Source organism: Nyctibius grandis, chromosome 27 (assembly GCF_013368605.1).
Source record: "Nyctibius grandis isolate bNycGra1 chromosome 27, bNycGra1.pri, whole genome shotgun sequence".
Lineage (NCBI taxonomy): Eukaryota > Metazoa > Chordata > Aves > Nyctibiiformes > Nyctibiidae > Nyctibius > Nyctibius grandis.
In genome coordinates, this window is record NC_090684.1 from 5,255,045 (window position 1) to 5,387,854 (window position 132,810).

The 132,810-nt window shown below is 59.2% G+C and overlaps 15 protein-coding genes and 1 non-coding gene across 18 annotated transcripts in view; 7 read left to right on the forward strand and 9 right to left on the reverse strand.

Moving 5' to 3' along the window:
• The window catches only part of CELSR2 (cadherin EGF LAG seven-pass G-type receptor 2), an 18,401-nt gene extending 17,644 nt beyond the window's left edge, over nt 1-757 (reverse strand). The window contains exons 1-2 of the mRNA XM_068419536.1: nt 292-757; nt 36-120 (exon numbers count right to left, since the gene is read on the reverse strand). Coding sequence (XP_068275637.1) covers nt 36-120; nt 292-757 — 551 coding nt within the window. The remainder of the gene's footprint in view (nt 1-35; nt 121-291) is intronic.
• Nucleotides 758-2,593: 1,836 nt separating this feature from the next.
• Nucleotides 2,594-8,811, reverse strand: SARS1 (seryl-tRNA synthetase 1). Its single transcript, XM_068419312.1, has 11 exons — nt 8,634-8,811; nt 6,750-6,820; nt 6,523-6,603; nt 5,715-5,873; nt 5,101-5,244; nt 4,671-4,826; nt 4,076-4,297; nt 3,853-3,982; nt 3,295-3,452; nt 3,076-3,205; nt 2,594-2,993 (listed from the first exon to the last, which is right to left on the reverse strand). Exons 1-11 carry the CDS (start codon nt 8,767-8,769, stop codon nt 2,830-2,832), a joined length of 1,551 nt encoding a protein of 516 aa, XP_068275413.1. The 5' UTR covers nt 8,770-8,811; the 3' UTR covers nt 2,594-2,829.
• A 1,177-nt stretch (nt 8,812-9,988) lies between these two features.
• On the reverse strand, nt 9,989-22,514 carry ELAPOR1 (endosome-lysosome associated apoptosis and autophagy regulator 1). 2 transcript variants are annotated; one of them, XM_068419263.1, is made up of 22 exons: nt 22,317-22,514; nt 19,247-19,367; nt 18,649-18,841; nt 17,865-18,012; nt 17,040-17,120; nt 16,662-16,767; nt 16,435-16,584; nt 16,121-16,209; nt 15,859-16,036; nt 15,618-15,746; nt 15,443-15,533; nt 15,252-15,357; nt 15,013-15,150; nt 14,676-14,930; nt 13,728-13,901; nt 12,631-12,811; nt 11,636-11,732; nt 11,451-11,552; nt 11,086-11,212; nt 10,813-10,991; nt 10,271-10,436; nt 9,989-10,184 (listed from the first exon to the last, which is right to left on the reverse strand). In XM_068419263.1, the coding sequence occupies exons 2-22, from the start codon at nt 19,329-19,331 to the stop codon at nt 10,128-10,130; spliced, it is 2,832 nt and encodes a 943-aa protein (XP_068275364.1). In that variant the 5' UTR covers nt 19,332-19,367; nt 22,317-22,514; the 3' UTR covers nt 9,989-10,127. The 2 variants fall into 2 exon arrangements, with proteins under 2 accessions (XP_068275364.1, XP_068275363.1); XM_068419262.1 differs by lacking the exon at nt 22,317-22,514 and adding an exon at nt 20,193-20,301.
• Nucleotides 22,196-22,528, reverse strand: LOC137674301 (small Cajal body-specific RNA 2). The gene has a single exon (XR_011049811.1). It is a non-coding gene; the product is annotated as a small Cajal body-specific RNA 2 (non-coding RNA).
• Nucleotides 22,529-23,378: 850 nt separating this feature from the next.
• On the reverse strand, nt 23,379-25,583 carry TMEM167B (transmembrane protein 167B). The gene is made up of 3 exons (XM_068419435.1): nt 25,512-25,583; nt 24,412-24,543; nt 23,379-23,874 (listed from the first exon to the last, which is right to left on the reverse strand). The coding sequence occupies exons 1-3, from the start codon at nt 25,519-25,521 to the stop codon at nt 23,792-23,794; spliced, it is 225 nt and encodes a 74-aa protein (XP_068275536.1). The 5' UTR covers nt 25,522-25,583; the 3' UTR covers nt 23,379-23,791.
• A 1,396-nt stretch (nt 25,584-26,979) lies between these two features.
• On the forward strand, nt 26,980-29,602 carry LOC137674014 (protein FAM107B-like). The gene is made up of 5 exons (XM_068419078.1): nt 26,980-27,003; nt 27,413-27,449; nt 28,462-28,606; nt 28,700-28,838; nt 29,489-29,602. Exons 1-5 carry the CDS (start codon nt 26,980-26,982, stop codon nt 29,600-29,602), a joined length of 459 nt encoding a protein of 152 aa, XP_068275179.1.
• A 768-nt stretch (nt 29,603-30,370) lies between these two features.
• Nucleotides 30,371-31,546, forward strand: GPR25 (G protein-coupled receptor 25). Its single transcript, XM_068419537.1, has one exon. The coding sequence runs from the start codon at nt 30,371-30,373 to the stop codon at nt 31,544-31,546; it is 1,176 nt and encodes a 391-aa protein (XP_068275638.1).
• A 2,438-nt stretch (nt 31,547-33,984) lies between these two features.
• INAVA (innate immunity activator) lies at nt 33,985-40,014 on the forward strand. The gene is given in 9 exon segments (XM_068419450.1): nt 33,985-34,141; nt 35,012-35,133; nt 35,218-35,337; nt 35,763-35,994; nt 36,713-36,814; nt 36,901-36,992; nt 36,994-37,301; nt 38,004-38,580; nt 39,682-40,014. Coding segments are annotated over 9 exon segments (1,803 nt in total). The 3' UTR covers nt 39,775-40,014.
• A 649-nt stretch (nt 40,015-40,663) lies between these two features.
• Nucleotides 40,664-46,117, forward strand: SHISA4 (shisa family member 4). The gene is made up of 5 exons (XM_068419379.1): nt 40,664-41,059; nt 42,908-43,079; nt 44,166-44,299; nt 45,459-45,641; nt 45,732-46,117. Exons 1-5 carry the CDS (start codon nt 40,993-40,995, stop codon nt 45,776-45,778), a joined length of 603 nt encoding a protein of 200 aa, XP_068275480.1. The 5' UTR covers nt 40,664-40,992; the 3' UTR covers nt 45,779-46,117.
• A 516-nt stretch (nt 46,118-46,633) lies between these two features.
• LOC137674177 (myb-related transcription factor, partner of profilin-like) lies at nt 46,634-49,993 on the reverse strand. Its single transcript, XM_068419377.1, has 2 exons — nt 49,374-49,993; nt 46,634-47,286 (listed from the first exon to the last, which is right to left on the reverse strand). Exons 1-2 carry the CDS (start codon nt 49,852-49,854, stop codon nt 46,796-46,798), a joined length of 972 nt encoding a protein of 323 aa, XP_068275478.1. The 5' UTR covers nt 49,855-49,993; the 3' UTR covers nt 46,634-46,795.
• A 1,123-nt stretch (nt 49,994-51,116) lies between these two features.
• Nucleotides 51,117-72,372, reverse strand: LMOD1 (leiomodin 1). The gene is made up of 3 exons (XM_068419310.1): nt 71,967-72,372; nt 52,508-54,031; nt 51,117-51,671 (listed from the first exon to the last, which is right to left on the reverse strand). Exons 1-3 carry the CDS (start codon nt 72,225-72,227, stop codon nt 51,645-51,647), a joined length of 1,812 nt encoding a protein of 603 aa, XP_068275411.1. The 5' UTR covers nt 72,228-72,372; the 3' UTR covers nt 51,117-51,644.
• Nucleotides 72,373-78,756: 6,384 nt separating this feature from the next.
• On the forward strand, nt 78,757-90,092 carry TIMM17A (translocase of inner mitochondrial membrane 17A). The gene is made up of 6 exons (XM_068419324.1): nt 78,757-78,826; nt 84,801-84,900; nt 86,333-86,396; nt 88,125-88,253; nt 88,633-88,743; nt 89,766-90,092. Exons 1-6 carry the CDS (start codon nt 78,801-78,803, stop codon nt 89,834-89,836), a joined length of 501 nt encoding a protein of 166 aa, XP_068275425.1. The 5' UTR covers nt 78,757-78,800; the 3' UTR covers nt 89,837-90,092.
• A 1,718-nt stretch (nt 90,093-91,810) lies between these two features.
• Nucleotides 91,811-98,279, reverse strand: ADIPOR1 (adiponectin receptor 1). Its single transcript, XM_068419323.1, has 8 exons — nt 98,195-98,279; nt 97,764-97,978; nt 96,904-97,020; nt 95,972-96,143; nt 95,330-95,516; nt 94,031-94,218; nt 92,829-93,022; nt 91,811-92,519 (listed from the first exon to the last, which is right to left on the reverse strand). The coding sequence occupies exons 2-8, from the start codon at nt 97,902-97,904 to the stop codon at nt 92,391-92,393; spliced, it is 1,128 nt and encodes a 375-aa protein (XP_068275424.1). The 5' UTR covers nt 97,905-97,978; nt 98,195-98,279; the 3' UTR covers nt 91,811-92,390.
• A 1,124-nt stretch (nt 98,280-99,403) lies between these two features.
• Nucleotides 99,404-102,230, forward strand: LOC137674254 (tetraspanin-18-like). The gene is made up of 7 exons (XM_068419485.1): nt 99,404-99,460; nt 99,665-99,859; nt 100,451-100,525; nt 100,808-100,906; nt 101,119-101,298; nt 101,576-101,659; nt 102,183-102,230. The coding sequence occupies exons 1-7, from the start codon at nt 99,404-99,406 to the stop codon at nt 102,228-102,230; spliced, it is 738 nt and encodes a 245-aa protein (XP_068275586.1).
• An 895-nt stretch (nt 102,231-103,125) lies between these two features.
• Nucleotides 103,126-108,076, reverse strand: UBE2T (ubiquitin conjugating enzyme E2 T). Its single transcript, XM_068419434.1, has 7 exons — nt 108,042-108,076; nt 106,531-106,649; nt 106,133-106,202; nt 105,521-105,626; nt 105,013-105,111; nt 104,526-104,609; nt 103,126-103,364 (listed from the first exon to the last, which is right to left on the reverse strand). The coding sequence occupies exons 2-7, from the start codon at nt 106,637-106,639 to the stop codon at nt 103,239-103,241; spliced, it is 594 nt and encodes a 197-aa protein (XP_068275535.1). The 5' UTR covers nt 106,640-106,649; nt 108,042-108,076; the 3' UTR covers nt 103,126-103,238.
• A 313-nt stretch (nt 108,077-108,389) lies between these two features.
• Nucleotides 108,390-124,711, forward strand: LOC137674114 (cryptochrome-1-like). 2 transcript variants are annotated; one of them, XM_068419282.1, is made up of 12 exons: nt 108,390-108,649; nt 109,509-109,682; nt 112,651-113,086; nt 114,024-114,140; nt 115,852-115,999; nt 116,572-116,712; nt 117,922-118,092; nt 118,258-118,398; nt 119,431-119,582; nt 120,506-120,603; nt 121,075-121,185; nt 123,279-124,711. In XM_068419282.1, the coding sequence occupies exons 3-12, from the start codon at nt 112,674-112,676 to the stop codon at nt 123,440-123,442; spliced, it is 1,656 nt and encodes a 551-aa protein (XP_068275383.1). In that variant the 5' UTR covers nt 108,390-108,649; nt 109,509-109,682; nt 112,651-112,673; the 3' UTR covers nt 123,443-124,711. The 2 variants fall into 2 exon arrangements, with proteins under 2 accessions (XP_068275383.1, XP_068275384.1); XM_068419283.1 differs by having other exon boundaries at nt 112,654-113,086.
• Nucleotides 124,712-132,810: the final 8,099 nt, after the last annotated feature.

Sequence of the window (132,810 nt, forward strand, 5' to 3'; positions counted from 1 at the left end):
TGTCTGGGGGGTTGTTGGTGTTCCCAGTGTCCCCAGTGTGTCCGGTATCTCCGGTGCTCCTGGTGTCCCTGGGGACGTGGGTGCTCCCAGTGCCTCCAGTGTCCGCGGTGCCTCCTGTGCCTCCAGTGCCTCCAGTGCCCCCGGTGCCTGCAGTGCTCCCAGTGCTCCCAGTGCCTCCAGTGTCCGCGGTGCCTGCAGTGCTCCCAGCGCTCCCAGTGCTCCCAGTGCCTCCGGTGCCCCCGGTGCCTGCAGTGCTCCCAGTGCTCCCAGTGCCTCCAGTATCCGCGGTGCCTCCATGGCCTGGTGCACGCCCAGGTCTCCCGCTGGTGTCCCCGATGTCCCCGGGGCTCCCGGTGCCGCCGATGCCTCGGGCCCCCCCCCCGCCGCCGCCGCCTCTGTCCCCGCTGGAAGCGCCGGTGCCCGGTTCTATCCCAGCGCCGCCGCCGCCGCCATCCCCGGAGCCTGCGGGAGCCGGGCAGGGCCCGGGGCCGCCGCCGCTGTCCCCGGTGCCGCTGGATGCGCCGGTGCCGGGAGAGGGCCCCGCTCCGCCGCTGTCCCCGGTGCCGCCGGAGCTGCCGCTGTCCCCGGTGCCGCCGCGGGGCTGGAGCAGCGGCAGGGGGGCGGCGGGCGGGCAGGTGCCGGTGCCGGTGGCGGTGGCGGTGGCGGTGCCGGTGGCCGGTCCCGGCGTGGGCAGCAGCAGCAGCAGCAGCAGCGGCAGCAGCCGGAGCGCGGCCCCGCGGGCGGGCGGAGCGCCCATGACCGGTGCCGGTGCCGGTGCCCGGTGCCCCCCGCGCCGCCGCTCGCCCGCGCGCACCCGCCGGGGCGGGGCCGCCGCTGCACCGGCCCCACCGCGCTTAAAGGCGCCGCCGCCGCCGCCCCCGGGCCCCGCCGGCGGCACCGGCCCCGCCCGCACCGGCGGCACCCGCGGGCGATCGCACACACAGACAGACACACGCACATACATCACACGGGCACGGTGGGCACCGCGTTGCACACACGTATCGCACACACACACGTTACACACGCGTTAGACACACACGTTACACACATGTTACACACAGGACACGCACACACATGAACTGTGCGCACACAAGATGCACGCAGCAGCACACACGCTATGCACACGTGTGCAAGGCATGCTCACACAGCACACGTGTGACACACAGAGCACATACATCACACAGCACACACACACAGCACACGTGACACAGCACACACAACACGTGTGACACATGCAGCACCCACAGCACATGCACGACACAGCACACAGAGCGCATACAACAGCACGCGTGTGACACAGCACATGCATGACACGCGGCACACAAAGAACACACACACAGCACACGGATGACACACAGCACACACAGAACGTGACACACACAGCACACACGACACACACAGAGCACATGCGTGACACGGCACACAGCACACGTGTGACACACATAGTACACGTAACACAGCACATGCATGTCACAGCACACACAGCACACGTGTGACACAGCACACACATGACAGCACACACACAGCACACACATGACACACAGCACACACGCAGAGCACACGTGTGACACACATAGTACACATAACACACACAGCACACACACAGCACACGTGTGACACAGCACACACATGACAGCACACACACAGCACACGTGTGACACACACCCCCCCATGTCGCCGCTGCTGGCTGTGACACCCCAGCACACGGGGGTCCCCACACCCCCCCCGGTGCCACCCCCATGACCCGCTCAGGTGGCACCGCCAGCCTGGGCTGGCCCCATTGCGCTGGGCCAAACTGGGGAGGACTGGGACAGACTGGTGGCACAGGGGCCTCGGGACACTGGGTGCCACTGGGAGGCTGGGGAGGGGGGTGCTGTATCCCCACGGGGCCCAGCGGGGCAGGGGGGCCATGGGTGCCGCCCCCCGCACCCACCCTGGCACCCATCGGGGCGGGCGGCGCCGGGCGTGGGTGCGGGGCAGGGCCGGGCCCGGGGCACCGGCAGCCGAACGGGTCGGACGGGTGCGGGGGGGGGGAGGTGGGTTCTGGGAGCCGCCCGGGACCCCCCAGGGCTGCGGTGACTCAGCGGGGCCCCTCCCCCCCCAGCACCCATCAAAGGGCCCAGCCTGACCGGCTGGTTTGGGTGCTGCGCTGGGGGGGGACGGGCCATGACACCCTCCCCAGCACCCTGTGGGTGCAGCCAGGGGTGGGGGGGGCCCCCCCAGCCCCAGTTTGACTCACAAATGGGCTCCCCAGCACGGCCTTTGTCTGGGGCTGTGGGTGGGGCCCCGGGGGGGGGCGGGAGAAGGGGGAAGAGCACCCAGAGCTGCCCCCCCCACCCCTCCTGCCCCCCCCAATCCCTCCTGCCCCCCCCACCCCTCCTACCCCTTCCCTCCTACTCCCCCCATCCCTCCTGCCCCCCCCTTCCCTCCTACCCCTCCCCCCCAATGCCTCCTGACCCCCCATCCCTCCTGGCCTCCCCCCATCCCTCCTGCCCCCCCCCCCCAAATTCTTCCTGCCCCCCCCAATTCTTCCTGCCCTCCCCACTCTCTCCTGCCCCCCCCACTCCCTCCTGCCCCCCCCAGCACACCCAGCTCAGCAGCTCTTGGCTTTATTGACGAAGGGACAAGGCCATCTTCTGTCCCCACCCTGGGGGTACACGGGGTGGGGGGGGGGCAGACCCCACATAACATCAGTCCTTTGTCCATGCCCCAAGCAGGGGGGGGGGACCAGGCTCCCCGAAGGTGCTGGGCGCAGCCCAGGGTGCTTCAGGAGCCCCCGCGGGTCCCTGGGGTGGGTGGGGGGCTGCAGGGTGCGGGGGGGCAGAGGCCTCAGGCGCTGTTGACCCCCATGTTCTGCAGCTGCTCCTCCAGCGCCCGCTCGCCGCCCCGGCCCCCCGCTTTCTTCTTGCCCCCCTCCTGCTGCTTCTTCTGCTTCTTGGAGAGCTCCTGCTCGATGGGGGGCGGCTTCACGAACGGGATCAGCTCCCGGAGGTCTGCGGAGGGGGGGGGACACACCAGGCATTGGCACCCCCAGCCTGGCAGTGGGGCACAGGGCGGGGAAGGGCCGGGTGGTACCTGGGGGCATGAAGTCACGAAGCTTCTCGGGGACGCGGACGCCGTCGTCCGTCTGGTGGTTCTCGAGGATGGCGCAGATGGTGCGGGTGGTGGCACACATGGTGGCATTGAGCATGTGCACGAACTCCACCTGCCCGGGGACACGGTGACACGGCGAAGGTGAGGAGGGGGGACAAAGAGGAACCCCCCCCCCCCGCCCCATCCCCAGCTCGGCCTCACCTTGTCCATCATCCTCTTGGTCTGGCCGTAGCGGATGCGCAGGCGCCGCGCCTGGTAGTCGGTGCAGTTGGAGCAGGAAACCAGCTCGCGGAAAGCGCCGGAACCGGGGAACCAGGCTTCCAGGTCCAGCTTCTTACTGGCGGCGTGGTTGAGGGAGCCTGGGACACGGGGGGACAGCGCTGAGCAAGGGGCCCAGTGCCCCCCCAAAAGATGCCTGTCCCCAAGGGGCGGCAGCACGGGGGTGTGAAGGCTCTGAGGTGACGTGGGGAGGGACGGGGGGCTCCTGCTCCGCAGCGGGACGCCAGAGCGATTAAACGGGATAATTGTCCTGGGAGAGTTTCCAGGAGGAGTTGGGACACTCAAACTGTCCCTCTGGAAGGGACAGAGGGGACAGGTCCGGCGTAGAAAAGCAAACAGCTCCTTCCTCCATGCTCCGGGGCTGAGGCACCTCCTCCTCCTCCCCACACCACAGCCAGGCGAGTGGCTCAGGGTCATGGTGACACCCTCGGTGGCCACTCCCCTCCTTGGGGTCACGGTGGCACGGAGAGGTGACCCTACCTGAGACGATGTTGACGATGTGGTAGGGGATGCCCAGGGCCTGGTAGAACTCCTCCGCCGTGGCCATCATCTCCTCAAACATCTCCCAGGACTTGTTGTCGTGGGGCGAAGCGTAAACGAACTGCTCGATCTGCCGGGAGAGCCGGGAGCCCCCAGATACGGCCCCAAAGTCCCCGTGGGGATGCTGGTGTCCCCCCCCCCAAGTCCCCTTTGTCCCTCTCACCTTCTCGAACTGGTGGACGCGGAAGATGCCGCGGGTGTCGCGGCCGTGCGAGCCCACCTCCTGCCGGAAGCACGTCGACAGCCCCGCGTACTTGAGGGGCAGATCCTCGGGCCGCAGCCACTCGTCGCGGTGCAGCGCGGCGATGGGCTGCTCCGAGGTGGCGATCAGGTACTTCTCGTCGATGGAGCTGTCCTCGGCCTTCTCGCTGCCTTTGCCGATGACCTGCAGGGGACAAGAGCCACTGTCCCCTGTCCCCAGCTCCTCCCTGGCAGGCACACAGCGAGGCTTTCACGCTGGCACACAGGGACAGGATGGCTCGGGAAAGGGAGCAGCTGCCATCTGCCTTTGGAGGCCCCGATGGCCACCTGCCAGCGAGGCTGGGGACAAGCCACCTCCTTGTCACCACATCACCACGACAAGCCATAAAGATGGACCCCGGAGACAGGGAGCGGAAGGGAGCCACCGCCGTGGCCTTGCAGGGAGGACCTCAGCCGGCTCCCCAAGCCACAGCGGCGGTGGCTCGGTCGGGGAGCAGGTGCCCGGGGGGGACGGCGGGTGCCAGGCGCCGAGCCCCGGCGGGTGCCGAGCCGCTCACCTTGTAGAGCTCCTCGTCGAACTGGCTGAGCTGGGCCACCTCCTGCATCACCTCCTTCCGCATGAAGAAGGGGGTGTAGACGGGAGTGTAGCCCTTGGCGCGGAGGCTCTGCAGGGCGTACTGGATGAGGGCCTGCTCCAGGAACACCAGGGGACCCTGGGGGCACAAGGGAAGCCACCGCCTGTCACACACCCCACACACACTGTGCCACCGCTTCTTGCTCAGCGGGTCCAGCAGCACGGGGAGCCCACGGCAGCTCCGGGCTGCTCTGACTGCCGGGCTCGGCATCACCCTCCGGGATGCCGGTGTGGATCCGGAGGGTGCCTGGGCCCCAGCGCCCGTCCCACGCCGCCGCCGAGGGCCCTGCAGGGAGCTCAGCCCAGGGGGGAGAAGCCAGGACCCGCCTTGTTTCCTTGCTCAGGGCTCTCACCTTCAGGAAGTAGCCCCGGCTGCCCGCCACAACGGCCCCCTTCTCGCCCTCGTAACCGTCCACCATCACCACCAGATCCACGTGGGAATATTTCTTCCTGCAGCTGCAGTCGCCCCAAACCCGCTCCACCTTGTTGTCCACATCCTGCACCAAGACGGAGGGAAGCAGAGGGGGAGCCCATCACCTCAGTGTCCAGTCACCACGTTGCACTGGGCCCAGTTTGGGACATCACAGAGCTTGGAACCTCAGGCCTGATCCCACCGGTCGCTTATTATGTGGCCACTTGGCAACGGGCCTGGCCCGATTGTGTTCCCCCGGGCAAATATTCCTGCGGGATGAATGTGGAGCGGAGGCAGCCCCCGGTCCCGCCGCCTGGCACCGGCCTTCCCATGTGTTCCCCCAACAATGGCCTCGGCCAGCGGTGTCTGAGCTGCTCTTTGTCTGCTCCCCGCAGGAATCCTTGTCTTGTCATGCAGATTTCGCTCACCCACCCGCTGATCTGGGGTTTGAGGAGGGGAGACCCTCCCCGCAGCCAGCCCCCCCCTTGGTGTCTGGCTTTGCTGAACCAGCGCGGCCCGACCCCGTTCTCATCCCGACCCCGTTCTCGGCCCCACCTCATCGTTGCTGATGGGCACCGAGGGGTGCAGGAGGTTCCCGATCTCCCGCAGGCTCTCGAAACGTTCCGCTTCCAGCCTCGCCCGCTCCGCGTCGCACTCCAGGATGGCTTCATCGATGAGGAGACGGATTTTCTTGATCTGGGACACCTGGAGAGCCTGCAGGGGCGACGGGGGTGAGGTGGGGAAGGGAAGGAATCGCCGGGGAGAGGGGGGCTGGCAGCCGAGTGGGTTAATCACGGACCCTCGCCCGGCTGAGCCGGCTTCTGGAGCGAAACCGGGGACTGAACACATCAAACAAGAGCCCCCGAGGACAAAGGAGCGACATTAAGTCAGGCTCTGAAAGGGCCTGAGCGAGCTGCGGCGTCACGCAGCGCCCGGCAGGGACGAGGGGGAGCAGCCAGCTCCCACGGCAGCGAAAGCCGGCCAGCGCCACGCTCGTTAAACATCACGCTTAACGAAGTGGGAAGGGGAACGGGGCAGGGAGGAAGGGACTTGGAGAGGTCACGTAATGACTGAGGCTACAAACCCCCCCAGGGAAGCGCAGGACGATCCCCGGGCTGGGGAGCTGCCACACAGCGAGGCTGGAACGGTCTTTAGATGAAGGACACTGAGCAAAGAACTGGTTATTGCTGGTGTGGGACTGGGGGAAAGAAGGAGCCTCCTGGCAGGGGGCTCAGGCAGTGCCCCCTCGCTGGGTGCGGGGGTTTTGGGCACCTCACATCGCCAGTTTGGGGAGTTACAGGTGAACTTCTGGACAAACTGGGTGGGTCAGTGGCAAAGTGGGGGGAGACGGGGTCAGACTCACCCCCAGGACGTCGACCGTCAGCTCGTCGAGGTTCTGCGCGCTCTCCGGTACGGACTCGTCTGTCCCCACTGGCTCTTTTTTCTGTAGAGGGAGGAAAAAGAAACCTCCAGGGGGGTTAAAGGGTAAAGCTCGAGGGTAAAAAGATTCCTCGATGATGTGAGGGAGAGGCCTGGAGTGCAGAGAGCTGGGGCAGGTGCCACCAGTTAGTAACATCCTTCGTGCCTCACCTTCACCTTGTCTCCGATGGTTTTGCTGCACAGGTTCTTCAGCTTGTTCAAGTTATCGGCACGAAACCTGCCTGCAAAGCAGAGAGGAAGGAGCCATCAGCCAGCTGCACCAGTGGGAGCGGGGCCAGGACCCCCACCCGGCACCAAGAGGGGCCACAAAGGCTCAGGTGGGAGGAGGAGAGGGGCTGGCAGCTCCAGGGATGCCCATGGCCGCCAGTGCTGGGTGTTTGACCGTGTGAGAGCACGCTGTGGGGCTGGCCATGACGTGGGGCAGCTGTGGGGAGCAGAGGGCTCATTTGGAAACACCCCAAGTGATGCAGCCACCGGGCCACGGAGACGAGGCACAGTCCCACCAGGACCCCCACGCTGGGCTGGGGCCATCGGGGGCTGAGCGGATCCAGGGCTCTGGGGCCACAGCGATGAGATCGGGGCTGTTCGATGAGGGGACCGGGGAGGACCCCCCTGGGGACACCGGGGCTGGGAAGAGCAGAGCCACACCGACGCCAGGGATGTGTCACCCCAGCAGGGTGACATCCCCGTCCGCAGGCAGGATCAGACCCACGGGGGGACAATCCAGAGTCAGGAAACACAAAGGGTTAAGAGCCGGGGAGCAGAGCAGGGTAAACAGGACCCTGGCAGCCTCCCCCGGACCCCACGGCACCGAGGAGGGATTGCATCAGCCACCGGTCCTGCCAGCCCTGCGCCTCGCCGTTACACACCAGCGCACCCCTGGAGCCCCACAGGGAGGGGGCCGGGGCGCAGCCCCCACCGCCGGCCTGGGAAGAAGGATGAAAGGCCCCGGGATGAAATTAAGGCTGTGACGAGGGCACAGCCAGAGCCAAGGGACGCGCCGGGCGTGATTAAGCAGGGCCGGGCTCATGCACATCAAGGCGATGGGATTAAAAGCGTGTTTAAAGGTGCCTCTTTCATCCCGCTGCGGCGGCCAGGGGGACCGGGGCGCCCTGGGAACTGCGGGTTCCTGGGGCACACACCCCCCCTCGCCTCCCACCCCACCCTCCTCTGCACCCAGGCACCCAACAATGGGGCTGGACAGCAGCTCCTGCTGCCCAACCTCCCGCCCGGGCCGGGGGCGATGGGGCCTTTGCTCCTGCCCCCTCGAACCACCCGGGCAGGGGTTTACCCCAGTATGTGGGGGTGGCACCGTGTGGGACCCCCCCCACCCTGGCTGGATCCTGCTGCAGTGCGGCTGGGGCAGCAGCACCGGGAGCGAGCGGAGCCCTGCGGATCACCCGTGGGGCTGGATCACCCGTGGGGATCCACGCGCAGCCCAAGGGGGATCTGGCACCGGGGACCTGTCCCAGGTCTGGGGAGGGGGAAAGGGGGGGGGATCCACCGGGAGAACCTCCCCCCAGCCCTAGGGAAGGGGGTGAGCGGGATCCGCCCAGGGACAGGCCCCCTCCACCCACAGGATCCCCCAGTCCTGGAGGGGAAGGATCCACCGAGGAGATCCTGGGGTGGGGAGCGGGGTGGGAGGGACCCTGGGGTGGGGAGAGGGGCCAGAGGGACGCCCCCAGAGGTCACCCCGCCACGGGGAGGGGGTTTGGGGATCAATGTGGGGCCAGGCTCCCAGCCCTGGGGGGAGGGCGGAAGACCCCTGAGGGATCCCCCATCCCTGGGGAGGGGACACGGGGGGGGGCATCACCCGGGGACAGGCCGCCAGGCTGGGGGGGAGCTGAGAGGGGTCGGGTAAGAGGGGACACGCCCAGCCTAGGACAGAGGGTCCCCCCGGGGGGATGACAGCCCCTCCCGGGGGTCCCGCAGCCCCGGGGGGTGCCGGGTCCCCTCCGCTCCCCCACCCCCTCCCCAGCCCGGGGCGGTGGGTGCCAGCCCCCAGCCCGGCCTTGCCCCCCCCGCCCCACGTACACCTCCGCCAGGCGCCGTCAGCCCGCACCAGCGCGTCCACCAGCGCCGGGTCCTTGAAGCGTTTGCGCTGCATGTCCCGCACCATGGCGGGGTCGCCGCCCTTGTCGGCGCGGAACAGGTCCAGGTCCAGCACCATGATGGCGGCGGGGCCTGTCAGCGCCGCCGGCCGCCGCCGCGCATGCGCGGGACGGGGAGAGGCGCGTGCGCAGAGGGGCGGCTGCGCAGGCAGCGCCAAGGCCGCCCGCCAGGGGGCGCTGTGAGGGGGGGGTACGGGGGGGAGCAGCGCCCCCTGGCGGCTCGGCGGTGGCGCAGCGGGGTGGGGGCGCTCGGGGGGTCCCGGGGGCTCTGGGTGGCACCGAGCCCCCCCCCGGTGTCCCGCTGTGCCCCCGCGTGTCCCTCGGCTGTCCCCGGGGGTCCGGGTGGCCCCGGGTACCCCCGGCCCCGCACGTGCCGGCACCCGCGTGTCCCTGGGTGTCCCCAAGTGTCCCCCGGGGCCCCCCACAACACCCCATGGCACCCCACGGCACCCCATGGCACCCTACAGCACCACATGGAGCCCCACAGCACCCCACAGCACCCCACAGCACCCCACGGCACCTCATGGAGCCCCATGGCGCCCCATGGCACCCCACCGCCGTTGGCACACACCGACCCCCCGGCACCGCCTGGGAAACGCCGAGAACCCGGTAAAAAGGGCCAGGGGGTGCCAGCCTTGGGCCTCTGCTTTGGGGCAGAATCACCCAAATCGGTCAATTTGTGCTGGTGACCAAGTGCAGGAGGAGGTGGGTATGGGGCTGGGCTGTGGCACGCCTCGTCTGGCATGGCTTGGCCTGGCATGGCATGGCATGACATAACATGGCATGGCCTGGTATGGTATGGCACGGCACGGCCTGGCATGGCACAGCATTGCCTGGCACGGCCTGCATGGCACAGCCTGGCATGGCACGGCATTGCCTGGCATAGTATGGCATGGCCTGGCCTGGCACAGCATAGCATGGCCTGGCATGTCATGACATGGCACGGCATCGCCTGGCATGGCATGGCTCAGCATGGCATAGCCTGGCACGGCACGGCACAGCACAGCACAGCCACAGTCCCCCAGACGCAGGACGCAGCCACGCCACGGCCAGAGCTCGCACACGTGTGTGCACCCCCCACCCACACGCACCCCCACGCGTGTGCACACACAGCCCTGCCCCGTGCATGAGCACCCACACGCGTGTGCTCCGCCTGTGCACACGCTTAACCCTCTTCCCCCCCCATTTCTCCACGCTCACCCCCCCCACACACCCCCATCACACGCGTGTCCGTGTCCCGGTGCACACACACACACACGCGTGTACAAACCCCACTCCTGTATTGGCATGGTTTGGTTGAAGGGGACACGGAGGTGGGGGGGCGACATACAAAAGCCGTAACGAAGCTCCAGTCTGAAGCGGGTCCCTAAGGCCACGGTGGGGGGGGGTGGGCACGGGGTGACCCCCCCCGGCCCCGTCACAGCTCCGTGGGCGATGGCTTCAAGGGCACCGAGTCAAACCCGTCCGACGTCCTCTGCGGGAGCCCCGCCGTGAGCCCCCCGCTGCGGAGCGGGGAAACTGAGGCACGGCGCTGTGCCCCCCCCACCCCCACCCCCTTACCTTGGTCGCGAAGGATTTAATTTTGCCAAAAAGTGACTTTTTGGTGGTGAAGATGAGCTCGTCCTCGGCGTCCTCGCCCTCCATGATGGCACAGCTGTCGGGCGCTGGCAGGTCGCTGTCCCTCACCGCCGCCGTCATCACCAGCCTCGAGTATTTATACTCCAGCCTTGGGGGGGACACAACACGGTGCCACCAACCCCCAACCGTAGTGTCCCCAACACCCAACCATCGTGTCCCCAACCATAGTGTCCCCAACCGTAGTGCCACCAACCCCCAACCGTAGTGCCACCAACCCCCAACCATAGTGTCCCCAACCCCCAACCGTAGTGTCCCCAACCCCCAACTGTAGTGCCACCAACCCCCAACCATAGTGTCCCCAACCCCCAACCATAGTGCCACCAACCCCCAACCGTAGTGTCACCAACCCCCAACCATAGTGCCACCAACTCCCAACCGTAGTGTCCCCAACCCCCAACCATAGTGCCACCAACCCCCAACCGTAGTGCCACCAACCCCTCCCCATCCCGCTGTCACCCCCTCACTTGCGGTTCTTCTTCCAGAAGTAGGCGGCCAGGGCGGCGAGGAGGATGGCGGCGCAGGTGCCCCCGGCGATGCCCGCCTTCAGCCAGAACTCCACTCTCCGGCAGTGCCTCACCACCGGCGCGGGCAGGGCCAGGCCGCCGCGGCACAGCCGGGGCTCCCGCCACACGTAGGTGGTTCTCTGAAGGAGGGAATGGGGTTCAAGGGGGTTTGGGGGCGGGGGTGACCATCCGTGGTGGTGACCATCCCCGTGGCGTCGTGGCTCGCGGTTGTACCTGGATGCTGTTGAGGCACGCGCCGACGATGGGGCGGTAGTGGCTGGCGGAGCAGCGGGGACAAGCGTCGCCCGTCACCCAGAGGAAGTGGAAGGTGCAGCCGTCACACGTCCCCTCGGGGCATTTGCTGTGGGGGGGGGGACAGAAGAAGCGGGGGGGCGTCAGCCAGCCCCGGTGACATCCCGACGTGGGGGACACGCCAGCAGGGTCCCCAAGGCAAAGCACCCAAGGGTGCCCGCAGATGGGGGTGTCACCCTAGAGACACCCCCATCCAGCCACCCACCACCCACCCAGCCCTAGAGGGGTGAGGGTGCTGCCCCCCCCACCCCACCCCAAAGCCACCCCAAAGCCACCGCTGTCCCCACCTGGGCACGGCCAGGGTGCCGGTGCCGGCGCGCAGCGGGTCACAGCGCAGGCGGACGGTGGTGGCTCTGCCCCTGCTGCAGGGCTGTGACACGTCGTTGGACCTGCCGAGAGTGGGGGGACATCAGGGGGGTCAGCGGAGGGGACAGCGCGGTCCCCGTGTCCCCCCGAGGCCACCCAGCCTCACCTGTAGAAGAAGATGATGTCGGGCAGGTCAGTGTGGCCGGGGGGGAAATGTTCGGGTGGGGAGACGATGCCGTCCAGGGTGGAGCTGGTGGTGACACCTGTGGAGAGAGCGGGGTGGCACCAGGGTGTCCCGGTGGCATTGGGGTGTCCCAGTGGAACCAGGGTGTCCTGGTGGCATTAGGGTGTCCCAGTGGCTTTGGGCTCCCACGGGAGGGGACAGTGAAGATGAAGGTCAAACCATGGGGGGGGGTTTGCTCTGGGTTGGGGGGAGCAGGGGGACACCTGGGTGTCCCAGCGGCACCAGGGTGTACCAGTGGCATTGGAGTGTCCCAGTGACATTGGGGTGCCCCAGTGGCTTTGGGGTGTCCCAGTGGCACCAGGATGTCCCAGTGGCATTGGGGTGTCTCAGTGACATTGGGGTGTCCCAGAGGCATTGGGGTGTCCCAAAGGCATTGGGGTGTTCCAGCAGCACTGGGGCATCTCAGTGGCATTGGGGTATCCCAGTGACATTGGGGCATCCCAGCGGCACCAGGGCCTCCCAGTGGCATTGGAGTGTCCCAGTGACATTGGGGTGTCCCAGTGGCTTTGGGGTGCCCCAGTTACATTGGGGTGTCCCAGTGGCACCAGGATGTCCCAGTGGCATTGGGGTGTCCCAGAGGCATTGGGGTGTTCCAGCGGCACTGGGGCATCCCAGTGGCATTGGGGTGTCCCAGTGGCATTGGGGTGTCCCAGTGGCATTGGGGTGTCCCAGTGACATTGGGGTGTCCCAGTTACATTGGGGTGTCCCAGCGGCACTGGGGCATTCCAGTGGCTTTGGGGCAGCCCAGTGGCTTTGGGGTGTCCCAGCAGTACTGGGGTGTCCCAGCAGGATTGGGGCGTCCCAGTGACACTGGGGTCCCACAGGAGGGGACGGTGACACTGAAGGTCAAACCTCGGTGGCTTTTCCTGGGGGCCGGGAGGCGCGGGGGGACGCGGACCCGCCCGGTGCCAGCTCACCCACGAGGCGGTCGGCCAGGCTGACGGGCTGCGAGGACACGGGCGTCTTGTAGCCCACGGCGTCGGGGGGCACCACGATGGCCTGGCACACGTAGGACGTCACCACGCGGGACGGGGCACCCGCGCCCGCCGGCAGCCGCGCGTCCGTCACGTTGTCGGTGCAGGTGGCCGCCTTCCTGCCCTGCGCGAGTGTGCACACGTGCTTGCATGACCGTGTGCACGTGTGTACACCTGTGTGTGCACAACTGCACGCGTGTGCTTGCAGGGCTGCAGGTGTGCATGTGGTCGCACTATACATGCGTGCACACGTATGTTTGTACCACATATGCATGCATTCACATGACTGTGCATGTGTTTGTGTGTTTGCATGACTGCCTGTGTTTGCATGACTGCACGTGTGCATGTTTGCACTATATATGCACTCACACATGCATGTTTGCACTATGTATGCATTCACACACGTGTTTGCACAAATGTGTGCATGCATTCACATGACTGTCCATTTGTTCGTGTGTTTGCATGACTGTGTTTCCATGACTGCACGTGTGCACATGTTTGCACTATACACACGTGTAGACATGTGTTTGCACTATATATGCATGCACACACGTGTGTTTGCACTACATACACAGGCACACATGTATGTTTGCACTACATATGCATGCACACGTTTGCACTATATATACATGGACACACGTGTTTGCACCATATATACATGCACACGTGTGTTTGCACTATATATGCACACACGCATGTGTGCACTACATATGCACGCACACATGCATGTTTGCACTATACATGCATGCACACGTGTGTGTGCACTATACATGCAGGCACACACGTGTTTGCATTCCAGATGCACGCGCACACGCGTGTTCACACTACATCTGCATGCACACACGCACGTCCCCACATGCACCCACCCCTGCCTCTTCCCGTGCCCCGGGGAAGGCACCGACCCCGGCCCCATGCTGACCCGCAGTGGGTGCTGCCCGCAGCAAGTGCTGCCCATGCCATGGGTGCCACCCGCAGCGGGTGCTGCCCCCACCATGGGTGCTGCCCGCAGTGGGTGCTGCCCACCGTGGGTGCCGCCTCACCTGGTGGCCGCAGAGGCTGAGGCTGAAGTGGTGGAAGTACCGGCGGCCCTTGGCGGTGAAGCTGGGGCCAGTGGCCAGGGCCGCGCCGGCCGCCAGCGCCGGGAAGTCGTAGTGCAGGAGGTGGCCCCGCAGCTCCAGGGAGAAGGAGCAGTTGTTGTAGCAGAGGGAGCGGAGCTGGGGGGGGACAGGAGGTGGCAGTTAGGGGTGGCAGAGGGCTGGTGTCACCCTGCTGGGGACAGGGAGTGTCACCCATTGGGGACAGCCGGGGTCAGCCCTTGGGGACAGCGGAGGGCTGGCAGCACCCATCAGGGTGTCACCCACCCTGTCACCCACCCAGGATGGCCGGGGGGGCTGGTGTCACCTCCCTGGGGATGGCTGGGGATTGGCATCACCCATCCAGCCAATGTCACCCACCCAGGATGGCTGGGGGCTGGTGTCACCCACCCAGGATGGCTAGGGGGCTGGTGTCACCTCCCTGGGGACATCTGGGGGTCTGGCATCACCCATCCATACAGCGTCACCCATCCAGACAGTGCCACCCACCCAGGATGGCCGAGTGGCTGGTGTCACCTCCTTGGGGACAGCTGGGGTCTGGCATCACCCATCCAGACAGTGTCACCCACCCACGATGGGGGCTGCTGGTGTCACCCACCCAGGATGGCTGGGGGGGCTGGTGTCACCTCCCTGGGGACATCTGGGGGGCTGGCATCACCCATACAGACAGTGTCACCCACCCAGGATGGGGGGTGGCTGGTGTCACCCTCCTGGAGCTGGCTGGTGCCACCCATCTGGGACATCTTGGGTGGGGGGGCGTTGATGTCACCCCTCTGGGCCCCACAGCATCACCCATTTGGGACGGCCACAGGGACTGGCATCACCCGTGGGGACATCACCCCGCCACCCCACAGACCCCCACCCCCGGAGGGGGACACACGCAGGGACAGGTACCTGGTTGCTGTGGGTGCCGGGGCCACAGGGTTGGCAGGCGGGGGGCCCGTCGGAGGGGTGACCCTGCAGGTAGGTGCCGGGCGGGCAGGGGTGGCAGGCGCCCGAGCCGGGCTCCACGGCGCTGCCGGGGGGACACGGGGCGCAGGACCCGGCTGGCTGGGGGGCACAGCGGCGGCAGAAGGAGGCCACCCCTCCCAGCACGTTGGTGACGTTGATGGAGTAGAGCTTGGCTACGTCGCTGGTGTACTGCCGGCCCTGGCACCGAGAGCACCGTCACCATCACACCCCACCCAGCACCCCGAGCCCCCCCGGGGGGTGTCACCCCCCTGTCCCTCACCGCCTCGTGGTACGGGGTGCGCTGGAACGCCCACGTGAAGCTCGTGGTGGCATTTTTCTCCACGACGTAGGTGTAGGACTGCTTCCCCTTGGCGCCCGTCCACGTCTCCACCGGCGTGTTGGTCCGGGAGCTGATGCCCTGCAGGGACACGGGGATGGTAGCACCCCCCAAACCTGGTGTGTCCCCCCCAAACCCGCTGTGTGTCCCCCCCAGGTCCCCCCCGATGTCCCCTCACTCACCACCATGAAGTAGAGCTCGCAGCTGACGCTGCAGACTGTCTCGAAGACGAAGGTGATCCTGGCCACCTCCTTGCTCTCCGCGTCCTCCAGCACGGGGCTTGGAGGGCTGGGGACAGCGTGGGGATGGCGTGGGGACACCGTCAGGTGTTGTCCCCTCCTTGGGGACACCCCGACGCTCGTCCCCACCTCACCTGAAGCCGGGAACCAGCAGCGTGAGGATCATGAAGTCGTTATCGGAGGCTCCCGCCGCCGTGTAGATGTAGTCCCCGGCCACCTCCCAGCCTGCGAGGACACGGTGATGGCTCAGCAGGGTCCCCACCTGCCCCTACGGGAGGGGACAGCGAGGGGACGGCGTCCCGGCGTTACCTGCCATCCCCTTGTACTCAAAGTTGACGCCGCTGAGGACGGTGGTCTCCATGTTGGAGGGCAACACGTTCCACCACTTGTACTCCAAGCCCAGCGCCGGCTCGGTGCCCGCCGGGCAGCTGTGGCAGCCTGGGGACAGGAGGGGACAACTCTGCACCGGGGGTGGCACCCACCTCCATAGCCCAGGGGAGCTCTGAGGGTCTCAGTCAGCCCTTGGGGACAAGGACGGGGCCGTGCTTACCGGAGCCGTTGGAGTAGGAGCCGTGGGGACAGGGCTGGCAGGAGGTGCCGTTGGTGGTGGCGAAGCCGGGGTTGCAGGGGGGACATCGGCTCTTCACCCCTGACGGTGGCAGCTGCGTGGCCCCGGGAAGCTCCTCGCTGCAGATCTTGGGCTCTGCCCACTTGAACATCAGCTGGGTCTGCGCGGGTGGGAGTGAGGGAGCTGGGGACACGCAGGGACACAGAGGGGACAGCCCCCCCCGTAGCCTGTGTCACCGCCGTACCTCCCCGCCAGCGTCGCAGGCCGTGTGCGTGTAGAAATAATCCTTGTCGGTGCAGGGTGGCCGCGGGGTGCAGGACGCCGAGCCGGGCTCTGCGGGACGAGGGGACACGGTGGCTGAGCCAGCGTGGCCAGGGGACCGTCCCCATGCCACCACGGGATGCCACCAGCGGGACACCCACGTCCTCCCTCCCGCGGGGACATGGTGTCCTCCCTGTCCCCTCGCATCACCTCTCCCTTCCCCAGGGACAGATGTGGGGGGAGAGATATGGGGGGCACAACGGGGACCCGAGTGTCACCTCGGGGTGCCCCTCTCACCGGCGTAGGCGGTGGGCTCGCAGGGCTGGCAGGCGGTGGCCCCTTTGCCCGAGAAGGTGTTGGCGGGGCAGAGGTGGCAGGTGGAGGAGCCGGCGGCCGGGGCGTAGGTGCCGGGTTTGCAGGGGAAGCACTCGGAGGTATAAGCCACCCCTGGGCAGCGAGGAGGGTGCTGAGCCGTGGGTGGGGGGCAATGGGACCCCCCCACCCCCCACCCAGCACCCACCTACCTGTGATGCTGATGTTCCTCACCAACACCGGCTTGGGCACCCTGGACCACACGGAGAAGGCGGTGGTGCGCCAGTACAGGACGTTGTTGCCGCGGCTCAGCTCCACCTGGCAGAGGGGTGGGGGGGGGGGGACATGGGTGGGGGGTCCTGGGGGGGCTGTGGGGTGGTCCCAGTGCTGGGGAGGGCGTTGGCACCCACAGGTGGAGGACTAAGGACTAAACCCCATCTGCTGCCACCCGCCAGCCCCTCCGCGTCCTCGTGGAGCCTCCTCTCCCCACGGGGAGGGGACACAAGGGACAGCGGGGGCTGCACCAAGGGACCCCCCCCGCCACCCCGTGCCACCTCCCACCCCGTGTCACCTCCCGTCCCCACACTCACGCTGTGGAACTCCCAGCCCTTCTCCGTTGTCCGCATCCACCGTGACTCCTCCACCATGGGCTGGCACTGGTCGTTCTGCACCTGCGAGGCTGCCGTGAGGACGGGGACCCCCGCCATGTCCCCAGGGACCCCCACTATATCCCCAGGGACCCTCCACCATGTCCCCAGGGACTGCACCATGTCCCCAGAGACCCCCACCATGTCCCCAGAGACCCCCACAATATCCCCAGGGACCCCCCACCATATCCCCAGGGACCCTCTGCCATGTTCCCAGAGACCCCCACCATGTTCCCAGAGACCCTCCCATGTCCCCAAGGACCCCCGCCACATCCCCAGGGACCCCCACCATGTCCCCAGAGACCCCCTGCCATGTCCCCAGAGACCCTCCCATGTCCCCATGGACCCCCCCCCATGTCCCCAGGGACCCTCCACCATGTCCCCAGGGACTGCACCATGTCCCCAGAGACCCCCACCATGTCCCCAGAGACCCCCACAATATCCCCAGGGACCCCCACCATATCCCCAGGGACCCTCTGCCATGTTCCCAGAGACCCCCACCATGTTCCCAGAGACCCTCCCATGTCCCCAAGGACCCCCGCCATGTCCCCAGGGACCCCCGCCACGTCCCCAGGGACCCTCACATATCCCCAGGGACCTCTGCCATGTCCCCAGAGACCCCCCACCATGTCCCCAGGGACCTCGCCATGTCTCCACGGACCCCACCATGTCTCCAGGGACCCCCCACCACGTCCCCAGGGACCCCCGCCATGTCCCCAGGGACCCCCACCCTCCAGCTCTGCACCCCTCCGGTCCCCTGTCACCTACGAAGAACTCGAAGACGATGCTGCTGTCGGGGTAGATGTACTCGAAGGACGCGGTGCCCGCCTGCTTGAGGCTCACGGCGTACACGAGGGTGGCCGTGCACTCGTCCGTGTTGGAGGCCACGTAGTCCCCCAGCGGCACCCACGTCGACCTGGGGACAGGTGACACCGACTGGGGGCTCCATCACCGCTCCGGACCCCGCGGCGTGGGGACGGCGGGGACGGCTGTGAGCGTCCCCAGGCAGGTGGAGCAAGGAGGAGGCGTTGGGGACAGCGTGGGGAACCCGGGGGACATGTCACCGTGCTGTGGTCAGACCCTCAGCCCCGGGGGACACCCAGCCCGTCCCTGCTGCACTGGAGGAGGAGCGGGGGGATCGTGCCACGTCGGGGATGGTGGGGACAGCTCGGTGGCTGCCGGTGCAACCGGGTGACGGGGACGGCTCGAAGGGCCACGGTGGGAAATAAAGGCGCTGGCTCGTGGCACAAAGGTGTGGGGAGTCCCATGGGTGCTCCCTGTCCCTGGAGGGCCGGTGTGGGTGTCCCACGGGGTTGGGGTCCTGCCGCCGCGGGTGGGGGTGATGCTGCCGGGGTGTCCCCCACAGCCGGTGTCACCGCCCGGGGGTGACGGTGGGGGACGGGGTGCTAGCGATGCCCAGAGGTGCCCCAGCACCCATCCTGCTCACCGCTGCGGGGTGGCCGAGTCCCCGAGCACCCTCCTGGGGAAGCAGCCATTGGGTGCCAGCCCCCCCAATGCCCCATCACCCCGGGGCAGAGCCGGTGCCACTCACCCCGTGCAGTTCTCCACCGCGTCACCAAAACCGTCGTCAGCCTCCAGGTTGGTGGCGATGCTGGCGAAGCCGTGGGGCACCTCGTCCCACTCGTCGAAGCGCACGCCGGTGCCCAGCGAGTAGGTGCCGTGGGCGCAGGGCTGGCACGCCTGCGCCCCCATGTCCAGGAACTCGCCCGCCTTGCAGGAGAAAGCTGCAACGAGGGGCGCGGGGTCAGGGCGGTGGCACTGGGACCCCCCTGTCCCCACTGTCCCCGTGTGTCCCCATGGCTCAGCGAGGCAAACCCCCCTCCCAGATTTATGATTTGTGGCAACTCCACGGCACTTCCCCGCGCCAGACCCTGTCTCTTTCCAGCACCAGGCAGGATGCGGCCCCGGTGCCACCCCCCAAGGCTTGGGGAGGGGGGGGCACATTCCCACTCCCCTCATCCCGGTGACGCCGTTAACGGGGTTTATCGCCACCGAGCACACGGGGCCCGTCGCCGCCTTTGAAGGTGCCGCGCTGTGCCGGAGCCGGCGAGAAGCCGCGCTGCACCTCCCCCACCCCATCCTCACCCTCATTTCCCACCCCGCCATGTGCCCCCTCCCCAAAACCTTACAGCACTCGGTGCCCTTCACGGGGTCCGGGAGCCCGGTGCAGAGTCCCGGCGTGTGTGGCACTGCCACCCTCCACCGCGAGCCCATGCTGTCGCATGCTGTGTACTCGTAGTGGTATTCGGACTGGAAGAGAAGGATTTGGGATGGCGAAGGCACCTGGGACCCCCATCCCCACCCCAGTTCCCCCATCCCCACCCCGGTCACCCCATCCCCACCCCAGTTCCCCCATCGCCACCCCGGTCCCTCCATCCCCACCCCGGTGTGGCGGGGACTGAAACCCCGGTGTCCCCCCGCTCCGAGTGCCGGCGCGGCACCACTCGCCTTGGCGTGACCGAGCGTGGCGACACGTGTTGGCTCATTAAACATGTTCCTTGGCACAACCCGGATGCACCCCGGGGACACCCACCCGCTGTTGGGGGGCAGCCAGGGAGAAACAAGGGGGTGGCGGGTCACGGTGACCCCAAAAGTGGCTCAAGGCCGGCGAGGTGGCGACGCTGGAGCCCGGTGAAACCCAACCGGCGCCGTTAATGTCCTGGGTGTGGGTGATGTCGGGGCGGTGGGGTACCGGGGGGGTGCCCCCACCCTTCACCCCACCCCCTGCAGCACCCCTGGGTGGGGGTTCGGAACCGGGAATGTGGCGGGTTGGTGACAAAAACTGGAAACGGGGGCGATGGGGTGAAGAGAAACCCCCCGAGCCGGTACCGACCCCCGGCTCCAGGACCCCGGGATGGGGACACAGCAGAGGGTGCCCATCACCGTGGCCGGGACGGGGGCACCCGTGGGGTGTCGGGGAGCCCCCGCCACCTCTTGTCTCCCGAGGGATCCCCTTGGGGACTGGTCGGTCCCCTGGGGGGTCCGGGGGGGGGCTTTGCCCCCCCCGGACCACCCCAGGGGACCGACCAGTCCCCCCGGCTTGCCACCCCCCCGCCCCTCCCCGGTTACCGGTACCTCCTTGCAGACGTGGAGCTGCTGCCCGGTGCAGCGCGGTAGCCCCGTGGCTACTAAACACACCGAGAGCAGCAGCCACCGTGCACCGGGACCGGCCATGGCGCTACGGGCGCCCGGTAACAGCGTTGCCAGCTCCGCCTCCCCCCGCTCCCTGCGCCTGGCAACGGCTCCGCCCCCCGTGTGTGCACCTGCTGCCACCTGCCCCCCCCCCGGGCGACACGGGGAATGGTCCGTCCCGCAGCGCCGCGCACCCCTCCCCGCAACGGAGGTGGGTCGGTCCGGTAAGGGGTCGGTGTAGCGGGGGGGGACGCAGGGACATGGGGAATATGGGGGACACGGGGGACATTGGGGACATGGGACATATGGGGGACATGGGGGACATGGGGGACACAAGGGACACGGGGAAACAGGAGACATGGGGGACATGGGGGATATGTGGGACAGGGGACATGGGGGACGCAAGGGATATGGGGGACATTGGGGATATGGGGGACATGGGGACACAAGGGACACAGGGGATATGGGACACGGGGACACAAGTGATATGGGGACACAGGGGACATGGGGAATATGGGGGACACAGGGACATGGGGGACATGGGGACACAAGGGGGACATTGGGGATATGGGGACATAGGGGATATGAGACACGGGATATGGGGACACAGGTGACACGGGGGACATGGGGGATGTGGGGAACACACGGGACACAGGGGACATGGGGGAAAACAGGGACATGGGGGACATACGGGATATGGAGACACAGGGGATATGGGGACACAGGGACATGGGGGACACAGGAGATATGGGGCCACAGGGGACCTGGCGGAGAGGGGGGACATGGGGCTCACGACTCTGTCCGTGGTGGCACAGGGATGCTGGTGTGTTCCGTGGGGATGGGGGACACCTGGGGACACAGGGGACAGGGCTCCATCTGTGGTGGCACAGGGATGCCAGACAGGGGACACACCTGTCCCCATGGTGGCATGGGGACACAGCTAGGTACCACGGGGATGCAGCTGGGGACATTGTGGCGTGGGGAGGTGGCCATGCCCCGCGGTGCCACCTTGGCAGACGGAGACCCTGCAGAACCATCCCATGGTCACCACTGTGGCTGTCCCCTCGCTGCCACCACCGTGGCTGTCCCCTGGTCACCACACGCTGCCAATAAAGCACCGAGGAGCACAGCGACCCACCCCACAGGTGTCCCAGGGGGGACACGCACCCATGTGACACTCACGGGTGGCGCTGGCGCGGCCCCAGCTCCCGCACAACCACCAGCCCCGTGCGAAGCTCCCACGTGTCGCACGGGGCTGGTGCAGCCTTGTGCCCAGCTGCCCCACGCCGCGGGGCTCACACAGCCCTGTGCCACGCTCACACTGTCACACGGAGCTGGCAGAGCCCCGGGCACGGCTCACACGCGTTGCACGGGGCTCACAGAACCTCGCACGCTGCAGGTCTGGCGCGGCCCCGTGCAAAGCTGACGTGCGAGGCGTGGAGTTTGCACGGCGTCGTGCGAAGCTCACGTGCATCGCACGGGGCTGGCGGGGCTACGTGTGCAGCCCTCGCACACCACAGTGCTTGCACGCCCCTAGGCACAGCTCACACGCATCGCACAGGGCTGGCGGGGCCTCGTGCACAGCTCACACGTGTTGCACTAAGCTGGCAGAGGCTTGTGAAAAGCCCTTGTGCACCACAGTGCTTGCACAGCCCCGTGCAGAGCTCACACACGTCACACGCAGCTGACAGGGCCTTGTGCGCAGCCCTTGCACGCCACAGGGCTTGTGCACCCCCGCGCACAGCTCACGCGTGTTGCACGGGACGTGCAGGGCCTTGTGCGCAGCCCTTGCACGCTGCGGGGTTTGTGTAACCCCGTGCACAGCTCACACGCGTTGCACAGCGCTTACAGGGCCCCGCGCGGCGCCCGCAGGGCTGGGCCCGGGTGCGGCCGGGGGGAGGCCCCGTACCCCGGCGCGGTGCGGGCCGGTGCGGGTCGTGCCGGCGGCGGGTCAGAATCGCAGGGCGCTCAGCGGCCGCGGCCTCGCCTATCTGATCGACTCATCCCGCCCGCCGCCGGCCGCCGCACACCGCCCGCGCGGGGCTTCGCGGCGCCGCTTCTTCTCACCTCGGCGCGGCCCCGGGAGCGGGCCCGGCCCGGCCGATCGAATAAGATCAACGTGTAGGGGCTGGGGGGGGGGCTGGCGCGGGCCTCTTACACACGCACACGCCTTGCACACGCACGGACACACCCGCACACCCACAGACACGCACGGACACAAACACACGCACGGACACAAGCACACACCCGGCGTCGCCGCCGCGCCCCGCCCGACTCTCCCTCCCGCCCCCTGCGCCGCCGTTTTATACCGCGGCCGCGCGGGGCACGACGGGAAAAGGACGCGCTGGCCACGCCCCCCCGCACGCCAGCGCGCCCCCTGGCGGCGGGGAGGACCCGCCCCGCACTCCCCGCTCTACACGCGCTCCCCCTTCCCGATACACACGCGTGTGCACGGGGCACGCGCCCCCCGCCCGCAGGACCCCCCCCCCACACCAGGAGCCAGCGCCACGGAACCCCCCTGCCCCACAGGAGCCAGCCCCACAGCAGCCCCCCCACCCTATGGGACCCCTGCACCCCATGAGAGCCAGCCCCCCAGGACCCCCTGCCCCACAAGTGCCAGCCCCACAGCAGCCCCCCATCCCACAGGATGCCCCCTGCCCCACAGGAGCCAGCCCCCCACAACCCCCTGCCCCACAGGAGCCAGCCCCACACCAGTCCCCCACCCCATGGGACACCCCCACCCCACAGGAGCCAGCCCCACAGCAGCCCCCCCACCCCACAGCACACCCCTGCCCCATAGGAGTCAGCCCCCCAGGGCCCCCCACCCCACGGGAGCCAGCCCCACGGCAGCCCCCTACCCTATGGGACCACCACACCCCACAGAAGCCAGCCCCCCAGGACCCCCCCACCCCACAGGAGCCAGCCCCCCAGGACCTCCTGCCCCACAAGTGCCAGCCCCACAGCAGTCCCCCACCCCATGGGACCCCCCTGCCCCACAGGAGCCAGCCCCACGGCACACCCTGCCCCATAGGAGTCAGCCCCCCAGGACCCCCTCATCCCCCAGGAGCCAGCCCCACGGCAGCCCCTCGCCCCCCCAGGACCCCCCACCCCACAGACGGGACCCACGGCTGCCCGCAGGGGAACCCCCACTTTATTTACACATCGGGGTCCAGCATTTACAAACTTGGGGGGGGTCACAAACCCCACAGCTCTGGGGGGAGCCCCCCATGAGGGACCCCCCGGGGGGATCCCGCTGGTGAGGGGGGGCCCTGCCTGTCCCCAGCCCCCCCCAGTCCCCACACTGGGGGGTCCATGGTCCCATGGGGACACAGTGTCCAGCCAGATGGTCCCTGTCACGGGGGGGGGGCGAGCCCCCCACCCCGCACCCCCTTCGCCAGGGCTCAGAGGCGGCCGGGCAGCACCCATAGGTGGGTGTCAGCAGGGTGCCGGGCCATGGTGGCACCCCAGGGCGGCCGCAGGCAGGGTCCAGGCAGGCGGTGGGGTGGCTGGGGGGGTACCGGGGTGTCGGCGTCCCACGGGGGTCACTTCACCACCAGGACATAGAAAGCCATGAGGACGCAGGAGATGGCCACGGCCACGTGCAGCCGCGTCCCGATGACGGCAGCTGTGGGGTCGGGGGAGAGCGGGGTGAGCCGGGACACCCCTGTGTCCTTGTCCCAGCCCCCCATGTCCCATGTCCCCGTCCCAGCTCCCCATGTCCCTGTCCCCATCCTGCCCCCCCTGTGTCCCCATCCCGGCCCCTCGTGTCCCCATCCCAACTCCCGTGTCCCCGTCCCAACCCCCCTGTGTCCCCATCCCAGACCCACTCCCCCGTGTCCCTGTCCTGGCCCCCCGTGTCCCTGTCCTGGCCCCCCGTGTCCCTGTCCTGGCCCCCCGTGTCCCCGTCCTGATCCCGTGTCCCCGTCCTGGCCCCCCGTGTCCCTGTCCCACCCCTCCGTGTCCCCATCCTGGCCCCGTGTCCCTATCCCGGCCCCCCATGTCCCCGTCCTGGCCCCCCATGTCCCTGTCCTGACACTCCATGTCCCCATCCCAGCCCGCTGTGTCCCTATCCCACCCCCCCATGTCCCCATCCCACCCCCCCGTGTCCCCATCCCACCCCCCCGTGTCCCTGTCCCGACCCCCCGTGCCCCCCCCGGCTCACCCTTGTAGAAGAGCCCCCAGAGCCCCCGGGGCTCGCCCAGCAGCCAGGCCCGCAGCCGCGGCACCTTCCGCACGTAGGCGCAGGTGCAGACCAGCAGCAGCCCGAACACCAGCAGCCCGTCCAGCGAGTACACTGCCGGGACAAGGGTGGGGGGGGACACCCCGCGGCGGGGGGGACCCCGGCCGCCAGCTTCAGCCCCCGGAACGACACAGGCCCCCCAGCTCCCCCCCTGCTCCTCCAAGGGGACCCCACAGCCTCTGAGCTCCCCCCCTGCCAAGGGGAGACCCACACCCCAGCTCTCCCTGCCCTCCAAGGGGACCCAGACCCCCCAGCTGCCCCCCTCCCCAAGGGGAGACCCACACCCCCCAACTGCCCCCTCAAGGGGACCCATAGCCCCCAGCTCCCCCCCACCTAAGGAGAGACCCACACCTCCCAGCTCTCCCCACCCTCCAAGGGGACCCAGACCCCCCAGCTGCCCCCCTCCCTCCCCAAGGAGACCCAGGCCTTCCAGCCCCCCCATCAAGGGAACCCACACCCTCCATCTCCCCCCCTCCCCAAGGGAACACAGGCCCCCCAGCTGTCCCCCTGCTCCTCCAAGGGGACCCCACAGCCTCTGAGCTCCCCCCCACCCAAGAGGAGACCCACACCCCCCAGCTGCCCCCCACCTAAGGAGACACCCACACCCCCCAGCTCCAGCCCCCCAAGGGGACCCAGACCCCCCAGCTGCCCCCCCAAGGGCACCCAGGCCTTCCAGCTCCCCCCCAAAGGGGACTCAGACCCCCCCTGCTTCCCCCACAAGGGAACCCAGACCCCCCCCAGCTCTCCCCCGATCCCCCGGGGGGACCCGGGCCTCTGAGCTCCCCCCCACCCAAGAGAAGATCCAGACCCCCCAGCTGCCCCTGCCCTCCCCAAGGGGTCCCACAACCCCCCCCCCCAAGGGGTCCCCGGCCTCTGAGCCCCCCCCCCAGGGCCTCCCAGCTCCGCCCCCCCCCCCCTCCAGCGCCCGAGTGACCGGTCACCCCTCCTCGCCCCCAGGTGCCCGAGCAGCCCGGTCCCCCCGCACCCCTCCGGTGCCCCCCCCGTCCCGGGCCGCCCCTCACCGTTGGTCATGGCGGCGGCGGCGGCGGGGCCCCCCCCGCGCTCCCCGGGCCGGCGCCGCTGCGCATGCGCGGGGCCCCGCCCGCCAACGCGACACCGGAAGCTGCAGGCGCGGCCAGTCGCGGGCCGATGGCGCCAGGCGGCCTCAATCGAGCGCCTATTCGGGGGGAGGCGTGGGAACACCAGTATCGCCCAGTACTGGCCTCAGCAGCCACAGTTCAGCCGGGCCCCGCTAACCCCTGGTGCGCCCAGGAGCTACTGGTGCGCCCAGTGCGCTCACTCCTGTGCACCCAGTCCCCATCCCAGCTACCCCAGTAACCCCCAGTCCTCCCAGTAACCCCGCAGTGCACCCAGTTCCCATCCCAGCTACCCCAGTAACACCCAGTCCTCCCAGTAACCCCCCAGTGCACACAGTTCCCATCCCAGCCCCCAGTGACCCCCAGGCTCCTCAGTAATTCCCAGTCTCCCCATAACCCCCCGTTCCCCCAGAGCACCCAGTCCCCAGTATAACCACCAGTCCTCCCAGTAACCCAGGGTCCCCAATAACCCCAGTGCCCCCAGTATCCCAGTCCATCCAGTTATCCTCAGTCCCCCAGTAACTCCAGTGGAGTCCCCATCCCAGACCCCATCCCAGCTACTGCAGTAGCGCCCAGTCCTCCCAGTAACCCCCCAGTGTACCCAGTCCCCACCCCAGTCCCCCCACAAGCCCTGTCTCCCAAACGACCCCCAGTGCACCCAGTACCCAACCCAGTTTCCCCAGTAACTCCCAGCCTCCCAAGAACCCCCATAACCCAGTAGCACCAGTGCCCCCAGTGCCCCCAATGAGACCAGTGTCCTCAGCAGACCCAGTGTCCCCAGTAAGACCAGTGCCCCCAGTAACACCAGTGCCCCCAGCAGACCCAGTGCCCCCAGTGAGATCAGTGCCCCCAGTGGGACCAGTGCCCCCAGCAGACCCAGTGCCCCCAGTAGACCCAGTGCCCCCAGCAGACTCAGTGCCCTCAGCAGACCCAGTGCCCCCAGTAGACCCCAGTGCCCCCAGCAGACCCAGTGCCCCCAGCAGACCCAGTGCCCCCAGTGAGATCAGTGCCCCCAGTGGGACCAGTGCCCCCAGCAGACCCAGTGCCCCCAGTAGACCCAGTGCCCCCAGCAGACTCAGTGCCCTCAGCAGACCCAGTGCCCCCAGTAGACCCCAGTGCCCCCAGCAGACCCAGTGCCCCCAGCAGACCCCAGTGCCCCCAGCAGCGGTGCCACCAGCCCTGCGTGGGACACGTGTCACCGTCCCCTCGGCCCCGTCAGGGCTAATCCCGGGGCTTAATGGCTTTTGCTGATAGGAGCGGGGCCACCGTCTGTCACCGTCACCGCGGGGCACACGGGGCCACCGGGCGGGCTCCGTGGAGCCGGCACCCGGCCCGTGTCCCTGCGCCCCCGGCCCCCCAGGGCACGGGGACAAGGACCACCGGCACCGGGGACATGGGGCTGTCGCAGAGCAAGAGGGTGAGTGGTGGCAGCTGGGTGGGACCCCCGGGGGACAGGGACGCCCCGAGGCCTGGGCTGGGGGTGGGAAGGGACCACAGGGGCCACCCCGAGATGTGTCCCCAGGGCACAGGTCCGTCTGGGGACATTCAGCCTGGGGACCCCTCGCCATCCTTAGGTTCCAGGGTGAACGTGGACAATGTCCGTCCTCCTCTGCCCGCCTTGCACCCACCCAGAGCCAGCCCTGGGCTCCCAGGGTGGGGGGACACCGGGGGGTGACTCTGTCCCCAGGGGTGGCAGCCGTGGTGGGACAGAGGATGTCCGGCCCCACGGAACCCGTGGCTGTGCCCCCTCCTGTGCTGGGGGGACAGGGGTGACAACAGGGACCCACCGAGTGTCCTGCTCTGACCCCGCTCTTCGCCTTTGCCAGGGTGACGACAAAGGGCCAAGGAGCAGCGCGGTGCCGGGTGGGTGCTGCCAGGGCAGCGTGGGACCCAGGGGGATGGGGACCCTGGGGGGTGATGGGGACCTGGGGGGTGATGGGGACCTTGGGGGTCATGGGGACATCAGGGACAATGGGGACACCAGGGACAATGGAGTCCTGGGGGGTGGTGGTGACCTTGGGGGTGATGGGGACACCAGGAACAATGGGGACCTGCGGGCTAATGGGGACCTGGGGGGTGATGGGGACCTGGGGGGTGATGGGGACCTAGGGGTGATAGGGACTCCAAGGACAATGGGGACCTGGAGGTGATGGAGACCCCAAGGAATAACGGGAACCCTGAGGGATGATGGACACCCCAAGGGTGATGGGGACCCCAGGGACACTGGGGACCCCAAGGGACAATGAGGACCTGAAGGGTGATGGGCACCCAACGAGTGGTGGGAACCCCAGGGATAATGAAGACCCCAAGGGACAATGGGGACCCCAAGGGGTGATGGGCACCCCAAGGGATGAATGGAGGTCATAGGGATCATAGGGTGGCCTGGGGGACAGGGACAGGGACACTTGGGGACAGGGATCCTGGAGGGTGCCAGGTGCTGGGGGACAGCGCGTGGGGACCCCAGGCTGGGGGACACGGGGTCTGGTGTCCAGGATCTCGCCCTGTGCTGGCATGTGGCTCTGGGCGAGGGAGCTGGGCAGCATCACCGCACCCCTGGTGACCCTGTCCCAGGTTGTCCCATCCCTCGTGGTGACCCCGTATCCCAATGACCCCATCCCCAGTGACCCTCTCCCATCGGTGACCACAGCACTCCTGGTGACCCCATGCCCTTGGTGACCCTATCCCATGGTGACCCCATCCCCTGGTGAACCCATCCCATGGCGACTCCATGCCCCTGGTGACCCCATGACTCTGATGACCCTCTCCCATTGGTGACCCCATGCCCTTGGTGAACTTGTCTTATGGTGACCCCATCCCCTGATGACCCCATCCCCTGGTGACCCCATGCCCCGGGTGACCCCTGCTACCCCTCCAGAGGGTGATGAGGACGATGTCCTCTCCCCGGACATGGCCACCGATAGCCACGGGGGCCTCATCCAGCCCAGGAAGGTGCCAAACCCAGTGCGGGAATCCCGGAGCCACCGGGAGCTGCACCGGGAGCTGCTCTTCAGCCACAGCAGGTGAGCGGGGACGGGACCTGGGGACGGGACAGTCCCCAGCTGGGTGGCTGGGTGGGGGTGGCCCCATTGAAGTCCGTCTGTCCGTCCCCGCAGGGGGATCCTGCCCCGGCACAGGGCCGAGCTCCCGCAGGTTCTGGAGAGCCGGCGGCTGAGGCAGCTGAAGGAGGAGCTGCGGGGACCCCCCTCCGACCTGGAGCAGCAGCTGAGGAAACGCCACCAGAGGCTTGAGGAGGTCTGTGGTGTCCCTCTGTCCCCTGTCCGTCTGTCCCAGCTCTCCATCCAGCCCAGCCCTCCTGCCTTCACCTCACCATCCTCCATCCATCCATCCCTATGTTCTTCCATCCATCCATCCATCCATGTATCCATCTGTCCACCCACCCATCCACCAAACACCCCTTCAGCCCCCATCCATTCCTCCCTGCCCCACAGATTTTTGGGGTGGCCGAGGGAGGCCACACCATGGGGAGAGTTGGGGGAGGCCAGGTCATGGGGATGGTTGGGTGATGGCCAGGCTGTTGGGTCGGCTGGGTTGAGGAACAGTCAGGAGAGGCTGGACTTGGGGGGTGGCTGAGGGAGGCTGTGTCAGGGGGACGGGTCAAGGGATGGTCAAAGGTGGCCAAGTCACAGGGACGGCTGATGGAGCTGAGGTTGGTGGGACACAGAGGTCAGGGGATGGCCAGGTCATGGGAATGGCTGATGGTGCCTGGGTTGGTGGGACACGGAGGTCAGGAGATGACTGGAGACGGGATTGGTGGGACATGGAGGTCAGGAGATGACTGGAGATGGGGTTGGTGGGACACGGAGGTCAGGAGGTGGCCAGGTCATAGGGACGGCTGAGGGGACCCACAGCAGGACCCACGGCCGCCCCTCTGGGCCCCGCAGCACGAGAGGGAGGCGGCGGCGGGGCCGGCCCCAGACCCTCGCCCCGAGTTCCTGCTGGTGCGGGACAACCTGAGGAAGATGAAGATGGCGGAACCGGGCGCCCGGCAGACGTGAGCAGGAGCCGGGGGGAGGGGAGGCTGCTCCCCGGGGACCCCCCTGGGCGCCACGTCGGGCTCCCCCCCGTCCCCGTCCCATCCCGGCGCTGGGAACGGCGCCCGGCGCTGTCATACTGGGAGAGCTGGTGGCCGGGGGCGGCTGCGGGTGCCGCGTCCTCGCCGCGGTGACAACCAACGTGCCAGGGCTGGAATGAGCTGGCAGAGCCCGGGGCAGCGCCGGGGGGGGGCAACGGTCTCACCCCGACCTGCACCTGCTCCGGGAAACACCAAACTATGAGAAAATAAAAGGTTTTCATCTGGTTTTCTTGATGCAAATGTGTTGGGGACAGGGACAGGGTGGCATCGGCTTGGGTTGACGTTGCGTGGTGGGGATGGAGGGCCACCATGGTGGGAATGGAGGGCCACCACGGTGGGAGGGTTCTCTGGGGCCACCACGGGCACTCGGTTCGCTGGTGGTGCCACCAGCCCAGGTCAGTGTCCACCCACGGCCTTCAGCCATCACCTGGTGGCACGGAGCCTTCCTCCGCCCGCCCCACCTTCTTCTCCCCCCTCCTTTTTCTGGGGGTTTCTTTCTTCTCGCCGTGGTTATTTTTCCGTTGCCAAAATTAACCGCCCGTCGCCTCCTGCCCCTTCCACCCCGCAGCCCCTGCCCCGCTGGGAAGGAAGTTGTGAGACGCTGTTTTCGAGCACATCTCAGATCAACAACCCAACCGCTGGGCGCGGCGGGCACCACCCCGGGCACCGGCGAGGCCACCCGGCCACCGCCATGGCTCCCGAGGAGCTCGCCAGCTCGGCCGACTACGATTACCCACCGGTGACCGACGTGACGGGGAATCTTGAGGTCTCCTCGGGGTGGGAGGTCATCTTCACCACCGTCTTCATCCCCATCCTTTACTCCGTCGTCTTCCTCCTCGGCCTCGCGGGGAACCTCTTTGTCATCGTGCTGATGGCCAAGAAGAGCGGGGGCAAGAGGGTGGTGGACACCTTCGTGTTGAACCTGGCGGTGGCCGACGTCATCTTTGTGTGCACTTTGCCCTTCTGGGTGGCATCAGGGGCGCGGGGCAACCGCTGGCCGCTGGGCGAAGGGCTCTGCAAGGTGAGCAGCTACGCCATCGCCGTCAACCGCTGCTCCAGCATCCTCTTCCTCACCGCCCTCAGCGTGGAGCGCTACCTGGTCATCAGGAAGGTGCTGGACACCAAGGTGACGGGTTCTCGGAGGCACGTCCGCGTCACCTGCGGAGCCATCTGGGTGGCATCCCTCCTCCTGGGCGCCCCGTCCCTCCTGTACCGGCGACTGGACGGGGACGACTGCTGGGATGAAGATGGAGAGGACTTCAGCCTGGCCATGGTCTTCCTCACCTTCCTCCTACCCTTGGGGGTCATCTCCTTCTGCTACTGCTCCATCTACTGCCGGCTCCAGCGCCACGTCCGCCTGGGCCGGGGCGTCCGCCGTTCCCACCGCGCCATCGTCACCATCGTCGCGGCCTTCCTCTGCTCCTGGCTGCCCCTCAACGCTTGCAAGGTTCTGCTCTTCTTCCTCGCCAAGGGGACGCTGGCGCTGTCCCAGGGCCAGGAGGTGGCCCTGCGCTGGCTGGTGGCCGGCAGCACCTGCCTGGCCTTCGTCAACAGCTGCGTCAACCCCCTCGTCTACGCCCTCATGGACGGGCGCTGCCGGCCCCGCTGTCCCCTCCTCAGTCCCCGCGGACGGGGGACGGCTCCCGCTGCCACCTCCTCCTCCGCCACCGACTCCAGCCTCCTCTGCGGTGGCCGGGGCCGGACCAAGAACCCCCCCGGGCCCCGGCGCAGGACCGGCGCCCAGCACCAGCCAGCACCGGGGGTCCCCTGGGGCCACCCTGGGGTGAGTCCCCCCCCCTCCTCTTCCTCCCCGCTGTCCCCAGGTGCCACCAAGGTCCCCGTTGTCCCACCCGAGCCCCGGCCATAACCTGGCTCCGACCCCCGGTGACGCTCCCGGCCTCAGCGCAGGCAGGATCCGACCCCCCCGCACCCATCGCCCCCCAACCTGGGACGGCTCCGGGAGCGGGAACCTGCTCTTGATCCCAATTTAACCCCAATTAATACAAATTAAGCCTCGGCACTAACGAGACGTTTTAGTTTCCGAGCTGTTTTTACCACCCGCCGGGGGGGGGAAAGGGAGGGCTTGGTGTTGGGGGGGGGCTCGGTGCACCCCTGCCTGCACCCTGCCTGCACTCTGCCTGCTCCCTGCCTGCACCCCTGCCTGCCCCTGCCTGCACCCCTGCCGGCACCCCTGCCTGCCCCTGCCTGCCCCTTGCCTGCACCCTGCCTGCACCCCTGCCTGCCCCTTGCCTGCACCCTGCCTGCACCCCTGCCTGCACCCCTCTCTGCACCCTGCCTGCACCCTGCCTGCATCCCTCTCTGCACCCTGCCTGCTCCTGCCTGCACCCCTCTCTGCACCCTGCCTGCACCCTGCCTGCATCCCTCTCTGCTCCCTGCCTGCACCCTGCCACCACCTCTCCTGGCTGTACCCCTCCTTGCAGCCTGCCTGCCCCTGCCTGCACCCTGCCTGCACCCCGGACCTGCCCCTGCCCCTCTTGCAGCTCTTCCTGCCTGCACCCTGCCTGCACCCTGCCTGCACCCTGCCAACACCCCCCTGCTGCACCCCTATTGCCCCCTGCCTGCTCCCTGCCTGCATCTCCCCCGCCTGCCCCTCCGCTGCCCGCACTCCTGCCGCTCCTCCCCTGCCTGCCCCTGCCCTCCCGTCCCCGTCCCGTCCCTCACACCCTGTCCCCCCCCCCCAGGATGTCCCCGCTCGCCCCCGCCGCCCGCCCTGACTCATCTCACACCGCGCCGGTGCCCGCGGCGCTGCCGTTCCCACGGCCTGGCACGGCCCGGGGACGGGGACAGGCTGCCAGGGCCCCGGCAGGTCCCCGCTGCAGGGACGGTTCGGTGGTGGCGGTGCCGGGGCAGCTCCGCCCGCCCCCCCGGTGCTGAGCCCCCCGGCCCGGCACGGCGGGGATGGGCGCGGGGACCTGTGCTGGGCCGGGCCTGTGCGGCACCGGGGATGGAGCCTCCAGCCGGCACCGTGCCGGGCTGTGCCGGGCTGTGCCATACTGTGCTGTACTGTGCCGTACTGTGCCGTGTCACACTGTGCCAGGCTGGGCTGTGCCATACTGTGCCGTACTGTGCCGGGCTCTGCCAGGCTGTGCCATACTGTGCCGTGTCATGCTGTGCCGGGCTGTGCTGGGCTGTGCCGGGCTGTGCCAGGCTGTGCTGTGCTGTGTGAAGTGGCACAATGTTGTGCCACACTGTGCCATGCCATGCCATACCAGACCAGACCACACCGTACTGTGCCACATCATATCATGCCCTCCTATTCCATACCATGCCATACCATACTGTGCCATACTGTGCTATACCGTGCCATACCATACCATAGCATACCATACCGTGCTGTACCGTACCGTGCCGTACCCTACCGTACCGTACCATACCATGCCATACCATACCATACTGTACCGTACCACGCCACGCCATCCCAGCCCATACCATACTGCACCGTACCGTACCATACCATGCTGTACCATGCTATACCATACCGTACCATGCCATACCATACCACACCACACCATGCCATACCATACCATGCTACTCTGTGCTGTACCACGCCACACTCTTCCACGCTGCACCGTGCCACCCCACACTGTACTTTGCCACCCCACCCCGTGCCGTGCTGTGCCGTTCCGTGCCATGCCGTGCCGCGCAGGCGGGCAGCCCCTCGCCACCACCGTCACTGCCGTGGCGGGGCGAGGCCGGGGCGCGGGGGGGCCGGGCAGGTGTTGCTCACCCGCTCCTCCCTCCGCCTCAAGCCGGGACACGTCCCCGGCCGGGGCGCAGCAGAGCCCGCAGCGCGGCGAGCGCCCAGGTAAGGCAGCGCCCCCGGCCCCCCTCACCCTGCCTCAGTTTCCCCAACCCGCTCCGCGTCCCACCAGGGGAAACTGAGGCACGGCGGCAGCGAAAGCACCACAAACCCGGGGGCAGCACCCCCCCCACACTCCCACCCACTCCCCCCCTCCCCAAACCCAGCAGGGTGTCGGGGTGCTGGGGGGGGGCACCCACTTTCCCAGTACCGGCGGCCGCCCCCACCCTGGGAGCTGCCTCCAGCCCAGTTGGAAAAGAACTCCAAACTGGGAGAGGCGCCCAGTGAAACTGGCCGGGGCGGGAGCAAGGCCCCCCCCACCCCCCCTCCGCCGCACCCCGACCACCTTTGCCCCCGGGAGGGGTCTCACCCCGTCAGCCGCGGCCGCCGCGCGCCTTCACACACCTTTGTTTATCGTAGGCCCTACAAGAAGGCAAAGCCGGCGCGGCCTCGCCTTCCTCCCCGCTGCCGCCAGCGCCGCCGCGATGCGGAGGGGTGGGGGGGGTCCGGGGGGGTGGGCACCCATGGGTGCTCCCCGGGGGGTGGCGCGGGGACATGGCGTCTCCCCGCTGTCGCCCGTAGGGTCCCGGCCTGGCATGGGGGAGGCGAGTGACACCGACAGCGGGATCATGCTGCACTCGGGTGAGCGCTGGGGGGGTATTGTGGGGTGGGGGGGGGATCTTGGGGTGCCTCCGTCCCCCCCAAGTGACCCCCCCCCTCCCTGGGCTGAGAACGGGGCGACTCGGTGCATGGGGCTGCCCTGGGGACACGGAAAAGCTCCTTTGGGGGGTGGGAAATGGGGGTTCATCTGGTTTTGGGGGGGGCACCCAAGGGGGGGGGGGGCACCGAAGCATGGCGGGGGGGTGCCCAGGGCTGGCTTTGACTCAGCCGGGTTTCGCTCGGGGACGGCTGAGTCAGGGTGAAACCTGCCCCGTGTGTGTGTGTGCCCCCCCCCGCGCTGGGAAATCACGGGTGCCCCGGGGGAGCCCCAGCACCCATGGGTGCTGATGGCGGCGGGGGGGGGACACACTCCCAGCTGCTTTTCTTTCCCTTGGGGTTGAGAGGAAACTGAGGCAGGGAGTCGGGGGGGGCGGTTGGGGGGGGCTGGGGGGGGGGTATGTGTCCCCACCCCATTCTGGGAAATCACGGGTGCCCCAGGTGAGCCCCAGCACCCATGGGTGCTGCACGCAGGGGGGGGAACGACACGGGGGGGTGTCCCCTGGTTCCTTTTCCAACTTCTTGGGGTTGGAGGGAAACTGAGGCAGGAAGGCTGCAGGGGTTGAGTGGGGGGGGGTCTGGGGGGGGATGTGTCCCCCCTCCCCGTGCTGGGAAATCATGGGTGCCCCAGCACCCGTGGGTGCTGCTGGGGACACACACACACGCTCCCGGCTCCTTTTTTCTGCTCTTGGGTTGGGGGGAAACTGAGGCAGGGAGGCTGGGGGGGGGATGGGGGGGTCTGGGTGGATCTCAGCAGGTGTCCATCCGTCCGTCTGTCCGTCCGCCGGCCCGCAGGCCCCGGCAGCCCCGCGCCCCCCCCGAAGCAGCGGGCGCAGGCGGGGCGCAGGCAGCAGGCGCTGGAGGCCCGGCTCGAGGGCTGCGTGCAGGAGCTGCGGCGGCTGTGCCTGCGCGAGGCGGTGAGGGGACGGGGGGGGACCCCCTGCCCGAGCCCCCCGAGCCCCGCCGGGCCAGCGGCTCAGCGCCCCCCGTGCCACCCCCAGGAGCTGACGGGGACCCTGCCCCGCGAGTACCCCCTGAGAGCCGGCGAGAAGCCCCCCAAGGTGCGGCGCAGGATCGGGGCCGCCTTCAAGCTGGATGAGACCCTCGTCCTGCGCGGGGCGGTGAGGGGGGCCCCGGGGTGCAACCGGCGGGTGGTGGGTGGGGACCCCACCCCAGCCCACCCCAGAGGGGCTGGAGATGCCCAAGGGTTGCCCGGAGATCTCATGGTCCTGTGGGATAAATTAATATTCCCCCTCGTTACGCAAAGCCTTCGTTAGCGTGATGGGTGGTGGTGGGATGTGGGTGATGGTGGGATGTGGGTGGTGGTGGGGTATGGGTGGTGGTGGGGTGTGGGTGGTGGTGGGGTGTGGGTGGTGGTGGGGTGTGGGTGAAGGTGGGGTGTGGGTGATGGTGGGATGTGGGTGGTGGTAGGGTATGGGTGGTGGTGGGATGTGGGTGGTGGTAGGGTATGGGTGGTGGTGGGATGTGGGTGGTGGTGGGCTATGGGTGATGGCGCGGTGCTGAGCGTGCCCCCCGCCGTCCCCAGGACCCGCTGAGCGCCCTGGAGCGGGACCTGGCGCTGCAGCTGCAGATCGCCAAGGCCGCCCGGCGCCTGTGCCGCGAGGAGAACATCAGCAAGCGGCTCCGCAAGCGCCGGCAGACGGCGGCACGGCTGGAGGAGCAGAAGCTGAAGGACCTGGAGAACGTCCTCAACCAACGGCGGCTCTTGGCCGGCCGCCGGCCTCTGCCCGCCGCCGGTGGGAGCGGGGCTGCCGAGGGTGAGCCCCCCGCAGGGTGCCCTCCCCGGGGGGGGTGGTGGCTCGTTTGGGGGGATGCTGGAGGTCAGGGAGGTGGGAATGGGTGCAGGTCGGTTGGGTGTCCTTGGGGATTGCACCCCAATGTGCCACCCCTGGGGTGTGCACCCCCTTGGGCGCACCCCAATACACCAACCCCGCTGGGTGCACCCCAACATGCCATCTCCAGTGAGTGCACCCCCCTGGGTGCACCCCAACGTCCCATCTCTGGTGATTGCACCCCAAAACCTCATCCCTGGTGATTGCACCCCCATGATTGCACCCCAAAACCTCACCCCTGGTCATTGCACCCCCATGATTGCACCCCAAAACCTCCCCCCTGCTGATTGCACCCCACAACTGCCCCCCACTCCGCCATCCCCACTGAGCCTGCCCCAACGGGTGGCAGGATTTGGCCCGGCCGCCATGTCCCCATCCCGGTGGCTTCCACGTCCGTCACCCCACAAGCACTGGGGACACGGTGGCTCCTTCCCTCCTGGTACCCCCCGAACCTGCCCCAGCACCCCTCCTCCTGCCCGGCCTGGGCAGGCTGGGAGCTGCCCGCAGCGCCGGCACACGGCTCGGCAGAGCCGGCCCGGCCGGTACCGCCACCATCCCGGAGCGTGTCGGGACAGGCGGCGTGGGAGAGGGGGAGCGGAGGCCTGCGGGGACGCGTTGGGTGGCGGCGGGTGCCGTGGGAGAGTTTTGGCACCTGACGGGCAGCCCTGGCAGCGCCGTTCTCGCCCCGCAGAGCTCAGCACCTCCGACGAGAGCTCCCTGTCGGACGCCGTCCTGCTGGAGGAGGGTGAGGGGGCTGCGGGGACCCGGGGGGGGGACATCGGGGCGCCCCTTGTGTGTCCCCTCCATCTCAACCCTCCGTCTCTCCCGTAGAGGAGACGCGGCCATTGGGACCTGCCACCCCGCGGGGGTCCCCGTCCCCTGAGGAGCCCACCCAGGAGGAGGGGTCGGGGTCCCCAGCGGCCCCCCCCCAGCCCGTGGCGGGAGACCAGCCTCGACGGACCCTATGAGAAGGCCAAAAAACCCGGCGGTGACCCCGGGGACGGGGAAACTCGGGGCTCCCGGTGCCACCCCGGGTCCCCGCCAGCTGCTCTCGCCGTCCCCTCGGCCCCTGGCAGCCCGGACCCCGCAGCCCTGCCGGTGCCCAGGGCGGGGGACGTCCCTCCCTACCGCTTCGTCCCCATCAGGACCCTGGTGCTGTGCCGGCAGGCGGGTTCCAGTGCTCCCAGCACCCCGGAGCCATCGGCCCGGCGGGGACAGTCCCAGTCCTTGAGGTATGTCATGTGCATGGGGAGGGGGGACAAGGGCTGCTGCAAGGGGGGATGGAGATAACCCCATGGGGAGGAGGATGGAGGTCAACCCATGGAGATGATGGAGGTGAACCCATGGGGAGGAGGATAGAGAAAACCCCATGGAGATGATTGAGGTCAATGCATAGGGAGGAGGATGGAGATAACCACAGGGAGATAATGGAGTTGAACCCATGGGGAGGAGGTTGGAGAAAACCCCATGGAGATGATGGAGCTAAACCCAGAGGGAAGAGGTTGGAGAGAACTCCATGGAGATGATGCAGGTCAATCCATAGGGAGGAGGTTGGCAATAACACCATGGAGGTGATGGAGGTCAGCCCACAGGGAGAAGGTTGGAGATAACCCCACGGAGATGACGGAGGTCAACCCATAGGGAGGAGATTGGAGAGAACTCCATGAGGACATTGGAGATATCCTTATGGAGAGGATAGAGCTAAAGCCATGGGGGGGAGGAAGGAGATAAGTCTATGAGGAGGAGGATGGAGATAATCCCATGGGGAGGAAGGTGGAGCTAACCCTATGGAGAGGATGGAGCCAACCCTGTGGGGAGGAGGATGGAGATAACACCGAGGGGAGGAGGATGGAGACAACCCCATGGGGAGGATGGAGATCGCCCTGTGGGGATGCTGCACCCACGGGGTGCTCAGCCCCCCCCCCTGCCCGCAGGGTGGAGGCGTGCTGGCAGCCCGGCGAGCCGCGGGGCCGCAGCGCCGTACCCCGCCGACGTCCCACCTACTACACGGTGACGGTGCCCACCTCGTGCCTCCCGCCCCCCGGCCCCGCGCACCGCTCCGGCTCCGACGACAGCATCTCCGACCTCTCCAGCGTCTCCCACGCCACCTCCCCGGGCAGCACCAGCCCCGACGTCTCCTTCCCGCGGCCCCAGGTCCCACCACCCCTCGTCGAACCCGGGTACTACCTGCGAGGTGCCCACCGGTTCCTGCCGCCCGCCGGGCCCCCGGTGTTCGTCTACGAGCAGGATCTGGCCCCGTTGCGCTACCAGCGCCTGGTGCCCTCGCACAGCCGCATCGTGCGCACGCCCTCGCTCAAGGACTACGCGCCGGCAGGGGGCCGCGGGCTCTCCAAAGCCGCCGTGACTGAGGAGCTCAAGTCGTGGCACCAGCGTGCCCGGCTGCGGGGTGCCCGTCCCCACTCGCTTGACCGGCAAGGGGCCTTTCGGGGACCTCGTGGTGGCACCACCAGGGACGTGGCCATCACCCGTGGAGTCCTGCCGTGGGCTCAGGTAGGGCACGGGGTTGGGCTGGTGTAGGGAGGGGAGTGGGGGGCACCACAGTGCCTGTCCCCACATGAGGACCCGCTGGGTGCTGCCCTGTGGGTGACTGGGTGCCATGAGTTGTCACCCTGTGGTGGTTCAGGGACGAGTGGTTCTGGTGGGGTCCCTGGTGGGTCCTCAGAGGAGTGAGGTCTTGAGGGGGTCTATGGGGAAGGATTGGGGTCCCCTGGGGCACGAGCAGGGTCCTGGGGAGGTCCCTGAGGCAGGACTACGGTCTCAGAAGGGTCCTGGGGACAGGACCAAGGTCCTTTGGGGCAGGATCAGGACCCTCTGAGGGTCCCTCTGGGCAGGTCCAAGGTCCTACAGGCCAGGTCTGGAGTCCCATGAGGGTCCCTGGGGCAGTAGCAGGGTCCTGAGAAGGTCCCGGGGGAGGATTGGGGTCCTGAGGGGATCATGGGGTGGAGAACCGGGGTCCCCTGAGAGTCCCTTGGGATGGGACTGGGGACACCTAAGGGTCCCTGGTCTCATGAAGGTCCCATGGGACAGGACCAGGTCCTAAGGGGGTCCCTGGGACAGGCCCAGGGTCCCAGCAGGGTCCCTAGGGCAGGACTGGGGTCCTGAGGAGGTCCCATGGCCAGGACGGGGGTCTCATGTGGGTCTTGGGCACAGCACCAAGGTTCCTCAAGGTCTTTTGGGGCAGGATGGGGACCCTCAGAGGGTCCCTCTGGGAAGGTCCAGGGTACCATGAGCAGGGTCTGGGGTCCCACGTGGGTCTCTGGGGTCCCATGAGTGTCCCTGGGGCAGGACTGGGGTCCCATGAGGGTTCCCCTGGGGTCCCATTAGGGTTCCTGGGGTCCCATGAGTGTCCCTGGGGTAGGACTGGGGTCCCACGAGTGTCCCTGGGGTCCCATGAGGGTCCCTGGGGCAGCACCGGGGTCCCCCTGGGCAGGGGGGTCCCCGCACCCATGGCACAAGGTGGGGCAAGCCGGGACCTGCAGCCGTGGCCCCACAAACACCCCCCCACACCCTCCCACCCCGGGATGTGCCCCCTGGGTGCTGCCCCAGCGCAGGGCGGGGTGCTGGCACCCACAGGCTCCCTCTCCCCCGCAGGTGGCCCCGTTCCCCGTCCCGCGGCGCTCCCCGCCCGGGGGGCCCGGGCAGGTCTACGTGCCTGAGAACGGCGAGATCGTCACACAGGTGTGAGCACGGACCCCCCCCGCGCCCCGACCCCGGGGGGGCACAGCCTGGCTGGCCCAGGGACAGCGGGGACAGGCCTGGCCCACACCCCCACACCCACCCTGGCGTGGGGACACGGGTGGGAGGCACAGCCACCCCCCCCCAGCACCCCTGGGGTGCGCGGGGCTGGGATGGGGTGGCCGGGGCTGGCCCCCCCCCACCGTGTCCCCTCACCCGCCACCGTGACCCTGATGGTGCCACTGTGACCCTGACACTGACGGTGCCACCATGACCCTGACGGTGCCACCACGATCCTCGATCCGGGTCTCAAATAAACATGGTCATTGGGGTGTCCCTGTCCTCGCCACCCCCTCGGGACATGTCACCTCTGTCCCCAACCTTGTCCCCTGCCGTGTCCCCCAGCCCCTGGAGCTGGCGTTGCCAGGATCGGGCCCCGGGGGGTTGGGGTCCCGCCGTGGGGTCAGGATAGTGATGGGGTGACCCTGGTGCCAAGGAGGGGCTGCAAGGGCCAACCGTGTCCCCACCCCAGCACCCAGCAGGCCCCTGGCTGGTCACCCATGGGTGCTGGGAGGGGGTGTCCTGGGGTCAGCCATGGGTGCTGGGGAGGGTCCTGGGGTCACCCATGGATGTCCTGGGGGTTAGGTGGGGTCATGAAGTCACTCATGGGTGCTGGGGGGGGGGGGGTCCTTAGGTCACCCATGGGTGCTGGGGGGTGTCATGGGGGAAGGGGGTGCAGGGGAGGGGAATACGGGGTGCGGGGGGGGTGCAGGGGAGGGTCCGAGGGCCGGAGCCGCCCCCCGCCCGGAGCAGCCGGGCCCGGCGGGGGCGGGGGCTGGGGGGGGCCGGGGCCGGTGGCTGCGGCGGGAGGCGGCGCCGGGGGGGGGGGCAGGGGGGGAACCGGGCAGAGCCCGAGCGCGGCCGGGCTGTGGCGTCAGTGCGGGCCTGCGGCTCCGCCGGCACCGGCACCGGCCCCGCACCGCGCTCCGCCGCCGCCGGGGCTCCACGGGCACCGGGATCCCACCGGCACCGGACTCCACCGGGACCGGGGCTCCACCGGGACCGAGGCTTCATCGGGACCGGGCTCCCACCGGCACTGCGGCACCGGGCCCGGCCCCGGGCTCCACCCGGTCCCGCAGCCCCCGCCCCGCCGCCCCGGGCCCGTTACCGCAGCCGCCGCCGCATCCCCCGGCAGCGCTGAGCGGGGGCACCGGGCCCGGCCCCGGGATGGGGCCCGGCGGCTGCGGCTGGTCCCTGGCCGGGACCGTGCTGGTGGCCGTGGCCACCTCGCTGGGTAAGAGACACGGGGGGGCCCGGGGCATCGGGGCGGGGGGTGACGGGACCCCGGTGCCACCGTGCGAGGGGACCCGGTGACCGTGGGGCACCTCCGGGTGGGACCCGGTGCCACCGGCTGTGGCCGTGACCTGCACCCGCACACGGCCCCTTTGCACCACCGTGTCCCCCTGGGCACCGTCCCCCCCATCCCACACCCCATTTGCCACTTTCGGGGTGTCCCCACGAGCCGCTTGTCCCCGGGAGCAGCGCGCACGGAGCCAGTGGCCGCTCGAGCCGGGACACCCAGTCCCGGGGGATTTGGGTGCTTCCCACGCGTGTGGCCCGTGCCTCAGTTTCCCCACTTGAGCTCCGAGCTGCCGGGGTCCCGTTGGGTGCTGAGTGAGCCCCGTATGAGACCCCTGAGAAGCCACTTGGAGCCGGTGGGGAGCGAGTCGGGAAGCGGCCCAGCCCCGGTGGCTTCCCGGCCGCTGTCCCCGCTGTCCCCGCGCCTCCGGCCGCCCCCAGGCCTCGGCCCGGGGCTATTTCTGGGAGCGCAGGTGGCTCCGGCCAGAAATAGAGCGGGGAGGCGTTTGCTGGAGCACCCGGGCGGGAGGAGGGGTCTGGGGGGGCCTGGGGGGGACTAGAGGGGCTGGGTGAGGGAGAAGGGACCGAAAGGATGTGGGGCAGGATGGGGCAGGGTGTGGGGAGATGTGGGGCAGGATGGAGCGGGGTAGGAGGGGGGACATGGGGACAAGCTGGAGCAGGGTATGGGGGGTACATAGGGGCAGGGTATGGGGGCAGGGTAGGGAGGGGTATGGAGGACATGGGGCAGGATGGAATGGGTCTGGGGAGATGGGGGGCAGGATGGAATGGGGTATGGGGTGGGTGTGGGGACAGGATGGAGCAGGGTATGGGGGGGGAAATAGGGGCAGGGTATGGGGGTCCATGGGGCAGGATGGAGCAGGGTCTGAGGAGATGTGGGGCAGGATGGAGCAGGGTCGGAGGGGGACATGGGGCAGGATGGAATGGGTCTGGGGAGATGTGGGGCAGGATGGAATGGGGTGTGGGGGGGTGTGGGGGCAGGATGGAGCGGGGTATGGGGAAGAAATAGGGGCAGGGTATGGGGGGACAGGGGGACAGGATGGAGTGGGATATAGGGGACAGGGTGACAGGATGGAGTGGGGTGCGTAGGGGTATGTGGGGCAGGATGGATTGGGGTACGGGGGGTGACATGCGGGCAGGATGGAGCAAGGTGTGGGGGGGACCATGGGGACAGGATGCAGTGGGGTATGGGGGGTCCATGGGGCAGGATGGAGCAGGGTTGGAGAGGGGGACATGGAGCAGGATGAAGAGGGCTGTGGGGGGGTACATAGGGGGAGGGTGTGGGGGCAGGGGGGCAGGATGGAGTGGGGGGTGTGGGGGTATGTGGGGCAGGATGGAGCGGGGTACAGGAGGGTGTGGGAACAGGATGGGGGAAGGTATGGGGGGGACATAGGGGCAGGGTATGGGGGGACAAGGGGGCAGGATGCAGTGGGGTACAGGGGAATGTGGGGCAGGATGGATGGGGGGACATGGGGATGGGGGGGACATGGGGACAGGGCGGAGCAGGATATGGGGGGACACCGGGACGGGATGCAGTGGGGTATGGGGGGATGTGGGGCAGGATGGACCAGGGGGACATGGGGACAGGATGGAGCAGGGTACTGGGGGGACGCGGGGCACAGGGCAGGGCACGGGGGGGTACGGGCTGTCCCCCTGAGTCAGCATTTGGGGAACGGCGGACGTGGGCTGGTGCTGGTGGCACTGGGGGTGGCGGTGGGCGGGCTGGGGGTGCCCCGAGGCCCCGGTGACGGGCGGTTGTCCGCAGCGGCGGGGGACGAGGACTGCCTGTGGTACGTGGACAGGAACGGCTCCTGGCACCCCGGCTTCGACTGCGACTTCTTCACCTTCTGCTGCGGCACGTGCCACCAGCGGTACTGCTGCCGCGACCCCCTGCGCCTGCTCACCGAGCGCCAGCAGCGCCACTGCCTCGTCTTCAGGTGCTGGGGAGGGGTGCTGGGCCTGGGGATGGGTGCTGGGCCTGGGGGAGGGGTGCTGGGCCACAGCCGTGGGTGCTGGGCCTCGGGGCTGGGTGCTTGTCTTTGGGTACTGGGTCACAGGATGGGATGCTGGGTACTGGGTTCTGGTGCTGGGCACTGGGCGTTGGTATTGGGCAGTGGGCAATGGTACTGGGTGGTGGATACTGGGTACTGGGTGCTGGGCACTGGGCACTAGTGCTGGGTGCTGAGACACAGCCATGGGTGCTGGGCCTCAGGGGTGGGTGCTTGTCTTTGGGTACTGGGTCATGGGATGGGATACTGGGTGCTGGGCACTGGTATTGGGCACTGGGCAAGAGTGCTGGTGATGGGCACTGGGTGCTGGATACTGGGCAGTGGTACTGGGTGCTGGTTCTGGGTGCTGGGCACTGGGCATTGGTATTGGGCAGTGGGCAATGGTACTGGGTGGTGGGTACTGGGCACTGGGCAGGGGTACTGGGTGCTGGGCACTAGTGCTGGGTGCTGGAGGCGGGTGCTGAGCCACAGCCATGGGTGATGGGTGCTGGGCCTGGGGGATGGGTGCTTGTCTTTGGGTACTGGGTCATGGGATGGGATGCTGGGTACTGGGCACTGGGTGCTGGGTGCTGCGCACTGGTACTGGGCACAGGGCAAGGGTGCTGGTGGTGGGCACTGGGTGCTGGATGCTGAGCGGTGGTACTGGGTGGTGGGCAGTGGTACTAGGCGCTGGTACTGGGTGCTGGGCCCTGGGCACTGGTATTGGGCAGTGGGCAATAGTACTGGGTGGTGGATACTGGGCACTGGGCAGTGATACTGGGTGCTGGTGCTCAGTGCTGGGCAGTGGTACTGGACACTTGTACTGGGTGCTGGGCAGCAGCACTGGTACTGGGTGCTGGGCACTGGTGCTGGGTGCTGGTGCTGGATACTGGGCGCTGGTGCTGGGCGCTGGGCAGCAGCACTGGGTGCTGGCCCGGCCGTCCCGTCCCTCCATCCCCAGCTGGGCGCTCCCAGGGCCCCTCTGCGCTGCGGGCACTGGTGTCACTGGGGGGGTGACACCCTGCGTGTCCCCAGCCCCAGGACCATCGCGGGCATCGCCTCGGCCGTCGTGCTCTTCATCGCCATCGTCACCACCATCGTCTGCTGCTTCATGTGCTCCTGCTGCTACCTGTACCGGCGGCGGGAGCAGCTGCGCACCCCGCTGCAGGGTGGGGGGCTCGGGGGGTGGGGGGGGCTGCAGGGGTGGGGGGGCTTGGGGTGCAGGAGGGGGTCCTGCAGGTACAGGGTGGGGGGATTTGGGGTGGGGGGGGCTGGATGGGGGGGAAATCTGGGTGTGGGGAGGGGTTTGGATGTGGGTGGGGGTCTGCAAGGGTGGGGGGCTTGGGGGGCTGGGGGGGGCTGCGGGGGGGGGCTGCAGGTACAGGGGGGGATTTGGGGTGCAAGGTGGGTGAGGCCTGGATGGGGGGGGAACTGGGGGGGGGCTTGGGTACAGGGTGGGGGTCTACAGGGGTGGGGGGGCTTGGGGTGCAGGAGAGGGTCCTGCAGGTACAGGGTGGGGGGGATTTGGGGTGGGGGGGGCTGGATGGGGGGGAAATCTGGGTGTGGGGGGGTTTGGATGTGGGTCGGGGTCTGCAGGGGTGGGGGGCTTGGGGGGGCATGAGGATGGGGGGGGTTTGGGTGTGGGGAGGGCACTTGGGTGCAGGCTGGGGGGATTTGGGGTGTGAGGTGGGGGGGCTGGATGGGGGGGGAATCTGGGTGCAGAGTGGGGGTTTGGGTGCAGGGTGGGGGTCTGCATAGGTGGGGGTCCGCAGGGGTGGGGTGCAGGAGGGGGTCCTGTAGGTACAGGGTGGGGGGATTTGGGGTAGGGGTGGGTAGGGCCTGGATGAGGGGGGGCATCTGTGTGCGGGGGGGGCACTTGGGGGTAGGGTGGCGGTCTGTAGGGGTGCAGAGGGGTTTGGGAGCAGGGGGGGGGATCTGGGTGTGGGGGGGCACTTGGGTGCAGGGGGGGGGTCTGTAGGGGTGCAGAGGGGTTTGGGTGCAGGGTGGGGGGATCTGGGTGTGGGGGGGCACTTGGGGGTAGGGTGGGGGTCTGTAGGGGTGCAGAGGGGTTTGGGTGCAGGGTGGGGGGATCTGGGTGTGGGGGGGCACTTGGGGGTAGGGTGGGGGTCTGTAGGGGTGCAGAGGGGTTTGGGTGCAGGGTGGGGGGTTCGGGTGCAGGGGGGGGCACTGCAGTGGGTGCTGCTGAGGTCACCCCGATGCCCTCCGCTGTCCGCTGTCCCCCCACCCCGAGGGCCCCGGACACCCGCGGGCACCGCTGGGCTCCGTCCCCGTCCCGGGGTGCCGCAGCCCCCCCCATCTCTCCCGCAGGCCCGGAGATCCCCCTGGCCACCTACCCCCCCGCCGCCCCCCCAGTCCCCTTCCCTGTGGACCCCAAAGCCGGCCCCGTGCCCCCCCAGCCCGGCTTCACCCCCATGGCCATGTACCCCCCGGCCGGCCCCGCCGCCCAGTACCCGCTGTACCCCTCGGGACCCCCCCTCTACAACCCCACAGGTGAGCACCATGGGGGGGGGGACACCCCCTTATTCCCCAGGGGGACACGGTGGCCTTGCGGGGGGCTGACACCCCCCTGTCCCCCCGCAGCGCCGCCGCCCTACGTCCCACCACAGCCCAGCTACCCCGGAGCCTGAGCACCCCCGGGGACCCCAGCACCCGCCGCCGGCCAGCGGGGCCGCGCTGGGGACCCTCATCCCCCCCCCCAAATCACAGGGCAGGATCAGGCCCTTCCCGGCCGTCCCGGGGTGGCCCCGCGCCGGCGGCACAGCGCAGCCCTTGTCCCGCACACTGGGCCCTTTGTGGGTGCCCCCGCCCCGGCGCCGGGTGCCAGCGGCCCCGCTGCACCCATGGGGGTGCCTGGGATTGGGGGGGGTCCCTGAGGGCCGTGCATTGTTGCACCCCCAGATTCAGCCTTGGCTCTTCCCCCCCCCCGACCCCGGGGGTGGCATTAAACCGCGGCTTGTGCCCCACAACCGGTGTCGTCTCGGTGGCTTCGTGCCGGGGTGGGGGGCAGCACCCCGCAACCCTCCTCAGGGAGCTGTAACGGGGGAACTGGGTCGGGATGGACAATCCCCCCCCAAAGCAGCCGCCGCCATGAGCCAGCTGGGGTGTGACACCATCCCCAGCAGCGTTTTGGGGCAAAAAGCACCAAATTCAGCCCTGGGATGGGGCAGGGTGTGAAGCCAATTCCTCCATCCACCCCCCACCCCGCATCCCGAATCACCGCAGTTGGGACCCGGGTCCCTTCGCAGCCGAGGGGGGGGAGCGTGAGTCCCCCCGGCTATTTTGGGGTGATTTGTGTCCCCCCACCCCGGTGACGGTGCTGGGATGGGGGGGGGGGGTCCAGCCACCCGCTAAATTTGGGCCCGCAGAGCCCATCGCTCCGGGGAAAAGCCCCACAGACCCCCCTAAGTGCAAACCGCTGCCCCATCTCCCGCAGCTCCCAGCACCCCCCAAAAACCCTGCAAGGACCCTGGGAAGGGGGGGTGTGGGGGGGGCAGCTGAGATTTATTTACATGGGATAGAAGAGAAAACAAATAAAAATCATAATAAAAACTAATGAAAGCAGCAAACTGGGCGCTGGGGTGGGGTGGGGGGTCCCCGGGGCACACAGCCAGCTGCGTGGTGGTGGTGTGGGGTCTGGGGGGGGGTCAGGGCTTGGGGACGGGCTGTCCCCGGAGGTAGAGGTCCCGGATCTCGGCCAGGGTTCGGCTGAGGCCGCCCAGGGCCTGGGCGAGGAGGCGCAGGACGGCGGTGGTCTCGCGGCGGCTCTCGGCGTAGTCGCGGCGGAAGGCCCGCAGCTCCTGCACCAGCTGCTCCGTGCAGCGGCCCACGAAGGCCTCGGCCGGGGGGAGGTGGGTGCCGTCGGGTGCCCCCGACCCCGGCGTCCCCGCGTCGCCCGCGCCGCAGTTAGTGAGGTGTTCGGGCTCTTCTTGGGCGAAGAGGACGCTCGGGAAATCGGAGGCCAACGGTTCCTGGTGCCCGGCGAGGGGCAGGTCGGGGGGCGCCGGGGGCGGGGGGCTCCAGCCCGCGGGGACGGGCTGCGGCGGCCGGCGCTCGGGGACGCCGTCGGCGATGGGGCCGGGGAAGGGCTCAGGCTTCACCTCCACCGGCTCCTCCTTCACCGCCTCCTCCTTGACACCTGCGGGATGGACGCGGGGCGCAGGGTGGCTGGTGGGACCCCCCGTCACCCCGACCCCCTCATGCCTCTGCTCCCTCCAGCCATGTCTTCGTGTCCCTCGGCCCCGGCCCTGCACTCCCATGGCCCCTCTCCCGCACCTGCTCCTCGTCCCCATCGCCCCGTGTCCCTCATCACGGTTCAGCCCCACCTCATGTCCCCTGTCCCCCTCCTGGTCCCAGTACTCCCATATCCCTGTCCCTGAATGTCCCCACATGTCCCTGTGTCATCCCAGTACCCACATGTCCCTGTCCTGGTCCTGGTCTCCCATGTCCCTGTCCTGGTCCCAGTACCCACATGTCCCTTGTCCCTGCCCTGGTCCTGGCCATGTCTCTCTCCCAATCCCACCATGTCCCTGTCCTGTTCCCAGCCCCCTTTTATCCCTGTCCTGGCCCCAGTACCCCCTGTCCCCTGTCCTAATCCCCTATCCCTGGCCTAATCCTGGTGTCCTCCCATCCTGATCCCAGTGCCACCGTCCCTTGTCCCCACCCTGGTCCATGTCCCCCCATGTCCCTGACTGATCCTGGTCCCCTCATGACCCCATCCCAGTCCTGGTCCTGCTCTCAGTCCCCTCCTGTTGCTGTCCTGGTGACAGTCCTCTGTCCCAGGTCCCCCCATGTCCCTGACCTGGGCTCGGTGCTCCTGGCCCTGTCCTGGTCCCCTGCCACAGCGTACTGTCCCTTGCCCCTGTCCTGGTTCCAGCCCCTCGTGTCCCCAGTCGGATCCTGGTATCCTCCTGTCCTGGTCCCAGTGCCCTTATTGCTGTCCCTGTCCCCCATGTCCCTGTCCTGGTCCCTCCACATCCCTGTCCCAGTCCTCCATGTCCCTGTCCTCCTCCCCTGTGTCTACGTCCCCTCCATGTCCCTGCCCCTCTGTCCCTGTCCTGATCCTCTCTGTCCCTGTCCTAGTCCTTCCATGCACTTGTCCTGGTCCCATGTCCCTGTCCCAGTCCCCCATGTCCCTGCCCCAGTCCCCTCATGTCTGTGTCTCCATCCCAGTCCCCTCATGTCCCTGTCTTGTTGCCCTGTGTATGTGTCCCCTTCCTGGTCTTCTCTGTCCCTGCCCCAGTCCCTCCATGCACCTGTCCTGGTCCCAGTACCCATATGTCCCTGTCCCCCCACGTCCCTGTCCCAGTTCTCCATGTCCCTGCCCCGGTCCCCCATGTCCTGGTCCTTGTCCCTCCATGCTCCTGTCCTGGTCCCAGTGACCCTGCTCCAGTCCCCTATGTCCCTGTCCTGTTCCCCTGTGTCCCTGTCCCACTCTCTCCACACACATGTCCTGGTCCCAGTGCCTTGGTCCTGGTCCTCCCCCCATCCTCGTTCTGGTCTCCTGTGTCCCTGTCCCGGTCCTCCATGTCCCTGTCCTGTTCGTCTGTGTCAGTGTCCTGGACCCCCACATCCTAGTCCTGGTCCCCCATGTCCCTGTCCCTCGACACCCCCATCCTGGTCCCAGCATCCCCATGTCCCTGCCCCAGTCCCCCATATCCCTGTCCTGGTCCCCTGTATCTGTGTCCCGGTCCCCCATGTCCTGGTCCCCCATGTGTCTGTCCCAGTTCCCTCATGTCCTTGTCCTGGTCCCCTCATGTTCTGGTCCCCCCTACGCACCTGTCCCAGTCCCCCATGTCCCTGTCCTGGTCCCCTGTGCCTGTGTCCTGGTCCCCTGATGTCCCTGACTCACCCCTGTGTCCCTGTCCTGGTCCCCCCACACATCTGTCCCAGTCCCCCATGCAGCTGTTCTGGCCTTGCCATGTCCCTGTCCTGGCCCCCCACGTCCCTGTCCCTGCCTCCCATGTCCCTGTCCCAGTCCTCCATGTCACTGTCCCAATCCCTCCCCATGTCCCTGTCCCAGTCCTCCATGTCCCTGTCCAGGTCCCCCCCCTCCATGTCCCTGTCCCAGCCCCCTGTGTCCCTGTCCCAGCCCCCTGTGTCCCTGTCCCGGTCCCCCGTGCATCTGTCCTGGCCCTCTGTGTCCCTGTCCCGGTCCCCCGCCTTGTCCCTGTCCCGGTACCCCCCGCACCTGTCCCGCTCCCCCCCCCCCCCCCGCGCACCCACCGTGCGGTGCCGCCACCTCCACGCTCAGCAGCGGCGGTTCGATCCCGGCGACACCGCGTTGTCCCCAACCAGCAGCGGGCCCGGGGCCGAGCTCCGGCGGGCCGGGCCCAGACCCGTTCCCGTTCCCGTTGCCATTCCCGGTTCTCCCGGCGGCTCGAAGGGGGGGTCCCTGCCTCTCCTGCCGGTGCCGGGTGATTTTATCGTTAGCCCGACGGCGCAGCCCCCGCCACCGGTTCTTCACCTCGCCGATGTCGCGCTGGTTCCGGCCGGCGGCGTTGATCTTGTTGGTGATGCGCCACCAAATCTTCTGCTTCTCGTAGGCGTTCACGGTGCTGGCGGCGGCCCCGAACAGCAGCTGCTCGTACTTGAGCACTTCGCTCATCAGGATGTCGATCTCCTGCAACGTGAAGTTCGGTTTCCGCTTCAGCAACCCCCGCCGAGCCCCTCCGCCGCCGCCGCCGCCGCCGCCGCCCGCCGCCATCGTCTCCTCTTCATGGCGCCGCCCCGCCGCCCATCGCCCCGCCGCCGCCGCGGCTTTGCGCTCCCGTTGTGTCCCCCGGTACCGGGTGAAGGGAGCGGAGCGGGGCCGGCGGCACCGGGACACCCCCCCCCACCCCCCTCCTCACTGCCGCCGCCGGGCGCTGCCGGTGCCGCCGCCCCGGGTGGTGACACCGCCCCCTGCCGGGCGTCGCTAAGCGCAGCCGTTCCGGTAAAGCTCCGGTACCGCCCCCTGCCGGGAGGCACCGTGCCCGGGTCGGTATGGCGCCCCCTGTCGGCCGCCAGTGGTCAGGCTCCGGGGTGTCCGGTTCGTGGTGACGGCGGGTGCTCGGTTCGGGGTGTCCCAGCGGCCCCGGGGTGCGGGTTCGGGGCGGCCTGGGGGTGTCCCCGGGACCGGTTCGGGGTGTCCGGGTGGGCCACGGTGCCCGGTTTGGGGTCCCCACCGGGCCCTTCCCGGGGGGCTCTGGGTGCCGGGTGGGGCAGAGCACCCCGCTCCCCCCTCGCTCCCCCCCATCGCGCCCCCCAGCACCCCCGGGCCGGAGCGGGGTGCGGGACAGTGCTGGGTGACCCCGGGGTGCCCGGTTCTGGGTGACCCCGGGGGGTTTGCGGTGACCCTGGGGTGGCCCCGGGGTGCCCAGTTCTGGGTGACTCTGGGGGTTTTGGGGTGTCTGCGTGGCTCCAGGGTGCCCAGTAGCAGCAGGGTGCCCCATTTAGGGGGGGTCTGGGTGGGTGACCAGGAACACCCAGGCTGGGGTGTCCGGGTGGCTCCAGGATGCCCAGTTTGGGGTGCCCACATGGCTCTGGGGTGCCCAGTTCAGGTGGCCCCGTGGTGGGGCTGGGGGTGCCGGGAGCGGGGAGTGCTGCCCTGGGCGGGGGGTCTGACCCCATTTCCAACCAACCCCTGTGCCCCCCCACCCCGTGTCACCTCTCGTGGGGACCCCGGGGTGCAGACGGGTGCCCGAGGCGGGGGAAGCGCTGGGTGAGCTTTATTGCAGTGCCCGCAGTCGTACACACCGCGCACGAGGCTTCACGCGGGGAAGGCGCGAGAAGGGGTGGGGTCACCCCAAAACCTCGAGCCACTGCTCTCCTTCCCCCGGGAGCTCTGGGGGGTCCCCGTGGGTGCGCACACGATGCCCCCAGCCCCCCGCTCCAGCCCCCGCTCCACCTCCTGCCCCCTCGACCCACCTCCTGCCCCCCCTCTCTCTCTCCCTGGCCCCCCAACCCCTCCCGACGCCGAGCCTGCACCCCACGAGCCAACACCCCCCACCGCTGTGCCTGTGCCCCGTAACTCTCCCGGCCACCCAGAGACCCCGTGACGATGGCCTGGGTGTCCCCTACCCCTCTGCAAAGCAAAGCCAGGAGGGTCCCTCCGCTTGCCCCAGGCTGGACCACCTCAGGGGCCCTGTGGGCAAGTTGGGATGGGGGGTACCGAGCCCCTTGGGCAAGGGGTTCCCCATAAGGGCCACCTCTGCAGACCCCCTCTCTAATCCCCGGTGTCCCCGGGCGGGCGGCCGGAGCGGGGCACGGTGCTGGCAAAGGGAAAGAGCTTGAAGGGGCTTCACAACCCTAAAAATAATAATAAATACGACGTCTCCCGCCCGCGCCGCGTGGGCCGCCCGCGCCGGCCCTTCCTCCGGCCGCCCCCGAGGGATCGCTGCTCCTCGGTCTCGGTCACTGCAGGGTCCCAAGGGCTTGTCATGGTAACAGTCAGGAGAAAGGCGAGTGTCCCGGGGTCCGCCGCGCCGGGCTGCGGGGGCAAAGCCATCCCGCTCCCTACTGCAGCAGCTTCGGTACCTCCACCTGCCGAGGAAGACACCCCGTTACCGGGGGGAGCAATGAAAGGGGACACTGGAATGGCCCGGGGGCCCCATCCAGACCCGCCATGGTGGAGCTGGGCCCCTCTCTCCATCGCCACCAGGGGTGCTCAGTGCTCTGGGTACATCTCAGGCCGGTTGTCCCCGCGCTCCAGCCCGTGGGCAGCCCCGCCAGGGACACAAACCCACGGAGATGTTTCAAGGCATCATGGTGGGTCCTCTCCGGCCACCCCAGGCTCCCTCCCACCCCCAGGGCCGTGGGCTCTGCCGTGCCAACGCGACACCAAGAGCTCGGTGAGCTGCTGCCCTTGGGGACCCGCTGCTGGCGTGCTCCTGCCTGCACGGACGCTGGGCCACGGTGGTGGTTGTGAGCCAGCACCGCTCCTTCTCCGCATGGTGAGGTCCTGGATTCCCATCTCCTGGGGTTATGGGTTAAAGCTGGCTTCTTCCTCGTGTCCCAAACCCCGGAGCCAAACCTGACTGCTGGAATGAGGTGGATCTGCCCATCCCAGTGGCTCTGCCAAGGGATGGATCTTCTCCTGGTTGATGCTCTGCAAGGGATGGATCTGCTGACCCCACCTGATCTGTAAGGGATGGTGCAAAAGGATGGATCTGCCCACCCCACGTGCCCGGCAAAGGGATGGGTCTGCCCACCCCATGTGCTCTGCGCAGGGGTTGGGACCACGGATGCCCCTCTCCGTACCCTGCACTGGAGAAGGTCACCCCTCACCTTTCCACTACCCAAGTGACAACAGACGTGACCTCAGATCTCCGCCCACAGACTAACCCCGTGGGTGCACCCCACCACGGCCCCGCACTTGCCTTCTTGAGCTGTTTGAGGTTGCTGGAGCGGATGGCTGCCAGGAGCTGGTCCCGCGAGTTCTTCTCCTGGACCGGCAGCGCCCGGTCTCCCAACTTCCTCTGCGTGGCCGGCGAGAGCGAGTTCTTCAGGTTCTCGATCAGCGGTGGGGCGAGCGGAGGAGGAGGCGGGGGCGGCGCGGCGGGCGCACCCCCTTTCTTGGGAGAGCTTTTGGGGGAAGCCTTGGGGGATGGCTGCGGGGATGGCTTGGGGGAACCCTTGGGCAGGGATCCAGGCTTGGGTACCTCCAGGAGGTCTTTCTTCTCGCCACGCTCCTGTGCCAGTTTCTGCTCCTGGAGGCGTTTCTGCCTCTGTTTGTCCATGTTTCGGCTCAGCAGGTTGGTGACTGTCATGCGTGGTCCGGCCAACTCGAAGTGGTAGCCCAGCTTCAGGAGCGTGGTGTTTTCCTTCAGGAGCTTGGCGATCTCCATCTCCGTCTTCCCTCCGCAGATGTGTCGCTGGTTGTGGAAACGCAACTCCGTCAGCGTGTTGTTCTGCAACAGCGCCCGGAAAATGGCCAGGATGCCCTTGCCCGTGATGTGGTTGGAGTCCAGGTTGATGCTCGTCAGCACCTTGTTGGACTTCAGCATGATGGCGATGGCGAAGGCCACGTGGTCGTCGGCACGCGTGTTGGCCAAGGCGAACAGCTTGACCACGGTGTTGAACTCCAGGGCCTCGGTGAAGCGCACCAGCGTCTCGTTGTTGATGCAGTCCGAGTTGTTCACGTTCACTTCGGTGACCTCGGCGTCGTTGTTCTTCACCTTCTCGATGAGCTCGTCGAAAATGCTGGAGGCTTCGTCATCCTTGGCCTGATCCGGGGAGCTGCCGGTGGTGGGCTTGGAGGGGCTGCTCTCACCTGCTGCCTTGGCCTCCTGTTTCTCCTCCACTGCCTTTTCTGCCCCTGGCTGGGATTTCTCCTTCTCGCCTGCCTTTGATTTTTGCAAAGCTGAACTCTTTTCCTCTTCTTTTTTCTCTTTTTCTTTCTTATCTTCTCCCTTTTCTGCTTCTTTCTTTAACCCCGAACTCTTCTCGTCCTCCTTTTTGTCCTTCCCTGGGCCCTTCTTCAACGCAGAACCCTTTTCTTCTTCTTTTTTGTCCTTCCCTATCTCCTTCTTTGCTGCTGAGCCCTTTTCTTCTTCCTTTTTATCCTTCCCTGCATCCTTCTTTAATGCTGAGCCCTTTTCTTCCTCCTTTTTATCCTTCCTTACATCCTTCTTTAACAGTGAGCTCTTCTCTTCCTCCTTCTTGTCCTTCCCCATCAGCTTTTTCTCCATGGCCTTGACTTTGTCATTGATAGCCCTCTCCTCTTTGGTCTTGGTCGCAGCCTCAGCTTTAACTTTCGGCTCTGTTTTCTGAACACTTTCTTCCTTCTTAGAGTCTTTCCCCAATTTTGTATCTCGTTTCCGGGCCAGATCTTTGGAAGAAGCTTCCTTTCCCTTTTCTTCTTCATTCTTGGCTCCCTTATTCTTCTCGCTCAATCTGCTTTCCTAACAAGAGAAAAACACCGAGGCGTTACACAGACAGATGCCTCCAACCTCCAGACTCGCCGCCCCGGTCTCATCTTCACCAACTCTGCACCTCCATCCCATGGGAGCAGCCACGGGGCCCCTCGGGGCAGCAACGCAGCCGGGGAAGATGCGTGGGAGGATGTAGGACAGTCCGGTCTCAGGAAGGTCTTAGGCTACGCCTAGGAGGGACGAGCTGCCCTAAACCAGGCACGTATGATAGAAACCTGGTGAGAGCATCGTGAGGGGTCCCCAGGAGGCAACGGGGAGGTGCCGTGGGGGAGCATGAGGACAGCGAGCACTGGTCTGTGCCGTGGCAGGGGACAGACCCATGGCCAGGACCCATCAGGGAGGTAAGTGACCTGTTCCACATCGTGATGAAGCTGGTGAAGGGTCTGGAGCACAAGTGTGATGAGGAGCAGCTGAGGGACCTGGGGGGGTTTAGTCTGGAGAAAAGGAGGCCGAGGGGAGACCTTCTCGCTCTCTACAACTGCCTGAAAGGAGGGTGTAGCGAGGGGGGGTCGGTCTCTTCTCCCAGGTAACAAGTGATGGGACGAGAGGAAACGGCCTCAAGTTGTGCCAGGGGAGGTTTAGATTGGAGATCAGGGACAATTTCTTCCCCAAAAGGGTTGTCAAGCGCTGGAACAGGCTGCCCAGGGCAGTGGTGGAGTCCCCATCCCTGGGGGGATTTAAAAGCCGTGTAGATGTGGTGCTGAGGGACATGGGTTAGTGGTGGCCTGGGCAGTGCTGGGGTAACGGTTGGACTTGATGATCTTAAAGGTCCTTTAGAACCAAAACCATTCTATGGTTCTGTGATGGTTTAGCCCTGAAATGGGCCAGAGTCTCCTCCATCCCACCCAGGTGATTTACCACCGCGTGTTCACACACTGCAGCCTGCTTTCTACCTGGACGCTCTGCAGCTTTGCCCGGTCCAGAGCCCAACGCGCCACCCGTGCTGGCCTGGATGTGTGTGCAAGCAGGGGAGCGTCCACAGCCGGTGGCAGAGGGGACACTGCTGATCCAGCAGTCACACCCAACCCTGGGCTCTCCGACACCGGCCTCCTTTGAGCAGGAGTTTGCATTTTTGAGCTCCCTGCACAAACCCAAGGCAATGAGGACACGGCGTTCATTGCTCTGTAACCCACGATGATTTCCCAGCACATCTTCCCGCGTCCTCAGAGGAGGGGAGAGCTGCACTGGGGTGGGCCGGGGGAAGGATGCAGGGGATGTTGGGCAAAGCAGCATCACTGCAGCTGGTACCCCCTGCCCCTGGGGTCCCCCGTCTCTCTGTGCCAAGTCCTCACCAGCAGCACCCTGCTCCTCCTGAGTTCTTTATCTCCAACCCAGCCAAGACGCCCCCTCATGGGCTGGCAAGCCCCAGTGCTCCCGTTTTCTCTGCTGCCTCGTGTATTTGCTCTTTAAAAGCAATTTTTGCCTTTGCTTTTACGCTTAGCACGGTGCCACTGTCGTGTTCACGGGACTTCAGTATGCAGGAGGAGCTTAGTCTGGCTTTCGGCTCTCCAACACTGACCTTCAGGCAGCGACTCCCCTCTCCCTGCAACCCCAAGGTTTGACGGCTATTTTCTTACAAGTTACCTCTGGCAGCAAAGGATTTTCCTCTTTCCCTTTAGGGCCATTTTATCATTCGCCTCTTGTCAGTCCAGCTCCCTTTTCGTGTGATCTGTGGTACCTTTATCAAGCAGCTGAACCTCACCCTGGGCACGGCCTGTCCTGTGCGTTGCTGATGACCACAGCCAGCACCAGCAGCTCCAGGACACCACAAATGCCTCGTCGCAGCCTTCACCTGTGGCTGATGGGGCTGGGAAGAGTCTCCCATCAGCATCGTTACGACACGTTCTGCGTCTGCAACTGAAGCCTTCGGTCACAGCTCGGTGCACGCTGTGCACACAAGATATGAGACACTCCGCTCCCAACTCCACTCCCAACGGAGCAGAACCAATGCTATGAACAGATAACAGGACTGGAGCTGTTGGAGCGAGTCCAGAGGAGGCCACGGAGATGCTCAGAGGGCTGGAGCCCCTCTGCTCTGGAGACAGGCTGAGAGAGCTGGGGCTGTTCAGCCTGGAGAAGAGAAGGCTCCAGGGAGAGCTTCTAGCACCTTCCAGTGCCTGAAGGGGCTACAGGAAAGCGGGAGAGGGACTTTTTACAAGGGCATGGAGTGACAGGATGAGGGGGAACGGTTTTAAACTGAAAGAGGGGAGATTGGGATGAGACCTTAGGAAGAAATTCTTTGCTGTGGTGAGAGCCTGGCCCAGGTTGCCCAGAGAAGCTGTGGCTGCCCCCTCCCTGGCAGTGTTCAAGGCCAGGTTGGATGGGGCTTGGAGCAACCTGGTCTGGTGGAAGGTGTCCCTGCCCGTGGCAGGGGGGTTGGAACTAGATGGTCTTTAAGGTCCCTTCCAACCCAAACCAGTCTGTGATTCTATGAGCTGAAGACAGATGAGCCCCTGATATCGGGACCAAGTTTGCTGTACAGAGGAGGATCCTACCGTAAAGTCTGCATCTGGGTCGGGCAGTTTAAACCTCCTTCTCCCTGCTCACGGCCAGGGAGCACGCAGCTTCTGCCCCTCACGGCTGGCCTGGCTGTTCCTGGGTGCCAGCGTGCAACCCCAGCTCCTGGGGTTTCTGTCTGGACATGAGCAGAGGGTGATGTGCTGAGACCCTGCTAGCTGGGAGCCGTGGTTAGGTCAGGCTCAGATCTACAGCCGTGGGATTAACCTGGGCATCCTCAGCTTGACCACGGCAATGCTGGTGACCTGATAGCAATGCTGGCTGAGGGAGGAGGAGGAAGCACCACGGCGAGGGGCTGGCAGAGTGAATGTCACCTTTGCTGCGGGGACTTTGGGACTTCAGGGAAAGGAGGAAGAAAGATCATCGAATCACAGACTGGTTTGGGTTGAAAGGGATCTTAAAGATAATCTAGTTCCAACCCCCCTGCCACGGGCAGGGACACCTTCCACCAGACCAGGTTGCTCAAAGGTGCCTCTGGGAGATGCAGCTGTGATGCCTCTAGAGCTCCGTGGACCCTCTCAGGGCTAGGACAGCACCGGGGCTTCACCCAATGCCTTGAACCCCCAAATTAGAGCCCAGACACCCCGCTCTGCAGCCAGGGCTGGCCTCCTCCTCCAGACGATGCCCTGGCCGCAATGTCTTCCCCAGCCCAGGGCCCCGTGGTGTCCGTGCCGGGGCAGAGCACGGCTCTGCCTTCCCAGCGTGTGACACTGCTGGCCCTCGGGGACTGCATTTATTTTGTGGAAAGAACTGGCCTGGCTGCGAGCGGGGCAGCCGTGGGGACTGTTTGTACCTGGCGTATAAACAGATGCCATCTGGGACGAGAGAGCTGTTTATTTAGTTAAGAGATTTCTTGGCTCCCCTGCGCAGACCTAAACAGGTGACAGGAGGGCATATGCCAGACCCCGTCTGTGCCTCCACGCAGCCCCTCGCTGCTGCAAACCCCAAGGACCAGGGATGGGGCTCCCCAAGGTGCCCCAATGCCAGCACCCCCCTGTCCCTGGGGCTGCAGGGAGCAGGTGATGCCACCTCCTCTGGCACTGAGCCGGTGGCCCTTCTCACCAAGACGTGCCCTGTTCCCAAGGTTGGGGTGGTGCAAGGATGCTCAGAGGCATCCTGAAGAACCTAGGTGAAGGAAGAGCCGTGTCAGTGTTCAAGGCCAGGTTGGATGGGGCTTGGAGCAACCTGGACTGGTAGAAGGTGTCCCTGCCTGTGGCAGGGGGGGTGGAACTGGATGAGCTTTAAGGTCCCTTCCAACCCAAACCAGTCTGTGATTCTATGATTAATCGTTTGCCTTGAGTCTCCCCTAAACCCCTAGGGCCATTCAAGGCCAAGCAGAGCAAAGGCTTTGGCCAGGAATGAGCAGATCTTGGAGAAAGGGAGGAAAACCCTGGAGAGAGGGACCTGCAACACCTCCCACACTCAGAGAAGGCACTGGATTTCTCCAAACTAGATGAAACTACAGCAAAAGAAGACACACAGCAAATCCCTGCTTAGCAAAGCTGCTGTGACAAGTGCTGGGAATGTCTCATTATCGCATCGTTAGCGCTGTTCTCATTAAAGCTTCCACCCATGGAAGTGTTGCCATGTGTCCAGGTGCCACCGCGTGGGGCAGGTCTGTGGAAGGAGGGCGCTGGAGCCAGAGAACGGGGTAGAAAAGGAGCTGGGGCAAAATGATCTGGGGGCAAAGGAGCCAGCTTTGCCTCTGGGCAGGGAAAAAAGGGAAGGCAACAGCCGTGCAGTGAGTGGCCGCGGGTGTTACTGCCACCGCGGGCAGCGTTTGCGGGCTCACGTGTGTCCAGCAAATTTGGGATGTGCTGGAAGGATCCCCTCAAAGAGCTGCAAGTTATTGCAGCAAGGCTGGCTGGCAGCAAGAGGTAAGAGGTGTTGGAGCTCTTTCACGTCATGCAGAGCTGCCTTGATCACAGCACCCCTGTCCCTGCGGGGGAAGGTCCTCTGCAAGCGCCTGGCTCCATCAGCAACCCCTTGGCTCCATCAGCAGCCCCTTGGCGCCATCAGCAGCCCCTTGGCTCCATCAGCAGTGGCACGATGGGAGGAATCAGGAGCAAAGACTTGCAGGCAAGAAAGCAGATCTGTGTGTCTAAAACCAAGGGACACTCCTACCCATCTGCCACTGCCTGCATGAGGCTCTCCGTCCCTTGGTGGAGACTGGTGGCATCTCAAAAGCCAGGTCAGAAGCTGCTCTTGGCCCTGCATGAGGCTCTCCATCCCTTGGTGGAGACTGGTGATGTCTCAAAACACAGGTCAGAGGCTGCTCTTGGCCCTGCCCGAGGCCACGTGCATGCCCAGGATCAAGCACACCTTCATCCCCTCCTGCCTGTGCACCATCCCGGGCTCTCGGTGTGTCCCATCACCCCAGCTCCACTGCAGGTGCCAGCCCCGGGTGGTGACACCAGCCCACGCTCGGCTCACTGGTGACGGTGCAGAACCCTCACCTGGAAACAAAGCACGTTGCTCCAGTTGGAGCTCAGCAGAGGAGCTGCGTGGCAGGATGATGCAGAAGAGCGGAGAGAAATGCATCCTTCCCCCTGGTCTGGCAACCCTGGCTGTCCCCGCGGCCACCAGCACACCTTCTCCTGCAGCCCAGGCCACCAGCCAGGCTGTTTCCACCCGCAGCGGCCAGCGCCAGCCCTCCAACCCTCTCCATTGCCATCTTGAGTCCTGCCTGCTCGCTCCTCTCCGCCGTGCTGACATATTTACCTTGGGTACCTAGAAACGAGCGCCGCTGCACCCCCTCCGGTGCCATTCCCTCTGCTGCGAGCACGATTATTAGGGGAATATTTTTACACAGCGTGTCAGACCTTTAAAAATAAGCCTAATAAAAACAGCCTGGTACTTGGCTGATTAATCACCAGTGTTTTGATGAACTGAAATGCCTTCCCGTTTCCTCTAAATAGACTAAAACGAGCGTTGCCATCGCTTGTTAGCATTTGTAACCCTCAAACCCACTCAGATGTTGCCTTAAAAGGCAAAGGAGACTGGGAACTTCTTGCCTGGAATCTGAGCGTTTGCAAGCACCGCTCCCGACGCTGAGCAAGGGATGGGGCTGGCAATGGAGCAGCCGGGATGGGTGGGAGTGGAGCAGAGGGGCTGCCGAGATCTGCTGTGGGTGGTGGGGATGGGATGGTGGAGCGAGGGTCTCACCTCCTGCCCTGAAAGCCCCACAGCTCGTTTTGGGGTAGAAAATTGCTGGTTGGGTGGTAGGTATCCATCTGGATGTTTGCTCAGCGCTGGGGTTGAGAGCTGGCAGAGAGAAGGGTCACCCCACCGTGCCCACAAGCAGGTTTCTAAGTGAAAGGGGAACACGAGGAGAGGAGAGGAGAGGAGAGGAGAGGAGAGGAGAGGAGAGGAGAGGAGAGGAGAGGAGAGGAGAGGAGAGGAGAGGAGAGGAGAGGAGAGGAGAGGATGGGCTACCCAGGGACTTGCAAAACCTGCCCCCAAGCTGGAGGGAAGGGGCATTTTGTGGCTTGGCTGACGCTGTTGTGTCAGTCCCTGGCAGAGGGGACGTATGGAAATGCATTTGTAGAAGAAATGTTTTGCCTTTGGATGGGGCCATCTTTCACCAGCCTGCAGTTATTTTCAGAGGTACGTCCTGGGAAGAGTCCCTCATGGCCCGGATTACCAGGCCGAACACAATGCCCCACCGTGCCGGCCGTGTGCTCGGCTCAGCTACAGAACAAGACGTAAGGATGGAAACCTTGGGGGGCACGTGCTGCCCAGCAGCTCCGTGTTCATAGAATCACAGACTGGTTTGGTTTGGAAGGGACCTTAAAGATCATCTAGTTCCAACCCCCTGCCACGGGCAGGGACACCTTCCACCAGACCAGGTTGCTCCAAGCCCCACCCAACCTGGCCTTGAACACTGCCAGGGAGGGGGCAGCCACAGCTTCTCTGGGCAACCTGGGCCAGGGTCTCACCACCATCACAGCAAAGAATTTCTTCCTCAGATCTCATCTCAATCTCCCCTCTTTCAGTTTAAAACCGTTCCCCTTCGTCCTATCACTCCATGCCCTTGTAAAAAGTCCCTCTCCAGCTTTCCTGTAGCCCCTTCAGGCACTGGAAGGTGCTAGAAGGTCTCCCTGGAGCCTTCTCTTCTCCAGGCTGAACAACCCCAACTCTCTCAGCCTGTCTCCATAGCAGATGGGCTCCAGCCCTCTGAGCATCTCCGTGGCCTCCTCTGGACTCGCTCCAACAGCTCCGTGTCCTTCTCGTGTTGGGGGCCCCAGAGCTGGATGCAGCACTGCAGGGGGGGTCTCGTGAGAGCGGAGTGTTGGCTCCAGGGAGCTGTGCCCCATCTGGGTTCAAGGAGGGCTTGGCTGAAAGGGGGAAACCAGCAGAGTCCAGGATGACTCCTCCATGAGGGTCACTGCTGGGGCCACAGGGCTGTGCCCCAGGAGGAAACGGGACTGTCAGCAAAAGATCTCAGGGCCAAACGTGCTCCTGCAGTTCATGTTAAAATGGCTCCAGAAATACTGTGTCTGTTCTTGAGGAATATAAGGGGAAAACACGTCGGCGCCTTCAGAAACTGCCCGCATGTGGAAATCGCCCCTATTTAGCTAAGCCAGTTGAGCTGCACCATCACTTGTAGGTGCAACTCTTGTGCCTACGCTCTTGCAAGCACCAAGGAGTCATCACTGCTTGTAACCAAACCGCCCTACACCAGTGCATGGCCCTCCTAACCAAGATGCAGATGTCTGCTGAAGGACCAGCTGAACTTAATTAATCCAGCAATTATTTCAGCCACATGAGGTAATTTCTGCATGTACACTGGAGCCCACGGGTCTTCTCCTTGCTCACTGCCTCCCTCCTCTCCAGCAACTCCACCAGCAAAGATGTTTCAGCATGCTGGCTGCCTGGTACATGGCTTTTACCACCAACAGAGCCATGCTCCTTGCGAACTAACCAGAATCCCTCCAGAGATGTAGCGATGGGGGATAAAGTCCAGGCCAAGAGACTGTCCCTTTGTCCCAGCCTCTGCTGGGATAATAAACTTCTCCCACAGCCAACAGGACATTTTCCAGTCATGTCCAAGCACGTTTTTCTCACGGGACCCCCAGGGGTTAGAAAGACTACTTTGATCCAGAAAGTCACTCAAGCTCTAAAATCCTCGGGCATTCCCATCAATGGATTTTACACAGAGGAAGTTAGAGAAGGTGGCAGGAGAACAGGTTTTGATGTTGTCACTTTGTCTGGAAAACGAGGACCTTTATCTAGAGTCAGTTCTGATGCTTCTACTTCAAGACGTGAATATCGGGTTGGACAGTACATTGTAGACTTTTTCTACAACAAGTCGACCTTGTCTACTCTTGCTTAGGCAACACGTACCCACCAGCAAACGCAAATGAGGGACAGAGAGGTTTTGGAGGTGGGAGAGCCAGGAAAGGGGGAAGCCCCAGGGATGAGGGGAGACCTCTGAGAGACAGAGAGACAGCTCACTAAAAACTGTCAGCTGGGGGCTCCCAGACCAGCCAGGCAAGGGAAGGAAGCTGGGGTTGGTTATTTCAAGTAGGGGGTTTAGACATAATTACGGATCCATAACTCACGAGCCAATCTGGAATCAATGACTGAGGGGTTTCAGTCTGTCCTACACATGCTCCCGAGTCCTACAAAGGTCTCCAGAGCCACCACGAGACTCTGAGATCCAACCCACACCTCTAACCTTGGGCATCTGCATCATCTTCTGGAGATGTCAACCTAGTTGCTTGGGCTCTAAAGGAGCCCCGATGTCCCCTCCATCCTGCCCAGCTACCCCAAATCCCAGCCAGAGACTCTGAGTGAGGCACCAGCATCCCACCACCCCTCAGCGTGCCATGGGTGAAGGGAGCTGAGGAGGCTGGGCACAAGCTACTTGAGAGTTCTCAGGGGACAGGAATGTCCCCCGAGACTGTCCCACTGCATGGAGAAGTCCCTTGAGGTGGCCAGTGGGCAAAGCCAGGTTGTTTTGCACTTGACATTCCTGGGCATTTGGATGTTACACCGTAGGCATGTGAGAGGGTTGCTGGAGCCAAGCTAAATCACAACAGGCTGGCCAAGCTGCTCCTTTCCTCCGTTCCTTGGCCAATTTTGAGTAACCCAGGGACAACTGAGAGCCAAGGACATTCCTGGAAAAAATGCTGCGCCCTTGGCCGAGTCCTGAGAGCTGCTAAACCCAGACTGAAGAGACCATCAGAGGAAGCAGGACCATGAGGCTTCTGCTGCCCTGGTGTGCCCACGATAGCCAAGTCCAGACCTACATGAGACCCATCCCACTCACAAGGGATCTGGCATTGCTCCACCCGCAGCAGTGCCAGAGCAACCCTCCTGGTCCTTACCTACCTTACCATGATAAAGTGTCATGAGATGCCCTGCTCATACTCCCCGTATGCCCCGTGGAGCTCTGGCCCCTATGGGCTCCCTCGTAGGACCATTCCCAGGCAGCAAAGAGTTTCTCTCTTGGCACGTTTGGATTTTTTTGGCATGAAGCGAGGGTGACAGGACCTCAGCTTCCAGCACTGGGACACATGCAGAGCCAGCATGACCCCCCAGGCCCTGCTCTATGTGCTAAAGCCCAGAGCGATGTAAACAACTTCTTGCCCTGTCCCTCCTCAGCCATTACTCTGTTATTTTAACGAGGAGCTCAGTTATTCCCCTTCCCTTCTGCTCAGCCCTTTCTGACCCCAAATATCGCTGTCTTCTTGCACTTCCCAGGCCAATGTTTTTAAAAACATCCTCCTCCGGAGATGCAGTGCTGTTCTCGAGAGACCGGACAACTTCTGGTCCTGACTTTTGCCTTGCTTTGCCTTCCTTGCTGAACTAAGGCAGATAACAAACATTTCAGCTGGGTTTCCTTTAATAGAACAACTCCAGCCCTTCTGCAGTGACTTGCAGCCATTTTCCAGAAAGCCCTTAAAGCCGCTGGATACTTTGCAAATGATGGATACTGAGCTGGATATTCCCAAGCTGAGACCTTTTCTCTGATCACCTCCTCTTTGGCAGAGGTTGTGAAGGGCAGCGAACATCAGCGATTCACACCACAGCCACCTCAAGGCTGGATTTCTGCCTGGTGGGCAGCCCACGAAGAGTGTTCCTCAGATTTTTAGGAACAGAAGAACTGCAAATCAGCCCTAACGAGTCTTACATCCTGTCTCTCATCCTCTGTGCCACAGGGGCTGGATGCTTGAGAAGCAGGACTTCCAGCTCTGGGGCCCCCAACAGCAGAAGGACATGGAGCTGTTGGAGCGAGTCCAGAGGAGGCCACGGAGATGCTCAGAGGGCTGGAGCCCCTCTGCTCTGGAGACAGGCTGAGAGAGTTGGGGCTGTTCAGCCTGGAGAAGAGAAGGCTCCGGGGAGACCTTCTAGCACCTTCCAGTGCCTGAAGGGGCTACAGGAAAGCTGGAGAGGGGCTTTTTACAAGGGCGTGGAGTGATAGGACGAGGGGGAACAGTTTTAAACTGAAAGAGGGGAGATTGAGATGAGATCTGAGGGAGAAATTCTTTGCTGTGACGGTGGTGAGACCCTGGCCCAGGTTGCCCAGAGAAGCTGTGGCTGCCCCCTCCCTGGCAGTGTTCAAGGCCAGGTTGGATGGGGCTTGGAGCAACCTGGACTAGTGGAAAGGTGTCCCTGCCCATGGCAGGGAGGTTGGAACTAGATGATCTTTAAGGTCCCTTCCAACCCAAACCAGTCTGTGATTCTGTGATTAGTCGTTTGCAGTGAGCTCTGGGCAGAGGAAAGGACTGAGCAGACCCACATCACCTCACGGTGTGGCTGGCCCACCGCTGTTGCCGCTACCCACTCCATGACCTCAAAACAAGTGCCCCGATACCTCCTCCCCTGCGCAGTGAGATCCTCTCGCTCCGTCCTGCTGCGGTTCCCACCGCGCCAAAGGGTGGGCTCGAGTGACACGGCCGGTTAATCCCAGCGTCCTGCTGGGACCTGAGTCACCCAGACCATTTTAGCAAGCAAACGATGTCATAACGCTGTGAAAGCGAGCCGTACGTACAGGATCCCAGCTCTTCTCCTCCTCTGTGCGTCTATTTATCAGCTCAATGTAAATAGACAATAAACCTCCTCGTCTGTGGCAGCTTGGCCCATATAAGCTAAACACTCCCAGCATTGCCATGGCTTTATCTGCATCCCAGCTGCGGTTTAGGTAAATATAGAACTCAGCTTTTTCACTCATGTTTTTTTCGGACTGACTAGAAATTCTGCTTTTTTTGGGTATTTTTTTTGTCCTGCTTGTGCCCTTAGATGGACCGCGCATCCCCCAGACAGAGAGCGTGCGTTCGGCGCGACCCACGAGTTGGTGGGAACGCTTTGCGCTGCCACTCGCCCCGTCAGAGGAAAACAAGGTTTCTGCCACCGTCTCCCAAGGGCGTTATGGAAACACCGATCCGGCTGTGACGGTCCTTCTCACACCTTTTGTGCAGAAATGCAGCTCAAACCTGGCTGCGTTGCCACCTCACTCGCTTCAGCTGTTGTCTACACTGCAGATCCTTCAGCGATCCGTCACGGGATCCTTCCTGCTTCTCTTTTTGCCTCAGAGGTCTGTTTTATCGTCTGTTGCCAGCTGACAGCTCTCACTTCTGATGCTCGTCCTTGTTACAGGGTTGGTACATTTGCAGAAATGAAGAATGAAACATCTGAGTGTAGACAAACGGCATTTTTCATTTTTGAGCAACGAAAGATGAGAAATGCGTAGAATTTCTGCAGTGCTGCATCCAGCTCTGGGGGCCCAACATCAGAAGGACACGGAGCTGTTGGAGCGAGTCCAGAGGAGGCCACGGAGATGCTCAGAGGGCTGGAGCCCCTCTGCTCTGGAGACAGGCTGAGAGAGCTGGGGCTGGTCAGCCTGGAGAAGAGAAGGCTCCGGGGAGACCTTCTAGCACCTTCCAGCACCTGAAGGGACTACAGGAAAGCTGGAGAGGGGCTTTTTACAAGGGCATGGAGTGACAGGACAAGGGGGAATGGTTTTAAACTGAAAGAGGGGAGATTGAGATGAGATCTGAGGAAGAAATTCTTTGCTGTGAGGGTGGTGAGACCCTGGCCCAGGTTGCCCAGAGAAGCTGTGGCTGCCCCCTCCCTGGCAGTGTTCAAGGCCAGGTTGGATGGGGCTTGGAGTAACCTGGTCTGGTGGAAGGTGTCCCTGCCCATGGCAGGGGGGTGGAACTAGACGAGCTTTAAGGTCCCTTCCAACCCAAACCAGTCTGTGATTCTATGATTCTATAAATAAAAGGGCTCTCCTGGATGCAGCAGACTGGAGAGGCCACAAAGCAGAGACCATCTGTGGCCTTCTTTAAGGACCAAACAGGAACAACTCAATACCTGTGGTTTCTTTCATAATGTGTGACTATTTTGGATACCCCTGGCTGTTGTCCGTGGGAGAAACACAAAGACCAGTGAGGCACCAGCTCCATTCCCACTCTGTGTGCTGGTGGAAGACTCACACCTTCATCCCTTGCCCACCCATGGGTGCTGCTGGAGAAGCACCAGCAGAAAGGATGCCCCAGTGTCACCCACCCCTTACACCTCTTTTGGAGAGGAGCTGGGCAGAACAACAACTTGCTCTGATGAGGGAAAAGCAGGCACCCAGACCGCTGGAGACCTGCCCAAGACATGGTTAAGAGAAAGGCAAGAGCTGGGAATTGGTGAAGACTCTTGGAAGAGGGCAGGAACAGTCTTGGCACATCAACAGAACCGGCTGATAAACAGAACAGCCAAGTTTAAATACACATGCGTTAGTCACAGGCTGGTAAGATGCTTAAAGAATGATACAACCACTTCTTTTCCCTTGTTTGTAATTTCCCTCGAGTCTTGTCCCAGTTATTTAAAAGTGGAGCTTGTTTCTCCTCCAGATATTTTCATGAAAAGGTGATCAATAAGACATTGAAACCCAAACTTGGTTTTCTGTGGTGTTGAAGAAGGGCTCATTGGTGGGGGTCTCCCCTTTTCATGGTGTTGCCCTCCACATACAGCCACCAGTAACGGGATTAAACACCAGCAAGCGCCAAGCCTACACGCACACACCCCGGTGGATTAGAAAGGACGTCAGGACTTTTTGAAGACCTTCCCAAGGAGTTTTGTAATCCTTATCCATGGCAACAGGACCTGCTGCCCTCTGGCACCAGCATCCTTCAAATATGCTGCATTTGGATTCAGTAACCTCCCGCCAAGGTCACTGCTTGTTCCCTCAGCATCAAAACCCGGCCATGAGGAACGGTGTCCCACCACTCGCTGTCAGCTGTATGCAGCCTACAGCCAAGAGTGCTTGGGGACACAAGGATGGCACCAGGAGCACCAGGCTGGGCAAGAATGCGTGGACCTAGAACAGGAGGGTGACTTGCCCATACAGGACTATGCGTGGAGAGTGGGACATCTGAGAGGAAGGGGAAACATGTTGGAAGACATCTTCCTGAGCCACCTCAACTTCTCCTGTGGGAAGGGTGTTCAACCTTCAGGAGACAAAAGTACAAAGACCATCTGCACTGTGCGCATCTGTCCTGGCATCCAATGTCTTCTACTCAGAGCCTTCTCCTCAAAGCAGCTGGTCCCTGGGCTTACATGGAAAGAGACATCCAGCACGTGTGCAAGCATCTTGCTAAAAGAAGTGGTTTTGTGGCCCTGGAATGAATCCCCTCCATCAGTAGGATAATGCCCCTGCATGCAATTTCCATGCTATTTCCCAGCCATCCCTCCTTGGAGCGGTGTAAATTAATGTGTCCCTGTTGGGAGGCAGGACTGGGGACTCCGATGGGACTGGGACAGCCAAGTGTCCTCTCCTTACAGGTGAAGCTGAGGGAAGGAGGCTCCATCCATTCCCAGGGAAGGTGATGGTGCTGGAGAGGGAGAGTGCAAGGAAGGGCTGCCTCTGCCGCCACGTGTTTTGGAGCCACCTGGACCCTGTGGTGAGGCCAGGTGGGAATCCAAGGAGAGCCAAGAACAGCAGCAGGTGGATTTTGTGGTGTGCTTTGAAAAATAAAACCTCCTGCTATGGATGGGGCAACTGCTACGGAGCACTTGTCCACCAAATCAATGTTCCCAGGTGCATCACCCGCCGGTTAATGCCGCTGCTTCAACCTTACACCATGTTTCTAACCCAGATTTCTCTCTCATTATGTCTCTGCCCTCTATACAAAGAGCCACGAGCTATTAGAAGTCATCTCTTCATTTATCTACTCATGAATGTTAGTTTTACTTCGGCTCCCTTGACACATGGACCTACAAGAAAGCCTTGTTGAGCGCATCCGAAGAGAGGCACTATCCCAAGCCCCACTGTTATAACTTGGGGTATATTTTTACGCGCTAGCAATACAAAATGAAGATTAATTAATTAATGCATCACCCAAGATGTGAATTTGGCTCCCCTGCGCGGAGAAGTCAGGGCAAAGGCTCACATCTATTTTGGGCTGTTTATAAACCGCTTCCTAGTTACCCAAGTTTGCCCTTTTCATCACTAAGAAGACGTGTTATTATGTAGTTACAATATTTCTAAACATACCCACTCCTGCCAATATTTAGATGGGAATGGGGGTGCCTGGAGCCAGTCCGAGAACAGCACAATGACTGCAAGAACTGTGAGACAGGCAGAAACTGAACCTTTCCCTTGAAAATACATTATTTTGCACTTTGCACAAGTTTTCTGCACAGCCCAGCTAACAGACAACGTCCCACCAGCAACTGCACAAAGAGGGGGCAAAGGAGGGAGGAGGAAAAAATAGATGGGGAGACAGGAGTGGGGCGGCTTGGGTCAGTGTGCTGCCCTGGCGCCGGAGCTGGGGGGCTGCAGGGAGCTGGAGCAGCTGTCGCACCACGGGGGCTGCGACCCAGGCCCCCCCCCAGCTTTGCAAAATGAGATTTAGCCACAACGATACAGCCCGAGGTGCCACCGCGGATCACCAGGGGAGGGTCAGGTTGGGCATTAGGAAGAATTTCTTCTCAGCAAGGATCATTAGCCATTGGAAGGGGCTGCCCAGGGAGGTGGTGGAGTCACCATCTCTGGAGGGGTTTAAGAAAAGACTGGACATGGCACTTAGTGCCCTGGTCTAGTTGCCATGGTGGTGTCAGGGCAATGGTTGGACTCGATGATCCCAGAGGGCTCTTCCAACCTGGTTGATTCTGTGATTCTGTGATTCTGTGACTAGGATCTCCCTAACATTTTCTATCCTCATGCAAGGCAACTACAGACCTATAAACTCTCCATAGTTCAAGGACAGGAATCTGACCTCCTGTCCCTCCCTCCCAAAGAGGCATCGCAGATGTGGGATAACATCTTCCAGATGTTCAGAGGGCCAGTCCCACTGGAAGGACCTCCCGTTCCTCCCCTGCCCTCGCGCCTGTGCTTCCCTCCCACGCTCACGCATCCGCTTCTCGCCCGCAAAGGTTTTGCTCGACGCGTTTAACCAGGGCCGTCGGGCGCTGCGTGGGTTTGTGATGCACCACGCCGGGAGCTGTCAAGGGAGAGAGGCAGGGATGGACATGGAGGGGGTGATGCCTGCCCTCGTCTGGGGGAATGCCGTCCCCATGGGTGTGCAGCCACAGCGCCTGTGTTGGCAGGCACGGGTGCTTCGCTGCCTGCTGTGACCTGAAATCCGCTGATACGAGAAAGGGGTTTGTCATCACAGGCCACAGTGCTCTGGGCAGCTGGGGTGAGGGCTTGGGAGCCGCCTGGGATGCTCCGGATGGCTCCGTGTTCTTGCTCCATCCTGCAGCAAAACACAGCCCTGTGGCTTCCTTGGATGGGGGGAACTGGGGTGGTTCTTCCTCAGAAAATTGGCTTCCTGGGCTGGTTTCTATGATTGCTTCTGCGGTCTGATGATCCCATCCCATCTCATCCCATCTCATCTCATCCCATCTCATCCCATCCCATTCAATCCCATCCCATCTCATCCCCATCCTCCATGCCCCACGGTAGAGCAAAGGCCCTGCTCCACCACCATCATGGGCTGATCTGCCAGCGCTGCAAGCTGGCCATTTCTAGGTGCTAATCCCAGGTCCTAACAATGCCAAGGAGGAAAGGATGGAGGATATTTTTTTTCTCGGCCTCCAGGGATTGAAATAGAAGAAGAAAGTCAGTTCTGCCATATCCAGTTACTGCAACGCAATCTAACTGGGCCAGTTTCACGGACAAATCTGACCAGCAGCCAGCTTGCTTTGTCTTCCATGGCCTGGAGCTACCGAAGTTCAAAGGGGAGCACAAGGAGCACTCTTCCCAGGACCTCCGTTGCTGCCCTCCCCGGGGTGCCTCTCCTCTCCGTGCCATCTCTTGCCACCATCCCAAGTCCTCTCCCTCCGCGCACAGACACACACACACTCTCAGGCATCTCCCAAATAACACAGGGTTTAACCAGACAATTTTCCAGCTCTCTTTTTCCAAAACCCACAAATTTCCTCCGTTCCCCCTGATCACGGACACTTCCCTATCCCAATTCCCAGACAACTCTTCCTCTTCCCACATTTAAAACCAAAACAGCATCACTAGTGATACCGAACGTGAGTCCCCCCTGCTCAGCTTTTTCAGTGTCAGCTCTCAGTGCTGGGATCACCCACAAACCAGTGCAAAACCCTGCGGCATCACTGGGATAACTGGTCCTACATAACATAGAGTGCAAAGAAGGGCAACGGAGCTGGTGAAGGGTCTGGAGCACAAGTGTGATGAGGAGCGGCTGAGGAACCTGGGGGGGTTTATTCTGGAGAAAAGGAGGCTGAGGGGAGACCTTCTCGCTCTCAACAACTGCCTGAAGGGAGGGTGTAGCGAGGGGGGGGTCGGTCTCTTCTCCCAGGTAACAAGCAATAGGACAAGAAGAAATGGCCTCAAGTTGCACCAGGGGAGGTTTAGATTGGAGATCAGGGACAATTTCTTCATGGAAAGGGCTGTCAAGCACTGGCACAGGCTGCCCAGGGCAGTGGTGGAGTCCCCATCCCTGGAGGGATTTAAAAGCCGTGTAGATGTGGTGCTGAGGGACATGGGTTAGTGGTGGCCTTGGCAGTGCTGGGGTAACGGTTGGACTCGATGATCTTAAAGGTCCTTTCCAACCCAAACGATTCTGTAATTCTATAACAGCATTTCCCTTTCCAGGCAGGTCTGTCCCGCAGCACCTGCATTTCCCCAGCGTGTGACAACACGTCAGTGGGAAAACAAACCCAGCGCGAGGGGCACGGTGCTTCCATCCCCCAGCCCACACCAAACACCACATGTGGAAGGTGAACGCTGTGAGTGCCTTGTCCTCACAGCCAGAGGAAACCTCCCAGGTGGCACAAGCCCAAGTTGGAGAGGGGTGGGGGGAACTATTTAACCCCTTGTTCAGGTCTCCAAAAAAACCCTTCATTTATTTCTTCTATAGCTGCAATTTTCATCTTTTTCTCCCTGTTTTCTCCCAGGCCCCGCTCAGGACAGGACCTTCCTATAGCAAACTCTGTAGACATCCAGCAAGAGCTGTTTCCAAGTGCTCACGGGCTCGATTACTCAGCTGGAAGATCCAGGGTACTGCTGATACTCCTCAGCCCTGTCCCGTCACCGCCTACGCGAATCCAGCCTGGGATATGAAATCTGCCCATGACTGCACAGATAAATAGCTCCAGAGTCTCCTTCTTCCACTTGCTGGCTCAGCCTGCCGTGAAAAACGAGGGGAACCAAATGCGTCCCAGCCTCCCACGCACGAAGCACATACCAAATATTCTTAGTGCAGAGGTTAATAAATGTTACAGAGAAGTGGGACTGGCTCCCACTAAGGCGAGGCAAAAAAAAAGACGAGAGGGACTGGCACGAAGCTTTCTAGCTCAAAGTAAACTATTAAAAGGATTTCCCCGGTGCAAAGAAGGAGATAAATGTACCCAAATTGAAATAAAAGAATGAATTTTAACTGAGCAATAAACATGAAATAAACAGCTTGGGTAAAACCTGCTTCGTGGGGTGATTTGCACAAAGCAGCAAACTTTTTTTATTCCACAAGAATCAGAGACTGTTTAAGCTTTTGCACAAGAGGAACCGAAGGGACTGAGAGTCCGGAGAGCTCCAAAGGGAAAAAAAAAACCAGGAGGAAAAAGAAACGCGGCCCACGGGATCGCTGTCCCTGCAGCAGCCCCTCCAGCCGCCTTCTGAGAGCACCATCGCTGCTCCCAGCCCTGCCAAAGGGTGTTAGAGCAGAGGCAGAGAGAAAATCCCTGGCACCAGCAGAGGTTTTGGCTTGGAAACACCAGGATTTCACGAAATGCCCCGTTCCCTCCCCGTGTGCTCCCTGCCTCGCTCCTCTGCTCTCTACACAACAGCTATTCCTCCCCAGCAAAGCACAGCGCGGGGTTCGTGTCTTCCACCTCGTCCCCTAAAACAGCCCGGCGGGGGGTCACGGGTGTGCCCCTGCCTTTCTCACAGAAGAAAGGGGAGATGCTGACTTACGTCTATCGAGTGTTCCCTCTGAAGGCGTTTCCTCGTCTCCTTTTCGCAGTGATTGAGCGTCGCGTCGCAGTTCTGCGAGCCAGGCGGGGAATTCTCCGTCTGTTTTTTCTCACCGAGCTCCGGAGGGATGCTTCCATCCGAATCCACCACGTCCAGCTCCTTTTCCAGCTCTTCCATCTCCTCCGGAGACAGAGTAGACAATAAATTGTCTATATCTGGATCTTCACTAACTTGTCGCCGATATTTGGCCACTTTGGACATCTTGGCCCGCTGGCGAGACACGGTTGCGGTTGTGTGTGGTACCCAAGCAAGGAGAAAAAACCGAAGCCGAAGCTCCGACACTGCTTCCCCCAGCGGCAGCAGGTGCTGAAGTGTTAAATCTGAGCAGTTTTCAATCGCTGCAGCCCGGGATATAGTAGTTATAAAGAGGGGACACCCCTTGGACGAAGAGTTGGCCAATAACAGGATCCAGCCGCGATTCGGGTGCCGGGAAGCCAATGGAGCCCAGCGGGAGGCGGGGAATGGTGCTATCAGAGGAGCCTGAAACCCGAGGACATTCCAGGGAACCATTGCGGAGCTGCATGACCAAATTTAGTCCGGGAGCATTTAGCCTTTTAAAGGCAATGGGCCAACCTAGTGAGAAAACACGCAAAAATGCACAAGTTGGCAGGCTGGGGATGGGGGGGTGGGGGAGGATGGTCCCTAGCGTGTGCCCATCGGTGCCGGAGGGCTAGTAAAGTGGTCAGCGTGGCTCCGAAGATGTGGGGTGTCTCCTCCGTGACAGGAGGGGAGAGTTTCTGCTGTGACAGTGACAGCTCTGGGCTGAAATCGGCAATAAAGCGCCCACCCGGCAGAAAGTTTTCGTCCTTTTCATCTGACCCCAGCACGGTCCCTGGGTCGCTTTATAGGAGCTCCTGCTCATTCCCTGTCCTCTGCAGGGGTGTTTCTGCAGCTGCTCTTCATCACAACACTCCCATTTCCCCCTCGCCAAGCCCCAGAGACATCCCTCCTTCTGCACAGACTAAATTCCTGAGTCTCTCCTGCTTCTGGTTCAGGCAGTGCCTTAAGCCTGGGCTTTGGTTGGAGGCTCCTACTTTCCATCAGCCTAATCCATAAAGTTTACTGGCACCTGCAAATTCTCCCAGAGGCAGATGGGCTCACCTCTCCAAGTTTCAAAGCAGCTTTACCCCACGCACAGCATTTTGTACCCCTTCGTTATGCTGCCAACTTTATCCTTTATTCTTCATCCTTTATCATCCTCCCAAGCAATCCCAAGCACAAATCCAGGCTGGGCAGAGAATGGATTGAGAGCAGCCCTGAGGAGAAGGACTTGGGGTGATGGTTGACGAGAAGCTCACCACGAGCCGGCAACGTGCACTTGCAGCCCAGAAAGCCAACCGTGTCCTGGGCTGCATCCCCAGCAGCGTGGCCAGCAGGGCGAGGGAGGGGATTCTGCCCCTCTGCTCTGCTCTCGTGAGACCCCCCCTGCAGTGCTGCGTCCAGCTCTGGGGCCCAACAGAAGAAGGACACGGAGCTGTTGGAGAGAGTCCAGAGGAGGCCACGGAGATGCTCAGAGGGCTGGAGCACCTCTGCTCTGGAGACAGGCTGAGAGAGCTGGGGCTGTTCAGCCTGGAGAAGGGAAGGCTCCGTGGAGACCTTCTAGCACCTTCCAGTGCCTGAAGGGGCTACAGGAAAGCTGGAGACGGACTTTTGACAAGGGCATGGAGTGACAGGACGAGGGGGAACAGTTTTAAACTGAAAGAGGGGAGACTGAGATGAGATATGAGGAAGAAGTTCTTTGCTGTGAGGGTGGTGAGAGCCTGGCCCAGGTTGCCCAGAGAAGCTGTGGCTGCCCCCTCCCTGGCAGTGTTCAAGGCCAGGTTAGATGGGGTTTGGAGCAACCTGGTCTGGTGGAAGGTGTCCCTGCCCGTGGCAGGGGGTTGAAACTAGGTGATCTTCAAGGTCCCTTCCAACCCAAACTGGTCTGTGATTCTATGATCCTAATATTTACTGCCTGCTCTCAGGCCTCTCTCTTTGCTAGTCCAAGCAAGCAGCCCTTTGGTCTTCTTCTGTAAAATAAGCTCTCATAAGATTTTCCTCATCAGCCTAATTACCTTCTCTGTCTGTCTCCTTAGCTCAGATCCCATCCAGAGCAGAAGCACAGGGTGCTCCAGGTGAGTCTCCCAATGCCTTGTGTTACAAACTAGACACTCCCCATCTCGACGGGAAATGCACATTCTTGTCGCATTCTAGGATTTCATTTATCTGTCTCCAGCATCGCGGCGCCCAACCCCTGCTCATAGCCTTCCTCTGATTCACCAGCACGACTGAGATTTTTTCCAGATTGTAGGAGAAACTGTTGGTCTTCATTTCCACGTGCATAACCTTAAACGTTGCCATGTTGAATTTCATCCCACTTCACCCCATCACTTCTATCTCCCTGATATCACGACCCTTGTCTTGGTGCTCACGTGCACCAGGGACTAGGAGGGACATGGCCATCCCCTTCACCTTCTGCTCTCAGCCCCATCAGACTCTTCTCCTTCCCTCACCCCAAAACTGCCAGGGATGCAACAGCACCGAAGGCAACAGGAACCAGAGCAAATTTAGTGTATTGGTGTCCATTTGGTGCCCTCTTCACCTGAAGAAGCCAAATCAGTGTCTGGCTTGTCACCTTACTACAGCCCTAACGTGCTCTCTGGTCGCTTTTCAGAATAAAATCACTATCAACACCTTGATGAGGTCTCGACTTTGTTGTTCCTGAATCTTGACTCCTGTGACGAGAAGCACCAGGCACCGAGTTCCCTCAGAAGCTGCAAACGTGACCTGGGAGGCTCCGAGCTTCTCCTGAAGTGTCACACACGCTTCCCTGATTTGGGAGTCCACGTCTCCACTGAGCTGGCTACGCAGAGGTAACACAGAGTCAAGAGTTTTGCAGAGAAATATTCCTTCATTATCAGAAAAGCCGGGAGAGAAGCAAGGGTCACCCTAAACCTGTCGTGATTTATAGTGGATGGTTTTACTGCAATTTATCTTGCTGTCACACGTCTCTTTCTAAACGGGGATGTTAGCATAGCTCTGACTGCACCATATTCCAGAGTTCTCGGCGCTGTAAGAAAGAAAACACCAGAAAGAATCACAGAACCATGGTATCGTTCCGGTTGGAAAGCACCTTTAAGATCATCGAGTCCAACCGTTAACCCAGCACTGCCAAGGCCACCACTAACCCATGGCCCTCAGCACCACATCTACACGGCTTTTAAATCCTTCCAGGGATGGTGACTCCACCACTGCCCTGGGCAGCCTGTGCCAGCGCTTGACAACCCTTTTGGGGAAGAAATTGTCCCTGATCTCCAATCTAAACCTCCCCTGGTGCAGCTTGAGGCCGTTTCCTCACATTCTATCTCTTGGTACCTGGGAGAAGAGACCGACCCCCACCTCACTACACCCTCCTTTCAGGCAGTTGTAGAGAGCGAGAAGGTCTCCCCTCAGCCTCCTTTTCTCCAGACTAAACCCCCCCAGGTCCCTCAGCCGCTCCTCATCACACTTGTGCTCCAGACCCTTCACCACCTTCGTTGCCTTTCTCTGGACTCTCTAGTCCAAAGAAAAAACACTAGAAAATCTAGTGTTCTCACCCCAGAATAAGAAGAGCTCTGGCTATGTCTGCACTGGCTGCTCTTTCACGGGCCACCAGCAACTGGGACTGGGGACACACGTGGGGACCCTTGGGCCTTGCTCCACAGCTTGACGCCGGCCCTTTGAAGCTGTGCCGGTCAGGAGAGCGCGGCACGGCATGGCACGGTGCGGTTTGGCGCAGAGGAGCTCCCAGCAGCTCTAAACCTCCACCGAGGCTCCGTCAGTCTCTGCATTTATCAGGATCCCCATCTCCATAGCAACTGAGCACCTCGGAGGCACTAATGAATATTTCTGCACAACATGCCTTTGAAACACAGCAACGTGATCAGCCACGTCTTAGAGATGAGGAACCAAGACAGAGCCGGATGAAGTACCATCTCCAGGCACATGTACAGGGTCTCTGGCAGAGCTGGGAAAGCTTTCCGTGCCCCCATCTCTCATGCCACCACCTAGGACCATCTTCCTTTATTTTTTCTATCAGCTGATAAAGGACAACTGAAAATTGAATGAATTCCTCTAATCTGTTTTATTCCCCTTTCTTTCAGAGCCCACAGGAGGAAAGGTTAAACACACTGATCTTTTTTTTTCATTTTATAAGATGTTTCTTTAGAAAGAAATGACATCTCCCTGCTGGGTTGGGAGATGTGGCACATGTTGGTCCACAAAGAAATGACATCTCCTTGCCGGGTTGGGACATGTGGCACATGTTGGTCCCATGGCCAGTGAGAGAAACCGCTTCTCTCCCAAACCCAACTGCAACTTTGCCCAAAACCTCCCTCCACAAAACACCTGCTCATGCGAGAGTGAGGGAAGTGTGGAGAAGGCATCGGGAAAGGAACCAGCTCCTGGCTGCAGGGAGATTCAGAAAACCCCAGGAAGCCCCTGAGCACCTTCCAGCAGCCTGCCCGAGGGTGCCACCAGTGCCCCCGGTTGATCTACTGGAGGTGGCCTTTGGTGACTCTGGCCACTGCAGCTCAAGAACCACATGGGCTCAGCAGGGAGTTTCACAAGCTCTCCCCCAGCTTGTGACGGGGATGACCAGAGTGATTGTTCAGCCTGAGATAATTAACCTGCCACTCATTAGGGGAAAGGACAAGGGCGACTGCAAGAAACTCCACCCTAAGGAGGGTCCGACCAGTGTGGGACCAGTCACAGCAGTAACAGAGGACAGGAGGTCTGCTCCCAGGCTCGACCAGGCTACGGCAGCTGGGATGAGGCTGAGATTTTCCCCTCTTCCCATCTCCCCTCCTTGGCCAAAGCAGAAGCCACAATACCACCTTCTGGTAACCTCCATTACTGCACCACCCCCCGCTCCCATCCTGCCTTAAATGAGGACAAACACCATCGCAGCGCTCAGACCCTGAAGGCCTACATTCACCAGGAGTCTTTTAACGCCTTGGAAAACAGCAAATTAAAGCAGAGGGAACATTTCAGCTCCTTTGCCTTGCTTCAGCCCATGATTTATTGGAGTAATTAAGTGCCTCAGCGCACAATCTGCGTCGCCTGTTGTGACCGAGTGATTTACCGCCCTTACAAGAGAGTGCAGTGTGTAAGGTTAAATTAGGAGTGTGAAAAGAATAAGTGATTTACAACTTGGAGTGCTTGCAAACACGTAGGGAAAGGCTTCGGGGGCTTTGCAGGCTGCCCTGGCATTTGCTGCCAGCACAGAGATTGAAAACTCTCCGGTTTTCAGCTACTTCCCAGCCTCCCTGGAGAACTGCCCTCTCGCAGGCACCCTCTCTTGAGGAGGACCTCAAAGCCCAGCCCTCACCCACGCTGCCCAGCACGCAGAAGCATCCCCAGGGACACCTCGAGGTCAGCCCAGCTGATTCAGCAGCGCCAGGAGCGAGGTGGGCACCGCTCCCGAGTAGCTCAGTAGCTCTGGAGGGATGGATGCCCTCAGCGTGGGCACGTCGCCCTGCACTGACCCCTCCATCACCGGGCAGGCGTCCTCCTCCAGCTCAGCCGGGTACCGCCAGGCTGCTTCTCTGCTTCCACTTCCAGGGCGGTGACAGCATTTTCTGTTGGGATGCATTTACAGTGTCACAGTTTAAAGCTGGGCTGGCTGTTAAACTGGTGGCAGATGCTCTCTATTAATCCTCCTCCACCCCAGAAGGGGAAGGAAAAGAGAAAAGGGAGCGAGACTTCTGGGTTGGAAAGTTAAAACAGTTTTAATAAACTACAACAATGAAAAAGTATAATAATAATGGAAACAATTAAATATATACAAATATATATGAAACTAAGATTGAGCTCCCCCAATGACTATCACGTCACCACTGGTGCTGCAGGGCAGGCTCTGGGAGGTCCCGGACTGGACTCAGTGACAGGTAGGAACTAAATTCAGGAACACACAGATCGGGATTGAGGGCAGGAGAAAAAAGGACAGATTCAGCCATAGAAGAAGCAAGCGAGACCTTCATGATCCCCCCACTTTATATTGAGAATGACGGGTATGGGGTGGAATACCTCATTGGTCAATGTTGGGTCACCTGTGCTGTCCGCTCCTCCCTGCGGCTCTTCACTCGTAATTAGTGAGGAATTTAGCAGTGACATTTATGCTAAATGCAGGAATGTCCTACAGAAACCAAGCTTGGTTTCTACAGGAGTAAGTCCAAGAGCCTTTCTGCATTAACATCCCTGCCGGTGCCTCAGTGATAACCATAAACTTTTTAGTGTTATCAGTCCCAGAAGCAGACCCTGCCTGCAAAACAGGCCGTTATTTTCAGAAAATGGAGTAATTTTAGCTGAAAGAAAAATTACTGAAAGTTGATTCTGTCTAAAGGTTACACAGAGCGGGCCTTTGAGGCCTACTTTGAGGCCTACTTTTACTAAACCGTCTGGTACCAATTCCCCCCTTTGGCAGCAGTTAGATTTATTATCGCACTAATTCCACATATTTTTCTCAACGATACGCTTAACACCCGGCGGGTGAAGCAGGGCCCGGGCAGACGAACGGGGCCCTCCCCCGGCGCGGCCTCACGGCGGGTCGGGCGCCCACAAACCCCTGAGGAAGCGGCGCCGCCGCCGCCATTTCCCGTCAGCCCCCGGGGGGGGGGGGGCGGGGAGAAGGGGGCACGGCGCATGCGCAGACACCTCCTTCCCCTCCGCTTAGTCCCGCCCTCCACCTCCCATTGGCCGGCGGTGGGGGGCGGTGAGCCAATCGCGCGGCGAAGGAGGGCGGTGGGGCCTGGCAACATGGAGGAGTACGCGCGTGAGCCCTGGTGAGCGGCCCCGCGCGCGGGCGGGAGGGCCGGGGGGCTCCGGTGGGGCGGGGGGTAACGGGGGGGAGCGGAGCGGGAGGGGGGGCGGCAGCCGCTGCTCCCCGGGGCTGTTCATGGTGGGGATGGGGGGGGGGTGACCTTGGCGGGCCCCCCTGAGGGAGAGGCGGCGGGGGAGGCCGGGCCGCGCCGGCGGAGGGGCTGCCCCGTGCGTTGGGGCCTGGGCGGCCGCGGCCTCGCCGGTACCGAGCCCGGTGGAGCCTCTCTGAGGGGCTGGGGGGGGTGTGAGGTACCGGTGTGGCGGGCGGGCCCCGCGGCCTGCCCCGCGGCTGGGCCTCTGTGGGCTGCAGCCCCTGGGCACACGCTTCGCCCTCAGCCCCCCCCAGAGCCCCCACCCCGGTCGCTGGTGACTCGGCTCTTCTCCTTCCCCCGCATCTCAGCCGGCCCGGCCGCACCGGCAGCTTTACCGACGAACCGGCGGCATCTAACAGCGGTCACGTTGTTGTGGTGTCTTCGTAAACGTTCACAGCCGCCTTGGTTGCAACTTAAAGGTTTTATTTGGGGTAAGAAAACATACGTTATAGCAGCTTTCCAGTACCTGGAGGGGCTACAGGAAAGCTGGAGAGGGACTTTTGACAGGGGCATGGAGTGACAGGACGAGGGGGAACGGTTTTAAACTGCAAGAGGGGAGATTGAGATGAGATCTGAGGAAGAAATTCTTTGCTGTGAGGGTGGTGAGATCCTGGCCCAGGTTGCCCAGAGAAGCTGTGGCTGCCCCCTCCCTGGCAGTGTTCAAGGCCAGGTTGGATGGGGCTTGGAGCAACCTGGTCTGGTGGAAGGTGTCCCTGCCTGTGGCAGGGGGTTGGAACTAGATGATCTTCAAGGTCCTTTCCAACCCAAACCAGTCCGTGATTCTATGAAATGAAAGCTTAGACTCAGGATTAAGTATACAACGTTCTGCCTGCCTCTGCAAACAGAAAAACCTGTGACTCTTCATGAGGCTTTTCCCAAAGCTTTGCAGATTGCTGCTGTGTTTTAAGTTAAAGACATTTAAAGATATTTGGACCAGTTCTCTTTAATATATTTAGGAACAGTCTGGATGAGGGGATCAAGTGCACTCTCAGTAAGTTCGCAGAGGACACCAAGTTGGGCGGGAGTGTTGATGTGCTGGAGGGCAGGAGGCTCTGCAGAGGGGTCTGGACAGGCTGGATAGATGGGCCGAGGCCACTGTGTGAGGGTCAACAAGGCCAAGTGTCGGGTCCTGCCCTTGGGGCACAACAACCCCCCGCACCGCTACAGGCTGGGGAAGAGTGGCTGGAAAGTGCCTGGTGGGAAAGGACCTGGGGGTGTTGGTCGATGGCACCTGAATATGAGCCAGCAGTGTGCCCAGGTGGCCAAGAAGGCCACCAGCATCCTGGCTTGTGTCAGCACTAGTGTGGCCAGCAGGACCAGGGCAGGGATCGTCCCCCTGTACTCGGCACTGGTGAGGCCGCACCTCGAATCCTGGGGTCAGTTTTGGGCCCCTCACGACAAGAAAGACCTTGAGGTGCTGGAGAGAGTCCAGAGAAGGGCAACGGAGCTGGTGAAGGGTCTGGAGCACAAGTGTGATGAGGAGCAGCTGAGGGACCTGGGGGGGTTTAGCCTGGAGAAAAGGAGGCTGAGGGGAGACCTTCTCGCTCTCTACAACTGCCTGAAAGGAGGGTGTAGCGAGGGGGGGGGTCGGTGTCTTTTCCGTGACAAGTGATGGGATGAGAGGAAACGGCCTCAAGTTGCCCCAGGGGAGGTTTAGATTGGAGATCAGGGACAATTTCTTCCCCAAAAGGGTTGTCAAGCACTGGCACAGGCTGCCCAGGGCAGTGGTGGAGTCCCCATCCCTGGGGGGATTTAAAAGCCGTGTAGATGTGGTGCTGAGAGACATGGGTTAGTGGTGGCCTTGGCAGTGCTGGGGTAACGGTTGGACTCGATGATCTTAAAGGTCCTTCCCAACCAGAACAATTCTATGGTTCTAAGTCGCTCCATAAATGTCAGCTCCGCCTTTCTACAGCACAAAGTTTGGGACGTCAGCAAAATAAATTGTATTTATTGTTTGATTGCTGTGGGCTCCAGGTAACATTCTCCCTTTAGTGGAGTCATGCGATAGGGACGTTTTGCTGCTAAGCTGTAGGGGGGCTGTCGGGGGCCCCACGCTGTTCTGTCTTTGCTGCTGGTCACCCCGTTATCTCTGTCCTCCTGCAGCAACGTGGGGTGTCACCCCCCAGGAGCTGCTGTTTCTGGGAGCGCTGTGACCTCACTGGAAGGTGACGCTGTAGGACCTGGCTGTAATTTGCATCGCGGTTGCCTTCATTAGCCCATCGGGCTGGCAGGAGGGGCAGAGCTCAGGCTGTTCAGGCGTGTCACGACGGTTTGACGATGAGGATGAAGCGCTGCCCCTTCTGCAGCAGCGCTGGTGCTGGGCTGGCACCCCGCTGAACCGCCGGCGTGAGAAAAGGCAGCTTGGTTTATTTAAAACGCGATGGCCTCCGACTCTGGCGGTTCATCGGCCGGTAGCAGAGCTGTGGGCAGCCGCGGAGCTTGGAGGGACGCTTCGCCCCTCCGAGCGAGGGTCCTGGCTCACGGGCAGGCAGAGCTGGCGTGGTGCCCACCAGCTTTCCTCGCTCCACTGGCCCTCTCCTCTTGTTATCGACCCCAAGACCTCGTGCTGTGCCGTGAGCCACCGCAGCTCCCTCTGGGTGTGGGGTATCCGCAGCCTCTCTGGTCTGTCAAGCTCGTGTGTGGCTGCCCTGGAGCCCTGGCACAAGTGAAGTCCTGCTCTCTGCTCTCCTCATCTCTAAGCGACCTCAGTTGCCATCAGGAGTAGGAATCCGACCTTGGATGTGAGCACATCAGTTCCCTGCTGGGAGATGTCCCCTTAAAGTCAGGGAAACAATTAACAGTAACATTAAGCTTGTAGTTAAGTGCCAAATTAATAATAGAATAATCTCTTTTATTCTCTCCTGATTCTTTCCTCCACTGAGGTCAGGCACTGCCAGGGGCTGCAGGGTGGTTTGTGTCGGCTTTCAGGTGCACACGGCGTCTGTCCGGGGGTTCAGAGGAGCTGACACACGAAATGACTGTGCTGGTATCAAAGACGTTTTCTCATTTAAAAGCTGCTCCCGCGGCGGCTTGGGGAATAGTTTAAAAGGCAAAGTAAGAACCCCAAAGGTAACAGCTAATGAGCTTGACATGTGAGGAAGGGTTAAAGATGGAAAAAATCTAGGAAAGCGTTCCATGATTGGGGTCTAATTAACGAAGCTTCTGTAAAGAACAGTCAGGATTTGCTAAATGGGAATTCTCTGACCTTGTGGGTAAAGGAAGACCACTTTACATAATCTTATTTATATTTCCAGAAAGCCTTTTAACAAGATCCCTGTTAGCAACCTAACGAAGGAAGAGGTTTGTGGTGAGATGTTTTATTCATAACAGAGTAGATCAAAATCTGGACAGGAGATGTGGGGAAGAAAACAACAACGAAAAAAAAAAACCCTGAGAAGAAAGACTTAGTGGCTTTTCATCTTGGCATCTCTGACAGCAGTGTGCCTGTAATCTTTTCCTGATCATTAAATGCAGGAAATGTATTGAGGAAGGAAAATAAAATGTGAAATGGGGCTAAATTATTTAATTGAGTCGAAGCTAGAGGAGGTTTGTGAGGAGTACGAGATGAAAGCGTGTTACAGGCAGGGCAGTAAAGAGGTTCTGGTGTGTTCAGAACAGCCACGTGATGCCGAGAGGCAAAAGCAAAGCCAGCGAACGACAGCATGTGTGCTTCTCGTTGAGAAGGCGTGCGGGGCTGGCTACGCTCTCGTTAAAGCGACGGCGGAGGTAGGGAGAGATTCAGAAGTGGGTCATGAAAGTGGGAGATAACGTGTAAGAGGAGGGACTGCAAATTTGAGAGACAAAAACCACCTCAAAAATAGGCAGCAAAGCGAGGGCTCTGGGGAAGAGCGATGGTGTTTGTCTCTCACAGCAGCAGAGCGTTAGCATGTCCTGTGAGGTAGAAGAGTGGCGGATTCAAAGCGAAGCGCTGAAGATGTGTTCTCACGTGCAGGAGCTGTAGGGAATCCTCGAGAACAGAAACGTGGCGTTTAGAGGGAAATGGGAAACGCACGTCGCTGCTCACGTCTGGGGTTTGCTGATGAGAACACGGAGCTTTGCCGTAGCGTTCGGTTTCGTGACCCTGCGTGGTGTAGTCTGGTTTTTGCTGGCTTTTCTGATTATTGCCAGGGCAGGAGTTAGGATCATCTGAGTGCTTGGCTTCTGCTGGAAGATTTTGATATAAGAAGAAAGAATCAAAATCACTTTGTTATTTTATGCTTCAGAATTACCAGCAGTGGCAACAGAGGTTAATAGCAGGTTAGTGCTCACCTAGTTTAGGCGTTCAGTTTGGTGGCGGAGAGTTACGAGGCTCCAGTGCTTGGCAGCAGTTTTGAACCCCAAATTAAAGCTCATCTCGTGGGTATTGAAAGCGTTTGCTGCGAGGAAGGTGCTCTGTTGTGTTGCAAAGCTTTTGCTCGCTGGTTGGAAACGTTTGATGCGCCGTCTTGTTGGAGGGAGCAACCGTGGCCTTCTGGTCCTCTGACTGGATCTGAAGGGAGGTTGTAGTGAAGTGGGAGTCGGCCTCTTCTCCCAGGCAACCAGCGATAGGACAAGAGGACACAGCCTCAAGCTTGGCCAGGGGAGGTTCAGGTTGGACATCAGGAAGCATTTCTTCTCAGCAAGGGTCATTAGCCATTGGAAGGGGCTGCCCAGGGAGGTGGTGGAGTCACCATCTCTGGAGGGGTTTAAGAAAAGCCTGGACATGGCACTTAGTGCCCTGGTCTAGTTGACATGGTGGTGTCAGAGCAGTGGTTGGACGCGGTGATCCCAGAGGGCTCTTCCAACCCGACTGATTCTGTGATTCTGTAATTCTGTGGGTCTTGGTGGTGCTTCAAGCCAGATCATGGCCATGTGTCCAACCCCACTGGGGCGACTGGTAGATGGACAGGAGCATGGGTAGTGTTTTCTTCAAGTCCTCTCGTAGCAAGAATGGCAAAAGGAGCAGGAGTACCCACCTGATAACATGTGGGTTAAAAACTGGATAGTGATGAGAAGGTTGAGTGCAAATTGACAGGATGAGAGGACACAGCCTCAAGCTTTGCCAGGGGAGGGTCAGGTTGGACATCAGGAAGCATTTCTTCTCAGCAAGGGTCATTAGCCATTGGAAGGGGCTGCCCAGGGAGGTGGTGGAGTCACCATCTCTGGAGGGGTTTAAGAAAAGACTGGACATGGCACTTAGTGCCATTGTCTAGTTGCCATGGTGGTATCGGGGCAATGGTTGGACTCGATGAGCCCAGAGGGCTCTTCCAAGCTGACTGATTCTGTGTTTTGTTCCAATGGATCAGAGATCCAGGATGCATCAGGAAAAACCTTTTTGGTTTAACAAAAGGTGACTTTAAAGTCTCTCATGTAAATAACCAGAACTAATGAAAAATGTGGGTGATTCAGGAAAGTGGTGTTGTGTGCCAGCTGCGAGCTGAGCCTCATCGGATCTGCCACCCAAGTGTTCTGTAGGTCAAGACGAAAATGTGAACAATAAATTTAAAGCTATTTACACTCCCTAAGCAGGGCAGAGCTGGATTTCTGCACAAGTTTTCCGTGATGGAAATAACACCTTTCTGCCTTGTGTGAGGAGTTCAGGCAATTCTTCTGTATATTTGACACTTGCCACTCTAGAGGGGCTGGTGGACTCTGGGCAAACCTCGAGTTTGTTTCGCTGTCTCATTACCTGTGTGTGGTTTTGTTGATGTCTGTTCAGCCAGCTGGATGTGGGACACAATACAGCTGGTGGCTTGATTTTCACTCCAATCACACTCAGAGCATGAGTGGTGGATCTGTTACAGTCACTTGCATGGTTTAACACGATGGAATGCAGTATTTTCATCTTTTTTTTTCTTCTTTATAGTCCCTGGAGGATAGTAGATGACTGCGGAGGTGCTTTCACGATGGGAGCGATAGGAGGTGGCATTTTCCAAGCTATCAAGGGGTTCAGAAATTCCCCCGTGGTAAGTAAAATCATTTGAGAGCACGTTCAGAGTGCACTCCTGCTTTCTCTGGCTGTTGACAGTAAATCTGGCCAGCCAAAGGTAAAGGAGAAGAAATAATCCAAACCAGGAGGGTACAAATAGTGACCAGCTCAGGATCCACATGGATCCTTCATCTTACTGGGTAAGAGTTCTGCTTTCCCTGTTTGATCTGATGGCAGCGGTGGGATGCTGCCCTCCTTTGCTGAGAGACATCTCCCTCCCATTATCCTTCTGATTTATGTTAGGGGGTATTATTTTCTTTAATTAATCCTTTTTTTTTAATAATTAACATTTTTTATTAACTGGATTTTTTGATAGGTTGTGTTTAAACGAAGGAAGTGTGAATTGAGGTTTAGCTGATGCAAATCAGTTTTCACTTTCAGGATTTCTGCTGCAAGGTTTTGACTATAAACCTCTTGTAGAGACATTTGATAAAATAAGATCCAATTTCTACTTGTACATTTATTTTAAAACGTTTCTCTGGCTTCATGTAAAAGGGGTTTTTTGTCGAGTGTTTTTGGGTGTTACTATGTGACAATGTGTTTGCCTTAAATTTCTTAATAAGCCATCAGTGTGAGGTAAGTTTTGTAAATAAATAACTGTTTCCAAACTGGTTGGATCCTGCAGATAGTTAATGAGAGAAGGATTATACACTTAACTACTTTCTTAATTTTCCTGGAGACTTATTAAATAAACCTGGCCACACTTCCGAGTGCTTGTATCAAAAATAAAACCTGGGTGTATGTTCTTTAAATCTTCTTAAAGTGTGGGAAAACTTGTAGTCATAATTCTGTGGTGGTGTGTTCAGTGTTAAAGGCTTCAGCACTACTCTTACAAGCAAATTCCTCGCTTCTCTCAGCTCCTGAGACTGGGCTGATGAGACAAGGACTAAATACTCCACCTGACCATTAGGAATGAGTAAATTTGGGACTAAGTTTGAGACTAAATAGTGAGATTGCTGCTGCCAGCCGAGCTCGGTGTGGATTTCCCCATTCCCCACGGACAGAGTCTCCTCCCTGTGGTTACCTGATGCTGCAGTTGGCTCTGCTGGTGTCTTGTGTGAAAACTCTGTGAAGTGACCGGGCACCAGATAGGAGCAAAGAAATAATACATGTGAAAAAGAAATGTTCTTATCTTGCTAGAAGTGTTACTTTAAATATCTCGTTCAGTCCCCACTAGGCCGCTCAAAACAAACTTTGAACTCAAATTGTTTAACGCCTGATGGCTGTAATTCATTTCTGTAGTTGACAGGTATATTATAAAGGTGATAAATACTAAAGTATGTGTAAAAGGCACTTTCTGTCAGCTCCTGGTCACAGCTGAGGGTGCTTAGAAATACGTTGAGCCCGTGGCAGCTCTTTGCTATGTACAATCAAGACTTCACTCTTAACTCTCCTTTCTCATATTGTAGGGCGTAAACCACCGGCTGCGGGGAAGTTTGACAGCTATTAAAACAAGAGCGCCGCAACTGGGAGGTAATAATTAATTTTGTACTTAATTTTTGACTGTTGGTGGATAACCCAGTTTGGGACTATAATGTGGTACAAGTGCAGTGACACCTGAGCTGTGGGCCAGCTGTGTTTCAGTGGGGTTTATTAGTCCGAGAGATGAGTAAATATGGTTCTGATGCATCCAGAACTCATTTAGGTGCGGAGGAAACATGCTTGTGTTCATGGTGTGATAAGCCAGGGTTAATAACTGTAGTATTTTAACCAGCTCTGTGCAGAGCTGCCTGGGAGCCCGTGCATTGTGTGCTGGGTTTTGAAATAAAATTGTGTCAAAGAATCAACAGAATCAACCAACCAGGTTGGAAGAGCCCTCTGGGATCATCGAGTCCAACCGTTGCCCTGACACCACCATGTCAACTAGACCAGGGCACTAAGTGCCATGTCCAGGCTTTTCTTAAACCCCTCCAGAGATGGTGACTCCACCACCTCCCTGGGCAGCCCCTTCCAATGGCTAATGACCCTTGCTGAGAAGAAATGCTTCCTAATGTCCAACCTGACCCTCCCCTGGCCAAGCTTGAGGCTGTGTCCTCTTGTCCTAGCGCTGGTTGCCTGGGAGAAGAGGCCGACTCCCACTGCACTACAACCTCCCTTCAGGTAGTTGTAGACTGCACTAAGGTCACCTCTGAGCCTCCTCTTCTCCAGGCTAAACACCCCCAGCTCCCTCAGCCGTTCCTCGTAGGTCAGACCCTCCAGACCCTTCACCAGCTTGGTTGCCCTCCTCTGGACTCGCTCCAACACCTCAACATCTTTCTTTCTTAAAAGAAATGTCATTAAAAGAAATGATCAAACTTGGAGAAACAATGAAGTGGATGGGTGGGTCTGGGTAGGGTTTCAGACTGTTCCCCTGGGGTCAGAAAGGTAAATTTCAGTCATTTTTGTGAAGTGAATTTTGTGCGTGAAAGTCTAAAAAAAATCACAGAACTGCAGCTTGAGTCAAGGTGACGTGATCTCTTCAAGGTCACACCGTGGTCACACACCGTGCTGTGCCGTTTGGACAGGCAAATTGGATTCATATGTGACAGGAGGAGAAAATGGGAGCGTGGTGTTGAGTGGGGAAACACCGGCTGCAGCAGAACCACGTAGAGAAATCGGGGCCACAGCTTGTAAAGGCTTTGTGGCTGCAGCCTGTGGGGACTGTGCGCAGCGAGAGGCACCTCCTGGTTTTTAGCTGGTATAAAGCGTTGAGATACCTCAAATTAAGGAGGGCTGAACTCATTCTAAAGAGTAGTTTTCCCAAAATGAGTCTGGAGTTGAATATTTCTTTCCATTTATAATACACGTTGTTGTTAAAAGACTGTAGAATTTCAATTCTGAAAACTGTCGCAGTCTTTGCATCTGCCACACGACACCGACCAGTGCTGATCTGCTGAGGTGCCAGCAGCAGGGTGAGGATAAGGGGTGAAATTACCCCGTGTCATTCTCTATAAGGAAATACGTTTAAAAAGTGACAAAATATGGAAGTTCCCTGAGCTCATCTGGCTTTATTAGGATGGAAGTTCCGTCATAATCACTGTTTGATAAGCTTGCTGTCATGAGATATAAATTAGTGAGATTATATATAAAATGTGTGTCATACGTGTGTCACCTGGCAAGTCAAAGCACACTGATCCCCCATCTCTTCATTGTGTGGCTGCAGCGTGACTTCCTGGTCTGCTTGCTTTAAACTGTTTCTTGGTTTTGTTTTTTATTTAACAGGCAGCTTTGCTGTCTGGGGAGGTCTCTTCTCCATGATTGACTGCAGTATGGTCAGAATGAGAGGGAAAGAAGATCCGTGGAACTCAATCACAAGCGGAGCCCTGACTGGAGCCATATTAGCTGCCAGAAGTAAGAAACTGAGCCCTGGGGAGGATATTGATTAAAAAACTTCTATATTCGACTGTTACACTGAAGCAACAGTCTGTGATACCCAAATCTGGAATTTACTTTCTCAGAGAAATTGAAAGATAAGCTGAAACTTTTGTCCTGTGCTTATGAAAGTAGTAATTATGTTCTCCGACGTTACCTGTGTTCCTTTGTTTCCTTGATGAAGAGGGGGAGAGTTGCCTAGTAATTACCCTTTAATTGGTGATGCTAATGAGGCTTAATGGATGCAAAATGACTGCTGCTGAGGCTGCTTATGGGAGAGATTATGCCTAAAGAAAGAGAACTATAAAACGCAAAGCAACGCACCAAAAAAGTGTCGGTTTGTGCTTTTTATGTTTAGATGGACCTGTTGCCATGGTGGGATCTGCTGCGATGGGAGGAATTCTCCTAGCTTTAATTGAAGGAGCTGGTATTCTGCTAACGAGATTTGCCTCCACGCAGTTTCAAAACGGTGAGGAGCCATCGGACCGCGCTATCGCGACGTTGTTACTATCGTACCTCTTCCAGTCGTCAGCCGTGTCACAGAGTAAATCTGCTCTGCTGGTCACCAGCTTCTACGGCTGCAGATAACCCTGGTTTACGTGTGGTCATCACGATCAGCAGACACATACAGATAAAAGATTTCAAAACAGGGGGCATGGTGGTGGTGGTTTTTTTCTAAACTGCTTCAAAAACTAGATGCCTTTTTTTTTTTTCCCCAAGCTGAGGTGTCAGTCAGCCAAGCTGGTGACCATTTGTGTAAATACTCGCCTGTGCAAAATATTTAATACCTCTGTTGCTCCACCTTCTTTTGGGAGAAATACACACAAACCCACTAGTGTTGGAAGGATTAGCAGCAAGCCACTAATTCCCGAGAGGCTTCCTCTCGCAGGGTTGTTCACTGACGTTCTTTGTTCGATCTAAATTATAACAATTTCTGTTCTTAATACAAAGACTTATTAAAATTAATCAGCTTTAGAGAAAGGGTGTCATCTATCCATTACAATTTATTCTCTCTCAAATTGGCAGACAGTAGAAGTATTGCTTCCCTCCTGCAGAGCGTCAGGAGGAGGGGTTGGGAAGCTGACTCCGCGGCGAGCTGTTCCGTTTCACTGCCTTGCTTTATTGTGGGGCAAGTTACCGTGGGGAAACCTTTCCAGAGTGGCCAAGTTCAACCAAAGGGCACTAAGGCAGAGGTTTCCAGCTCCGTTAGGTGACTGAAAATGTTTCCCTCGCGCTGCTCTGATTCATGTCCCTGTTAATAAAGGAGGTAAAAATACAGCTGATACTGGACTGAGGCTCATCAGTGCACAAAGCTCCTGACTTCTTAGAACGAAAAAAAAGTCCTGTGTAAAGTCTTGTTATTGGCTTCCCCTTTAGAGGGGATTTATATTAAAAATGCCGTGAGCGTGTTTCATGCTGTTAGTAGGACGAATCTCTTGTCTTTTGATATTTATTATTTGCCTTTTTTTGTCTCTCTTGCCTTATTCACAGGCCCTCAGATTTCAGACGACCCCTCCCAGTTGCAGCCCACTCCCTTTGGCGACTACAGACAATACCAGTGATCGTCCTCCTTCTCCTAGTTCTCCTTGTACCTGAGCTGTCCTTTAAAATGCTGGAGGACCAAGATGTGGTGTGTCTTTCCACCAGGGGTAGTCTCTTACACAAACCACGCCGAGCCGACCTTCAGCACTTTTCAGGGTAAAGCCGCACAGGAGAACTTCTAGAAGATGACAAATCTATTTATTCCTGATAGATTCCATTGCTGTAATGTTCGTACCTGTCTGATAGAATACACGGAGATTTAAGACAAGGACCAAACGGAGTCTTGTTGTCCTTTGGACATGGACTGAAGTGAAAGTCTTTGGAGTCTTCTCTGGGACGGGCGTTGACCATCCGCGGTGAACGCAGCTGGAATTTAGCCTCTTCCCCAGCGGATTTAGGTTACACATATTTCACCTTAAGGGCAATAATTCATCTCCACGCAGTTTTACATTCCTAAAGTGAATATTCTTGGGAGAATGTGCAAGCCAGTGAAAATTCCTTCCAGCAATTTCACTGCTGTTCTGTTTTCTACGCTCCTGCCACGCAGCCTGAGTTCTTGGGTTAAAGCAGAAATCTGCCTCTTGTGGATCCGCAGGCTGCAGCACACCTCTGCCTCCCCCTAAACCCCTGTTTGAGCCCCTTTAGCAGGAGGTGGCAGCAAACGAGTTCTTCAGCTCTGCTTCTTGCTGTGGCTTTCGCAGCAGGCTCGCAAGGGACCACCACAGGCAGCTTCCCCTCTTAGAATGGCAACGAGACGTGGGTAGGAGCCCCCAACAGAAACCACGGAGGGCTGTGGGGTGCAGGGGGAGCCTCTTGCCTTTTCACCTCTGATTCAGTCCTAAACACAATTAAAACATTGCTCCATGTTTTTGTTCTTACACTCCAGTTCTGGAGGCATGTTCCCTCTTGCCAGCAGTTAAAAGAGCAGATCCAGTGAGGTTTCCTGTTAACACTACTGCTTGCTGGCAGGTCCTGATAGAATATCCATATGCAAGCACAGGGTCCCAACCATCTCCTGTGTCCTGTCCCCCTGTAAAAGGGACACTCCTGTTTCCACCCCCGTGCCTGTCCTAGAGCTGCTCCAGCGCTGCCAAGGTTTGCGTCTCTGGTACCTCACTGGTTTGTGTAGTTGCTGCTGGTGTGTGATTTTCAAAAACCTTGAGCACAAAAGCACTGTGTGCCTCTGTGTGTGTGAACCCTCGTCTTGCTTTGCCCCTTACCTGGTTCCTTGGGTGAATTTTAAACACAATTTCCTTGATTGGTGTCACTCAGCCTGTTCCTGGTTGAGGTGTTTCTGCTCCCCACCCTGGGGGCTCCAGCCAGGCCCTGCCTTTGCAGCCCCCAAAGCCAAGCCATGTCCAAACATCTCAAAAAAGGGCCACACACCCCTTCCCCACAGCAGCAGGGACACAGGGAGAGCAGGGACATGTGCCAGCCGTGACTGGCTGTGGTCCAGGGGCTGCGGTGGCCCTGCTAGGCGCTCCTCCCTCACCCTCTGGAAGGTAATGGGCTTCAGCTGCCCAAGCTGGGCTTTGTTCAGCTCAGCTCTTCCCCTCTAATCCCCTTTGACCGTCCGTGCTGCAGGGTCACTCTCACACACTTGTACACGAGGAGAAGCTGCTGATTGAGGGCATCATCCTCCAGTCCCCACACCCCAGCTGGGCTGCAGCGTCTCTTCTGCCCGGCTGCCAGCCCTTGGCTGTGCCAATCCCCCCCAGGAGGGAAGGCAGCAGATCCTGCTGCCCAGTGGCACATCACCCAGCTGGGGAGGGGTTTCCTCCCTGGCATCTCCACAACACCTGCGAGTTCCCTGGGTTTTATTTCAGTCCAGACTTGCTGCCAGGCCAGGAGGGATCCCCCTGCCCCACACCAGTAGCCTCTGAGGGGACACACTCCTCAGCACCCTCTCCCCACAAGCACCCACCACCCTGAGCAGCCTCTTCTCTCCACCCACCCCAAAAAAAAAAAGACAAGACAGACACCAGGGGCAGGACACTGAACTATTGACCTCTTTATTTCAATCAGCTACAGCAGCTCTACATTCCCCTACCCCCCTGTCCTTCCTTTACTACCACAGCCAGCCAGGGAGCCGAGTACACTGCGGTGGCAGCAAGTCATTAAAGCTTAGTATTAAATATTAAATATTCTCTCATTTCTGTTTACATTACTTTGTCAAGGAAAAACAAACAAACAAACAAAACAAAAGACAATTAAAACTTAAGTTACATGAATCTGTGCCTGTGCCCTGGGCAGCAGCACCGGGGGCCGCAGAGCTGCCCCCCCTGCCCCCAGCAAGGCGGCTCTGCTGCCAGGGATATGCAAAAAAAAAGATCTCTGGTCCTGGTAGTGCGTGACTCTGCTCACGACGTGCGAGGGGATGGGGGTGAGGATTTGGTCGACAACTTTGCTAAAGAATTTTTCTGTTTCTTTTTTTTTTTTTCCTCCTTAAAAAAAAAAAAAACAAACCCAACCAAAACCAACAACAACCCCAAACAGTTTTGAGTCTTCCTTTGATTTTAGCAAAGACAAGAGTTTAAAAAGCACTTAGGAAGCTTGTACTAAAACCAGGCGCTCTCAGAGGAGCGAGTCGTCTGTGCACCCCCCTTCGAGGCCGTAGCGAAACTCCTGCAGGTTCGACACCCCGTAGAAGTGGACGAAGGCCGCGGCCACCACGAGCACGTGGAAGATCTGATGCGACTGAAACTGCGGGGAAGCGAAAAAGCCCTTTAGACTAGACCGAAGGGGACAAAGCAACAGCAGGAACACCTCCTCCTCCTCCTCCTCCTCACTGCTGCACCACCCCAGGACTGTCCTCTGAGCTCCATGTTTTCCCCTCTCGTTGCTCCCAGACAGCGTTTTCCACCCTGTACCTGCCCGCTCGCAGCAGCCGTTCGAGGTCTGGCTGCCAGCACGTGCGCTGGGGCACACCAGGACACCCCCAGCCACCTTCTCCTCCATCCCCAACCCCACAGCTGCTCCCTCCGAAGCTCCCCACCTCCTCCCCACACTCACCCAGATGTCAAACTTCCCCGGGAAGAAGCGCTCGGGTATGCGGGCGGCGTACAGCCCCGCGCCCGTGATGTACATCACGGCCATGAGGAAGAACCAGCCCATCTGGCCAACGGTGGTGGCTTTCACGAAGCCTTCGGCGATGGTGAAGTGCATGGTGGGCACCACGCCGCTCAGCCCCAGCCCCAGAAAGACGCCTGCGGCGGGAGAGGAGAGATCAGCTGCTGCTCCCCGCCAGCTCCCCTGGCACCCTCGTCCTGCCCAAAGGGAAGCTCCTGGAGGCACCAGCAGCTTTTCCTCACTCAGTTCTGGATTATCCAAACCTCCACAGCATTTATCCTTCACAAACCAAGGGATCTACAGCTCTACGTCCCAGGCAAGACCCGTGCTGACCCCCAGTGCTCACTGGGCAGAGCTCACCCAGCTCCCAGCACAGCCCTTTCGGGAGGTGCCAGCCCTTGGGATCCCACCGAAGCCTCCCCAGCATGAGGAACGCGGCAGCCCTGGCCAGCCCTTCCAGGAGAGGCTTTGCCAGAGTCACTTGTTCAGTGAAGCTGCTTGTAGCTTGAGGGTGAAGGTGCTAATTAGCGGTGCTGACATTGTCAGCTCCTGTATCTTAATTAGTTCAGCAGAGAACAAACGGTGCTGCAGTGAGACACCAGCACAGTGGGGCTGCGGCTTGTACTTGCAGCAGGGTTTGGCCCAGCCAGCGTGCCAACGCCAGCGCTGCCGTGGGGCTGCCAGTCCCACCCTGTCCCCTGTCCCTCTTCTGAGGAGGTCTCGTGGGTCATGCACCAACGTGGGAATCTCCTCCTCCTCTGCCCGAGCTGCAGGTTCACGCTGCCAAACTGCTTCCCGGAGAAGGTGGCTTCGCGTGGCGCAGCCCCAGCCCACCCAGCCGCCACTTACAGCGCTATTTTTAAACGCTCTCCGTCCGCTCCAAACCTCAGGCTTGCTGAGCACCCGGTGGGACTCGAGCCCTTGCTCTGCAGAGGATCTAAATCCCCAGCACAGTGAGAGGAGGAAGGAGACCTCTCCCTGCCAGGAGCTGCTGCAGGGTGCTGTGGTGCTCTGAGGGAATTCATCCTGCAGATGCTGAGAGCTCTTCCCAACCCACAACAGGATCTTCCCAACGTGCCTCCCTGAAGCCCTCACAAGTTCCCCCACGGGGCCGGGGACTCAGGGTGAGGGAGGAAAGCTCCTACCTGCTCTTGTCTGCCTGTGTTTGGGGGTAGCAAAGCGGTCCCACTGAGCAACGATGATGGCAGAGATGCCCAGGACGCAGACGATGGAGAGGTAGATGAGTCTTGGCTGCGGGGAGCAGTAGAACGAGTAATAGAGCCACGGGACAAAGCTCCCCATGATCAGCAGTGCAATGCCTGAATAATCCAACCTGCAGCCGGGGTGCAATAACAGAGTCACAGGTGAGCCCCCAAAATCCACCCCACTTCCTTGTGTCGTCTTGGTAACGGTGTGTGGGTGCCCTCCAGCCTGTCTGCACCCGGAGTTACCACGGCCAGGCAGGCAGCCACCCGTGGGTGAAGCCCAGTGTCCAGAGAGGGGAGGATCTCGGGTCTCATCAACACAACGTGGGCCAGGAGAAAGGGCCTGGGCGCGTACGTGGCTTCTGGGGACACCAGCAGAGCTCGGCAGGAGCACAGAGGATGGGCAGGAGCCGGCTGGATACGAGAGGGGCCGCTCAAACCACCATGACAGGGCGAGTCCTTGCGATACGGATTTGACTATTACCCTCCCCTGCAAAGTGCTTTCGATCTATCGATCCAGGAACCGTTTCACCACCGAAGGGCAGCGGCAAAGCACCCGCCCTGGCACACAAGGACAATCCTGCCGAGGGCACGGCGGCACAGTTTGTGCTGCAGCCACGAGCCTGCAGGATCTCGGGGGTTTGCGCAAAGGAGATTGGCAGGATTTGCCAGCGAGCAGCACCCGAGTAAATGCCTTTGACAGACTTACGCGAGCAAGATCTTACTGGAAAGCCTCGCTGCTGCCCTGCCTGTGCCATGGAGGCTGATGTGAGCTTAATTCTAAGAGCAGCCTGTGCACCGACCTCGGGGAGAGGCACCGGCCGCTGCCCAGCCACGAATCCTGTTTGTTTTTTCAATTTGATTCCGGTCCGAATCGGATCCCAACCAGAGTTCTGGAAAACATCCAGTAAACTGGCAACTACCAAACTGCCGTGTCCCACGAGACCGAGAGCCCTCCTCATTTCCCTGCTATGAGGGGCACAAAGGCCGTTCCCTTGGGAGCTGCAGGTTCTCAGCGTCCTCATCTTTATCATCCACCTGCGGGCATTGGAGCTGGCGGGTTTAAGGTGCTGAGGCCAAGGGCAGAGCCCTCCAGGACCCAGCTGTGGCTCCTGATTCAGTGAATGCTCCCTTCCCCCAAGGAGAAGACATTTGGGGGCGTAACGCTCTCCAAGAGGAAGTGCTGTGAGAACTCAAAACCTCCCAGGAGACCCCACAACCCCGCTCGTCCTGACTCACTTCGAAAAAGTCCGCGAGACCTTCTCCGAGTGACAGTAGACGGTGTGGAAAAGCCAGGAGAAACTGAGGCACAGCACCGCTCCCAGGAAGAACATCCCAAACACCACCTTCTCCTGGAGAGGAGCCATGAAATACATGTTGGGTCGCAGCATGGTCAGGATCCCCAAGCAGAGGAACAAAACAAAACCTGCAGGGAACACACCAAAAGGGCAGAAGGAGAAGGAATTAATTCAGCAAAGAATGAGAAGCATGAAGCTGTGCTCTGATGAGGCTGTTGTTAACTGCAGACAAGCGGAGCCTGGGCACGGTCGGGTGCAGGGTGACAAGCCGCTGACCCATCCCTGGTGCTCTGAGGTGTTCCCTGTTTTGCCCAGGACACATTTCTCTGTCCTGCTCTTGTGGAGTGTTGGCAAAACCACAAACCACCACTGAGCCCGGCCCTGGGGCCCCACCGTGGGGCACTGCCCCGTCCTCCCTTCACCCGAGGGGCTCTGGGAGCTCCCCGAGCTGCGTATGTGTGCAGGACCAGGCAGGGGTCACAGAGAGCACCCAGAAAGTCCTGGCTGGAAAAGGCCACCTTTGTCCACAGGGGCCAAGCCCACTTTCAGCCCCAGGGCTACCAAACCCCCCCACCCCAGTCACCTAGCAAGTGTGTCCAGATGTTGCCCGTCTCGGTGTGTATTCGGAAGATGCTCTTGAAGCAGGCTCGGAAGGATGGCATGGGAGGCCGGTGGCCGTGCAGGAGGTAATCGTTGTCCTTCAGCCAGTCGGGCAGCACGTCGTAGGGGATCACACGCCAGCGCCCTTCCCACACCTGCAACACCCCAAAAGCGTCGAGCCAGCCCAAAGGCTCAAGTGGATTCACCCTGGGAGCCTAAAGTCGCACGGGGAACAAACCCAGCAGCCTTCCCTACAGCCGGGGCTGGAAAGGCCCCGTAAGGCTCCTCAGGGAAAGGAAGTTCAGCTTGTGCAGCACCAGCAGCACCCTGAGGGACCCCTTGAGCCACCCACATCCCACAGAGCACCCACCACATCCCTGCACGTCTCCCAGGAGCCCGAAGCGATTTGCACCCTCAGGTTTAACCCTTCTGCACCCAAAGTAACTGTTCCCTGCAGTGGGGAACTCCCGTTTTGCTCAGGGAAGAGGGAGACCCAGCTGGCGACAGAACCGGGCCGGCCCTCGGCCGATGCTGCCGCTTACCGAGCCGCGAGGACAAGCACCGGGTGAAACCAGCACCGGTGCTCGGTGCTCCCGCTCTCCGTTAGAGGAACGCAGAGACACTGGGACTGCTCCCCAGGTCGCTCCTTGTCGACACAGCTGGACACAACCTCCAACACCCCCCGCGCTTCCCAGCCGCCACCATCCCCTTCCCGCACCCGGGAGATGCTGCTGGGAGCAGGCCCAGGCGAGCGGAGCCGCAACAGGCAGAGCCACACGGAGCCCCGGGAGCTTCACCCACACACAGCGACACGTCCCAGCCCCCACCTGGCACCCCGAGCCCTGCGCTTGGGGCATCTGGGGCTCGTTAATACCCCAAAATCAGGATCGGGGGGATCGCCACAGGCTCCTGTACCTTATACACAAACTCTTCCATCTTCTCCATGGCGTGATGAGCCTGCAGAGGCAGAGTCAGCACACGCACCACCTCCTCCTCTTCCTCACGGGCCGCTGGGCATGGCGGGTCTTCAGCCTAAAGGGAGAAAGGCCGGGAGGAAATCATTCCTGCCCGCGGGAGGAGGAACAGCGCGCGGCGAGTCCCTTCTGAGAGCACCTGGGGCTTCCTCCCCCGCCGAGGGGACAGGCAGGACCCGCCGGTCACCACCGCTGACGCAACACGCTGCTGTCTTAACCATCTCGGGCAGGCTAATCCCAGATTTATCCTTGTCGAAAGGCGGGATTACCGTGGGGGATATTCATCCTTACAGCCAAGGCTGGAACAGCCACTTGGCCCAGCCAGGACACCCAGCTCCCCACGCCGGCCCTGCGCCCAACGCGGAGCGGAGGCAGCGTCTCCCCGGGCTGGGAGCGCTCTGCCCGTCACGGCTCAGCTCCTTCTCTCCTCCTTTTCCGTTAGCGGGTTTGGGAAGGCGATTCCCAGCCCTAAGGCTGCGTGAGCGAGCACACTCCCCTCACCCCGACCCTCCCGGCTGACAGGGCTGTCGCAGACTCCTGCGTACCAAGAGCTTTTGGGTACCAAAACACCTCCCGGCCCCTCTGCGCTGACACAAAGCCACGACCGAGCCTCGGGGCTCTGCAAACCTCACCCGGCCGCCTCGCATCCTTCAAGCCGTTAATGGGATAACGGGCAAATTCCCGGGTTAATCCCCAAGGACGGAGCGGAGACTCGGAGCCAGGCGGAGCGGGCCCGGCCGCCGCTCCGGTGAGCGCCCCCGGCGAGGGGCCGCCCGCGCCGGGGGTGGGGAAGGGGCTTACGCTGGCCGAACCGGCGGCTCCTTGGTCCCCCTTCTCCTCCAGGAGCGGCCCCAGCTCGGCCAGCTCCAGGTGGGCTCTCTCCCGGCCAGCGGCAGCCAGCCCGTTGCCCTGCCCGGTGGCGGAGGCTTTGCGGGACGCCATGGAGGTGGCGGGGGGTCGGTCCCGGTGGCCGAGGGCAGGTGGTGCAGGTCCCTCCGCGTCCTTGTGCCGCCGCACTGGGGAGGGAGGAAGAAAAAGAGTCAACGGGAACCAGCCGCGAACCGACGGCCCCGCAGCCCGCACCGGGCCGGGCCCTCTGCGGGGGCTGGGACCGACGGACCCGGCGCTCCCCGCGGCACCGGCGGGGTGAGGCGGCCGCGGCCGCCGGGGGAAGCGGAAGGGCCCAGACACCCCCGACCCGCCCCGTCCCGTCCCCCCCCACCCGCGCTCACCGGCCGCTACATCCCGCGCAGGGCGGTGGCGGCGGCGGCGGCGGCACCGGAAGCGACGCTGAGGGAACGGGCCGCTTCCGGCCGCCAGGCCCCGCCCCGCGCGGCGACGGCGCTCCCGGGACGGCACGGCGGGGCGCTGCGCGGGTGCCGCGTTCTGATTGGCCGCAGCCGCTGTCTGTCTCTCTCTGCCCCCGCCCCGCCGGCTGTGGCCGCTGCGATTGGGCCGAGCCGCCCACGTGACGTGCCGGCGGGAGACGCTCTAGCCCGGCCGCGCGTCTCTCTGGTTGGGCGCTCCGCTGCCCCCTACAGGCGGGGCGCCGCGCCTCGCCGAAAGCGCCACCTCCGGGAGTCCCGTGATGGCGGCGGGCGGGCCCGGTGGGACGGGGCAGAGCCGGGGGGTCCCGCACCCCGCGGCCGTACCGGGGAGGGCGGCAGAGCGCCGCGGGGCGCGGGACGGGCCTGCGCCGCCCTTAGGCCTGTGGGTACAGTGACACTGCAGCCCTGTTACAGCTGCAGCACCACTCTGAGTGTGCCCAGGCCGGAGAGGCCAGGCCTGGGCGTCCGTCCATCCCCGTCCCTCTGTCCCCAACGGCCATCAGCCACTTCAGCACCACCCTGCCCACACGTGGGCCCTCACTGAAGGCCGGCGAGGGCTTCCCTGGCTGCCACGGCCCCGGAGAACAAATATCCGCAGCAATAATTGACGGCCAAGGTCACCCCCGGCCTGTTGGGGCCGGCTCGGCTTTCCCTGCCCGGAGGTTTAATTACCTCCGCTAACGACAGCCGGGGCAGGAGACTCCCCGCCGCCCTCCGGCACAATGGCGGATCCGGTTCCCCATCAATCATTCATGGCCCCGCCGCTGGAAGGGGTTTCTCGGGGGCTGCGTGGCTGGGAAAGGGGGGTGGTGGGGGGGTTCCGACCATCCCGGTGTTAAATAGGCGCTGCCTGTGCTGGTGCCGCTCGGAGGCACCTGGGTCACCCCTTGTCCCCGCTGGGTGAGTGGTGGCGGGGTTTGGAGGGGACATGGGGCTTTTTGGGGGTGCAGTGGGAGATGCTCTGGGGTTTTGGGGGGCTCTGTGCTGGATGGGGGGCAGCCCCACGTCCCGCCAGAGCCGAGGGGGCCAGGACAGGTCGGGGCGGGCTGTGGCCATGGCTCTGCTCTTCCTCCGCAGGGACAAACACTGCCGTGTCCCCCCCTTGGTGTCCCCATGGGTGTCTTGAGCTGTGTGAAGTACCTGATGTTCATCTTCAACGTGCTGGTGTTTGTGAGTCCTCCTGGGCCCGGTGGGGTGGAGGGGACCCGTCCCCTGGGCGTGACGTCTCTGGCTGGTTCGGGGTGGGTGACACCAGCCCAAGGGAGGGGACACCAGCCCAAGGGAGGGGACCCCAGCAGAGGTTCAAGCATCCCCCGTCCCCGTGGGGTGGCTGGGGCTGGTCCCTGCGCCCCATAACCGCGGCGTGTCCCACAGGCTGGAGGGACGTGCCTGGTGGCCGTGGGGGTCTGGGTGGCCGTGGACCCGGCTGGTTTCCAGGACGTCGTGGCTACCAAGCCCGTGTTGAGTGCCGGTGCCTACCTGCTGCTGGCCGTGGGCATCGCCCTCTCGCTGCTGGGCTTCCTGGGGTGCTGCGGGGCCCTGCGCCGGAGCCGGCCGCTGCTGCTGGCGGTGAGTGAGGGGACACGGGTGGGAAGGTGGTTACGGGATGCGGGGAGGTGGGTGGGCAGGGGGCTGCGGGGTGCAGGGAGCTGGGGGCTGGAGGGTGCTGGGGGACATGGGGTGTCCCCGGAGGAGCCGGCAGCCGGGTGTTCCCCATCCTGTCCCTGTCAGCTCTCAGCATACCCCAATCCTGTCCCCACCCTGTGAGTCTTTAAATTCAGAGCCCAGAGGATTTCACAAAGCCACTGAGGGGGTGTCACTTCTCTCTGAAGCTGCTGGCTCGTCCCACATGACATTCCCGAGCGTATCCCCCCCACCGCGAGGGCTAGAAACCCCTTTCTCAGCACCGACGCCCCAATTTCTTTGGCATCCCCAGACCTTGGCGGCCAGTGCTTTTTTTTAAACCTTCCGCCTCGCAGCCATGGTGCTCGGAGAGGTGGCGTCTGTCCCCAGGAGCTGCGCACTCGTCCCCTGTGTCCCCCTGGTCTCAGGGGTGCAGGGCAAGGGCAGGGCTGGCTGCAGAGGAGGGGAGGAACAGGCAGAGTGAGCTGCCCGCCGGATCGGGCTGGTCTCTGACTCCTTCATCCTGCTGCCTTCTAGTTCTTCATCCTCGTGAGCTTCGTCTTCATCACGCAGCTCGTTGGGGCCGTTCTCTTCCTGGTGCACTGGAAACAGGTACTGTCCCCGTGCCCTGACGCCATGCCCGGCATGACTAGCCCCCTCCTCCCTCCGTCATGCCACGGGTCATGGCCCTGAGTCCCCCAGGGGACCGGGGCAGGGATGTCATTTCTCACCCTCATCTTCATCACCAGCACCTTGACACAAGCCTGAAAGCGGGTGGGTAGGCCCCACAGGTGGGTGGGTCCCACGGGTGGGTCGCCATGTCCCCTCAAAGAGAGCTGGTGCCCCGGTGGGTGCGCAGCCCCCACGGCCCCGTCCCTGGCACCGATCCCGCAGATCCAGCCGGAGCTCTTCCTGTCCGAGCTGCAGAGGAACTACCACGGGGATGAGGGTGCCGAGGTCTTCTCCACTGCCTGGAACACCCTCATGGTCACGGTGAGCAACTGGGAGGCTCCTGGTGGGCTGCGGGGGGGGTGTGCAGCACCCACGGGACCTGCCGAGGGTGACCCCAAATGCAGGCAAGGGGCTCGTGGGCCCCAGACAGACACCGAGCACCAGGCTGGGCTGTTTCCCCTCCGTCACCTCCCCAAGTGACAACCCCCCGGCAATTTTGACAGTGTGTTGATGGCGTTTCCCTTCCATTTCAGTTCTCGTGCTGTGGCGTTTTAGGACCTGAAGACTTTGGGAACGGCTCCCGCTTCCAGGAGCTGCACCCGGGGACGCCCTGGCCTCAGGCGTGCTGCGCCCGGGACGGGCTCCTACAGGCGGGCGAGCTGCTGGGCTGGGAGCAGTGCCGGGAGAGGAGACCTGGCTACATCCATGAGCAGGTAGGACACGACCCTGCCGTGTCCCTGCCGTGTCCCTGCGCTGTCCCCAGCCTCCCAGGCTCATAGCAGTGGGGTGGCAGCACCCTCTGCCCCTGCGCATTGGGGGCAGGAGCCAGGGCCACTGCCCACCCGTGGTTCCACAGCCCAGTGACTCCCCGAGTCTCCAGCTTGTCCAGTCCCACCGTGGTGCCCCCCACACACCCCACTCTCACCCTCCAAGCTCCCCACAGCCATGGGGAGCACGTGGGAGCCCCTCCATCACCTCTCTCCCCGTCAGGGCTGCTTCTCCACCTTCGGCAGGACCTTGCAGAAGTACATCTCCGTCCCCGGGACCTGCAGCTTGGCTGTGCTGGGCATCGAGGTACTGAGCGGGACCGGGGGGGACAGGACAGGGCTGGCAGCAGGTCACCTTGCATGGGCTCTCTTTGGTTGCCAGGAGGGTGCTCTGGGGGTGAAGGGACCACACGTGGGCGCGGGGTGGACCCACACAAGCCCCTGGCCATCACGATCACACCCAGAAAGCGGGTGCACAGACAGTGGGTCTGTCACGGGGGGTGCAGCCAACCTCCCGCTGGGGATCAGTTGGGTTCAAGGACTGGGGAGGGAAGAGGCTTCTTTGGCCCCCACAGGCCTTGGAGGGGAGGTGTGCCAGGCTCTCTGCAGACCCCAGGGACGTCACCAGTGCCCCCTCCACCATGGTGTCCCCTGGGGCAGCACCAGGAGAGCTGGTGTGCGGCCCCTCGAGGGGACACAGCCATCGCCCGGTGCCTGGTTAGAGCAGAGCAGAGGCCAGCAGCCCTTTGGTCTTTGGGCTCTCAGATTGCAGCAAGGTGCGAGCTGGCCCTGTGGCGAGGGGCTGACCTGCTCCCCCACCACCATTTCAGATCTTCGCCATGTTCTTCGCCTTTTGCCTTTACTACAACTTCGACTGAGCAGGACAAAGCGCAGCAGAGACGAGCCGAGGGCTTTGGAAACAGCAGCAGGGGAGGCCGCTCCCTTTCCTTGCCTCTCATCACAGCTCTGCAGCTCAGCACTCCCCTCGCTTCCCCGGGCAGGCAGGAGCCTCACCAAGTCCTGTCCCTGCTCCACCGGGTGGGTAAGGACGGGGCTGGCTCGCTTTTCTCAGAGCAGGGACGGGACACAGGGTCAATTCCTTAGAGGGAGGCTGAGCACCAAACTTGCTCCCACCGCCATCAGTCTTCACGAAATTAAACAGGGAGTGCTGTCCCCCCTGCACCTTCTGACCTGTTGCACCACCACAAACTGTCCTTCCTCCGGATCCTCTCCAGCTCCTCGTCTCCCTGACACCCTGCTCTCTCCCACGTCCCGCTCCCAGACCCCCAGGCACCCTCTGGGCTTTTCTTCATCCCTCGCAGCTGATGCATTTCACTGGCCACCCCCTGGAGACAAGACAGTTGTGACACAGCCCGGGCTCAGCTGAAATGCTCCAGGGTGCGACTGGAATGGAAGAGGCTGCTCCAGGGAGCAGAAATTTTAAGCCTTAGGAGTCTTTAATGATGGACTTATCCTTCAGTAGCCGTGATGCTACAAGGAAAATGAAGCCTTTATGAGAGAAAATCAAGGAGTTTCCACAAACTCCTGATGTGTCCATTGCTCGGACAGTAAAACAGAACGTGAAATACTTGGTGCTGTTCCCATTTCTCTGAGAGAAAGCTGGAAAGCAGAAGCTGAACTGGTGTTTCCCATTGTTCCTTTTCTTCAGAATATTCAAAAAACTCCACACAACAACAGAGAAAAATATATATAAATTAAAGCTTTCTATTTTATTTATATAATGGAACTTTTCACAAAAAAAAAACACTCTAGGAAACAGCAAAACAAAGCCTGCTACAGCTACATGTCAGTTAAAAAATTTAGGTGTACCTGTGTAAAGGGAAAATGACAGCAAAGGCAACAGCCCCAACAAGAACAAAAACCACTCAGGAATCCAGGCGAGATTTCTTCTCCTTCTTGCTGATATTACTCCCTTTTCTTTTCTGCAGGGTAGATTTACCGGTGGTACTTGTTTCGCTCTGGTTTATTTTCTCCTCCAAAGGCTCTGAGGCCTGCGATAACACAAGAAATAAAAAATAACCACTGTGAGGAATTGAGTTTCGTGGCCCTTAGCGCCGTTGTGCTCGTTGCTGTAAAGATCTCTTCATCCCAAGCCCTTCTAACGACCCACACAATTGACCTGCAGATGTTTTCAGAGCTGGAGCAGTGAGCAGCGCTCGTGGGGCTTCCAGGTAGAAGATGTTCTCCTCTCAGAAAATCCAACTGGGGTGCAGGGAGGGAAAGCCCAAGGGAGAAAGCCCAAATGTCACTGATTTTTGGGAACAGGTTTTATCATGGAATCACAGACTGGTTTGGGTTGGAAGGGACCTTAAGGATCATCTAGTTCCAACCCCCTGCCACGGGCAGGGACACCTTCCACCAGACCAGGTTGCTCCAAGCCCCATCCAACCTGGCCTTGAACACTGCCAGGGCGGGGGCAGCCACAGCTTCTCTGGGCAACCTGGGCCAGGGTCTCACCACCCTCACAGCAAAGAATTTCTTCCTCAGATCTCATCTCAATCTCCCCTCTTTCAGTTTAAAACCGTTCCCCCTCGTCCTGTCACTCCATGCCCTTGTAAAAAGTCCCTCTCCAGCTTTCCTGTAGCCCCACTGGAAGGTGCTAGAAGGTCTCCCCAGAGCCTTCTCTTCTCCAGGCTGAATCGTTTTGATCTGCTTAAGCGCGATTTATTTTTACGTGACTCCTCTGTGAGATAAGTCAGGGTGCGGAACGGAGGCAGGGGAGGAGGAAGGGTGCTGGCAGGGATTAGGGAGACCCATCAGCGAACAGAGGAGCAGGCGGAGGGCGGGCGTAGCTGAGCGTAAGGCACAAGGGCAGCAGAGCACGGAAGCTGGTAGGAACAGAGCTGGGGAAGAAACAGGGCTGCAGAATCTCTGGGGAGGGGTTTTATCAGCCTTCAGTCTTACTTGTCCTTCCTTCTTCTTGTGAAGGACTGCAATTAGTTGTGAATGGACATATTTATCTGGAAGGAGTGAATCTAATCTTAAAATAAAAGTATAATGAAGTGGAATACACCCCCAAAACACAGCACAGAAGGGGAGGAAAGCAAGGTGCCAGAGACAGCCGCACAAAGTGACCGTGGAAGACAAACTGAGACAAGAAAGACTTCACGACAGAGCTTCTCTCAGCTGCGAAAGCAGAGCACGTTCCTCACCCTCTTCTGCTGGCTGGCGTATTTCTCAGTCCACTCTTTGGCACGTAGCAAGAACAGCTGCTTGTTGTACTTGTACTCCGAGGACTAAACAGAACAAGCAGGACAAAGAGATTTGATTTAATACAAACATCACACTGAGAAGCTGGGACTAAGGTCTGGCTTTAGGACTCCTAGAACCAGACCAAAACCACGACAAGCATGTGGCATGGAGCATAAAACTCATTTTGCTTGAAGAACGCACGCTGCCGTTCACACTGGCAGGCTTGAAGACCTTTACCATCCCTTTGCCACTGCTGGCATAAACCCCCCGCCCCAGCTGCTGCAGGGAAAGGCAGTCATGTCCCCAGGCCTGATCCGGATCAAGCTACACTCCCATGTAATGCACTAGTGTGTTAATTCAGAGCGAGTGAAGCAGAAGCACAGCTTAAACCTAACATGCTGCTCCTTCCCAGCCTGCACCCAGGAGAGGAGGAGGAGGCTCACGTACTATGTCGGCCATGAGAGGGTCGTCGGGGTTGGGCTCCGCCATCAGCAGCTGTATGGAGGTCAGCAGCGTGGAGATGTTCAAGGAAGGTCTCCAGGCACCCTGCAAGGAAATGGGGCAAGAGAAGCGATTAAACAGAAAGGAACCTGCCCAGGGGCTGCCTGGAGAAACCTCAGGGCTCACAGCAGGAAAACAGGCTGTGGCCTCCCCAAGGAGGCCCGACCGACACCGCCAGGCTGCACCCTGCGCACCTCTGCTGGGGCCTGTTGGCACAGGGCCACCTAATGCCTTTTGATTCCACCCTTAAAACCTTGGAAACTTCTATGGAACAAAGAAGGTCACGTTCTAGTCTCTAAACAAAGGAGAAGCCGCTCAAAAACTTTACCCCCACTCTCCTCTGTAAATAAGTCAGTAGCAAGCAGACATTCAGTAAGGCTTTTACAAGGAGAAGAGGAGGAGTCCATTACCCTCTTCAGGCTCACTCACCCGTGCCCAGGCAGCGCTGTCTTACCTTCGGTGGTAATTTAAGAACATCGAGGCAAATCCTTCCAGCAGAGTCAATGTTCGGATGATAGATGGGGGTCAGAAAGCGAATCTTGGGGGGCTCAAAGGGGTACCTTTATGGGAGAAGCGTTAAGAAACAAAGAATTATTTTGATATTCGTACACCAGTCACTTCATCACCCAAACACCACCGTTATTTCCTTCTCCCAGCTGTTCACTAAGTGACATCCTTCCCCACAGATTTTTGGGGGAGGCTGTGCTCTGCCTTTGATGCTGTCAGCTCTGTCCGACTAGCACTTCCCCGGGTAGCTTCCCACAAAGAGCTCCATGAAAGAGCTCCTTTCCACAGAGCTTGGAGACAATATAAGGTAAAGATCTTGCCATGGTGTTTTTAGGTTGTTAATCACACATCTTAGGATGTCTGAGGTGAAATAAGTGTATCAGCCAATAGAAATAATAATAATTACATTCCATAAATGAAGGGTCTCACCTAATCAACCACGTGCTTTGTCAGGAGGCTAAAGGCAAGACCTAGCACTTATAGCAAATATCTTCCATCACTTAACTTGTATTTGAAGGAAGCGCTACACCAGCTTAACTACATGTCATGGCCCACTTACCTTTCAGGAACAACTATTTCCAGGTTGAAGATTCCCTTCTCATACGGTGTGTCTGCACCTCCTAAAATTTCTTTAAAAGCAAGATGAAAACATAAGTGTTCAATTCAACAGCCTCCACACACCTCCCACAGTTACAGAACTCTAACACTGCTCTGATCCAGGAATAAAAAATAAAAATCATCTTATCTCAGACCAGTTCCACCCCCACGGCAGCCAAAACCACAGGCAGACTGACCGAGCTGTAGGCCAAGCTATGTTTAAATAAAAACAAGAAAAAAATCCAAAATCTTAACTTTTTCTAAAATTCCACACAACCTACAAAGCACACGCCGCCCAGCGAATCCAGACCTCGCAGCAAACTCCAACGCAGAGCAAAGCCCCCCCAGAGAAGTACGTACGTGCTCGCAGCTCATCCAGCTGATTTTCATTTTGCCAGCAGGTAACACCCGGGGGTGGCTCCGTGGCCAGGAGGGAGAGCTCCCTCTTCAGCCTTGACGCTCTTTGCATGGTGCTGAAACTTTGAAGAGACAGGATTTTATTGCTGGCAAAATCAGCTTTTCAAAAACAACAATTTTTTTTTTTTGTTTGGCTAAGGAGAATGAACCCGGGTTTCAAGTTGTTATCCCGATGGGATAAGCAGAATCTCAGAGCTGAGCCTGTTCCTGGAGCTGCTCTTGCACCCAGCTGGAGGAGGAGAAACCAAATCCCCCCCTTATATCAGTCCTACTCCCCAGTCCCCAGCTGAGTCCAATAAACCCTCCCAGTCCACCACGGGCTCCGCACCCCTCACGGGGCTGTAACACCTGCCCTGGGACAACCCTTGTCCCTTCAGGATGAAATACTGACCCTTCACCTTGACACCCGCCCCTGAGGTATCTGTGAGCATTGATAAGATCCCCCCTCAGTCTGCTCTTCTCCAGCTGAACAGCCCCAGCCCCCTCAGCCTCTCCTCGTAGCAGAGATGCTCCAGCCCTCTGACCATCTCCGTACCCTCCACTGGACTCTCTCCAGTAGTTCCTGGTCTTTCTTGAACTGGGGGGCCCAGAACTGGACCCAGTTACTCCAGGTGTGGCCTCACCAGGGCAGTGTAGAGGGGGAGGAGAACCTCCCTCGACCTGCTGCCCACACTCTTCCTCACGCACCCCAGGACACCATTGCCCTTCCTGGCCCCAAGGGCACATTGTTGGCTCATGGGGAACTTGGTGTCCCCCAGAACTCCCAGGTCCTTCTCCGCAGAGCTGCTTCCCAGCAGGTCACCCCCAGCCTGTGCTGGTGAGTGGGGTTATTCCTCAGTCAGTCCCCCCTCAGTCTAGCTGCACCCCCCAAGCCTGACGGCCTCCATGGAGGAGGAGTGTCACCCCCCCTCCCCCGGGGAGGCCTAACTGCCCCCTCACAGGGATGGGAATGGCCTCTCCTGGCCTAACCCCCCCCAGCCTCACAGAATCCCACCAGAAACAACCTCCACCCTGACGGCCTCACTGCTTCCTCTGGCCTAACTACCCCCCCTCAACCTAATTACCCCCCCACACCTAATTACCCTCTGGAGCACCCAGAAACAACTTTCCCCCCCCAGCCTCACTGCTTCCCCAGGCCTAACTACCCACTCTCAGCCTAATTATCCCTCTCACACACCCGCACCCCCGGTTTAACGCCCCCTCCCCACCCGCATCCCCGGTTTAACGCCCCCCTCCTCACACTCCCGCACCCCCGGTTTAACAACCCCCCCTCCCCTCACACACCCACATCCCCGGTTTAACGCCCCCCTCCTCACACTCCCGCACCCCCGGTTTAACGCCCCATCCTCACCCGCACCCCCGGTTTAACGCCCCCCCTCCTCACACTCCCGCACCCCCGGTTTAACGCCCCATCCTCACCCGCACCCCCGGTTTAACGCCCCCCCGTCCCTCACCGAGAGGCGGCAGCAGCAGAGCGGCCCCGGGCGGAGGCGGGACTTCCCCCGGCGCCCGGCAACGAGAGGCGACGCCTCACGTTGGGCCCCGCCCCACAGCTCGCCACGCCGGCGCTGATTGGGTACTGCCCAGCCCCGCCCCCTCAGCGGCGGCCTTTCGAATTCGAAGCGGAGGGGCGCTGCCATTGGCGGAGCGCTGCAGGCGCGAGCACAAGCCCCGCCCCCTCAATAAAACCCCGCGGTGTGGGCGTGGCCTACACAGCGCGGGCCGCGCCGCGGGCGCTGACGGGGCTGGGGCTGGGGCTGGGGCTGGGGCTGGGCCGGGCCGGGGGGCCCCGAGGCCGCCCCGCCGCCCCCGCCATGGGACGCCCCCGCCCGCCGCCCCCGGCCCCAAACCGCGTTAAAACCCCGCGGGCAGCGCGCAAGGCCCCGATGGGGGCGGCCCTTGCGTAACCGCGGTGGCCCGGCCTGGCCCCTCCTCCCCCGGCCGGCGTTGTGTAACCGGGCACCGCGGGGCCAAGGGCCGGGGCCAGCCCCTGCCGCCGCCGCGGGGCTCCGGGAGGAACCGGGCGCCGGGCCTGCTGCACCCACGGGCCGTGGGGAAGGAGGTAAAGGCGGGCCGCGGGCGCTGGGAACCGTGGCGGGGGCGTGGGGCTGGGCCGCTCGCTCCCCGCCCGCCGCGGGGCTGGCGCAGGGGCCGCCCCCTCCGCTCCCGTCCTCGTCCTTTCCCCGCCCGGCTGAGCCCCCCGGCCCGTCCCCGCTGCGGGGGAAGAGCCGGCCAAGCCCCTCCAGGCGGGTGGTTTTGGGGCTCTTTTCCTGGTGCGACTTAAAATGCCATTTCTTGTATCAAGCGCTATATTTATTAAATTATCCCCTGAGTTATTGGAACAAGAGAAATAACAGAGGTGCTGGATCAACAGCAGCCTCGGGTCTGGCTCGATGTGGAGACTGGGGTTATGTAACCAAATTAATGCAAAAAAATGCATTCTTAAATCCCAATTAAGGAATTGTCAAGCCTGTCAAATCAGAAAACCGTTTAAACAACTTAACAGTGACAATTATTCCACTTAAAGAGCCCAAACCGCAGTTTCAGAGGGCAGTCGCCAGGCTGCTTTTTCCAGCTGGCTGACGTATTTAAAGCTTTATAATTGCATTACTGTCACTTCCCGAGCGGATGGGCTTATAGCCAAGGAGAACGTCCGTGGTTTGATTTAACTGGACAACCGAGAGGAAATTAAACTGTTAAAAGTTTTCCTTCCCAGCTCCTGGGCCTCCGTCCCTATGCGCCCTGTCTTGCCCCGCTGGGAGCGGAGGCGTGAGCCAGCTGCAATCCTCCTCCTCTCTCAGGAGTTACACAAAAGCCTCGAGTCACTCAAACCATCTTCGATACCGAATCCACCTCGATGCATATATTTATGGTATTTCGGAGTGTTTAAACCTGGGCAACTAATTTTTTAATGCTTGTAGGAACAGGAGCATCACAGCTGGATTCGGATGGTGCCGCTCTGACGACCGCTGCATCCCTCCGGCAGATCTCTCCCTCTTAGCAGTGGGGGAGCCGTGATCAGCGATCCTGTGGCATCCTCTTTTCGGGGTGACATGTTATAAGGACCCCAGAGCATCAGCCAGGTAACCCTGGAGGTAAGGCCACAGTTGTGTGATTTGGGGTTTTCCCTGTTTTCTGTCACGTTGTACCTCTCCCAAAGGGGGTATATTAGATGTGAGGTGTGTTTTCTGCCTGCGCTGGTCGATTTTTGCTGAACGGACGTAATCCAGCCGTGGCAGGGAGCCTGCCCGGCCTCGCTGGGTGAACGGCCTGAAGTCACCAGTTCATGGAGAGTTACAGGAGTCAATAGTGGATAAATCCTAGCACAAAGTCTATCGACAGACAGGGCCTGCTCTGCCCTCCCCTGTCACCCCAGAGGATCCTCCCAGCCAGGCAGGAGTGTTCGAGGGTGCAGTCCTGTGGTGCTGAGCCACCACCTCCTTTCCAACACCACCCATAGCGCTGCCAGGCCCGCGCCGGTGATCCCTCCCTGTTCCTTCCCACCCAGCGATGGGTCCCAGCTCCCCACCCATCCCTGACACCCCCTTGGCTCTGGGCTCGCTCCCTCCCCAGCCCTTCTTAATGGAACCCCTGCTCCCCACCGGCTCCGATTCCCCCAGTCCCCTGCACTGGGATCCCCAGAGCTGCCCCTAACCCAGGTCCCGCAGCCCACCCAGGCCCCTTCTAGCCCTGGCCTGGTGCCCCCCTGCCCTGTGCCCAGTCCCTGCTGTGATGTGGCCTCATGTCCCACTGACCTTGCAGAGGGTGGCACCACTGGAAGGGATGGAATGGGCCCTTCCCAACCCCACTGGACCCCCACCCTGGGACACCCTGGTCTCGGGGCCATCCCATGGGCTTTATGGGGCTGCAAGGCCCTGGACTTGGGGTGACCCTGCAGAGAGCGTGGGACCACCGGGCTTGGGATGGCCCCAAAGGCTGTGGGGGGCCTTGCAGCCCCCGACTTGAGGCAACCAGCTGGCAGGCTGGTTGTGTGCTCCTGCCACGGGATGCAGGGGACCCTTCTAGCACCCTTTGCATGGTTTGCTACCCAAAAGTGCCAGCTGGCTGCTCCCCCAAGCAGCAGGAGGGTCACCTTGGTTTGCCTGTTCTCCCAGGACGTGTGGGCAGGGCGGTGCCCGAGCCGGGGCACAAGGCAGAGCACCCCACAAAGCCCCAGACACCCTGCTCGGCCGTGCACGGGGTTTGCAGGGTTTGCTTATCGAGGGGTTGCAATGGGCTGTGTCATGGCCTGGGAGCGCAACTGGGTTTATCTCAGTGATGCTGATGAGTGGTTTTGGGAACAGGGCAAGTCAGATCATCTTTTATGAGGCTGGTGAAGCTGTTGGTTGTGGGTTGAGCGGGGACAAGGTGCCGAGTCACCTATTGCAGCCGTTCGGGAGGGTGTAAGTGGAGCAGTTTGGCTGGAAGAAGCTGACCTGGATTAGAGATTGTTGTGTGGTTCTTTGCTAATCCCTAATCTCTTAATGCTTCTCTGGGTGGTAATGCTTGGATCAGAAGCAGGGTTGGACCCACCTCGGAGGTGGGCGTTGAGCTTCTCCCCTTCTACGTGGGAGACAGGGAGCTGGGGAGATGCTGCTGGGTTTGGTACAGACACAAGGTGGCAGCTGAGCTCGTTTCTGTCTGTGGAGTCCGTCAGTGGAGCAGCCAGCAGCTGTGGGGAAGTTTCTCAGACTCTGCCTTGAGCCACCCTAGATTGAGAGCCAAGATCATAGAATCACAGAATCGTTTTGATTGGAAAGGACCTTTGAGATCATCAAGTCCAACAATTACCCCAGCACTGCCAAGGCCACCACTAACCCATGGCCCTCAGCACCACATCTACACGGCTTTTAAATCCCTCCAGGGATGGGGACTCCACCACTGCCCTGGGCAGCCTGTGCCAGCGCTTGACAACCCTTTTGGGGAAGAAATTGTCCCTGATCTCCAATCTAAACCTCCCCTGGTGCAACTTGAGGCCGTTTCCTCTTGTCCTATCACTCGTTACCTGGGAGAAGAGACCGACCCCCCCTCGCTACACCCTCCTTCCAGGCAGTTGTAGGGAGCGAGAAGGTCTCCCCTCAGCCTCCTTTTCTCCAGGCTAAACACCCCCAGGTCCCTCAGCCGCTCCTCATCACACTTGTGCTCCAGACCCTTCACCACCTTCTTTGCCGTTCTCTGGACTCGCTCCAGCACCTCAAGGTCTTTTCAGCCCTCCTGCCTGGCCTCGAAACTCAGCCGAAGCAGTTCAAAGGGGAACGAATGTGTGCTCATCCCTACCTCAGCCCCGGCTTAGAAAAAGAGTTGTTCTGTGCTGTTATCACCAGCCTGCTCTGCTATGGAGAGAGGAGGGCTTCTCCGGACACTTAGAAGCACCATGAAGTCTCCCAAGTCTAGGAAAGATGGACAGAAACTGTGGCAAAATGATAAACTGAGATATTACGCTCCTGTATCGGAGTTGGGCTGGGCTTTGCTTTCCCTTATTTCACCTCGCAGCCTTAACAGTCTTGTTAGTGAGGAAACGTGCCGTGTCTTTCAGATGGCTCCTACTGAAATCCAGAAAGACTTTTCACTGCCCGAGTGTTGCATCAGGTCTTTGATGACATGAGGGTACATGTATGAACGGAGGCAGAGCTCCCTGAATCACCATCTCGCCGTTGACTGGAGGGTTTGCTGGTGGCCGCATCTGTGGGGTTATAAAATGTTTTTGCAGTAAATGGAGCTCTGGCAGCTCTGTCTGGTTTGATTCCTTCCTTCTGGTGAGCGCTATTGGGATGTAATTTAATTTAGGGATTTAATTTAAGGACTTGAGTGACTCGTTTGGGGAAGAAGCCATTCTCTGTGGAGCAAGGTGGTGGTACAGCTGCTGGATGGTGGGACCAGCCTGAGGAGAGCGGTTTGTCCTGTTTCTGCTTTTCTCTCTCCCAAAAACTCATGAAAAAGCAGAAGAGATTTGCAGTAAAAAAAGCTGAGGGCTTTTTGGAGCTCCGTTTCTAATTGTTAATTGACTTTGTTCTTTGGTAGGGATTGTGTATCCCCAAAGCCAACGTTCCCTTCCTCTTTCAGCAGATCTGATAAGAAAAGCCAAGATGCCTCATCGCACCATTCATCTTTTCTGGAAGGGACTTCGGCTTCATGACAACCCAACGCTGCTGGCCGCCCTGGAGTCCTCGGAGGCCATCTACCCCGTCTACATCCTGGACAGAAGGTTCATGACGTCCGTGATGCACATAGGTGCCCTGCGGTGGCATTTTCTGCTCCAGTCCTTGGAAGATCTCCAGAAGAATTTGCGTCAGCTGGGCTCTTGCTTGCTGGTTATTCAAGGAGAGTACGAATCTGTTCTTAGAGATCACGTCCAGAAGTGGAATATCACGCAAGTGACTCTGGATACGGAGGTGGAACCGTTTTATAAGGAGATGGAGGCCAACATACGACGTTTGGGAGAAGAGCTGGGGTTTGAGGTGCTTTCTCTGGTGGGCCACACTCTTTATGATACCAAACGGTAGGTTTATTTTAGATTTAGCAAGCGTCAGGGAGAAAAGGCCAGGTGCTTTGGTCTTTCTGGATCCTAATGTGTTTCTTTTGAGAAAATTGGACTATCTGAGATGAACGTGGCACTGTGTGCTGGAGAATTTTTATGTGTTGGTCTGCTGGAAGTAACAGAAGAGATTTTGCATGGGTATTAGGATGTTGGGCTCTGATCTGAGCCTAAAGAGTTTGTTAATTTTTTTCCTTTTGGGCAATTTAATTAACTTCAAAACTGACATCAGTTACTTTTGTAAACAGAGTGGAAGAAATTCTTTAAACCATTTAATAGGACTTTTATATAGATTTTTTGTGTCAGATTTTTTGTTAATCTTTCTCATCCGCTTTCACTGGTGTGTGGATACACTTGGATCCAAGCTGTTCTGCAGAGCTGAATGATTGAAGATATTGAAATTAATAATAATAGGGAGGTAACTAGTAGTAGCTAAAACAACCTGGTCCTGGAAAACTCCTAATTTACATAAATGAATGGATAACTTGCCATCTTGGGTTCAAGCTCTCTGTTTGCACAGGTGGTTGCTCACATAGAGTTATTTACTGCCTTGAATGTGGTTTTTTTCTGTGATCACACCACCTCTGGCAGCCCCAGCGCTGTCCTGCCCCTTGCACTCTGCCAGCCTGGCTCTGCCTGGCTGTACAGAGCTGCCCAGCTGAAGCCATGGCTGCCATCCTGGTCCCAATTTTATTGTCTCAAGTCCTGAGAGATTGCTCTCGGGATGGGTGTGCATTCACCCAAAGGAGTTTTACTTGTAAAATCTGTAATTTCCATATTCAGTGGCATGAACTGGGGTTTTTCCAGCCTGTGCTGTCACCTTCCTGTCCACTGGCAGCTCCAGCTTCCTTCTTGGTTTATACTACAGTGAAAAGTGATCTTGCTTTTTTTTTTTCTTTAGGATTTTGGACCTGAACGGTGGGACTCCCCCGTTAACATACAAGAGGTTCCTCCACATCCTGTCTCTGCTCGGCGACCCTGAGGTGCCTGTCCGAAACCTGACAGCTGGCGACTTCCAGTAAGTACCAGTTAGCCAGCAGGAAATTGCAGGTCCTTTTTCTCTGCCTGAAAGAAGAGCCAGGGCCAAATGATAACAGGGTGTTTCAAATGTTATATTGCATTACTTCTGTGCATTATTGTACGTACAGGGGATGTGATTCTGCTGTCAGGAGGGGAGAGCAGATGAGAGGTGGCACAGTCCAAAGACTTTAGTGTTTGCAAGGCACAGTGAGACAAACTTTTAAGGTATGTTAAAGTTTAACAGAGGAATGACTAAGGAATTACAGGTCTCTTTCTCAAAGGTGTGCTCTAGATTCCTCTCAAGTCAAGATTTAGGGCAGGAATTGGTTGAACCACTGTAGTTTGTTTTATGCAGGAAGTTTGGTGGAATAGTCATACTGTTCCCTTCTGGCTTTAAAACTTCTCTCTCCTCCCCTCTGCTGTATGGGGTGGAGGGACCAAGCTCATGTCTCCCAGGGCTTGAGAAGAAGCTCAGAGTCAAGGATGTCTTATGTTTAGCTGTGCATGAGGAGAGGTCAGTGATCCAAAGGGAGGTAAGATTGGGGTAGGAGAGAGCTGGCCACTGGGGATGGGACTGCAGATGCTTGTGACTTCTGTGTCAGGTGCCTCCTGCGTGACCTCAGCTCTGTGTGGGTAACCCAGGCTTAGGTCTTCCCATCTTGGGGGAACCCTGTTAATTCCTCCCCTGTTAATTCCTGAGGACTATCTGTTGTCCTCAGATAGTCCGACGATAAGACTTACGTAAATATTGGGATATATCAGTTCCTATATTTTTTTTCTTGTACTTTTTTTCGTCCCCTTTTTTCCTTAATTTGTTTATTTGCACTTTTTAAATTAATGATGCTGAGAGATAAGTGGTTCACGTGCTTCCCAGCAGGCCTGTGTTATGTCAGTGCTCTGAGAGCTGCACTGGCCCCTTCTTCTGTAGGTGGCTGCAACAGAGCTGAGCTCAGTTTTTGCCAGGTAAGTAGAAAGATCTCTATTGATATCTGAGTTCATTCATTGCTTTTGAGAAGCCTGCATGCCACTGGCACTTCCTTCAACCTCCTCTGCTGTGTTTTATGTACCCTGATGCTCTTCCAGTCTCACAGCGGGCAGAGGGGAAGCCTCAGCAGCTGAGGCTGCAGAAGACATGGGGGGACTGCTCAGAGGTGTGGACTTGGGGAGGCCCCACCTTGGTTAGGAAGGAGCAGCTGGGGAGGCGGCCCAGGGAGCTGATCTGCCTCCTTCCCTATTAAACCTCTCCCAGAGTGACCTCTCCCCAGAGGCACGGGAGCTGGAGCGGCCTTTGGAGCCAGCGCCAGTGCCCCATAATTATGTTTAGAGTCTGAGGAGGCTCTTAGCTCCCTCCCAGGGATGGACGGGACAGTGTGGGGAAGGTGGAGAGGAGGTGCCTCCAGCCTAATGTAGCAGATGGGGAGTGAGAGGGGTGTCAGAGCTGTGGGGGCTGCAGCCAACTGCTCTGAGCGCTGTAATTTGGTGGGTCTGTTCCTCTTCCCCCAGCTCAGGCTAGAGCTGCCTGGAGCGACTGCAGGATGAGCTCGCTCTTCCCCAAGGAGAGCAGCCTGGGGTTTGTGGCTGTGCTTTTGTTCCCCTGTGCTCTGGCTGTGCCGTGACAGAGGAGATCTTGGCCTGTGCAACAGGCAGGGGTCTTCTTCCCTCTTCTGGCTCCCGTTCCCTCTTTGAAAGAGGCTTCTCTTCCACATTAGGAGGTGTCAGCCCCCGGACCCGGGCCTGGCTGAGTGTTACAGGGTGCCTCTCCCCGTGGATTTGGGGATCCCTCTGGAGAGCCTTTCCCCCTGGAGAGGAGGGGAGACGGAAGGGCTGCAGCGCCTGGAGCAACACTTGACTGACCAGGTCAGCCTTGATTTTACACGGGTGATGATGGTGGCACTAGATGGGCTGAGGTTAGTGTCCACCTCACTCCTTTTATGTTTGGTTGTGTCTGGACCTCAAGAAACTGCTCGGCTCTTCCAGCTCTAGCTGATTTTTTCCCCGCCGGGGCTCAGCTCTTGGTGGCCAAGCCTGCCTTGGTGCTGGCTGCTCTTAAGCAGATGCTTTGCCCACTCCTGATTTCATAAAGTGGAAAAGCTCTCCAGCGCGGTGCTGTGGGACCGAGAGAGCTGTTCCCTGCGTTACAGAATCACCCGGCTCTCGGGGGAGAGCAGAGCTTCACAGCACCCACGGGTGAGGTGTGGCCTTGACGTTGGGCTTGGAGGAGCTCTGTGTATTTGGAGACCTTTGAGGAGGATGGCAGCCTGGTCGCAAGATTTTGTTGTCCTTGTTGGTGGCATTTGTGGGAGGACGGGCTGTGGGAGCATTTTCCAGGCATGACATTGAACAATGCAGAAGCCAATGGCCAAGAGTTTCATTAGCTGGACACGTGTCACCTTGTGCTGCCTGAACCTGGATTTCTCTTTTCATTTTAGGGCTGGGTGGCGAGCTTTACTAAACCGAGAACAATCCCAAACTCGCTGCTTCCAAGCACCACAGGCCTGAGCCCGTATTTCAGTATGGGCTGTCTGTCAGTTCGCACCTTTTTTTATCGGTTGTCGAACATTTATGCTCAGGTAAGAAAATAATTGGTCATAGTTAAGCAAATCCAGCACTCTCACGTGTCTGGTATGTGAGGGTGGGATTTAACACTCGGATCATCTTGGTAGAGACCTGGTGCATCAACAAATGCTACTTTGCTAATGTGTCCTATGAAATCTGTGAGTGGCTTTATATGTTGTGTGAAACACCTGTGAATGAATAAAGCTTTTTTTTTTCCCAATTTTAGAAATATGATAAATAGGGAGCAATGAGACCTGGAAGCAGCAGGGAAGCCCAGGAAGACCCTCCTAGAATTCAAGGAGTTCGAGATGTCTGCCTGATGTTTAAGTGAAGTTTTTGGTCAGTTTAGCCTGTTCAAGCAGTTTTGTTTTTAGAAAGCATCTGTTTGCATCTTAGTCAAGTTTTAACTGTAGCATAAGCCAAAACCAACTTCTAAACACTTGTTTGATTCTTAAGAGAAGGTATTGTTGAAAACAACATAAGAAAACTAAGGTCTCCCTGAACCTCCTTCTTAAAAGTGTCTCTTGAGACATGGCTGAGCCACCTGAATTCAGCTAGCTGAGCAGTTAATATGTTAATAAACGCATATTTTCTTTAAGAAATCCCAGTGTGACACCATTTTGGAAGGTAGACGGAGAATGTTTGAGGTAACACTGAGGTCTAACAGAGTTCAGCTTTGCTTTTGGGCATATGGTGTTGCTTCAGATCTTTGATTTCTTTGGCTTTCATGGTAAAGTGCCATGAAGCCAGCAGTGTAGTTAGATTAATCTTTATTTTATGGGCCTGACAGTCACAAAATGAGTGAGACTGGGGTTGTTTAGCCTGGAGAAGAGGAGGCTCAGAGGTGACCTTAGTGCAGTCTACAACTACCTGAAGGGAGGTTGTAGTGAAGTGGGAGTCGGCCTCTTCTCCCAGGCAACCAGTGATAGGACAAGAGGACACAGCCTCAAGCTTTGCCAGGGGAGGGTCAGGTTGGACATTAGGAAGCATTTCTTCTCAGCAAGGGTCATTAGCCATTGGAAGGGGCTGCCCAGGGAGGTGGTGGAGTCACCATCTCTGGAGGGGTTTAAGAAAAGCCTGGACATGGCACTTAGTGCCCTGGTCTAGTTGCCATGGTGGTGTCAGGGCAATGGTTGGACTCGATGATCCCTGAGGGCTCTTCGAACCTGATTGATTCTGTGATTCTGTTATATATGAACTTTCACCTCATGTGTCTTTTGCAGGCCAAGCATCACTCTCTGCCCCCGGTGTCACTCCAAGGGCAGCTTCTGTGGAGGGAATTCTTCTATACCGTGGCATCAGCAACACCAAACTTCACCAAAATGGCTGGGAACCCCATCTGCCTTCAGATCCGTTGGTATGAGGATGCAGAGAGGCTCCACAAATGGAAAACGGTAACAGGATGCGTTGCCACAACCGCTAACGTTTCAGGGTAGAGTTTTTCTGCTGCCCTGGGGTTGTTCCCTGCTGGCTGTTTGAGGTGGGACTCACAGCAGCGTGTGGGAGAGAAGCGTAATGAAGCTTCGTGCAGGAGGGCTGATGTTTCATTCCTGCTACAGGCACAGACGGGGTTCCCGTGGATCGACGCGATTATGACCCAGCTGCGCCAGGAAGGCTGGATCCATCACCTTGCTCGGCACGCTGTCGCCTGCTTCCTGACGCGGGGGGACCTTTGGATCAGCTGGGAAGAGGGCATGAAGGTTCACTTCTGCTTTTTGGTTTTCTCTGTTCTGGCTGACCTTGAGAAACGCCTGCGAAACGTGAGCCTGGCAGTGGGAGGTGGTGCTGCAGGGCAGTGCCTCGTAACGGAGCCTCGCTAGAAATCCCATGGTTTGTGAAATCTCATGGTCTCTCACTCGAGTCTGAGCCCCGCTGTGCTGTGTGCAGCGGTGAGAGGTCGTTCCCATCCCCAAGGCCTGATGATTTTCACCCCCCCTGCAGTGCTGCGTCCAGCTCTGGGGCCCCCAACAGAAGAAGGACACGGAGCTGTTGGAGCAAGTCCAGAGGAGGCCACAGAGATGCTCAGAGGGCTGGAGCCCCTCTGCTATGGAGACAGGCTGAGAGAGCTGGGGCTGTTCAGCCTGGAGAAGAGAAGGCTCCGGGGAGACCTTCTAGCACCTTCCAGTGCCTGAAGGGGCTACAGGAAAGCTGGAGAGGGACTTTTTACAAGGGCATGGAGTGACAGGACGAGGGGGAACGGTTTTAAACTGAAAGAGGGGAGATTGAGATGAGATCTGAGGAAGAAATTCTTTGCTGTGAGGGTGGTGAGACACTGGCCCAGGTTGCCCAGAGAAGCTGTGTCTGCCCCCTCCCTGGCAGTGTTCAAGGCCAGGTTGGATGGGGCTTGGAGCAACCTGGTCTGGTGGAAGGTGTCCCTGCCCGTGGCAGGGGGATTGGAACTGGATGGTCTTTAAGGTCCCTTCCAACCCAAACCGCTCTGTGATTCTATGATTTTGGATGATGAGGATACTGGAGACCTGCTCAGTCTGCAGCAGGCCTCAAAGCCAGACCTTTGGGTTGCTCTGTCACTGGGTCCTGCTTTCGCTTCCTTCTGGCTGTGTTGCTGGAGAGCCTGCCCTGGGTGCCCTGTGAGAAGGGAAGCCCAGATCAGCGCAGTGCCAAGCTTCACCCTTCATCTCCCAGCCTGTTTGGGTTTGTTTGGGTTTTTTTTGCCACGAAGGCAGCCATTTCAGGGGTGTTTCTCTCTTTCTCTTCCCATCCCTGAAGCGCAGGTATTTGAAGAGCTGCTTTTAGATGCTGACTACAGCATCAACGCGGGGAACTGGATGTGGCTGTCGGCCAGCGCCTTCTTCCACCAGTACACACGGATCTTCTGCCCTGTCCGCTTTGGGAAGCGCACGGACCCCGAGGGGCAGTACATTCGGTAGGGCGATGGCACCGGCCGCTCCCTTAGTGCTTCCCTGGCTCCTCCATCAGCAGGAGCTGATGAACTCGGTCTGTTTGAAACACGTACCCCTGTGAAACAAGGGTCACAGCAATGATTTTATTTAACACATAAGGAAACTGAGGCACGGAGAAGCAAAGAGATGTACCCATGGTTGCCCGGGTGATGACTGTTTTGGAGCTCCAGCACTGTGTTTGATCACCCTGGCTGACTCCTCTTTGTAAAGGACTTGAGTAGGACTTCCCACAGCTCCCCCCACTCCAGTCTGTGTTGTGTTTTGTAGGGGGTCTGATTCATTTCAGACGCTTAAGTTTTATTTCTCACTCTGAGCGAGTCCTCTTTGCTTCAAAGCCTCAGTTTCCGTATCTCTAGATAAGGTACTGATGAGCTTTCTCATAAGTAGTGGGTGATTTTACAGCTGATGTCTGAGCAAACAACTCCATTACTTGACATCTCCTCGTCCTCACATCCTGTCTAGCTTTGTGTCTTGTCAAGGGGCAGCCCACTCTGCCCCTGTTTTCCCAACAGAGTGGGGCAAAAACTGTTCTGTAACAATTCTTTGGATTTTTAAAAAATCTGTTTGTTTTTGAAATTTATGAAGGTTTAGGATGAAATGTCAGTGACAATGTTAAAACCCAAAATATTTTGGATGAAGTCCAAACTGAAGTAATGTTTAAATCACCCCATTTATTCTGTAAAGTTAACTTGTGGAAGGTATCACCCTACAGAGGGTTTCAGAATGTAAAACCAGGGTTGTTTTTGTGCAAAATGAATCAGAACTTTCCCATGGATCAATACGATCACCAAGAATTAACATGGCATGGGTTGGTTTAGACTTCTCTTAAATGTATGAGTATTTATCTGCAGGATTATAAAACCCCCATATTATTCCTGTTTTGTAGGAAATACTTGCCTATACTAAAGAACTTTCCCTCCAAGTACATCTACGAGCCCTGGACAGCATCTGAGGAGGAGCAGAAGCAAGCGGGGTGTATCATAGGTAATTCATTTGGGTACCTCACTATGGATTTTGCTGCTGCTAACTGTGCACAGTAATTACATGTGTGAGATGGAAGCATCACACTTCTAGAATCATAGATTCATTTATCATTTATATTTTCCTCATTTATCTTCTGGAAATGGATTAATCCAGCAGTCTACCTTCTGTCAATTCTCCTTTAAAGTTTTTTACTGGAGTCTAATTTCAGAGTACGTATTTTTGCCTCAGCTTCATGTCATTGGAATGGGCTGCCCAGGGAGGTGGTGGAGTCACCATCTCTGGAGGGGTTTAAGAAAAGCCTGGACATGGCACTTAGTGCCCTGGTCTAGTTGCCATGGTGGTGTCAGGGCAATGGTTGGACTCGATGATCCCAGAGGGCTCTTCCAACCTCATTGATTCTGTGATTCTGTGAAATCCAGTGAAATATCCTTGGTTAGCTCTATAAAGGTCACTGTCTCCATGTTGCACCAGGTCAAGATTACCCCTTCCCAATGGTGAACCACAAGGAAGCCAGCGATCGCAACCTGCAGCTGATGAAACAGGTCAGAGAGGACCAGTACAGAACAGCCCAGCTCACGAGAGGTAAGAGGTGCCGCGGCACTGCACGTTCAGTGTGCTGCAACACAGAGGCTGTCACAAGGAGCTGATGGCTTTGGGGGTTGGGTTTGTGTTGGTTTCCAGGACACCTTTCCTCTTGGTTACCAAAACCATGCGCTGCTCTTCTAGTTACTGTTGAAATGGTGTCCCAAGAGGGAAAACCAGAGGTTGAGGAGTGTCCTTTCCCCTGTGGCTCCCACCTTGCAGGGTGGGAGCTTGCTTGTGCCTTCCCAAAAGAAGACCTTCTCTACCTTCTGTGGGTCTGCACAGACTCCTCAGCCCTCAGGTGTATCTCCAAGGTGCAGAAATCTCTGCAGCCCTGCCCACGCCTCTTGCGAGCCACAGCATTGTTGTTTCTTTTTTGCCATGACCTACCCTGCCCCGTAGCAGGAATTATTTGAGATTCCCACTGACCACTAATGAGTGAAAAGCCCTTGAGAGCTGAGTTGCTCTAAGTAGTTTACCTTTTGACCTTGTGTTCTAAATAGGTTAAGGACGTGCATAACAAACTGGTAGTTATCAGGTAAGGTGGAACGCTCAGACTTTGGAGGAGCCTGAATTCATAGAATCATACAATCGTTTTGGTTGGAAAGGACCTTTAAGATCATTGAGTCCAACCATTAACCCAGCACTGCCAAGGCCACCACTAACCCATGTCCCTCAGCACCACATCTACACAGCTTTTAAATCCCCCCAGGGATGGGGACTCCACCACTGCCCTGGGCAGCCTGTGGCAATGCTTGACCACCCTAATTAGGTATTTCCAATCACACAGACATTTCACTTATATGGCACCCACGCTCTTAAAATTGAAGTCCCAGCCCTGTGATGAGCTCTTAGCCTCAGAGGAATCCTCTGCAGGAAGGAAAGTGAAGCAGAGCTTTTGTATTTAAGCGTATGCCATAGCAGCCTCTGTAGATATCACAGAAATCCCACATGCAGCAGCTGAGGGGAGTCTGAAGTATTCCTGTCTCAATTGCTGTGGTCAGATGGAATTAATTATTCCCAATCCTGTGCATACTAATGTATCCAGGGGGCTGCACATTGGTACCTTCCAGATATAACCACACCTGACAGTTCTTCCACGAACGCTGTGGTCTAGGGGACTAAATGCTGTGATTGCTGCTGGAGATGTGGAAAGCCAACGCCTGAGAACCAGAGTCCCCGACTCCCAGCGTTGTTCTTGTTGCCTGTAAATAGAAGCATTTTCTGGTGTGCTTTGTAACCTCACCCACTACTGTCCTTGCGGCTGTTGCACTGAAGTCGGAGAAGGACTTGTGTCCTGGTTTGGATTAAACCAGACCAATTTTCCTTTCAGTGATTTTTTTTCCTTTCAGCTCAGTCTCTTCTAAGGAACTGCACTTTCTGAAGCTAATTGCATGTTCTGCAGACAGTCTCTGCTTCCAGGGCTGATAACGCTCAAAGTTTGTAGTTATCACTGAGGCACCAGTAGGGATGTTGTGCAGAAAGGCTCTTGCTGTGCTTATTCCTATAGAAACCAAGGTCACTGCTAAATTCCTCCCCAATTACGAGTGAAGAGCCGAAGGGGGGTAGCACCTCCAGGGAGGAGCAGACAGGGCAGGTGACCCAAAATTGACCAATGAGGTATTCCATCCCATACCTGTCATTCTCAGTATAAAGCGGGGGGATCACGAGGGTCTCGCTCTCTTCTATGGCCGGCATCCCAAGAGGACTCTGTTTTTCTCCTTCCCTTGATCCCGATCTGTGTGTTCCTGAATTTAGTTCCTACCTGTCACTGAGTCCAGTCTGGGACCTCCCGGAGCCTGCCCTGCAGCACCAGTGGTGACGTGATCGTCATCGGGGGAGCTCAATCTTGGTTTTGTATATATTTGTATATATTTAATTGTTTCCATTATTATTATACTCTTTTTTTCATTGTTGTAGTTTATTAAAACTGTTTTAACTTTCCAACACATAAGTTTCTCTCCCTTTTCTCTTTTTCTTCCCCTTCTGGAGGAGGTGAAGGGGTTAATAGAGAGCATCTGCCACCAGTTTAACAGCCAGCCCAGCCTTAAACCATGACAATTTGCAAACTTTAATTCTCCTTCTTGCCTTAGATGATACAGATGACCCAATGGAGATGAAGGTAAAGCGTCGCCGCTCTGAAGAAAAGATATCAAAAGGAAAAGTGGCCAGGATGACAGAACAAACCGAGCTCCCATCAGGGGTTACCTGCAGGGAACCAAAAAATGGCAAAAGGGGAGAGCCAGAGGCCAGCTGAACCTGACAAACTGTACTCACAGAATCACACAGAATCACAGAATCAATGAGGTTGGAAGAGCCCGCTGGGATCATCGAGTCCAACCATTGCCCTGACACCACCATGGCAACTAGACCAGGGCACTAAGTGCCATGTCCAGGCTTTTCTTAAACCCCTCCAGAGATGGTGACTCCAGATCTATGATACTCACTGCTTTGCCCTGCAGACGGTGCCTCTTGTTTGTGAACTGACCTCCAAGAGAAGTGTTGTATCTTGAAAGTGTTTGTTAGTGCGGTTAGTTTGAATGAAATTGTCTCTCTGTGAGTGGCTTCCAAGCTGTTTGTGGCAGCTGTTAGGTAAATTCAAGAGGTGGCTGGTTTTGACAGGACATGATGCTCTAGTATTGCTCAAATCCACTTGCTGTTCACGTATCTGTATAAATATTTTAGTGATCAATACTAGTCTTTCCAACATGCCAGGTAAGTGTCAGTTGAAGACTACATACACATCAATGTGATCACACATTAGTGTTAGAAGCATGATTTTGCCTGTCTTGTGGAGACAAGGGTTGTTTGGTTGGGTTATTTAGCCTGGAGAAGAGGAGGCTCAGAGGTGACCTTAGTGCAGTCTACAACTACCTGAAGGGAGGTTGTAGCGCAGTGGGAGTCGGCCTCTTCTCCCAGGCAACCAGCGACAGGACAAGAGGACACAGCCTCAAGCTTCACCAGGGGAGGGTCAGGTTGGACATTAGGAAGCATTTCTTCTCAGCAAGGGTCATTAGCCATTGGAAGGGGCTGCCCAGGGAGGTGGTGGAGTCACCATCTCTGGAGGGGTTTAAGAAAAGACTGGCCATGGCACTTAGTGCCATGGTCTAGTTGCCGTGGTGGTGTCAGGGCAATGGTTGGACTCGATGATCCCAGAGGGCTCTTCCAACCTGACTGATTCTGTGACAGAGGTTTAGGAATTTTCAGATATGGTTTTTAAATTCACAGTTTCTGTTTGCAGTCCCCAGTTTGGGGAGACAGAGCAGAACGCAGCCCGTTGTAAGGTTGTGTGTAGTTCTTACGACTTAAATGGGACGACTTACGCATTTTAAGGGTAACGTTGCAAAATGTCTCAGTGAATTAGGGCTGATGGACAACCTTTCTTCACCGTAACTCTCTTGGCTAATTCCTCTAGAACTGTAGGGTAGATATTATTTTGATCACGTACAATGTGTACAAATTTACCCTTCCTTTGAAATGTCTTGTTGTGAAGTTCCACAAGGCTGGATTAGTCAATTATCTTTGTTATGGGTGGGGTTTGGGTGGGGGTGGGGGGAGTGGAGTGGGTTTTTAATCACTGTAGGTACTATTTTTGTTTTTAAAAGAAATAAAAATGATTTCTGACATGAAAAACATATGGTCTCTAGAGTAATCTGTTATCACAACTGTCATCCATCGCTTCTCTGTGGAAACCTGGCTGCAAGACAACTCCAGCAGCAATCCAGTGCACCCAAACTGCTTCACTTTAAAGCACCTGTGGACCTAGCGCCGAAGCAGCGCAGGACCCATGTACACAAGGAGGAGGCCAAACACTGCTCCTACAGCATCTCCCAATGCCGCTGGTGACCTGCAGGACCTCTCAGGGAGATGCGCAATGGCAGCGGAGCAGCAGCTTCTGTTTCTACAGTAAATACAAGAGCTGCAAGGACTGTCAAGACTGTTCCAAGAGGCTGGTTGTACTCTCCTGTGGCGCCAAGCCTGCGTCGAGCTCCTGGAGGCGCTGACGTTACTTGACATTTTAGCTCTTCAGCAAATCTCATGATCACAGAATCCACAGAATCAATGAGGTTGGAAGAGCCCTCTGGGATCATCGAGTCCAACCATTGCCCTGACACCACCATGGCAACTAGACCAGGGCACTAAGTGCCATGTCCAGGCTTTTCTTAAACCCCTCCAGAGATGGTGACTCCACCACCTCCCTGGGCAGCCCCTTCCAATGGCTAATGACCCTTGCTGAGAAGAAATGCTTCCTGATGTCCAACCTGAACCTCCCCTGGCCAAGCTTGAGGCTGTGTCCTCTTGTCCTATCACTAGTTGCCTGGGAGAAGAGGCCGACTCCCACTTCACTACAACCTCCCTTCAGGTAGTTGTAGACTGCACTAAGGTCACCTCTGAGCCTCCTCTTTTCCAGGCTAAACAACCCCACTCCCTCAGCCATTCCTTGTAGGTCAGACCCTCCAGACCCTTCACCAGCTTGGTCGCCCTCCTCTGGACTTGCTCCAACACCTCAACATCTTTCTTGAAGTGCGGGGCCCAGAACTGGACACAGGATTCAAGGTGCGGCCTCACCAGTGCCGAGTACAGAGGGACGATCACTTCCCCAGACCGGCTGGCAATGATTTGCAAGGATGACCAGAATGAAAGGCAGTTGCTGAACCCTTGATGAAGGGGAGAAGGCCAATGCAGTGCTTGTTGCTTTGGGGAAGATACCTGCTGCTCTGAAGCCTCCTGGCATCCATCATCTTTTTAATTGGGTTCTTTCCTGCACTTAAAGGAATTTATTGCATGCATCTCTGCAGTGTTGTAGCCCAGTGCAGGTGGCCACAGGAATGCAGAGCTGCTTCTTGCCTCATGTTTTAAGGCACAGTCATTACCTTCAGGTACTAAATGGGCTGGTGTTCAGTTACCTAAAACATCTTTACCTTGGAATGCTTTGTGTCACCCGAGCTTCATTGTGACTCCTGGGAACTGCCTAGTACAGCAGAAGACAGGACCAGCAGCAGCCACTGAATGTGTTTTGCTGTTCAGCATCACCTCTAACATTGTGGTGCAGGAGATGACTTTGGACACTCAATAGTCATGAACATACATGCAGCCACAGTGGCATCCACCCTAGGAGGAGACATCCAACCATGCAGATGGGCCTGGTCAGCCATCAAAGGAGCCAGGAGGATCAAGGCCTCTTTAGGACTCCTTTTATTACAAAGCAGCTGCATGGTCTGGCCTTTGCTTGGAAGGGATAGGGCTTGTGCCTGCTAAGGAGCTGAAGCAGGAGCAGGAGCAGTGTTTGAGCAGGAAACTGCAAGGACAATTGAGCTCTAAGACATCTGGTTCTGGTTGACAAAGTAGCAACGGAGAAGTTCCTGTGAAGCAGAAGGACTGAGGTCTTGTTTACGACTTCATGGCAAAAAGACTTGCTCAGTAAAAATGAATTACTGGAAGAGAATATTTCTCTCCATCTTTTTCTCTGCTGGGGGGAACCAGACCTTGGAGGCAACAGTATTTGCCCGTGGAATTGGTCAGGTTTTGAGCGAACAAAATGCATGTGGCTTTTCTGTTGATGCAGGTCTGTGAGTTCTGGGGCACGGAGATGAGCGATGGCATCTTTCTGTGCGTGCCTGATGTGAGGCGTAGCCGCTCCAGCGTGGCAGCGGGAATAGCTGAATTTGGCTCATCTGAAGTGCATTTACTACAGCAGCGAGAGGTGCCTGATGATGATTTATCTTGTCTGATATTTTTTTTGGCCACTTCTGCCCCTCCCTTGTCTCCTTCACTCCTCTCCAACATGCACAAAGCTGCTCTGTGTGTCCAGGTGATATTTTTCCTCATTCTTCCTTCTTTATGAGGCTCATCTTTTGAAGTTTACATTTCGGGGGTTGTGGGTTAGGGCTTTAGGTGTCTTTTCTGATCTCATTTCCTTTGGTTTGTGTCACAGTTGATGCTGTGGTGAATCATGCCATAGGTACGTGGCCAAATTAGGTCATCTGATTGCCTGCGGTGACTTCTGCTTCAGGGGGGAGACCTTTCCCAACCAGATGGAGAGTTTTCAGAGCTGTTTTAGCCTTTTGACACAACGGGTTTTGGTGACACAGCTTCTTGCTGTTGAAGAAACCTTCACTGCTAACACCATTTGGTGGTTCAATCAACTTCACTATTTGGCTTGAAGGGCTGAAATCACTGGATGGAAAGAGGAGCTACTCTATAACCTTATCCTGGAGGACTCATCCCTGGATGGTGATGGGTGGGTCGTTGCCAGGAGTGTCAGCAGAGGGCAGTGCCATGCCTCACCTCAATAAGATCATCTCCAAGGCATGGCATCTCGTCATGGTTTAACCCCAGCCAGCAACTAAGCACCACAGAGCCGCTTGCTCACTCCCCCCAGCAGCAGGATGGGGGAGAGAATTGGAAGAGTAAAAGTGAGAAAACTCGTGGGCTGAGATAAAGACACTTTAATAGGTAAAGCAAAAGCTGCACACAGGCAAAGCACAACAGGAATTCATTCACACTTCCCCTGGGCAGGCAGGTGTTCAGCCATCTCCAGGAAAGCGGGGCTCCATCACGCGTAACGGTGACTTGGGAAGACAAATGCCGTGACTCTGAACGTCCTCCTCTTCACTTCAGCAAAGCAATAAGTGCAAGCAGTCCTAGCTGGCCGAGGACTATGCAGCAAAGAACCATCAGGGAGACGTTTGATGCAAGCCTGGAGCTGACCCTGAACTTGGAGTCACCTGTCCATGCTTCCTATGGTTGATGCTTTTTGGAAGACTCACTACAAGCCCAATGCACTTTAGTTTCACAGCATGCCCTGGGTCTTCAGCTAAGCAGGGCTGCAAGTTAAGGGCTGAGTTCATCTGTGTTCAATCTGTTTGAACCTCCACAGGCTGGGGAGTGTGAAGAACAACCTTCCTGTTCCCCAGACAACTCTATCTTGTTTTGGATGGATGCTTAGGTTCTGGATGGTTGGGTTTTCCTGGAGAGCTAAACGATAATTTCTCCAGCTTTTGCTGATGGGAGAAGTTCTGAGTATTAAACTTAGATAGAAAAACTTCTGAGTTTTTCTATCTAAAAATTGTGGTGTCTGAGTTAAATCTAAATCCTCTCCCAGATCTAGACTCCAAGAACACAGAAATCTGTATCCTAATGTCTTTAGTTACATTACACTGAGAAGTGATATATCACTTTTATAAATGAGACAGAATTCTAAGTAACTTCTGGATATTTTACTGGGTTAATTAGCAGGAACAATAATTACCCTCCTGGCTTTTGCCAGGGTAGAGTGGTGACTTCTGGTGAACCTGTTGGTGATTAGACTTTTGCCAAACTCTTGTTTGGGGACATAAAGGCATGTAGGAATCACTGCAAGTAGCTTCAGGTGAAGTCCTGCTATTTGTATGGCACGGCAGGACAGGAAGAGCCATGAGCTTTGCCCCCTTTTGTGTTAGAATACATCCATCCCATTAAATATATTCAGATGTGGGGGTATTTCCACTTCAGCCTGAAGAGATGATGGAAGTTTGGGATCTATTTTGGTTATTTTCATTAGGGTAGAAAATCAGCTTTATGGGTTAGGTGAATTCCCAGGACAGTGCCTGTATTAGTTAAAAATTAATACAGAATTGTGTACTGATTCTTGTTTCTCTAAACACACCAAGTTCCTCTTCAAATTTTACAAGCTCCATGTCCAAGACAACTTCTTTCATTTCACCCTCAGTTATTTTTTTTTCTGGCTTCCAGCCTCCAATGAATAGTATTGCTGATGAATTTGGGATTAGAAAATTTATTCTGTCTAGATCATCTCTTTGGTCTTCTGAAGTGATTGATAGTTGTTTCACTGTCTCCGAGCAGTGAATGAACTGCATCATTAATATTTTAAAAAGCAAATCCCCCAGTACCATAAAAGTTATTTCTTGCTTTTATTTCAATTATACAATACCTTATACAATTCTAACAATCAGTTTATATTCTCAGGTCATCCTCAAAAAACAGGAAGACTCAAAATTAACTTTTGAAGTGAAAACTCAGCTGTAACGATGTGGCTTCTGGAACTTTGAAGAAAATTAACTCAGTAAAGATTATAGGTCTTGCAGAAAATTGAAAGAGATTCACAAGCACCAGCTGTGGTATAAGCAAATGCCATTCACAAGTTGCTTGTCAAGAAGTACACGTGACAGATGATACGGGCTCCCTTCTGGGCTGAAATCACAGAATCACAGAATCAATCAGGTTGGAAGAGCCCTCTGGGATCATCGAGTCCAACCATTGCCCTGACACCACCATGGCAACTAGACCATGGCACTAAGTGCCATGTCTAGTCTTTTCTTAAACACCTCCAGACATGGTGATTCCACCAAATGATGAGGTCTTTCTCCACGCAACCTCCTGAAGCAGTTCAGGGGTTAGATCAGCACAGGTCCTTCTCAGAGAGGTGATATGGATGGACTGTGACTGGTCATGGTGCCTCTGCCTGTCTTCACCTGCCAGAGCTGTTCCAGAAAGTCTCTGTCCTCAAGTGTCCCCATGCCAGCACACCACTGGTTTCATGTATACAATCAGGGCAGGTTCCAAAGTCAGTCTTAAGTTACAAAGAAATAATTTTTAAAGATTATAATTTCTCAGGTCTATTGGGAACCATGCAGATCAGAAGATGGTCTAAATCTCTGTGGCAATGTGCCTTGAGCTATCCCAGACAGGAGGGAGGGAAGAAAGGAGTGTTTACTCATACTAATAAAAAAAAAATTACCACAAAGGTTATTTCTTTCATTTTCCAGCCCCTTGGCAGGTTGCTTGTATTGCTTTGTGAGTCAGCAAGTCAGAGAAGGGAACTTTCCGTTCTGAGCTGAAGGTGATGCTGCTTATGGTCATTCTAAGAAAATAATAGAATAGTTTAAGTTGAACATCCAACCCTTCCTCAAAGCAGAGCCAACACCAAAGGTTGACACCCCATACCAGTGCTTAGTCACCCATTCAGTGAAATATTTTTCTTCTATCCAGATGGAATTTCCTTTGCTACACCTTGTGCCTCCTGCCCTTTCACTGTGCACCTCCAAGAAGAGTTTGGCTCTGTCTTCTCTGCTGACCCTCAGTTGGGTGGCTGAAGACAGCCTTAGGTACCCCTTACCTTCTCTCCTTGAGGCTAAGCAAACCCAAGGCTCTCAGTCTCCCTTCATATATCCTGTGCTCCAGCCCTGGCCAATCTTTGTGGCTCTCCACTGGACTCTTGCCAGTTGGCTGATGTCTTTTTTGTATGGCAGGGTGGGGAAGCCTTGCAAAAGTGGATGCAGTGCTCCAGATGAGCCCTCACAAATGCGATTGGGGTGGGTTGACCATGGTTGGCTGCCAGATGCCCACCGAGCTGCTCTCTCACTCACCCTCCTCAACAGCACAGGGGGAGAAAAGATGAAAAAGCTCATTTGTTGAGCTAAAGACGGGGAGATAGCTTAACAAATAGCATCATGGGCAAAACACTTGAGTTGGGGAAAATTAATTTAGTTTATTGTGAATTAAAATAGATTTCGATGGTGAGAAACAAAGACAAAAATTAACCCACCACCTTCCCCTCACTCACTTCTCAGCTTCCCTCCTTCATTCCCAACTCCTCTACCTACCCTCCACGCTGAGCAGCACAGGGGTGATGGGGAATGGGGGGTTGTGGTCAGTTCATAACAGCTCCTCTCTGCTGCTCCTCCCTCCTCACACTTCTCTCCTGCTCCAGCGTGGGTCCTCCACAGGCTGTGGTTTCTTCAGGAAACATCCAACTGCTCCTGCGTCAGGTTCTCCACCCCTGCAGCCCTCCCGCTACCACAATCTGGACACATACAGTAGTGCCAGGGGAAATTTTGCCTTCTGATTCACAAATCCAGACAGTTTTGACGAATTTTATTGCTTGGGGTGGAGGGAAGTAATGGGAGGTTATGGTCATGGAGCAAGAGAGGGCAGAATACAAGAGGGTCTTTCAGTCTGTTCCCAAAAAAGAACTTCAAAATCAGTAACAAGAATCTCTCAAGTAGTTTTTTAACATCTTCATTGATAATATGACACCAAGTACCTTGTTTGTCAACACTAGTGATTGATTGTTAGCTTTTTGGCTGAGAGCTGGTGAAGCAGCTGAAGCATCGGGAAGACAGGATTTGGGTTGACATGAAGCAGGTTGTATTTCATGCTACTGAGAGCTGTAGTCTGTACCTGAGGGTTTTCTTAAAATCTGACTAAATGAAACAGCCTAGCTCTGAGGTCCTAAATCAGAGCTCAGCCTCTGTGTCACCCAAGGCTTCTGCCAACCATTAACTCTAATGACCATTAACATTAAGATTAACTCTGACTGAGTTAATCTTGAAATGGGCGTCTCAAATAGATCAGAGGAACCAAACTTGAACACAATCCATTTTTCTAGACTGGCTATAGAGGACAATTAGCAGATATGGACATCTACACTGCAGGGATCTGGAGAGGGATCGGATGAGTCCCTCTTGTTTTTTTTTCATACTAGCCATATAAGTTAAGTCCCCATGAAAGAGAGAGGATAAGCCTGTCAACACAGATGGAAGAAAATAGATTCAGCAAAGTGTTCCTCCCTCCACACATGGAGAGGAGTCCAACAGGTGCTTGAAGTTTCACGTCACTTTGACAATTTACAGTTGGTAAAAGCAAAATTTTAACAGATTATTTTGAAAGTTTTCCCTTCCATGATATACAAAGACTGACACTGCAGATCTGGGGGTCTGTATGAATCGATTTATAAGGACTTGTCATATAAAGTAATTTATGTAGCAGGATACTTCTAGGGAATTGAAGGGGTGATAGATGGTAGAGAAAAAAGGATGAGAGAAAGTAAATGCTGTGGGTAAGGCAGGTGGAAAGGAGTAAAGGGATTGGTGGGTGGATGAAGAACTGAGAGCTAACCCAATGTGGAAGTTTATCTGGATGAGCTAATTAGATAAGCCGGTGTCTCATGTTGGAGAAAAGGAAGCAGGAGTGAAAAGGCAAACAACATCTAGGAAGGCTGTGAGTGTAGGGGATGGATGTCAGTGAAAATGTGAAGACTCACTAGCAGAAGGGGGCTAGAAAATGGGAGTAAGCAGAGGTCAGTGATGTAGTGGGCTGAAGAAGTCAGTTGAAGAGGATGCAGAGGAAGTTGAGGTAGAGGAAGGTGACTGATGTCTTGAGGACTTTTAGGGGGTGGTAAACAGGGATGAACTGGGGGGGAGAAGGGAAGACTCTGGGTGTGATGGGGTGATTTCACGGGGAAAGAGAGAAGAGGGGGCCACTGAGATCCAATGAAAAGTGGAAAGTCACCTTTGCCATGAGTGTGTAGAATCCCTCCTTCGTAATGCTCTCCCAGATTGTAATGATTTGCAGGTCAGGGATTTCCTGAGGCTGTTGTAGTTTGTTTGTTCAGCGATGCCTAATAGAAGTCTTGTCCAAATGCTTGTCTAGTCTCCCCTCAAACCATTTCTGGAGGGAGCGACAGGTGGAGCTTATTCAACGGCAGAGGCAGAACTGATATAAACGGGCAGTAACTGAGGATGTCTGTTAATGAGATGCCTTGGAAGAAGCAGGTTCAGTATGAGTCAGAAGATATTAGTTCAAGGCAATTAAAGAATATCAGAGCCAGCAGCAAGGAGATGT

Excerpts from the sequence above, each read along its gene's own strand:
- SARS1 (XM_068419312.1), bottom strand. The coding sequence starts at position 8,769 with ATGGTGCTGGACCTGGACCTGTTCCGCGCCGACAAGGGCGGCGACCCC. Across the intron at positions 6,604-6,749 it reads CCATCGGAGACAAGGTGAAG|AAAAAAGAGCCAGTGGGGAC; the intron begins GTGAGGCACGAA and ends CTCCCTCTACAG. Across the intron at positions 3,453-3,852 it reads CATCGTCAACATCGTCTCAG|GCTCCCTCAACCACGCCGCC; the intron begins GTAGGGTCACCT and ends CCCGTGTCCCAG.
- ELAPOR1 (XM_068419262.1), bottom strand. The coding sequence starts at position 20,291 with ATGGCCGGTCCCGGTGCACGGTGGCTGCTGCTCTCGGTGTGTTTAGTA. Across the intron at positions 12,812-13,727 it reads TCAGCCTCTGCGGCCACCAG|GGCAGGAAGGCGGCCACCTG; the intron begins GTGAGGCGGCAC and ends ACACTCGCGCAG. Across the intron at positions 10,185-10,270 it reads TTAAATCCTTCGCGACCAAG|AGGACGTCGGACGGGTTTGA; the intron begins GTAAGGGGGTGG and ends GGGCTCCCGCAG.
- TMEM167B (XM_068419435.1), bottom strand. Across the intron at positions 23,875-24,411 it reads CTGGGGGCTCTTCTACAAGG|CTGCCGTCATCGGGACGCGG; the intron begins GTGAGCCGGGGG and ends CCGACCCCACAG.
- LOC137674014 (XM_068419078.1), top strand. The coding sequence starts at position 26,980 with ATGGGGCTGTCGCAGAGCAAGAGG. Across the intron at positions 28,607-28,699 it reads CTGCTCTTCAGCCACAGCAG|GGGGATCCTGCCCCGGCACA; the intron begins GTGAGCGGGGAC and ends CCGTCCCCGCAG. Across the intron at positions 28,839-29,488 it reads GCCACCAGAGGCTTGAGGAG|CACGAGAGGGAGGCGGCGGC; the intron begins GTCTGTGGTGTC and ends TGGGCCCCGCAG.
- GPR25 (XM_068419537.1), top strand. The coding sequence starts at position 30,371 with ATGGCTCCCGAGGAGCTCGCCAGCTCGGCCGACTACGATTACCCACCG.
- SHISA4 (XM_068419379.1), top strand. The coding sequence starts at position 40,993 with ATGGGGCCCGGCGGCTGCGGCTGGTCCCTGGCCGGGACCGTGCTGGTG. Across the intron at positions 43,080-44,165 it reads CGCCACTGCCTCGTCTTCAG|CCCCAGGACCATCGCGGGCA; the intron begins GTGCTGGGGAGG and ends GCGTGTCCCCAG. Across the intron at positions 45,642-45,731 it reads CCCCCTCTACAACCCCACAG|CGCCGCCGCCCTACGTCCCA; the intron begins GTGAGCACCATG and ends GTCCCCCCGCAG.
- LOC137674177 (XM_068419377.1), bottom strand. The coding sequence starts at position 49,854 with ATGGCGGCGGGCGGCGGCGGCGGCGGCGGCGGCGGAGGGGCTCGGCGG. Across the intron at positions 47,287-49,373 it reads GGAGGTGGCGGCACCGCACG|GTGTCAAGGAGGAGGCGGTG; the intron begins GTGGGTGCGCGG and ends TCCATCCCGCAG.
- LMOD1 (XM_068419310.1), bottom strand. The coding sequence starts at position 72,227 with ATGTCCAAAGTGGCCAAATATCGGCGACAAGTTAGTGAAGATCCAGAT. Across the intron at positions 54,032-71,966 it reads AGAGGGAACACTCGATAGAC|GAAAGCAGATTGAGCGAGAA; the intron begins GTAAGTCAGCAT and ends TTCTCTTGTTAG. Across the intron at positions 51,672-52,507 it reads ACCTCAAACAGCTCAAGAAG|GTGGAGGTACCGAAGCTGCT; the intron begins GCAAGTGCGGGG and ends CTTCCTCGGCAG.
- TIMM17A (XM_068419324.1), top strand. The coding sequence starts at position 78,801 with ATGGAGGAGTACGCGCGTGAGCCCTG. Across the intron at positions 78,827-84,800 it reads GAGTACGCGCGTGAGCCCTG|TCCCTGGAGGATAGTAGATG; the intron begins GTGAGCGGCCCC and ends TCTTCTTTATAG. Across the intron at positions 88,744-89,765 it reads CTCCACGCAGTTTCAAAACG|GCCCTCAGATTTCAGACGAC; the intron begins GTGAGGAGCCAT and ends CCTTATTCACAG.
- ADIPOR1 (XM_068419323.1), bottom strand. The coding sequence starts at position 97,904 with ATGGCGTCCCGCAAAGCCTCCGCCACCGGGCAGGGCAACGGGCTGGCT. Across the intron at positions 97,021-97,763 it reads GAGCCGCCGGTTCGGCCAGC|GCTGAAGACCCGCCATGCCC; the intron begins GTAAGCCCCTTC and ends TTCTCCCTTTAG. Across the intron at positions 93,023-94,030 it reads ACACAGGCAGACAAGAGCAG|GCGTCTTTCTGGGGCTGGGG; the intron begins GTAGGAGCTTTC and ends CTCCCGCCGCAG.
- LOC137674254 (XM_068419485.1), top strand. The coding sequence starts at position 99,404 with ATGGGTGTCTTGAGCTGTGTGAAGTACCTGATGTTCATCTTCAACGTG. Across the intron at positions 100,526-100,807 it reads TCCTGGTGCACTGGAAACAG|ATCCAGCCGGAGCTCTTCCT; the intron begins GTACTGTCCCCG and ends CCGATCCCGCAG. Across the intron at positions 101,660-102,182 it reads TGGCTGTGCTGGGCATCGAG|ATCTTCGCCATGTTCTTCGC; the intron begins GTACTGAGCGGG and ends CCACCATTTCAG.
- UBE2T (XM_068419434.1), bottom strand. The coding sequence starts at position 106,639 with ATGCAAAGAGCGTCAAGGCTGAAGAGGGAGCTCTCCCTCCTGGCCACG. Across the intron at positions 105,112-105,520 it reads TTCTTAAATTACCACCGAAG|GGTGCCTGGAGACCTTCCTT; the intron begins GTAAGACAGCGC and ends ATTTCCTTGCAG. Across the intron at positions 103,365-104,525 it reads ACGCCAGCCAGCAGAAGAGG|GCCTCAGAGCCTTTGGAGGA; the intron begins GTGAGGAACGTG and ends GTGTTATCGCAG.
- LOC137674114 (XM_068419282.1), top strand. The coding sequence starts at position 112,674 with ATGCCTCATCGCACCATTCATCTTTTCTGGAAGGGACTTCGGCTTCAT. Across the intron at positions 114,141-115,851 it reads CTGACAGCTGGCGACTTCCA|GAGGTGTCAGCCCCCGGACC; the intron begins GTAAGTACCAGT and ends CTTCCACATTAG. Across the intron at positions 118,093-118,257 it reads GGCTCCACAAATGGAAAACG|GCACAGACGGGGTTCCCGTG; the intron begins GTAACAGGATGC and ends TTCCTGCTACAG.